This window comes from Jaculus jaculus, chromosome 5 (assembly GCF_020740685.1).
Source record: "Jaculus jaculus isolate mJacJac1 chromosome 5, mJacJac1.mat.Y.cur, whole genome shotgun sequence".
Classification (NCBI taxonomy): Eukaryota; Metazoa; Chordata; class Mammalia; order Rodentia; family Dipodidae; genus Jaculus; species Jaculus jaculus.
Window position 1 is genome coordinate 46,302,403 of NC_059106.1, and position 142,043 is coordinate 46,444,445.

Consider the following 142,043-nt stretch of genomic DNA (forward strand, 5'->3'; position numbering starts at 1 on the left):
GGGGAAGTCCCTGAATTCTCCAGAAGAGCGGTGTGGTGGTTTGACTCAGGTGTCCCCCATCCACTTAGGCGTTCTGGATGCTAGGTTCCCAGCTGATGGAGATTTGGGAATTAATGCCTCCAGGAGTGCATTGTTGGGGGTGGGCTTATGGGTGTTACAGCCAGTGTTTGGCACAGTGTCCTGTTGCTGTTGTCCACCTTATGTTAGCCAGAGGGTGATGTCCACCCTCTGCTCATGCCATCATTTCCCCCTGCTATCGTAGAGCTTCCCCTCAAGCCTGTAAGGCAAAATAAACCTTTTCCCCAGAAGCTGCTCTTGGTTGGGTAATTTCTACCACCAATGCGAACCTGACTGCAACAAGAGGTGAGTGGGTCCCATGCCTGGTGATTTGCATTCCTCTGGGGCGCACTAAGGCTGAGTCCTGTCCTGATAGCCTGGGGTGTGGGATCCCTCTCCAGGGTCCCGGAGGCCTGGGAACAGCCATCAGTCCCAGACCACATCCAGCAAGTGGTACCTCTTGCTACTGTGAGACTCCCCAGCCCCTTGGGAGCAGGGGAGGGGTATGATCCAGGTGTCTATAGAGAGGGAGGTCCAGAAACCCTCCTGTGAGCACCAACCTGGAACTGGCTTGTGGAATTGGGATTTGAGCCCATGGAGGAGGCATGGCTAGACTAACAGCCTTACAGCCCCCACCCTGCCCCAGCTCTTGCATGCTTGCCTGGATCTGGATGGCAGGTGTGAGGGCTTACCAGCAAATGCTCCTGAACTCCTCAGTAACAGCCCTGCTGCAAAGGCACCATGTGGATCTCAACTGGGGAGATATTCATTTTTCTTTAGTTTCTCGAGGTAAGGTCTCACTTTAGCCCAGGCTGACCTGGAATTCACTATGTTGTTTCAGGATGGCCTCGAACTCATGGTGACCCTCCTACCTCTGCCTCCCGAGTGCTGGGATTAAAGGTATGCGCCACCATGCCTGGCGACACTCATTTTTCTTAAAATGTTTTATGTGTGTACTCAGGGCCTTGTGCATACTAAGACAAGCATTTTACCACCGAGCCCCAGCCCTAAACTTCACTGTTATAGTACAATCTAGGATCAAGATAGGTACCTGGGGACATTGTTAATTTTAACATTTTTATTGAAAATAGTGAAGCTCATTACAGAAAATAATTTTTTTTTCCAGAATTTTTCTTTACCTAGAGGTAACCTTCAGTTTCTTTCCAGACCTGAAGCCCTTAGTTCTGACACCATAAAATGGTGATGATAGGCTAATGGTCTAGCAGGAAGAGGTCACCATGAAAACCAGGGGCAAGAAATGGCACACTGCACAGCAGTTTTGGGACATGTCGGGGGACCCAGCCTGAAAACTCAGCAGGCCGAGTGGCTTTCTGAAGACCACATCCCTCACCAAGTAATTTATGAATGCCCAGCACATAATGGGTTATATATAGATCTCAAGGAAAACCTTTTCTTATTTTTATTTTTGTTGGTTTCTCGAGGTAGGGTCTTGCTCTAGCCCAGGCTGACTTGGAATTCACTATGTAGTCTCAGGGTGGCCTTGAACTCATGGCAATCCCCCACCTCTGCCTCCTGAGTGCTGGGATCAAAGTTGTGCACCATACCCAGCTCTCCAAGGAAAACATTCAGTGACTTTTGCTGTTTAAATGGACACAGATCAGCACTGGTGGTTTACGTAACTCGCATGAGCTTTTTTGTGGGTAGTCTCTAGTACACTAGCAGGTGGTATAGTCATCACCTGAGGGACTGGCGCTAGCTAAGTGAGCACCACCGCAGGGCCACTATTATGGCTCACGGCCCAGCTTGGATCTCTGCAGTCAGATGGGAGGGTGGGCACAGGAAGAGGCAGAGGTGTCTCCTACCCACAGTCTCTAGAGGCCTCTGAGCCCATGTGGTAGGGAGAGGCAGGCGAGCACTCATCTGTGCACACAGCTGGGAGCTGTGCTTGGGCAGGGCCAGGGTGGGAATCGCACCTGGCCAGCAGGCCCCCGCCCATTGGATTCAGACAGCTCTGGCTATTCCCTCAGATCCACAGCTGCTGGCTATAGGGCCCATGCAGTGCAAACCAGGACGGTGACACCACAGTAGTGCTCTGAGGACAACGAGGACCCCTTCCCAGGCTGAGTAAGGAGCTGGGGCCAGGCCTTCAGGCTAAGCCCTGTCAGCGTTCACTGTATTCCCACTTCCTCTTCTTGACATTCCTTTCTCTTGCCCCACCTTTTAATTCTCTGGGCTCCAGCCCAGTGCCTGGAGGCTTGGGGAGATGTAGCATGAGGGTGCAGCCCACGCCTAACACCTCTACTCTGTCCTGTTCAGGTTGCAAAGCCTCCAAGTGGCACTGTGGGGCAGCTGCCCTCCTGAACCTGTGACCCAACTCTCTTTTCTAGGCAATGAGGAGTGGTCCTCCTACCCAGCCCTCCAGCTGGGGATGCAGCGGCCCACTTATAGTGGTTGCACAGGAGCAGGAGGCCTGCGCAACTCTGGAACGAGGGCTCTCCAGGGCCAAGGGCAGATCCCTCAAAGCTGCTGTGCATGTGCTTAGGCGTGGCGTGGGGTGGTCCTGGCCCAGGTCTGGGGCTCTGCCCTTCATCTGGACTTGAGGAGGTCCTGATGCTCTTGCCTGGCAGAGCAAGTGCCTACAGCGCTGGCGTGTCCGGGCTTGGCTCCGAAGGCTCCCGGCTTCCCAGAAGGCCAGGAACATGGCAGTGTTGGGTAGACACTCAAAGGGTGGAGTGGCTGCCATGGACCCTGGTGTGTTTGGTCTTCCCCATGCTGCAGAGGCTGGGGAAGCACCCCCCATTCATCTTACTCTGTGACTCACCCTAGAGGCTGCATCTCAAGGTGGTTTTGGACCCGTCTGAAATCTTGGGGGATGGGCCCAGGGACCACCTAACATTCTGCAGATCTGACCCCCCGTCACATCCTTCAACACGGTATGGCAGAAGGGCTGAGGCTGCCAGGAAAGCAGGCAGCCTTCTCTGTCACCTGTCCCCATAGCACGGGCAGTGGCATCTGGAACAGGCCTGCAAGAGAGGGCGCCAGCGAGTCCTGCAGTTGCAGGTGGCTCAGCTAGGTGGCCCCCACCTCTTAGCAGTCAGCCTTCCAAAACCAGTGACACTTTGAGGCTGAGCTTGGGGGATCCCTGCTTACTACCCTAGGGCTCATTTGGTAAGGTCAGGTTGATTACAGATGCACGGCCTGCACAGAGCACCTACTGGCCAGGAGCCCAGTGCCACTGTCAGTCTGAGAACCAGGCTTGCCCTGTGGCAGTGGTGGCCCATGCTGCCTTGTAGGGTCTGGGTCCCTAGTACCTGCTTCTCCTTCACAGCTATCTGGTCATGGCTTCTTAGGTTACAAGTCTGGTCTATTCTGAGCCTGAGACATGAGTGGCGTGGTGTGCTGGCTACCACGGTAGAGGGAGGGGCCTCTGGCCAGGGACGAAAGGAGCAGGTGTCACTCTGGCAAGCAGAGCACAGGCCCTGGAGGAAGCCTGAGATATACAGCCTTTCCCTCCCTCCCTTCCTTCCCTAGTTCCAGGCCTTGGAGAAGTGGCACCATTACCTGGCAACCAGGAACCCACAACAGCACCCCCCACACACACCAGGAGAGTGATGACTGAGGGGACAGCTCATGGAGCTCTAGGGGACAATAAAAGGTCCTTTACAGTCCTAGCTGCTGCTTTGTCTCTCTCAAGGGCCTGCCACAGCAGCCAGAGGGGCCTGGGGTAAAAACCCTCCTCTGTCTTCACTCTCTGGACACCCCCCTACCCCGTGGTCTTGGGTTCCCTTCCTTGAGCCAGCCAGAACTAGCAGGCCAAGAGCCAGGGCAGCCAGCAACCATCTGTACCTGCCAGTCATTGCCTGGGGCTGTGGAGCCTGAGGGCTGGCTCGGGAAGAGTGCCAGGGGACAGCTTCAGGGGTCAGGATGAGCAGAGAAGACAGCAGTTGGCAGGAGCACCTGCCCAGCAATGAGCTAGGGGGAGGACTGCATGTAGTTGTGGGCAGAGCTGTGGGCCCTGCTCAGGTGAACCTTGCCTCTCCTCTTGATGGTAAGTGGGCGGAAAGGAAGATCAAGTGGAGGGCCCCACTGAGGATAAAGGAGGGGGGCATTAACCTTTTATAAGCGCTCTCCTCTTCAGCCATGACACAGAGACCACCCTGTGGAATCACAGCCCTGGAGAAGGGGAGAAACCACTTGAGTTCTCAGGCTGAAGTGGCAAGAAAGGGTTGCGTTGTCAGGTGTTTGCACAGGCCCGTCCTGGGCCCAGGTGTGGCCAGGCTACGAGGAAGGAGGGCAGTGGTGGTCCACCCTTCACTCCGCCACATTGCTCTCTTTCTCCTCAAGACCACAAGGGCCTGTTGTGTTCTCTCTGCCTGTCCTACACTGACCCCAAATGCAAGTTCCCTGGGACCCTGGGCTGCTTCCGGAAGCTGCCCTGCTGCAAGGGCTCAGCTGCCATCATAGCCCTCTATTACACACAGGTGGTGTGCTTGCCACACCAACACAAGGTCTGGGCTTGAGCAGGAAGCCCCACACTCCTGAGTGGGCCAACTCAGGTCCAAGCAGGGCCTGTATTCCTCCCAGTCTAGCAGCCATCATCCCATGGGGAGAGATGAGAGAGGGCTCCAGGAGAGCCAGGACTGGAAGAGGATGAGGACGGTAGGATGAAGGGTCAGAGATCCTCCGTCTCCCTCTTGTTTGAGGTTTGCCGGTTCAGCAGCTCAAATGTGTCTTCCACCACCTGCCACAGGCAGCTGTCCAGCGGGAACTCATTGTCCACCAGGTTGACCAGGAAGTAGTTGTCATGGATATACTGGATGATCATGCGGGATGGGGACTCCTCGTCATACAGCTTGCCCCACTGCTCAATCCACAGGGCAAACGCCTCATCCTGCATGCACACACGCCACACATGTGTGGCACAGACATACACAGCCAGGTAAAGGGACTGCTCCCAGGTGCTAGCTCCTGCTGCTGGCCTCCAGGACATGCACCAGAACAGAGTGAGGTTACTGCCACTCCTGCCCTGCCCAGCCCAGAAATAAGTACCATGTGCTACTGAGTGGCCTGGAAGGCCACGTCTGTGGGGATTGGAGGGTGGCCTTCAGCTGTGTGCTTGGGACTACTATCTGCCCAGGGTTCTCTTGCTACCTTACCTTCCAGAACATGAAGCTGACAGGATCTACCACCGTGGGTTGGACAATCTCTCGTCCAGGGAAGATGCCCCATGTAACGGCATTGGGCTGCAGCTCAGGGGCGTTGGTGATGTTCTCACCCTGTGGGAGAGAGTCAAGGCTGGGCCAGGGCAACAGCTGCAACTATCTCCCACATCAGTTGCCCTCCACTTGAACCCAAGATCTAATAGTCCTGAGCAGCTTTTCCCTCCCTGCTCCACTCAGCCTACATATCCAGCTGATGAATTTTTTTAAATATTTATATTTATTAGAGGCAGGGAGCGGGAGGGAGGGAGAGAGACAGAGAGAATGGGCATGCCAAGACCTCTAGCCACTGCAAATGAACTCCAGACATATGTACCACCATGTGCATCTGTCTTATGTGGGACCTGGAGAATCAAACCTGGGTCCTTAGGCTTCGCCAGCATGTGCCTTAACTGCTAAGCCATCTCTCCAGCCCTGTTTTTTTCCCCCTTCCATTTTGCTTTGCTTTTTTGAGGCAGGTTCTCTAACCTAGGCTGACCTAGAACTCACTCTGAAGCTTCAGGATGACATTGAGCTTACTGCAATCCTACCTCAGCCTCCTGAGTCCTGGTACTAACAGTGTGTGCCACCATGCCCAGCTGACTAGATGTTTTACTCTACCCTACGTACTTATTTGAGAGAGAAAGAATGGGTACACCAGGACCTCCAGCTGTTAAAAATTAACTCCAGATACATGCGCCACCTTATACATCTGATTTATGTGGGTCCTTCAGCTTTGTCGGCAAGCGCCTTAACCACTAAGCCATCTCTCCAATCCTTATTTTATTTTATTTTATTTTATTTGAGAGCAACCGAGAAAGAGAGGGAGAGAATGGGCACACCAGGGCTAATGAACTCCAGATGCGTGCGGCCCCTTGTGCATCTGGCTAACGTGGGTCCTGGGGAATCAAGGCCTCGAACTGGGGTCCGTAGGCTTCACAGACAAGTGCTTAACAGCTAAGCCATCTTTCCAGGCCAACCCTTATTTATTTTTAAAATTTTAAAAAATTCATTTATTTGCAAGGAGACAGAGTGTATGTGGGTGTGTGGATGGGTGTGAATGGGCACTCCAGGGTGCTGCAAACAAACACCAGACACATGTGCCACTTTGTGCACCTAGCTTTACATGGGTACTGATGAACCGAACCCAGGTTGTTGAGCTTTATAGACAAGTACCTTAACTGCTGAGCAATCTCTCCAGCCCCTATTTTCTTTTTTGGTTTTTCGAGGTAGGATCTCACTGTAGCTCAGGCTGACCTGGAATTCACTAGGAAGCCTCAGAGTGGTCTCAAACTCACAATGATCCTTCTACCTCTGCCTCCCGAGTGCTGGAATTAATGGCATATGCCTCCATGCCTGGCTTATTTTCTTGATTAAAAAAATTCTTATTGGGCTGTAGAGATGGCTTAGCAGTTAAGCGCTTGCCTGTGAAGCCTAAGGACCCTGGTTCGAGGCCTGATTCCCCAGGACCCACATTAGCCAGATGCACAAGGGGGCGCACACGTCTGGAGTTCATTTGCAGTGGCTGGAGGCCCTGGCGCACCCATTCTCTCTCTCTCTCTCTCTGTTGCTTTCAAAAATAAAAAATTTTTTTTTAAAATTCTTATTTATCTAAGAGGGGAGGAAGAGGCAGAGATAGATGTTTGATAGATAGGTAGGAAGAAAGAAAGAAGGAAGGAAAGAAGGAAAGAATTGGCATGCTAGGGCCTTCAGCTACCTATTTTACTTTATTTTTTAATTTTTTATTTGAGACAGAAAGATAAAGACAGAGAGAAGCTGGGCATGGTGGCGCACACCTTTAATCCCAGCATTCGGGACGCAGGTAGGAGGATCGCCGTGAGTTTGAGGCTACTCTTTAGGCTACTTAGTGGAAAAAAAAAAAAAAAAAACAAGACAGAGAGAGACAGAATAGGTGCACCAGAGCATCTAGCCATGGCAAATGAGCTCTGGATGCATGCTCTACCTTGTGTACCTGGCTTTGGTGGGACCTGGAGCATCAAACCTGTGTCCTTGGGCTTTGCAGGCAAGCAGCTTAACCCCTAAGCCATCGCTCCAGCCCTATTTTTATCTTTTTTGAGTCAGTGTCTTACTCACAGCCCAGGCTAGCCTTGAACCCACCATCCTCTTGCCTCAGTTTCTTGCTAGGATAATAGGTTGTTATTCATGGCCAGTCCCCCTACGCCCTTTTCACCTAACCCACTGAAAGCCTGCTTTCTAACTGGGCCCTCTACTCGGCTCCTAGAGTCTCCTAGACCTTTGCTGGTCCCTGCCAGCCACACTACTGTCTGCTAAGATCTGTGTCTAATGATGGAGGCAAGCCACTCTCTTGCCTTTTAGGGAGTCCCTAGACCCCAAGTATGATAGCCAGGACTCCAGGCCTTTCTCAACACTCCTGCCTCCTATTTGCAGTTTCCACATAGATGGCATAGTGTCATGTCACTATATGTCCCTTGTTCCTTTCCTAGAATGCCCTTTGCCTGTGACCCAACTTTTCTTTGTCCTCAAAAAACTCAAGCCACACAAGGTCCCTTCCGAACCTTCCTGACATCTGCCGTTTCATGTCCTTCCACTGGCTCCTGCAGCGCCCTACACTGGACCTGACTGTCAGTGTGTGTGTGTTTCTCTCCCTCATTAGGCTGGAGCTGACAGCAGAGCCTGGCTGTCTTTCTGCCTTGCACAATATGCCTGGTCTGGGTGAGGCATTTGGGGACTGTTGAAAGAACAAGCAGGTGTTCTCAGGCTCTGCTAAATGTCACCCTACTCTCAGACTGGGAGCTGGCCTACCTTCACATCCACGATGTGATAGTTGACTCGGAGCTCATACTTCTTTAGTACCTGCAGAAGGGCCTCCACTGTCTCACGGGAAGTAAAGAACTCCAAGTAGGCCTGTAGGAGACAGATGTCCATCAAATAAACCTAGCTCCTTGCCAGATGCTCCTCACCCTGATCCAATCAGCTTCCACATTCAGCTGACTGAACTGCCTTCCCTCTTGGCTGCTCAGGGAGGGAAGACCATTGGTTCACGTGCAGGAAACTGAGGGCATCAGGATTAGACCAGGATGAACCATGGAGTTGGCAAACACAGAAGGGAAGGGTAGGCAGGAGAGGTTTCTCAGTCTGTTCCAGTCTGAGGTATTGGCCACCAGGAAGAGAGGCATGTCAGGAGCTGAACACAGACAGCCAGTCTGACAAAGGACGAGAGAGGGAAAGCTGGGTGTGGTGGTGCACACCTTTAACCCCAACACTCAGAGGCTGAGGTAGAAGGATTGCTATGAGTTTGAAGCCAGCCCTGGACTACAGAATGAGTTCCAGGTCATCTATGGCTACAGTAAGACCCTACCTTTAAAAAAAAGAAAAAGAAAGCTGGGAGTGATGGCACATGCCTTTAATCCCAGCAGAGGTAAGAGGATCACTGTGAGTTCGAGGCCACCCTGAAACTACATAGTGAATTCCAGGTCAGCCTGGACTAGAGTGAGACCCTTCTTGGAGTGGGGGGGGGGGGCGTGAGAAAGAGGGCCTGGCCTCCCCGGTAGCTGAATGGCAATAGCACTGATGGTGCTCAGCAGGGTCCCCATGTCTGTCCGGACAAAGCTGGGCTTCTTTCCCAGAACACTGCAAGGTGGGCATTTTCTACCCACAGGAAACCAAGTCTGTGGAAGAAGTCAGCTGGTTATGCCAAAGGAAACAGTAGAGATGGTACTTAATTAAACCCAGACCTATTCTGAGTCCAGGGCCCAGGGGCTGTGGTTCAGAATGCAGTTTAACTCCAGCAGCCGTGGGAGAAAGCTTTCACGCACTAACTTCTTTGCTCCTCCCACAGGCTGAACACTATACCTGTGCATGCTTTGCTCTCTTTTATCCCTAGACATGAAATGCACCCACTTTAGAGATGACAAAATGAAGGCTCAGAGCGACTACTTCCCAGGTTTGATTTAAAGCTACTGCTTGTTCTGCTGTCACTCAAAATGCAGGACTCAGACACCCAGAACACAAAGGCCAGTGTTCTGTCATGGGCTCTAGGGAAGCTGTGGGTGCAATCAAGATAGGAAGCTCCAAGTATCCCAGCACACCTTCTGGAAGACGTAGCCCCCACTGGGACCCCAGCCCACGACGGGGTCAGAGCTCGGCTTCCCGTTGATGTTGGGCTGGGAGTTGATGGTGAGGATGCCCTGGCGGTTCACTCGCAGCAGCTCCTCCTTCATCAGGCTGGTCTCAGCTGCTAGGGGGTCATCGTTCCAGGGCAGGCAAGTCACCTGCAGGGGAAGGTGAGCTGGGAAGACATGGGTCTGGACCTGGGTCCCTCTTGCATAGTCCCCATCAAAGAGCCAGCCGGTCTCTGCCTCCATTAGCCCCTCCAGAGTAGGACATCTCACCCTTCTCCTTTGGCTGAGATGCTACGTCCACACCAGATAGGAAGTGGCTCAGAGGGTGGCATGTCCAGCCTAAAGCTAGAGACAGGCCAAGCTTCCAGGGATGCCATGTGCACACTCACTTTGTAGCCTTGCTCGTTTGGTTCTCCAGAGAGGTAGTGCTCGAAGACTTGGAAGACACTCTCCTCGCTGGTGAGCTCCTCGCCCCACATCTTTAGCAGCTCCTCCCTGGGGGACTTGCTCTTCAGGTAGAAGAGATAATAGTCCTTCAGCTCCCCGAAGGCTGGTGATGAGGAATTGCCCCTGGAAGGGACAGCCCGAGGTCAAGGCATACTCCTGCCCACGGGCTCCTGGGGGAGGGGCGCAGTGGCCCAACTCCTGCAAGTCCCATTCCCAACTCCTCCCAGACACCTGGAGTTGCCAGCAGGGCATGGTTGCCGCCCTCACCACCCTTACCAGCGGCCATTGGGAAAGTCATCCCAGTCCTGTGTTCGGTAGATGTAGCTCTTGGGTCTGGAGGACCAGAAGATGGGACGCACATCTTCCTCCCGGCGCTTGGGGTGTGCACTGATGGCCCAGGGCAGGGAACGCCTGGTGAGGAAGGAGCCAGAAAGGACAAGAGCTTGACTGTGAGCTAGAGGAAGGGGAGCACCAGCAAGCTTGGTTTGAGGGACTTGACTGAACCTCCATGGTATGCAGAAAGCTGCCTCTGAGGTGGACAGCAGGTCCTCAGTGACCCAGCTAGTCCTCTCTCAGCAGCTAGATATGGCGGCTGCTCTGACTTCCCCTGGACACCCACCCCTGGACCATCCCCCTCACCTGGGGTCCTCAGTCCACATGCCCAGGCACTTGAGCACCTCTGTGGTGGCCACCTCGCGGTTGAGGGTGTAAAAGTGGAGGCCTGGCACTAAGCCACTGTCCAGCAGCTCTCGGCACAGGTTCACAGCCAGCTCGATACCATAGTTGCGGATGGCTGCGTCATTGTCTTTGATGGGTTCAATCACATCCTTGATCTTCTGTGGCACCTCCAGCTTGGACAGCTTCACAAGCTGCCGAAGGGAGGAGTAGCCCTGTCCAAGGCACAAGGGTCATCTTCCACCCTGATCCCACCGGATTTCCTAAGTGAAGTGTCATGCGGAGGGACCCAAGAAAGCCAGATGGTATGCTGTAGGGCCATGCTCAACTTCGTCCTGCTTTTTCCACTGGACCTCAGCGTCTACTAGCTGTATACAGCATTCTGCCCAGCGCAGTGGGCCTCAAATCCAGCCACTCCTAAACCTCACTGGCCACTAAAGTCGCCTGCCAAACAGGATGTAAAATACAGATTCCCAGGATCCAGCTGTGACAGAAGCTTAACAAATGGCTCTGATGATAGCTAAGTCTGGAAAACACTCATTTAACCAACATTTCCTTCTTCCCTCCCTCCCTCGCTTCCTTCCTAGACCTCATGCAGTCAAGGCTGGCCTCAAATTTCCAATCCTCTGCTCTCAATCTCCCAAGTGCTAGGATTACAGGTGTGCACCGTCTTGCAGGCTGAACCAAAACCTTGAATGGCATCTGTCAGCAGGCCCAAGCACGAGGCTCTTACCAGACACTGCTGAGGTTTTAGGGAGGAAGGTAACCAAAGGGGGTACACAACAACGCGGGATGGGAACCTAACAGATGGAGCAAGAACTTCCATGTGACTCGGCACCTCCCCGGAGCCCTAGCCTAGGCCCACACCTGAATTGGAAAGATCCCGGGGAGGATGGGGCAGGTGATGCCTATCTCAGTGCAGGCCTTAACGAAGCTGAAGAAGGTGTCGGCCTCGAAGAAGAGCTGGGTGATGATGAAGTCGGCACCTGCAGATACCTTCGCCTTCAGGTGCTCCAGGTCATCTTCAAAGCTTTCTGCCTCGGGGTGGCCTCTGGGGTAACCTGCCGACACAGACGACAGTAAAGAGAGACCAGCTTCCACCCACCTACTCAAGTAGGGAACACAAGACTGCCTGGGCATAGTCCTCACACCTGGCAACCACAGTGTGGACCAGAGAAGCATGGGTGGCTGGGCTCACGGTGGGCCCTGGCTCTGCAGATGAGCCTCATGGAAGATTGTTTGGAGCTGTGCTCCCAAGAGGGGACTGCGCCAAACGCCGTACAATGCCCCTACTACTTTGCCAGGCAAACTTTGTGGCACTGGAGAAAATGCTCTGTTTGGCATTGGTCAAGCAGCTTCCAGGGAACAATGCTTACTTTGGGTACTGGGGCTAAGGCGTTTTTGTGTGTGCGCTGAGGACTGAACCCAGTGCTTTGTGCATGCCAGGAAAGCAGCCAGCCATCCAACCTCAGGCCCCAATCCCATCTTTAAAAACATTTTTGAGGTAGGATCCCACTTTAGCCTAGGCTGACCTGGGACTCACAGCGATCCTCCTACCACAGACCCTCCTACTTCAGCCTTAGAGTGTGGGGATTAAAGGTATGTACCACCACACCCAGATCAACCCTCCCCTTTGAAAAACTTACTTGGTGTGTGTGTTCCTATGAATGTGGGTGTATGTGAGCCATGGCACACGTGCCAGAGGACAACTTTTGGCTTCGTCTTTGTCTTCACCTTGTTTGAGGTTACATGAGACCTTGGGCTCTGGACTCAGGTTCTCAGAACTGTGTGGCAAAAGCTTTATCTACTGAGCCATCTCCCCAGGCCCCTATTTTTATATTTTAAATTTATTTATTTGCAAGCAGTGAGAGACAGAGAAGAGAGATAGAATAGATGTGTCAGGGCCTCCAGCTACTGCAAACGAACTCTAGATGCAGGTGCCACTTTGTGCATCTGGCTTTATATGGGTATTGGGGAATTGAACCCAGATTGTTAGGCTTTGCAGGCAAGCATCTTAACCTCTGAGCCATCTCTCCAGCCCCTACTTTTTAAAAAATTATTTATTTATTCATTTTTATTTATTTGAGAGTGACAGAGAGAGAGAAAGAGGCAGATAGAGAAAGAGAGAGAGAATGGGCGTACCAGGGCCTCCAGCCACTGCAAACGAACTTCAGACATGTGCGCCCCCTTGTGCATCTGGCTAACATGTGTCCTGGGGAATTGAGCCTCGAACTGGGGTCCTCAGGCTTCACAGGCAAGTGCTTAACTGCTAAGCCATCTGTCCAGCCCCTCTACTTTTTAAAAAATGTAACATTAAAATCCCTCAGGTTCTAAGATAGTGAAAAATTAGGAACATATTACGTGAGGAAGAATCAAAGAAAGCAAAGTTTTGCTTCAAGAAACAGAGTGCTGGCACTTGGGAGGCAGAGGTAGGAGGATCGCTGTGAGTTCAAGGCCACCCTGAGACTACATAGTGAAATCCAGATCAGCCTGGGCTAGAGGGAGACCCTACCTTGAAAAACAAACAACAAAAAGAAACAGTACACATTTTGTGTATGTACATATATATATATGTAGGCATATACCATAGCCCAAGTATGCTCAGAGCACTTTAGGTGTCAGTCCTCATTTTCTACCTTATTTAAAGCAAGTTGTTCTCTGCTTGGTTTGCTAGGGTAGCTGGTCTGCAAGCTTCGGGGGAACTCTGTCTTGCCATAGGTATTCTGGGACTACAGTAGGCAGCCATAGCTTCCAGCTTTTATATAGGGGTCTTGGGATCCGAACTCAGCTACTCATGCTCACACAGCAAGTGAGCCCCAGAATAACTACTTTCAAATGTCCAATGGTCTACCTTGATGACAAAGGATTCACTTGGGACATTCCTTATTTATCATGACCAGTGTTGCTTCTGGGGGCAGAAGTAGCATCAATTTCAACCCCACAGAAGTAGTTCCAGCAGCCTAAACCACGTGCTGGGCATGGAGAAGGCAGGCTGTTCATAGCGCCTGGGAGCTGGGATAGAGGCCCTTTGGTGGCTTTGCAAATACTATGGAGTCCTTCCTCAATGACAGAATTCACTTGCAGCCTTAATGAACCCTCACAGACAGCACCGCCTTCCTCTGCCTGTGCTCCACCAGGACCAGAGCTAGGCAGCAGACCTGAGACGTTGGGAGGCCCACCTGCTCTGCTGTGATAAGGCCATTCAATTCTTTAGCAACCCAGAGTCAAGAATGAATAGAAAAACTATTGTTCTCTGGGCGTGGTGGTGCACACCTTAAATCCCAGCACCCAGGAAGCAAATGTAGGAGGATGACTGAGTTCGAGGCCACCCTGAGACTATATAGTGAATTTCAGGTCAGCCAGGGCTAGAACAAATCCCTACCTTAAAAAAAAAAAAAACAAAAAACAGAAACCCAAACTACTGTTTTAAAGTAGTAGGGATGGAGGGGACTAGGCACCAGAATTTCACACTGTGAATTAATGAAGTTATTTTTCCAGTAGGCAGTCCTGAAATTGCACAGCTATAAAGCATAAGTTGTGCCCAAACAAATCATTGCTGGCTTACATTTGGGTTTTGCTCGATTTACTATATCCCTCCCCCCACCCTCACCCATGACCAGCATGCTGCTTTTATTATTATTATTTTTTTAAACAGGATCTCACTCTAACCCAGGCTGGCCTTGAACTCACAACAATCCTCTGTAACTCTGCCTCTGGGATTAAAGGTATGTGGGCCACCGTGCCTGGCCAGCATGCTGCTTTTTAACCCAATGACTTACTACCCACTTTGCAAGGAGCAAAATATAGAACCACTGGCCAACTGTAAGCTCACAGCTCTGCTAGTTTCTGTTTACCATCATCCAATGATATCCAGATAAAACTGGTGCACATGGGCTGGAGAGACGGCTTTAGTGGTTAAGGCCCTTGCCTGCAAAACCAAAGGACTCTGGTTTGATTCCCCAGTACCCACATAAGCTAAATGCACAAAATGGCACGTGTCTGGAGTTCATTTTCAGTGGTTAGAGGCCCTGGAGCACCTATTCTCCCTCTCTGCCCCTCTCTCATGTAACTAAATAAAAATTAAAAACATATATTAAACAACAACTGGTACATGTGTGCACAGTTCCCAAGTAATTGCATCAGGCCAGTGGGACAGTGACAATGCCTATCCTCTCCCACCTTATCAGTGCTTCCAGTCTCAGCCAGCTACTCAACCCTGTTGAGCGAGGGGCAGACATAGATGTGGGGAGCTGGGGGAAAGCCCAGTTACCATGACAAATGATATTAATTGTAGTTATTATTTGGATTTTTTTGAGGTAGGACATCACTTTAGCTCAGGCTGGCCATGAACTCAGGGTGAGCCTTCTACCTCTGCTGGAATTAAAGGCATGTACCACCATGCCCAGCAACTTTTTAAAATTGAGATTCTTATTTATTTGAGAGAGAATATGAATGTGTGTGCCAAGGCCTCCAGTCACTGCAAACAAACTCCAGATGCATGCGCCTCCTTGTGCATCTGGCTTACGTGGGTCCTAGGGAATCAAGCCTGGGTCATTTGGCTTTGCAGGCAAGCGCCTCAACAGCTAAGCCATCTCTCCAGCCCCAAATTACTCTTTTTTATTTTATGGCTTCAGATATCACACTGCAATGTGACCGTGCCTGTTTATTCATCTAACACTGATGTGCTGGGGATGGACTCCAGGACCTTGCACATGTGAAGCAAGCTCCGTACCAGAGCCAGAGCCTCAGATCTTGAACTGTGCTGCTCCTGCCTGTGACCTCTTCTGCAATACTGAGATTAGAGAGTAACCAGTGTGTCTTCCTCCTGGGAATCTGCTACTGACATTGACCGTGGTCAGTGTGGGCTGCTGGCTGGAACGGACAGCACACGTACTCAGCAACAGACATGAGTACAGGACAGTGTGCCCGTCAGATTCACTGGAGGAAGTGAGAAGCAAATGTGCAGGAGCCACCAAGGTGGTGAGGAAGGGCCTCAGTCCCAAGTCCTCCCAGTGCTTGGTGCAGTATGAAGGCATTTTCTGCCCTGAATCTTGGATTCCTGGTCCCCTGGCGTCCTCTTCATAATTCCCCCTTTTCTTGGTGCAAAGAAGGGGGGGGTGCAAGGCAGAGCAGGGCTTTAGTGAGAGCAGCAAGTGACAAGATGAGCACAAGGACAGAGTCATCGTGACCTCTGCATCACTCTCATCTGCACAGACGCTGGCCCTCGGGTGACTCGGATCACCAAGTTCTGAACCGAACCCCAGCAGACTTCCTGGCCTCTCATCCTTCCCCCGCCACCTGCACTCACCTGCCACGCAGATGTCAAAGTAGTCGCCGAACTCGCTGCGGATGTGCTTCACCAGGTCGACAGCGTAGCTGAAGCCTCCTTCGTCTGCTTCCCACCGGTCACCTATGGGGTCTGCAGAGTTGCTGGAGGTCATGGTCACTGATCTCCCTGGCCTCCAGAGAGCCTTTCTGTTGCTCCCCTTTCACTGCCCCTACGCTTGGGGCTGTGGGCTCCTCAAAGCCATTGTGTCTAGCCTAGCATATGGGAGGGGCAGCGGTCAGTTTTCAATGTGCACTGAGAGCTGACTGCAGACATCCCGCTGCTGTGGTTTTCCACAGAGCCTGGAGAACTAGGGTCTCTGGTCTGGCCCTGCTGCCCTGCGTGTGCCCAGGAGCCCATCCCCGACCTCTCTACCGTGCTCTGGGAGCTTCTGCATCTAGAGAGTGTTTTCTACTCATCTTAGAAGAGAAGTGAGGAGCAGAGGTCACAAGATTCTTCCCAGCCATCAGGCTCCCTCCTCCTACTCTTAGTGGCCTAAGGACAGCGGGCACAGAGGTGCCACTGGATGAATGCCAGAGCTGCATGCCATGACCAGACCTGGCACTGTCAGCAGTCAATGGCATTGTGCAGTTGGGGCAAAGGGTTATCAGGCATCAGCTACATCCCAACCCAATTGCATCCAGGTCAAGAGGTGGAAGAAACATCCCTGCCTGTGCTGTGCCCATGGTGGACTCACTACCCACAATACCCACTGCGCCTCACCCAAGGAGGGGACTCTAAGCATGCTCAGTGTGGGGCCTAGGGAAAGTACAGGACTATTCCAGGGACAGGAAAGGCACTCGGGAAAGCAAGAACCCAGAGAGAGGAGGGGTGCTGACATCACACCTCCCCTCAGCGCCATGATGTTCTTCAGGCCCAGTTGCTTGGCTCTGTGCAGGTGGCCCGTGATCTCCTCCGGCCTCTGCCGGCAACAGGTCATGTGCAGAATGGTTTCCAGGCCACAGTAGTTCAGGGCTGTGCTGGCAATCATCATGGAAGAGGTCTCCTTGTCTGAGCCAGGGTCTCCTGCTGGGTGCCAAGTGACATCTATGAAGAGGGGGCCACCTGCTGCCATCCGGTCAAATCTGTAGGAATATTTCTTCCTGAAAAGGGGCTCCTGGAGTGCCAGCATCCTCCCCACCTTCCTCCAGGGTCTGAGAGGATGAATGGGTTCATCTCCCAGGTGTTGCTACGTATTAGTAATGTGACCTTGAGCACTTAATCTAATCTCTCCAAGCTTCCGTAGCCTCATTTACAAGCTATGACATAACTATCAACTTCAGAACCACAGTGGGAACATTATGTCAGAAAGTGTACAGCGTGAGCTGCTACACTATGATTCCTGGGGATTATAGATCACCACATAACAATGATGCCACCAACTGATGGTAGCCCCACTCCATGCTTCTCAAAGTATCCACATAATGATCTTGGATGAGTTTACATGTCTGGATGGTTGAGAGGGAGAGGACAGTCAGTGACAGGCAGAGCCTCATTCTAAGAATGGCAAAGGACTGACTATATAGCGAATTTCAGGTCAGCCTGGGCTACAGCGAGATCCTACCTTGAAAAATTAAAAAATAATGACAAAGGAGGATCAGCAGACAAAAGTTCCTTTTGTTTTGCCTCCACATCCCCCACACATCAGCCAACAGCCCTATAGAGCAAGGACAGGTTCCTAAATGAGAATCAAAAGCCTGTGTGGGCACAAGCTTTTATTTATTTATTTATTTTTGTTATTGTTGTTTGTTTTTTTGAGGTAGGGTCTCACTGTAGTCCAAGCTGACCTGGAATTCACTATGTAGTCTCAGGGTGGCCTCAAATTCATGGTGATCCTCCTACCTCTGCCTCCCGAGTGTTGGGATTAAAGGCGTGCACCACCACACCTGGCCAAGCTTTTATGTTAAAAGCTGTGATGGTGTATTTATGATCCCTGTACCTTTAAACTACAAGATCTTGGCAGCAACACAGGAGAAGTATAGACAGCTTTAGCTCAGGCTGAACTGGAATTCATTATGTAGTCTCAGGGTGGCCTCAAACTCACAGCAATCCTCCTACCTCTGTTTCCTGAGTGCTGGGATTAGAGGCCCATGCCAACCACCATGCCTGTCTTCAACTTTTTTTTTTGAGAAGCAAGATTTCATGTATCCTAGTCTGGCCTTGAACTCACTATGTAGTCAAGGATGACCTTGAACTTCTGATCCTCCAACCTCCACCTCCCAGGTGTTGGGATTGCATCCCTGATCCTCCACACCTGGTTTATGCAATGCTGGGACCTGGGCTTCCTGCATGCTAGGCAAACACTCTCAATGAACCACATCCCCAGCATGTGTTAGGTGTGGTGTGCTGTGTGTGTGGTGTATGCATATGTATGTGTAAAGGACAGAGACCATCAGGGGCCTTCCTCTATCACATCTGTGCATTTCCTTGAGATGGACTCTCTGAATGTAGAGTCGCAGTTTTCACGAGCCCCAGCAATTCTCTCTCTGCTCCCCACAGGACTTGGATTACAGTGTATGGCCAAGCCCAGCTGTTAATGTGAGTGCTGGGAAATTGACCTTAGCTGACTGCAGGCCCTCGTGCTTGTAGCAAACACTCTTTACTCACTGAGACATCTCCCTCCCCCACCCCTTTTTTTTTTAAAAGATAGGGTCTTGCTACCTGACTGACCTGGAACTCAAAGTAATTTTTCTGCCTCTGCTTCCTGAGTACCGGGATTACAGGCACACATTGCTACACTGCCTTAAAATAGCATATACTTTTAAAGGGAACTGAAAGTGCTAAGATAACATAAATCAGGTGCATTGTGAGATTTGGAAAGGCATAATCTAAATGCCCAAGTTAATATATTCCTGAAATTGTTGTTTCTGATTTTCTAAACTTCTACTGATCCAGTCCCAAGTTCTGGCAAAGAATGAAGTCCGAGAAGCAATGTTTTTTAACCCACTGAAGAGTGAGTTGCCATATCGGACACTACTGTGGAGGACTCACAGATATTTAAGTTAGTTGCAGACAAATGCCGAGTGCCCTTACTTGCTGCTCCTTTCTGCCCACCCCGCCCTCCACTGTGCCTTTTCCTGCCGGGTTAAAGTGCAGCAGTGACCTAGGGCTGATAGCTCATGCCCCCTTCTTCCCAGCCCCCACCCCTTAACCTCGCTGCTCACCTTGAGATGAGGTTGACAGCTCCCTCAGTGGTTCGAGGAGGGAAGAATTCTAGGGAGAACCACTTGTCACCAGATTCCATCCTGCGCCTCATCTTCTCCCGGAGTTTCTCATGCCGCTCTGGGTCCAGGACGGGGGTGGAACATCTAGAACTGTCTTTGGAGCTCTCACTGCCACTGCTGCTGCCACTTCCCCTGGCCTCATTCACCATGGCTGCTGAACCACTGCTGCATGGGTTGGAGGCAGGAGGCATTAGAGGGCTGGTAGCTGAGCCCCAGGCACACCCGACACCTGAGTTGTGGGCCCAAGCTCAAGTAGCAGGACGCTGCAGTTTTACTTGGTGCAGGAAGGCAGCCAGCGAGGCTAAAGCTGACACAGCTCCTGCCCAGAGGCTCCCAGCGACAGATAACCCCGGACTGCCTGCTCCGCTTCGTTGAAAGCTCTGCCCCCTGCTGCTGACTGGCTCCTTGCACAATGGCCCCCACACGCACTGAAACATGCTCCGTCAGCCCACGAGTCCTCAGTGACAGCTACCTGATAGAGGATGGCACAGAGAGCCTCCCAATGCCTGCCTCCGAGGCCCACATTCCCAAAGAGGAGTGAAGGGAGCCAGCTGGGAGAACCTTGGCTTTTCGATGGTCCATCGCTGTTAGCTTAGACCCACAGTGAGTGGGAACAGAGGAACCTTCCCTCAAGGGTGTGCCCAAGTGGGCGGAGCTGTGACAAAGAGCCCTAAGCTAGAGCTGGGGCCATGCAACGGGGCGGGAACAAAGCTTCCCTGCTGGAGGAGGGCTAAGGCGATAGATAGTCTGGGAAGCCGGATGGAGGGAGGGGGGGTGTGGGAGGGGACAAGGCCATCAGTCATTCCGAGTCACTGGATATCCCCACCAAAGAAGGAACAGCTCCCTCTGGCTCACCCGGCCTGGAACATCTGTTACAGGGTGTACATTTGGTGGAAGGGGCCAGGGTTGGATTGGGCCGATTTCCTGAGTTCACACTACCCCCCCTCAAAAAAGATTATTGTTTTTATTAGAACTTGATATAGGTTGGGTTGCAAAAGCAGGCAGACGCAAGTTCACTAAGGGCATGAGTTCTGTCAAACTCAGAACAAAGGCTATCCCATTTGTGCCTGCCCTGCAGCCAGTTCTCCTCACACACACCAATGAAATCCAAGCAGCCACGGCAGAGCCATCACATTAAATCCTGGTAAAGGCAACCACAGGTCAGCCAACAGGCATAGCGCCATTTGGCAGTTTGGTCTGGAAGTAAATATTTTAAAACGAAACAAAACGCAGCTCTTGCACAGCCAGCCCTGAACAAACACACAGTAGTGGAAGTCTGTGTATGGTGACGTGGAGTAACAAAAGGAGTGATCAGGTCAGCTTCATTTCTTCGGGAAAACTTCCACCCTTAAGCCTGTGCGTGGGTCCACCCTTAAGCCTGTGCGTGGAATTCTACGCTTGAGAATCTGATGAAATCCACTGCTGCCCACCCCTAAGACACACACTTAACGGCACTGAATACACCAGGGTGCACCCCAAATCAAGGCGTTGATTCCAGATTAAGAACCATTGCGCCAGCGTCCTCTCTTCCCAGCCATGCTTGTCTTGTTCTGGCCTAAAACTCCAGGTTCTCACGGAGACTGGGAAAGGGGGCTCCATTATTACTAATGAACTGGAACAAAACCTGGAGAAGGCTGAAACCTGTTCCTCCAAGACTTACAGCATTTCTAGTATGTGGCATATGTCAACCAACACTCCCCATTTAACCATTTTAAGCTGGGCTCCCACAACACTCAAAACTGAAATTGAATTAACAGGTTACCTTTTGTTCCATCCAGTTCCCTAAGGCCAAGACCAAGAATCCTGCCCCATGATCCTCAGTGCCTGCAATTGCTCACTGAGCCCTTACGGCCATATGTTGCCACTCCATTCTCAAAATACTCCTTTTCCGGAGCTGCAGAGTTGACTCGGTGGTTCAAGGTGCTTGCTTGCAAAGCCTAATGCTCAGGGTTTAATTCCCCCGTACCCACTTAAAGCTAGATGCACAAGTAGTGGCAGGAGCTCCTGGTGCGCTCTTTCTGCTTACGAATAATAAAACTTGGGAGGGGGATGCCCTTCTCCTAACTACTGTTCACTTACTCGGACCGTGTCAAGCACGAGGACACTTGGGACATCCCACTTCCGGAAGGATGCAGGATGCAGAGAACACCTGGGCGCCAAAGCCCGTGGTCCACGGCTCATTTCCAGGTACTACCGGGGAGTCAGGTTTTTAAGACTAGGGCCGGAAGCTGCCTAGGCGCTGGGTGACCTGAGATGGGAATCGGGTCACCTGGTTACTGGGTCACAGGTCAGGGCGGGGATGCAGGTCCTGGTTGGTTCCGGGGCCAGGATCACTGCCCACAACTCAAGAACCCGTCATGTCCAGGAACCCTCCGCCCAGGGAAGGAGTCAAAATGGGCTCTTCTCTTAGAGGTTGAGGGTAGCAGCCCTTAGGGGTTCCATTAGACTAGCCGTGGGGGAGCGAAAAAGAGGGCTGGCCTCCGGCCTTGCCCGCCCCAGAGGAGGACCCAGCCCCCCCGGTGGGTGTTCCTCCTTCCTCGGCGACCCCAGGCCACGCAGCCACTCACCCTCCTGGTCACAAGGGACACTGAACATTCGCCCGCCCTCCTGCGGCAGCGGCGTGCGCACACAGCGGGCGCGAGCGGAGGAGGCGGGGCGCAGGAGTCGGTTGCCTAGGGAGACCGGGCCGAGGGGCGGAGACCGCCCGCCTCGCGGGCGGCCGGAAGTCCCGCCTCCAAGATGGCGGCGCCCGAAGGCCTCGTTGGAAGCCGTCCCTGTACCGTCATGTGACGCGCGCCCTCGCTCCACCCGTCGGCAGCCACTCCCTGGGTCCGTTCCCCTAGCTCGAGATGGTCACGTGACCCTCCCGGGGCCAGTCACGTGAGGCGCGGCTCCCAGGTGGGAGGGGTGGGGGGAGGCGTTGGCACCGGGGTCCGGAGTGGCAGTAAAAGAGGAAGATGGCGGGGTGCAGGGGCTCCCTGTGCTGCTGTTGCAGGTGGTGCTGCTGCTGCGGGGAGCGTGAGAGCCGCACCCCGGAGGAGCTGGTGAGCTGCGGGCGGAGCGGGCTGGGGAGGGGGCGGTTGCTAAGGGACAGCGAGAGGCGTTGCCGGGGGGTGGGGCCGGGCCGGACCGCGCCGGCAGGTGGCTGCGGGTGGGGCCTGGGGACCGCAGCCTGGGCTCTGCAAGCATCCGCCCTTCTTCGCGTGCCCGACTCTCAGTTCTTTCCTCCTCACCCCTCCCTGCAGTCTCGGGGGGAAATCACAGCCAGCTCGGGTGAATCCCATCTGTATTTTCTTTTATGTCCCTCTGAAAGGACTTTTGAATGAAGCCAGCAGGCGTTTTTCTGAATGAGCCCCTTCGTAGCACTTTGTGCTCATGCCGCTGGTTTAGTTTCTGCAGCCTCGTCTTATTCAATCAATCCCTCACCCTTTCTGGGTCACTGATGTCCACCTTCCCTCTGCAAAGCAACCTGGGAAAACTTGAGCGGTGTCCCCAGAGTTGACAGGTTCTCCCATCAGATTGCATATTTCGGCACATCATTAGTTTATCACGTTATTGCAAATCTTCTGCTCCTTTAGTTGCCATCGCACATCTTTGAGGTGTCTTGACGGCTAAGCCTGATTATATGGAGAATGTACTAATCAATAGAAGTGATGAGTTCAGCTGATGACAAGATCTCATCTTTCTCCCAATTATTTTAAAAATCATTTTCCCCTTGTTGATGAATCCAGCTGATTCAGACACTAACAACGGGTTTTGCTAATACTTCTCTTCCATCTTTTTTTATAAAGTTTTTTTTTCTTTTTTTCTTTTTTGAGGTAGGGTCTCACTCTAGCTCAGGCTGACCTGGAATTCACTATGTAGTCTCAGGGTGTCCTCGAATTTATGGCGATCCTCCTACCTCTGCGGTGCTGGGATTAAAGGCATGCGCCACCACACCCGGCTTTAAAGTGCTTGTTTTTTTTTTTTTTTTGTTTGTTTGTTTGTTTTTGGTTTTTCGAGGTAGGATCTCGCTCTGGCTCAGGCTGACCTGGAATTCACTATGGAGTCTCAGGGTGGCCTCAAACTCATGGCGATCCTCCTACCTCTGCCTCCCAAGTGCTGAGATTAAAGGCGTGCGCCACCACGCCGGGCCTAAAGTGCTTGTTTGTTTTTTAACTTTATTTTATTTATTTGAGCGTGAGAAAGAGGCAGAGAGAGAGAGAATGGGCGTGCCAGGGCCTCCAGCCACTGCAAATGAACTCTGTATGCATGCGCCCCCTTGTGCTTCTGGCTTATATGGGTTTTGGAGAATCCAACCAAGGTTCTTTGGCTTTGCAGGCAAACACGCCTTAGCCACTAAGTCATCTCTCCAGCCCCCTTCCACTCTTTTTTTTTCAAATACTTTTATTTTTACTTATTTATTAGAGAGAGAGAATGGGTGCACCAGGGCCTGTAGTCACAGCAACCAAACAACAGATGCATGCACCACTGTGTGCAGCTGGCTTATATGGTTTCTGGGGAATTGAACCTGGGTCCTTAGCCTTTGCAGGCAAGAGCCTTAACTGCTAAGCCATTTCTCCAGCCTCCTTTCACTGTTAATTAATAAAAAGGCCTCCCTTCTGTGAATCTGTTTTTCTAGACCATCCTTGGGGAGACACAGGAAGAGGAGGATGAGATCCTTCCAAGGAAAGACTATGAGGTGAGGTCGGCAGATGCTGTTTTGGGTAACTAAAGTAGCAAGTGGCTATTAAAATATACATTTTTATTTTATTTTATTTTTTTCAGGAAAGTTATTTTTTAAAATATGTTTTCATTTGTTTTTTTATTTATTTGAAAGCAACAGACAGACAGAGAAAGAGGCAGATAGAGAATGGGCATGCCAGGGCCTCCAACCACTACAAACAAACTCCAGATGCATGCGCCCCCTTGTACATCTGGCTTATGTGGGTCCTGGAGAATCAAGCCTAAAACCAGGGTCCTTAGGCTTCACAGGCAAGCGTTTAACAACTAAGCCATCTCTCCAGCCCAAAATATTATTTTTATACTTAAAAATTTTTTAATACCTTTTTATACTTTTTTACATTTTTAAACTTTATTTATTTATGTGAGAGAGTGAGTGAGAATGAGCATGCTAGGGCCTCCAGCCTCTGTAAATTAACGTCAGATGCATGTGTCACCATGTGAATCTGGCTTATGTGGGTACTGGGGAAGTGAATCTGGGTCCTTAGGCTTTACAGACGAAAGGCCTTTTTTTGTTTTTGTTTTTGAGGTAGGGTCTCACTCTAGCCCAGGCTGACCCGGAACTCACTATGTAGTCTCAGGGTGGCGCTATGCCTCCTGAGTTCTGAGATTAAAGGTGTGTGCCATCATGCCCAGCTTTATTTATGTTTTTTGGTTTTGTCAACATATAATGTCCTGGGCTTATTTTGTGAGAATTCTATCACAATTTCTCCAGGTGGGATAAAAACCTTAAGGATAATGTATGCCACTGGCCCAGACATCCAGACCATGGTACTGACTAAGCACTAGTAGTGGTTCCAGCTCTGCCTTTTAAAATTCATGTGCAAGGAGAGGGAGACAGAGAGACTGGGTGCACCAGGGCATCTTGCTACTGCAGTGGAACTCTAGACATGTGTCACTGCGCATCTGGATTTATGTGGGTACTGGGGAATCAGTCCCCTGAGTGGCTGTTCACATCAGAGTGAAGCAGCTATTCCAGCCAGAGATACTCTTTGACCTTCTGTTCCAGGGAGCAGAGAAGAGATAACTGGGCTCCTGGGAAAGGGGCCAAGCACGTCTTTTTCTTTACCTTAACCCCAAACAAGGTCTGTGTTGATGTTGGTATAGATCTGTGGTATATATTTGCCCTAAACGTTTTTTGTTTTGTTTTGTTTTGAGGTAGGGTTTTGCTCTAGCCCAGAATGACCTGGAATTCACTATGTAGTCTCAGGGTGGCCTTGAACTCACAGCAGTCCTCCTACTTCTACTGAGGTAGGTAGGAGGACCCTTTAAGTTTGAAGCCAGACTGGGGTAACAGAGTATGTTCAAGGTCAGGCTGGGCTAGACCCTACCTTGAAAATTCATTAAAAAAAAAGGGTGTGTGTGGCCAAAATGTTGGTAGTGAGACTGATTATCACTTAATTGGTGCAAGATTTTTTTTTTTTTTTTTTTGGTTTTTCAAGGTAGGATCTCATTCTAGCCCAGGCTGACCTGGAATTCACTATGTCGTCTCAGGGTGGCTTCTAACTCACAGAGATCCTCCTACCTCTCTCTCTCGAGTACTGCAATTAAAGGTGTGTGACACTGCACCCAGCTTTTGATGACCTTTTGTATGGCATTTCAAATAACAAAATTAAGCCAAGATTGTATAATGTTTAAACTATTTAAAAAAAGATAATAGAAGTCTTATTACTCATTCAGTAATTATTCATTACTGAATAACTGTTTTAATCTGTTCTCCCTCCCAACTTGATAACAACTTTTATGTTGCTACTTTTCCACATTTTATTTGCTTATTTATTTTATTGTTTTCAAGACATTCTGGTTAGCTAGCCTCATCTGGCCTGAACTCTTGTAACCTAGGCTGGACTCCAAGTCAAGATCCTCCTGCCTTAGCCTCTTAGTGCTGAAATTACAGGTATGCACCATCACTTCTGACTTAAGGTATTTTTATTTTATTAGTTTCTTTGCATGTTTATTTTGGGAAATAGGGTCTGTGTAGCCCAGGCTGACTTCTTTCGAGAATTTTTCTTGCCACTGTCTCCCCAAGTGCTGGGATTACAGGAGTATATATATCATGCTGTTTCTATCATATAATATTATATAGTTCCCTTCCTTCCTTTTCCTTCCTCTTTCTTTTTTCCTTTTATTCCTCTCTCTTTCTCTTTGCTTTGCACATGTAGCCCTAGCTGATATAAAACCACTATATCTCAGGCTACAGTGTTTTTTTTTGTTTTGTTTTGTTTTGTTTTTTCCTGAGACAGGGTCTCTTGTAGCCCAAACTGGCCTTGAATTTCCTATGCAAGTGAATATGACCTTGAACTTCTTATTTTCCTGCCTCAACTTCCCAAGTGTTCCTTCCCACCCACTTGTTGAAAACATCTTATGTGTTTTTTATTCCTCCTTCAGGAGTTTAGGCCTTGGACTTGACCTTTTCTTTGGTAAACTGGGTTAGAGTAACAGAATGTTAGAATCCCCATTTTGTGTGGCATCGTGTCAGTGTGTGTACAGGGGCAGATCAGAGGCCATCCTCAGATGTCGGCCCTGGCCTTCCACCTTGTTTGAGGTAGCAGGGTTTCTTGTCCTCTGCTGTCTACACCAGGTGAGTTGTCCTGGGATTGTAGGTGCTTGCACTCTTGTGTCTGGCTTTTCATGGATTCTGGAGATCTAAACTCAGCTACTCATGCTTGTGCGGTAGCATTTTATCCACTGAGCCTTCTCCTTAGCCCTAGAGTCCCCATTGTGATAGCCAATTTTTTGGTTTGTTTTTGTGTTTGTTTTATTTTGAGGCTAGGTCTCCGCTTTTACTATAGTCCAAGCTGACCTGGAAATCATTCTGTAGCCTGGGCTGGCCTCAAACTCACAGAAATCCTCTACTTCAGCCTCTTAAGTGTTGTGATTAGGTATGAACCATCACATCCCAGCTTGGCATTTATTTTTACAGACAGTTTGAATTCATAAGACCTGTCAGGTTATTAACAGTGATGCTTTCTTGCAGGTCCCAGAGCCTGTATTGCTCTTTTGAGTTAGGGAAAGGTTCTGCTTAGCAGAAGACTTTAAAGCCTCCCATTCTTGGCTTTTGCCATCCCCTTAGCTCACCTAGGTTCATGGTCTGCTTGAGGGGATCCATTTTATTATTTTGATTTTCTGGGGTAGGGTCTCGCTCTAGCCCAGGCTGACCTAGAGTTCATTATGTAGTCTCATGGTGGCCTCAAACTCATGGCAATCCACCTGCCTCTGCCTCCCAAGTGCTGGGATTAAAGGCGCGTACCACCATGCCCGGCTGAGTTTATTTATTTTATTTTATTGTTTTTTTGAAGTAGGATCTTGCTGTAGCCCAGGCTGACTTGGAGTTCACTATGTAGTCTCAGGGTGGCCTTGAACTCAAGGTGATCCTCCTACCTCTGCCTCCTAAGTGCTGGGATTAAAGGTGTATACCACTGCACCTGGCCCTGAATTTATTTTCTTTCTTTATTTTTTTAAAGATTTTTATTTTATTGTTTGGTTTTTTGAGGTAGGGTCTCACTCTGGCCCAGGCAGTCTCAGGGTGGCCTTGAACTCACAGCAGTTCTCCTACCTGTACCTCCAGAGTGCTGGGATTAAAGGTGTGTACCACCATACCTAGGTAAGATTTTTATTTTTATTCATTAGAGATGGGGGTGGAGGGGTCGTGGGGAGGGAGAATGGGCACTCCAGGGCCTCTAGCCAGTGCAAATAAACTCCAGATGCATGCACCACCATATGCATCTGGTTTACATGGGACCTGGAGAATCGAACCTGTGTCCTTAGGCTTCACAGGCATGCTCCTTAATCACTAAGCCATCTCTCCAGCTCCCTGATTTTATTTTATTCATTTTAAATATTTTATTTTATTTATTTGACAGAGAAAGAGGGAGAGAGAGAATGGGCATGTCTGGGCCTCCAGCCACTGCAAACAAACATCAGATGCATGCACCTCCTTGTGCATCTGGCTAACGTGGGTCCTGGGGAATCGAACCTGGGTCCTTTGGCTTTGCAGGCAAACACCTTAACTGCTAAGCCATCCTTTACTCCTTGATTTTATTTTTATATCATTCATTATTGTGTGTGTGTGTGGGTATGATATGTACCTGTGTAGTATGTGCACATGTATGTGCAAATGTGCACACACTACATATGCAGAGGTTTGTGGTGTATGGACATCTGGTGACTTTCTCTGTATCTTCAATCTTATTTCCTTGAGAGGGAGTCTCACACTGAGCCTAGATCTCACCATGTGTTGTTTAGGCTGGCCATGGCTTTTTACATGGATGCTGGGGTCCAACTTAGGTGCTTGTGCTTTCACAGCAAGTGCTCATCCCCCAAGCCTTCTCCCTAGTCCCTACACATGCCCTTTCCTGCTTGAATGCCAGCCTTCCTCTTTATGCTTCATGCCAGTTACCATTTTGCTCATAACCACAGTAGCAGGGTACCTGTACAAATTACTGAAGAGATAGCGAGACAGCTCAGTGAGTAAAGTGTTTGCCATATAAGCACGAGGACCTGAGTTTGGATCCCTAGCACCCATGTAAAATGTGGGGTGTGGTAGTGCACAGTTGTAAACTCAGTGATGGGTGGATTCCTAAGGCTTGCCAGCTAGCAATTCTAGCCCAGTCAGTTAGCTTTAAGTTCAGCAAAAGACCTTGTGTTAACAAATAATGTGGGGCTGGGCTTGGTGGCACACATCTTTAATCACAGCACTTGGGAAGCAGAGGTAGCAATATCTCCATGAGTTTGAGGCCACCCTGAGACTACATAGTGAATTCCAGGTCAGTCTGGGCTAGAGTAAGACCTTACCTCAAATTACCAAAAAGAAAAAGAAAAAAAAAAGTAGGGCTGGAGAAATGGCTTAGCAGTTAAGGCACTTGCCTGTGAAGCCTCACGTTCAAATCTTTAGGTCCCACATAGCCAGATGCACAGTGATGCAAGCACATGCTGTTGTACATGCGCCACAAGGGGTGCACACGTGTAGTGGTCTTTTGCAGCGGCTAAAGGTCCTGGCATGCCTATTCTCTCTCTGTCAAAATAAAAAGATAATAATGTGGAGAGAGACTGAGGAAGACACTTGACATAGACATCTGGCCTGCAGACATACAAAAATGCATGCACACACGTGAATGGAGGGGAGAAGGGAGGGAAGAAACAGAAAGAGAGATGGGAGAGGAAAGAATGGGGCCAGAGCCCCCAGCCACTGCAGAAGAACTCCAGACCTATGAGTCCCCTTGTGCATCTGGCTAACGTAGTCCTGGTGAATGGAGCCTCGAACCAGGGTCCTTAGGCTTCACAGGCGAGCGTTTAACCACTAAGCCATCTCTACCCCCCCCCAAAAAAATTCAAAAAATGAATAAAAAGGTTTTAAAAAGAAAAAAGAGAAAACAGAACAAGACAAAAAACAAAAAGAAAACGATTTACAGGGCCGGGTATGGTGGCATATGCCTTTAATCCTAGCACTTGGGAGGCACAGGTAGGAGGATCGCTATGAGTTTAATCAAAATGGGATCATGTTATACATTTCAGTTTTGTTTTGTTTTCTGATGTTGGGAATTTAACCCAGGACCTTGTGCATGCTAGGTAACTGTTCTACCACTGAGCTGCATCCCTAAGTCCTTATTATACATTTTACTGTGCATCTTGTTCTTTTTTGGTTTTTTGAGGTAGTGTCTCACTAGCCCAGGCTGACTTGGAATTCACTATATAGTCTCAGTGGCCTCAAATTCATGGTGATCCTCCTATCTCTGTGCTGGGATTAAAAATGTATGCCACCACACATGGCTTTTTTTTTGGAGGTAAGGTATCACTCTAGGTCAAGCAGACCTGGAACTCACTGTAGCCCAGGCTAACCTTGAGGTAATATAATACTACCTCAGTCTCTGAAGTGCTAGGTTTAAAGGTGTGCACTACCACCCCTGGCTTTCTCGTTTCATTTTTAATTTTTTCATTGCATCTTGCCACCCCCCCTTCTTTTTGCTTAGTGTTTGAATATTTTCCGTATCTTCCTGTTATAGACTTGCTGTGATTATTTCGTTGTTTTGTGTAGTCTTTAGATATATGATTACTGATTTATCAGTCTCCTCTCACTATTCCCCAACTCCCACAAAAACGAATTTGGACCTGCTGCTAGTAGTCCTGTAGATGGAATCCGTGTCAGGTATCACACTGATTGTCCAACTTGAAACCTTTTCCTGGGACAGGGGCTGTCAGGCCAGTGTCCAGCACATTCTTCAACTGCTGATGCTGTGGAATGGGTCTGGGGGAAAGGAAGCACAGGGAAGACTATTAGTATAAAACTGAAATGACTAAGACAAATGTAAATTAAAATTTTGACGGATTTAGTGAGTTTTATTATTAAAAAAAATAAAAATAAAACTGAAATGATTTCCTCTGAATTGTTTCATCAAAATGTCCTTGGCACCTCTGCAAATTGTTTGTAGGATATTCTTGTTTTGCAGAGCATGGCTAAAGGAGCATGCACTGCTGTAGAAGCCAGGCTGAACCTGTGCCTCCTCCAAACATAAGCCAGAAGTCAATTTTAAAGTACTCTCCATCTGGGTTTGTATTGTGACCAGCCTTGTTCTCCTAGAAACTGCATATAAAGGTTGTTATAATTAGTTGACCTGAATTAACATGGTTCTGGATAATTGGATGTTTTGTTCACATCTAATGGAGTAATTTGGGCAAGACTGGTGATAACTGAAGGTCTTTAGCTGTTTTGTAGAGACAGGGAAAATCCTTCTTTCTGTGATGCTTGGGATGGGACCCAGGGCCTTGTGCATGCTAGGTAAGCATGCTGCCTCTGACCTTACATCTCCAGCCTTAAAAGTATGCCATTTAAAACTTTCCCTGGGGGCTGGAGGGATGGCTTAGCGGTTAAGACATTTGCCTGCAAAGCCAAAGGACCCAGGTTCAATTCCCCAGGACCCACATGAGCCAGATGCACAAGGGGGCACATGTATCTGGAATTCATTTACAGGGCTGGAGGCCCTGGCATGCCCATTCTCTCTCTCTCTCTCTCAAATAAATAATAAAATATTAAAAAAAAAAAAAAAAAAAACTTTCCCTGGGACTGGGGAAATGGCTTAGTGGCTAAAGGTATTTTCTTGCAAAACCTGCTGGTCCAGGTTTGGTTCCCTAGTACCCACATAAAGCCAGATGTACAAAGTGACGTATGCATCTGGAGTTCATCTGTAGTGGCAAAAGGCCCTGGCATGCCCATATTCTCTTCCTCTCTCTGATCTCAAATAAATGTAAAAAAATTTTTTAAAGACAAATTTTTTTTTGGTTTATCAAGGTAGGGTCTCACTGTATCCCAGGCTGACCTGGAATTCACTATGGAATCTCAGGGTGGCCTCAAACTCATGGCAGTCCTCCTACCTCTGCCTCCCAAGTGCTGGGATTAAAGATGTGTGCCACCACACCTGGCCCTTAAAGACAAGTTTCATATGTATGTATGTATGTATGTGTGTGTGTGTACTTACCTATTAGAGAGAGAATATGTGTGTGTGTGTGTGTGTGTGTGTGTGTGTATACTTATCTATTAGAGAGAGAATGGGTGCTGTAGGGCTAGCCAGTGTAGACGAACTCCAGACACACTCACCACCTTGTGCATATGGCTTATGTGGGTACTGAGGAATTAAACCTGGGTCCTTAGGCTTAGCAGGCAAGTGCTTTAACTTCTAAGCCATTTCTCCAGCAAATTTTAAGCCAGGCATAGTGGCACACACCTTTAATCCCAGTGCTCGAGAGGCAGAGGTAGGAGGGTTCCTGTGAGTTCGAGACCACTATGAGACTACATAGTGAATTCTAGGTCAGCCTGGGCTAGAGTGAGACCTTACCTCAAACATTGCCTCCCCCCCCCCAAAAAAAAGACAATTTTTAGCCAGGCATGGTGGTAGAATTGCTGAGTTTGAAGCCAACCTGGGCTAGGGTTAGACCCTCCTTTAGTTAAAAAAAAAAAAAAGAAGACGACAGTTTTCCTGGGAGCATGAAGTGTTCTTGGGAGTCAGCAGTGCTGGACCTCACTGTGCATGCAGACACTGGAGGGTCTCAGGCAGGATCTGAAGCTGCAGGCTTATGTGGCCCAAGTCTGCATTGTGTCCAGACGAACCCTTCTGGCACTGCAGATGCCTATCCTCCCACCCAAATGCAGGAATTTGGAGCTTTGTCTTGTGTTAGAGTTCCACGTCAGCCTATGCTAGAGTGAGACCCTACCTCAAAAAACCAAAAAAAAAAAAAAAAGTTGTCTTAATTCCTAACTCTCCCTTCATGGATATAACATTTGTTACTCCTGCATCCCCCTTCCAGAGTTTGGACTATGATCGCTGTATCAATGAGCCTTACTTGGAGGTTTTGGAGACCATGGATAACAAGGTGAGTCCCACAGCTCTTGATCTCTCAGGACCAAGTAGGTCTTCAGATGAGATCAGGGTCGTATGTCCCATAGGCCTGAGTAGGTAGGTCTTAGGATAGTTTATCTTTGTTTCAAAATATTGCAGTAAATACCCGTCCCCCTTGGCCTTTAAGCCTTTTCATGAGATAGTGATGTTTAAGTCCCTAGACATTCCTCCTGCCAGTCAGGGTACCCTGAGTTATGGTACCCAGCCCAGCCTGTAGGGTTTGTCATTCTCACATTGTGTGCCTGCTGAGGTCCCAGCTCTCCCCTCACCAGCTTGCTGTCTGTGGCCGTTAGTATAGAGCTGGTTGGACAAGATGCATTCCTTCCCTGTAATAAAAGGAACTGTTCTTTTCCCATGCAAACAGAAAGGTCGACGGTACGAGGCCGTGAAGTGGATGGTGGTGTTTGCCATTGGAGTCTGCACTGGGCTGGTGAGCAGCAGATCATGGGAATCAGAGGGAAAGCCCTGGCCTGATGAATGACTTTGGTCATTTGTCACTCTAACATTGATGGCATTGTCATAGCTAAGACTGCCATTTCTTTTTGGTGTGTTCTTTTAATAATCTTGGCCCAGTTTTTCATGCTTCCTTTACTTCTGCTTTGTGAAGTGAAAGGGAGGCATATAATTCTGGACTCTGTAAGCCCTCAAAAGCTTGGCCAGAACTTATCTCTTAGGATATGACTATAGGTCATAACCCATAATCTACCTGATAAGTGAGATGATACATCTGTCTAGCGGTAGGTAAAGTATCGGATGGAGTGCACTGTGGGTGTTGACGTCACGCCACCCTGGCTGCTCCTTCACGTTGCTTATTTATCTAGAACACAGTGGAGGGTGGAGGCTCCTGGACTCCACAGTCCATAGGTGGCTCACAGACAGGGAAAGCTGAAAGCATCGCCAAGGAATATGAAAGCAAATGTCTGGGTTCATAACTGCAGGCTTCATATTACTAGTCCTGAAGAAGGGAAACTGGAAAAGTCAGCAGCCAGCCACAAGGCACATGCGGGGTCTGGTTTCCACTGATAGTGTTAGGGTAGATGCCTGGCCTAGCAGTGGCTGTGTTATTATCCCTTCTCTAGAACTGGCCACAGGCCTCCTACTTAACTCTCCTCCACATACCTGGGGAGTGTCAGCAAGTGTTTCCTATACACAGCTCCAGCCACAGTCCACGTTTATGGACTTTTTTTTACTATAGTAAATTCACAAGGAATGTTTTCTAGTGGGACTATTAGTGTTCATAAGGCCTGTTTGCTGCCATTCTGGTGAATACCACCGGACAGGAACTTGGGTTGGCTTAGTTGCTTTGTTTTATTAAAACTGGTGTCCCAGTACTTGGGAGGCTGAGGTAGGAAGATCACCATGAGTTTGAGACCACAGAGTGAATTCCAAGTCAACCTGGGCTAGAGGGAGACCCTACCTCAAACAAATAACTCCCCCCCCCAAAAAAAAAAAACCCTGAGCATCTATTTTGTGTATATCCTTGTTGTAGATATCCCTGTCCTGAGTGTGGTCGTTTACATTGTACTTGTAAGTCTGCCTGCTACTATTCTGTCCAGCTCCTTGGAACCACCAGTTACTAACACTGGCCATGTCTCCTCTGGCCTTTAAGATGCTCAGAAGGAAGCCCCCTTTTTAGCATGGGGCAGCCCTCAGCCATAGCCACTTTCCTCGTCCTTTGATGTGCTATGCTCCCTGCTTTGTTGCTAAAAGGCCTCTAGACATTGGCTGGAGGGAAGGCCAGAGTTAAAGTAAGAAGCCTTCGACCCTTACTCTCCTAGATTAGAAGGCTTTCTGGGTGTCCCTTACGTGTTACGTGAGTAGAACAGTGGAGCTATAGCTTCTGTTCCTACTACTCAGGAGCCTGTGGCCGTAGGGTGGTTCTCAGTCAAAATAATGACTTACAAATATAAAACACCTTAACAAACACCCAGAAAACACATACACCTGAGAATAAGTGTTGCCCTTTAAATTAGTGTCTAAGCCAAGTGCTTATTTAGCTAGGCATCACTGAAGACATACCTGGGCTGTTCTTCTGAATCTTTTTTTGGAAACCATGTGGTTCTTCATGCAGCTAGGCCTTACTCCTGTTTAACCACATAAGGGTCATCTTGCTCTCTCATCTTCTCTGCATCTTGTACCCCTTCCTTTCTTCTGTGTAGGGTTAGGAGGTCAGGCTGGGGCAGGATCTCCTCAAAAGCCAAAGTAGACTAATACGCAGTTCACTCCCTCGTTGGTTGGTGACAGTGTCACACGAAGTATGCTCGTACCTCACTTGGGAATGGAGATGTGTTGGTCTCTTGCTCTTTGCAGGTGGGACTCTTTGTGGACTTTTTTGTGCGACTCTTCACGCAACTCAAGTTTGGAGTGGTGCAAACATGTATCCTTTGTGTGGCCTCAGCTCCTTGAGGTTCCTTCTTGTCCAGAAATGAATACACAGAGCCGGGTGTGGTGGTGCTTGTCTTTAATCCCAGCACATGAGTGGCTGAGGTCCTTAGTTCAAGGCCAGCCTTGGGCTACCAAGTGAATTTCAGGTCAACCTGAGTTAGAGTGAGACTCTGCCTCAAAAGAAAAAAAAAAAATAAAGGAAAGTAAAGAAATGAATAAACATGGGATCTGAAAGCTACTTACTATAGGCTTTTATTTATAACTGGAGGACAGAAAAGGAAGTAGTGAGATATTCATATTCATGGTGGGAAAGACTCAGATGTCACAAACCTGGCAGTGTTTACAAGTTCAGTGTTCCAGTTAGCCTTCCAGTAGAATTTATCATGGAAGGCAACAGTGCTCTTTTTACATCAGTCTTGAAAGAATAAAGGACCAAAGGTAGTTTATACAGTTTGAACAACAAGCAGGTAGACTTGCTGTCAAGACTTATAAAACAGGATGTCATTGTTGAAACCATGTCTAGTTAGTGCAGATAATGCCCAGTTAAAACACTAGGAAGATTTGAGAAAAGCAAACCCTTATCTATGCATATCAAAATATGACTGACAGCTAATGTCAGCAATTAGTGGGGAAGGGAGGGATTATTTAATAAAAGACGCTGGGACATCGGCTGCCCATGTGAAGAACTATAAAATTAGATACCTGCTTTTATAAAGCTAGATTATAGATGGATTAAAGGTTTATTTTTATTTTTGAGATGGTCTCGTATAGCCCAGTCTGGACTCAGACTCACTATGTAGCTGAAATTTGCCTGGACTTCATGGCCCTTCTATCTCTGCTTCCTGAGTGTTGGGATTACAGCCTTGCACCACTACGCCAGGCTTGCAAAACAAAGTGCTAAGAGACTAAATAGCATCAAGCATAAGAAATAATTTCTTAAAATTCAAGAAGGCTTATGGGAGCTATCAATGAAAAAGTTAAAAGAAATTCTAGAAAGCTATAAAGGAAAAGACTAACAAATGTGAACACATCAGAGTAAAGATTTATGAGACTGACGCACTACCTACTGCAAAGTAAAGATTTATAAAGACAACCGTCCAACCCACAAATGAAGAAGTACCACAAATACAGTGAAAAACAAATCACAGCCTGGGATAGGGTGTTTTCTATGCATTTAAGAGACAAAGCCAGGCCTGGTGGTACTTGCCTATAATCCCAGCTACTCAGAAGGCTGAGGTGGGAAGATCAAAAGTTCACTGTTAGTCAGGTGTGGTGGCACCCGCCTTTAATCCCAGTACTGGGGAGGCAGAGGTAGGAGGATTGTCATGAGTTCAAGGCCACCCTGAGACTACATAGTGAATTTCAGGTCAACCTGGACTAGAGCGAGACTCTACCTCGAAAAACCAAAAAAAGTTTATTGTCTGTGCAGGATATAAAATGAGTTATAGGCAGGCCTGGGCAACTTAGTGAGATGCTGTCTCAAAGTGACAATAAAAAAGGGCTGGGGATGTCGTTCAGTAGAGCACTTTACTTGTATGAGTATGGCCCTGGGCTTAAGCCACAGTATTGTGCCAAGGCACGGGGAGGGGAATAAAAGACCAAAAGAATGCGTACATCTTAAGAAAAAAAAAAAATAGCGCAGGGAGTTCTCAGAGGAGGACAGCAGAGTGGCCACTAAGTGACAATAAGAAATAGAAGGTGTGTATTCCTTCCAGACTTCTCTTCCAGACATGGATTTCAGATGTGGCTGAGGCAACTTTTGTGGCAGCTTTATGACAACAGAAGGTTGAATTGCCAAATGAGGAAATGGAAAAATTATGGTTTATTTAGGGTATAATTTTACATAGAAGCTAAAATAAATGAGCCACAGCTGTGTGTATCAAAAGGGCTAATTCTCAGCAGTGTGTTGAGAGAGGAAAAAGGATGTAAAATGTACACACAGCACAGAATAGAGTGGTATGCATATATCAGACACATAGGGAAGGCTGAGCAGTAGGTCACTGGTAGTTTCTCCCTGACAGGAGGGAAAAGGGGATGGTTTGTTTAGGTATATCTAATGGCTGTTTAAAATCTGTATCAAGGGGGGGTGTGGTGGCGCATGGCTTTCATCCCAATATCGGGAGGCAGAGGTAGGAGGAGCGCCATGAATTCAAGGCCACCATGAGACTACATAGTGAATTCCAGGTCAGCCTGGGATAGACCCAGCAAGACCTTACTTAAAAAAAAAAAAAAAAAAAAAAATCTGGAGCAAATATGGCATGATGGTAAGGTTTGCTAAATCTAATTGTGAGTGTATGGTGTTTTTTATTTTTATAATGTTTGGGGTATTCCCTATCTTTAAATGGTTCTTAATGTAGACAGCATCCAAGGCGCTTTCAAGAACTGTGGTGTCTCACAGGAAGGTGTGCCCCTGAGCAGTCGACCTGACATAGGGGAGGAAGCACTGTTTCTAGTGAATGGGACGCACATGTCTGGGAGCCATTTTCCTTGACCCAGTTTTGCAGCGGTGGAGGAATGCAGTCAGAAAGGCTGCCTTGCCCTGTCCCTCCTCGAACTCTTGGGCTTTAACCTGACCTTTGTCTTCCTGGCAAGCCTCCTGGTCCTGATTGAGGTGAGGCCGTGTGGAAGTTGCCTGTGCGGTTCTGGAGCCTGCGCTTGTCTTCTCTAGCTCCATTTGGAGAATGTCAGGAAATGCTATATGTAGCATGTGGGTTTCTGCAGAAGTGCCCTCTTCTTCATTTGGACATATTTCTGGAAGCTCTAGTTTCTGGTGAGATGAGAGAGGAACATGCAGCCAGGGAAGGTGGTTCTCAACAGCAGCAGCACATAGAAACCACCTGGAGAATTGTTATAAAATGTTCATGCAGAAGCCGGGCATGGTGGTGCACACCTTTTTTTTTTTTTTTTTTTTTTGCTGTTGAGGTTGGTTGTTTCTTTCTTTCTTTCTTTTTTAATGACTTTTTATTTACTTTGTGTATATATGGGTGTACAAGGGTCTCTTGCCACTGCAAACAAATGTCAAACATTCAGTACTTTGCATCTGGCTTTACATGGGTGCTGGGAAATTGAACCTGGGCCAGCTGACTTTGCAAGCAAGTACCTGTAACCACTAAGCCACTTCCACAGCCGTTTTTTTTTTTTGTTGTTCAATTTTTTTATTAACACCTTCCATGATTATAAAAAATACTCCATGACAATACTCTCCCTTCCCCTAGGTGGCACACACATTTCATCCCAGCACTTGAGAGGCAGAGGTAGGAGAATTGCCATGATTTTGAGACCACCCTGAGACTACATAGTGAATTCCATGTCAGCCTGGGCTAGAGTGAAACCTTACCTCAAAAAAACAAAAAATAAAATAAAATAAATAATAACTATAGTGAACTGGGCATGGTAGCACACACCTTTAATCCCAGCACTTGGGAGGCAAAGGTAGGAGGATCGCAGCGTGTTTGAGGCCACCCTGTGCCTACGTAGTGAATTCGAGGTCAGCCTGGGCTAGAGTGAAACTCTACCTCAAATACACAAAGCAAAACAAAAAAATTTTTCATACAGGGCTGGGAGATGGTTCAGCCAAAAGCACTTGCCACTTAAACATGAGGGCCTGGGAAGACTTGAGATACCTTAAGTTTGATTCCCCAGAATCCACATAAGAAACTCAGCATGGTCATGCACAACTGTAAGCCCAGTCCACAGGCTGTTGGAGACTAGAGACTTCAGTACTTATGAACAAAATGTAGCTCTGGGTTGAGGGAAAGAACCTGTTTCAAGGAAGTGTGAAGGTGAGCAATAGAGAAGGGCACCCAAAAGTTTTCTCTGGACTCCACACCCACACTCATGGTGTGTGAGCGTACACACACACACACACAGATGTGTAGAGGTGGGGTGCTTCAGTGATGACTGAAACATTTCCAGATGATGCAGATGCTCCACACTGATCAAGGAACTTTCTAGAATGTTCATGCTCCTGTTGCCTGTGAAACCTGTTTAGTCAGGAGTTGGGCAGGGTGGGAAAACCTTGGGTCTCTCTGTTGGGCTGTTTACATGTTGAGGGCAGACTAAAGACTGAGTGGGTTTTGAATTTCTGGGTGTGCCTCTTGTTTCTCACCAGCCAGTGGCAGCAGGTTCTGGAATACCTGAGATCAAATGCTATCTGAATGGCGTGAAGGTGCCAGGAATTGTTCGGCTCCGAACCTTGCTCTGCAAAGTCTTCGGGGTACTATTTAGTGTGGCTGGAGGTAAGGAGGGGCTTTCTACTTTTGCTTTCAAATGTTCAGGGGTGAGCCAGGCGTTGTAGCACATGCCTTTAATCCCAGCACTCGGGAGGCAGAGGTAGAAAAGGCTGGCTGTGAGTTTAAGGCCACCCTGAGACTACATAGTGAAATTCAGGTCAGCCTGGGCCAGAGTGAGACCCTACCTTGAAACCCCCCCCCCCAAAAAAAAAAGTTCAGGGGTGAAGATGGCTTTCCTGTGTGCATGGATGAGATTAGGATTGAAGGCCCATCACTTAGCAGATGTCTGCACTTTTTGCCCCTGTTACTTTTCTCAACTGTGACAAATGCCTAACAGAAACACCTTAAGGGAGGAAAGGTTTACGTGGCTGGCTCACAGTTTTAGAGGGATTTCAGCACATCATTGCAGAGAAGGCAGGACAGTTTCCAATGGTGGGAGCAAGTGGTGTAGACTTCCACATTGTGGACCAGGGCTAGGCTATAACTTTTTTTTTTCAAGGTAGGGTATCTCTCTAGCCCAGGCTGACCTGGAATTCACTATATCATCTCCAGGTAGCCTCGAACTCACAGCGATCCTCCTACCTCTGCCTCCCAAGTGCTGGGATTAAAGGCATGTGCCACCACACCTGGCTTAGGCTATAACTTTTAAAGGCCTGCCCTCAAGTGACCCACATCTGATTGGCTGTCTCCCCCTCCTACAGGCTCCATAACCTCAAAGTAGCACCATGTACTAGGGACCCAGGGCTCAAAACTTGAGCCTGTGGGAGACTGTAACGTTGTTCATGACTCTTCATGATGTGTATCCTCTTTCTCTCTCCCTCCCTCCCCTCTTTTCTTACTCTTTCTCCTGGGGCTGGCCTGAACTTTAGATCTTCCTGCCTCAGCCTCCCAAGTATTGGAATTACAGACATATGCCACTGTGCCTGTCTTGTCCACTACTTTAAGATGCAGATGCTAGGGGTTGGAGAGATGGCTCTGCAGTTAAAGGCACTTGTTTGCAATACCTGGTGGCCCAGGTTTGATTCCAAGGAACCCACATAAATCCAGATGCACAAAATGGCACATATATCTAGAGTTTGTCCTGGTGCGGCCATGTTTCTTTGTCTCTCTCCTCACAAATTAATTAATTAAAAATAAATAAAATGCAGACAGTATTAGTATGCTGTCATCAGAGATGTCCAACAAAGGTAGCATTCAGTTTTGAAGTAGAAAGACCATGTTGTTGGTTTGTGGAGTTGACTTGGCCAAAGTCAGCATGCTTTTTGTATAAACAACCAGATGGTAAAATAATTTAGGCTTTGTTTGATTAATTGTTTTTTTCAAGGTAGGGTCTTACAGTAGCCTAGGCTTATCTAGAACTCACTCTGCAGCCCCAGGTTGGCCTCAAACTCATAGTGATCCTCCTACTTCTGCCTCCAGAGTGCTGGGATTAAAGGCGTGCACCACCACACCCACCTCTAATTTAGGTGTTGAAGGCCAACAGATAGAGCAGAGGATATAGTGTAGGTGCTTATGTAAGTAATTGTTTACTCGCACCTGTGATCTCAGTACTTGGGAGGCTGAGGAAGGAGGGTCAAAGCAAATTCAAAGACAGCCAGGGTTACATCATTCCAGGCCAGTTTGTGCTACAGAGTGATACCCTGTCTCAGAAAACAAAACAAAAGATGTAAAAGCTCAGGGCCTGGTGGCACAGGTTGAAATTCAGCTTCTTAAGAGGCAAGTTCTTGATGGCCAATTCAAGGAATAACTAGGGATGTAGAGGGAATTCAGGGCCAACCTGGGAAACTTAGTGAGACCCTGTCTTAAAATATAACAACCAGAAGTTTGGTAGATATCTGTAGTCTCTGCATTTGGAAGACAGAGACAGGAGGATCACTGTGAGTTTGAGGTCAGCAAGTTCCAGGCCAGCCAGGACTACACAGGGAGATCCTGTCTCAAAAAATAAACAAAGTAATAATCAAAAGAGTAAAGTATTAGTAATATACTGATAGCTCAGTGGTAGAGTACTTGCCTGGGATGCACAGGCCTTGGGTTCAATCCGCATTACCAGATGAATAATGGATAGATGCCATTCTTAGCTCTCAGGCTATGTAAAAACAGGAAAGGAAACTGGGTGTAGTGGTGCATGCCTTTAATCCCAGCACTTGGGAGGCAGAGGTAGGACAATCGCTGTGAGTTCAAGGCCACCTTCATAGTGAATTCCAGGTTAGCCTGGGCTAGAGTGAGACCCTACCTTGAAAAACCAAAAATGGAAGAAAAAAAAAGGAAAGGGCTGGAGAGATGATGGGTGAGTGGTTAAAACTGCTTGCTTGCAACACCTAATGGCCTGGGTTTCATTCCTCAGTACCCATGTAAAGCCAGTTGCACAAGGTAGCACTTGCATCTGGAATTGTCCATTCTCTCTCTTTCTCTCTGCGTCTCTCTCTCTCTCTCAAATCAAACAATCAATAAATGAAAATATTTAAAATAAAAAGCAAAAGCATCCATGGGCTGTGGTTTGCTGACCCTGGATATTAAATATAAAGAGTATTAGAGCGAGAGAGAAAGGATTGTGTAGCAAAGGTCTCTGGAGCCAGACGCCCTCTACTGACTATGTTTCCCTTTCTCACCGTTCCCAGGGCTCTTTGTGGGGAAGGAAGGTCCCATGATCCACAGTGGTGCTGTGGTGGGAGCTGGCCTCCCTCAGGTAAGGGTTGGTGGGTCAAATAGTGTATCCCTCAGAGTGGGCCTGGGCCTCCTGCATAGGCCTTGTGGTTGGATTTGGAAAAATTCATTTGATCTCCCTAAGGTGATTTCAGAACCTTACGCCACCTGGGGTTGAGATGAAAGCTGTGCAGCCTGTCTTCTAGCAGAGCACCTAACTTATGGATCCAAGTTTTCATAATGCCCTCTGAGTCTTACGACACGGAAGGAAAAACTATGGCATAGACAAGAAAAGCCACCCAGTATTTTAGCAGCTACTGCTATGAGCCTTCACTCAGTGTGGCTGGGGGCCATTCCATGGTGCCAGCACTGTGGGGCTGGAAGGCGCAGCTGAGGTGGTCTCAGGTCCAGCTTGTACGCAGTCCATGCTGTGAGGCATAGTGATAAGAGTTGGAATTACCATGGGATATATTTTATAATCATGGAAAATGTTAATAAAAATTAAAAAAAAAAAAAAAGAGTTGGTGCCAGGCGGGGTGTTGCCTGCGTAACAGACTACATCCCAGCTCCTTTCCTCTCTCCAGGCACCCTGACTGGTTATTGGTCACTCTCCTTTTCAGGTGAGGCTGCCAACGGACCATTTCAGGGCTCCAGAGCTCCCACTGAACAGTTAAATTCATTTATTATTCATTCCATTATTTACGTATTGACACAGGGTTTCTCTGTGTGTCTCAGGCTGGTTTAGATCTGGCTGTGTAGTCCAGGCTGGACTTGAATTCAAGATCCTCTTACCTCAGGCTTTCCTATATGGGCCAGCTAGCACAGCCAACATTCCCATTCTTTTATTTTTAAATTAATTTTTTCTATTTTCATAATCGATATAATTTCCAGTTAACACCCTTCTTCCCCATTGCCCCATCTTTTTCATGCCTTTTAAAAAACCCATTGAATTAAAGCCGGGCGTGGTGGTGCATGCCTTTAATCCCAGCACTCAGGAGGCAGAGGTAGGCGGATCACCATGAGTTCAAGGCCACATAGTGAATTCCAGGTCAGCCTGGGCTAGAGTGAGACCCTACCTTGAAAAACCAAAAACAAACAACAACAACAACAAAAAACATTGAGTTAAATTAGAGTTGTTTGTATGAAAAGCTCTCATTCTTAAGGGCTTTTCTAGACTTTAGGGTTGTTTGAGACATTTGAGACATCTCAGACCCTGGTGAACCACCATTTGACCTCCTCTGTTCTAAGAAAGAAAAGGACTTGGCATTAATCTGAATTGTTGGGGCGGAGGGTAGAAGGCTTTCTTCCAAGGCCTATCTTCTCATTTTTCTTGCTATCCTGCCTTAAGTACCCAGTGTTCCAGAGGTGGGAAGAGGCCAAGCATAGAGGGGTTATCAGCGGGAGACTCTGGGGGGGTCTACTAGCAGCCCAGAGCGGATGGTAGATGATTCTGTCATACGTAGCAGCCTGCAGTTGATTCCAGACCGCCACTCAGCTTCTTCCCTTCTTTGTGATCGTTCACTTTGCACAGTGTGCAGTTTCTGAAGGGTCTAGATACTGAGGGTCAGGGAAGACAAGCTCCTCCCACAGGAGAAGACTTCCTTTTTCCCAGTTAGCTGTTCTGGATGCTTCCTTATTGTGGCACACATGTGTAGCCATGTTCAAGTAAAGGGGCCCCTGATTCTAGCAGCTTCTGACTGTTTCTTCTGTTTTAGTTTCAGAGCATCTCCTTGCGGAAGATCCAGTTTAACTTCCCCTATTTCCGAAGCGACAGGTATGGAAAATGTCAGGAGTTGCTGTCTATGAGGAAATAAAACATCATGTTGCTGGGCATGGTGGCGCATGCTTTTAATCCCAGCACTTGGGAGGCAGAGGTAGGAGGGTCGCTGTGAGTTCAAGGCCACCCTGAGAATACATAGTGAATTCCAGGTCAGCCTGAGCTAGAGTTGAGACCCTACCTCGAAAAACCAAAAAAATAAAAATTTAAAAAACCTGTGTATTGCCTGTTAGACCTGCTCCTTGCTCTAGCATGACTTATTGTCATCCTTCTGGTCAGGCTGTTGATGAGGAAAGAGAGAGGCCTTTGCATTTTTCTCTTTCAAAAAATGAGAAGCAAGTCAGGCGTGGTGGCGCATGCCTTTAATCCCAGCACTTGGGAGGCAGAGAGGTAGGAGGATCACTGTGAGTTCAAGGCCACCCTGAGACTACAGAGTTAATTCCAGGTCAGCCTGGACCAGAGTGAGATCCTACCTAGAAAAAACAACAACAAAAAAAAAAAAAAAAAAAAAAGAAAAAGAGCAGCAAAAGGTCCAATTATACATCCTGACTTTTATTTCCACTTGCCACAACCCCAGAGCCATTGCAGACAGTGAAGATGGTCCGATATTGAAAGCCCAGCAAGGAGAGGGTGCGGCAGTCATACAATCAAGGTGTTTGTATTCCTGAGCGACAGACTTACTCAGCTTCCTTTCTGGGCTGACAGTGGCCTCCCTGGCTACTTTCTAAGTGTGTAGATGTGTGTGTTACTGCCCTGCACACGTGGAGGGCCCTTGGAGTAGCTGGGCTTTCATAGACTGACGGCCTCTGGTTTTTTGTGTTCCCGCGTCCTTGCTCTCCCACTCTGCCATGCTTGGACATGATCCCACCGATGCTCTGATGGGGTCTGGCTCAGCAGCTGCTACTGGACATCCCTGATCCCCTCACCGTGGGCCTATCAGTCCATGTTCCCAAGTTGTTAGACAGTTGTCGTTACACCTGACACAGTCAGCTGAAGAACGGGAAGGATTTATCTTTGCTCACAGTCTCCTTCCACCTCATGTCCAAGAATACAGAAAGAGAAAGAGGCAAAGGGTCTAAGATCCCAATATCCTTTTTATTTTATTTTATATTTTTTTAGTTTTTTGTTTTCGAGGTAGGGTCTTGCTCTAGCCCAGGCTGACCTGGAATTCACTATGTAGTCTCAGGGTGGTCTCGAACTCATGGCTATCCTCCTACCTCTGCCTCTCCAGTGCTGGGATTAAAGGTGTGTACCACCATGCCCAGCACCAATATCCTTTTGTGTGTGTATTTGGGGGCGGGGGCTGGAGAGATGACTTAGCAGTTAAGGCATTTGCCTGTGAAGCCTAAGGACCCAGGCTCAGTACCCTAGTACCCACATAAGCCAGATGCACAAGGTGGTACATTTGTTTGGAGTTTGTTTGCAGTGTCTGGAGGCCCTGGTGTGCACATACTCTCTCACTCTCTCTGCTTCTTTCTCTCTCTCTCAAATAAATAATAATAAAAACCAAAAACATGTTTTTAAAAACTTTGAAAGAGAATATGGGCATGCCAGTACCTCTTGCCACTGCAGATGAAGTCCAGATGCATGTACCACTTTGAGCACCTGGTATTATGTGAGTACTAGGATATTGAACACACGCATCAGGCTTTGAAAGCAAGTACCTGTAGCCACTGAGCCATCTCTCCAGCCCCCTGTATCCCTTTTATTTTATTTTTTTGTTTGTTTACTTTTATTTATTTATTTGAGAGTGACAGAGAAGGAGGTAGAGAGAGAGAGAGAATGGGCGCGCCAGGGCCTCCAGCCACTGCAAAAGAACTCCAGACGCGTGCGCCCCCTTGTGCATCTGGCTAACGTGGGTCCTGGGGAATCAAGCCTTGAACCAGGGTCCTTAGGCTTCACAGGCAAGCGCTTACCGCTAAGCCATCTCTCCAGCCCCGTATGTCCCTTTTGAGTGCATACCCCAAATGACATAACGTCCTCCTAACAGGCCCACCTCATAGCTTCCACCAGCTTCTAGTAGTGCCTCAGTCTGTGGACTGAGTCTTTTTTATAATAATCATTTTTAAAAATTATTTATTTATTTGAGAAAGAAAGAAGCAGATAGTGAATGGGTGCACCAGGGCCTCTAGCCTACAGCAAATTCATGTGCCACTTTGTGCATTTGGCTAAAGTGGGTCCTGGGGAATCAAACCTGGGTCCTTTGGCTTTGCAGGCAAGTGCCTTAGCTAAACAATCTCTCCAACTCAATAATCTTTAAAATTTTTAAAAATATTTTTAAATTTTTAAAAATTTATTTGACAGAGAAAGAGGGGGAGAGAGAGAGAGAAAGACATAGGGAGAGAGAATGGGTGTGCTAGGGCCTCCAGCCATTGCAAATGAACTCCAAATGTGTGCACCCCCTTGTGCATCTGGCTAATGTGGGTCCTGGGGAATCGAACCTGGGTCCTTTGGCTTTGCAGGCAAGCGCCTTAACCACTAAGTCATCTCTCCAGCCCTCATTTTTTATTTTTATTTATTTATTTGTATGCAGAGAGAAAGAGAATGAAAATGAATGGGCACACCAGGGCCTCTAGCCACTGCAAATGAACTCCAGATGAATGTGCCACTTTGTGCATCTGGCTTTACATGGGTACTGGGGAATTGAACCCAGGTGGTAGGCTCTGCAGGCAAATGCCTTAACCACTGTGCTCTTTCTCCAGCCTGGGACCAAGTCTTGAACACACAGGCCTTGGAAGACATTTCAAAACCAAACTAGAAAATGTGGGGGCATGTGTCCCAGAGGCTGCTGTGGCTTACTCTTCAGGGCCCTGTCCTTTTGTGATCCTGACTGCTCATGGGCTGTGAGGGAGAATATTCAAGGATAAGGAAATGAGAAGCTGTCTTTTTGGTCTGAGCGCTCTTTCTTAGATAAACCATCTGTTTCTCCCCTGCTCTTCTGCTTCTCTTCTGCAGAGACAAGCGAGACTTTGTATCAGCAGGGGCAGCTGCTGGGGTTGCTGCAGCTTTTGGGGCTCCAATCGGGGGTACCTTGTTCAGTCTGGAGGAGGGCTCATCCTTCTGGAACCAAGGGCTCACGTGGAAAGTGGTAAGGAAACTGTCAGTGGAAGTCATCCCCTGAGTACATATCCAGCACTCACCTGGACATCTCTAGACATTTCACTATGTTTTTTGGTGAGACCAGACAGCTGACTGGATTGGAATTTCCTGTGCTATAGAGTTATCACCTCAAACTATGTGTTTGTGCTTTTCATCTTAGCCCTTCCCACCCCCTGACAATCCACCCCATACTAAACTGCTGCTGCCCTCTCTTCATGCACGCTGTGACATAGTGTGAAAGTCACTGTCTCAGAAGGTGGGAATGACAGGGATGGGGCTTGAACCCATCTGTTAGGGTGGTGGTCTCCCTTCCTGTTCCTCTTCCTCTCAGGCTCAGGGCCTGCTCTGTGATGAGTCCCTAAGTGCCAGGAGTGTCCAGTGTGCTGGTGGAGCGAAACAGGCTTAGAGCCTGGGCTTCACGCCCTCCCCTTCTCTGAGGTATGTCCTCTGAGGTAATCATCATGCCCCGACCCCAGTCCAGACTCTGCAGACCTCTAGTGGAACTTTAAGAGGAACTGCTAGGGGGTGAGGATGTGTCACTAGTGTTCTTGTTTTGTCATCTCTCCCCTAGCTTTTTTGTTCCATGTCTGCCACCTTTACCCTCAACTTCTTCCGTTCTGGGATTCAGTTTGGAAGTTGGGGTTCCTTCCAGCTCCCTGGATTGCTGAACTTTGGCGAGTTCAAGGTATGTCTTGTGATTTTCTCTTAAGATTTCTGACTTGGCCTGTAAAACTTGCTCTGAAGTAGGGACCAGAGAGAACTGGTCAGAGGAATAGATAGAGCTTCTAGCATGGCCATCTCTCCCACGCATGCCCACTTGCTGTGAGTGTGAGTAGTGTTTGGCTCTGGCATGAGGGAAGGCAGCCCCTGGTTTCTCTCTTCTCTTCTGTCCTTTCCTGTTCTCATGGCCACTCTGGTTTTTCTCTCTCCTTCCCTTCCCCCTTATCTCAGTGTTCTGACTCTGATAAAAAATGTCATCTCTGGACAGCTATGGATTTGGGTTTCTTCATCGTGATGGGGGTCATTGGGGGCCTACTGGGAGCAACATTCAACTGTCTGAACAAGAGGCTGGCAAAGTACCGTCTGCGAAATGTACACCCCAAGCCTAAGCTCGTCAGGTATGTGCATCCGCCTCTCCCAGCCTGCTGTGTCTCCCTGAGCTTTGGGTGCGGTAAGCAAGCGCTCCTGGGGAAGACGACCCTGTGAACAGACCCAGCTTCCCACACCCTTTGATGTCCAGCCTGAAGCTGAGCATGTAACCAGGGTTGGCAATTTCATCCTGCTCAGTCAACAGATCGAAAAGGCCGAGTTTAGTTCTCAGTGGCTAGTTGGCTCCCATACTCCTTACCTGCCACCAACACATGTGACAAAAGTCAGGAGGGGCCAGCAGGGCCTTGCTGAGAGCTGGCTGTCTGGAGATAGATGCCACTTTGTCCTGGACTTATCATGGAAGGCTATTTAGTTCCTTGAGGGAGCTGGTGTGGCCTCCTTTTACTGAAGATGGTTGGAAACAGGCAAGTCTGGGATGAATTCTGCACATGCATGTGCACTGACCAGGACTGCTGGGTTTGCCCTGTGGGGAGAGGGGTGTTGGGGATAAGCAGGGTGTGCTTTTGGGTTCTCAAGCCTAGGTGTCTTTTTTATTGGATTGTGACAGCTGTGGTCTATTCCCTAGAGTCCTGGAGAGCCTCTTGGTGTCCCTGGTAACCACTGTAGTGGTGTTTGTGGCCTCCATGGTGTTAGGAGAATGCCGACCAATGTCTTCTGCGAGTCAAATTAGTAATGACTCATTCCAGCTCCAGGTAATCCCAGCACACTTGCCACCTTTGTCTTCCAATCCAAAACATGGGGCTGTGTAGAGCCAAACATGTTAGGTTTGCTGTTCCATACCTGTAGTGAGTCACTGAGAGACATGGAATGTGTGGTTGTCATTTGCCTGAGAGGATACATGCAGTTGCCTCTGTCTTTTCCACTTCTGGGAATGACTGGCTCTTCTCTAGTCACCAAAACTCATTGGAAGCAAGCTTGGTAGCTGATTGCTCACTGCCTCAAGCTTCATTACACTTCTACCTCTTCAAGCCTGCAGGGACCTACTGGCCCAGGGCCTCATCACTCACTATCTCACCTTTGTGACTGTGACACTCATTTTTAGAATGGAGACTAAAGGATGCAAAACTAACTGCTCTTCCTGGCATCTGGCTCTTGGTGGGTTGGATTCATTGACTGATGTGTGTCCTTTTTGAATTTCCCCCTTTCCCTTCCTTAGAGACAGTTCCGTTTCCCATAGCCTTTCCCTAGGGAGTTAGGCAAAGGCACTTACTCTACTGAGAGTATGTTGGTCCACTCTGATGGTCTGAAAGGCAGCATGTGCTCTGGGCTTTGGGTGGAAGCTACAGAGCTTTCTCTGCACAGTGTCTTTTTTTAATTTTGTTTTTCAAGGTAGGGTCTCACACTAGTCCAGGCCAACTTGAAATTTACAATGTAGTCTCAGGGTGGCCTCAAACTCATGGTGATCTTCCTACCTCTGCCATCGGGTGCTAGGATTAAAGGCATGCACTACTATGCCTGGCTTTTACAGTGTCTTCCTGTTGCTCCTTAGTAGATACCTGAAATTCTCAGAGGTCGTCGGTATCCCTTGTCTGGGAGGGCAGCCTCTTCAGAGTCTCCAGGAAACAGTCCACTAAGTCCTAGGATGTCTTAGATGAGATGACCAACTGTAGCTCATAGGCCCTGATGGCTCTTGAAACCATCTGTTTGTCTAGCCCTTAGGCTAAGGAACACTTTCAGATGGTTTGGACACAAATACTGTGTGTGGCTGGCAGAGTCTAAGATGATTCCATCTTCTTATGGAAGAACGTCATGTATACTCACTTCTGTTTATTCTCAAGACCACTTCATGCAGGCAACCAAAATTTTCAAAGTGTATTCTGTTATGGGACACAAATCATTCTGTGCTCAAGTGGGCTAAACTGAAAACAAAACAAATTCAAAAAAAATTTTTTTAAGTTGGTAAACCTAAAGTTAAGTAGCTTTCATTAATACAGGGCTTCCTGGGGCTTGTAATATTCTCATAAGTGTTAAGCATGTCTGGCATGTTTACCTTGTGCCAGACTGTTTTCCAGGCCATTCATAGGCCAAATCTCATTTTTTCCTTTTTTGTTTTTTATTAAGTATATTTATTGGGCTGGAGAGATGGCTTATCGGTTAGGCACTTGTCTGGAAAGCCAAAGAACTCACGTTTGATTCCCCAGGACCCATGTCAGCCAGATGCACAAGGTGGTGCATGAGTCTGGAGTTAATTTGCAGCACCTGGAGGCCCTGGCACGTCCATTATCCCCCTTCTCTGTCTCTCTCAAATAAATAAAATCCAAAAATATTTTTTTTTAAATGTGTGTGTGTGTGTGTGTGTGTGTGTGTGTGTATTTTTTTTTTTTTTTTTTTTGCAGAGAATAGAGAGAGAGAGAATGGGTGCACCAAGGCCTCTTGCTGTTGCAAACGAACTCCAGGTGCCTGCACCACTTTGAGCATTTGGCTTGATATGGGTACTGGGGAATCAAATCCAGGCTGTCAGCTGTACAAGGAAGTGCCTAACTGCTAAGCCATCTCTCAGCTCCTATTCCTTTTTTTTTTTTTTTTCTTTTGGTTTTTTGAGGTAGGGTCTTCAGGCTGACCTGGAATTCACTGTGTAGTCTCAGGGTGGCCTCGAACTCACAGTGATCCTCCTACCTCTGCCTCCAAGTGCTGGGATTAAAGGTGTGCACCATGCCTGGCTTCCCTATTCCTTTTGTTTGTTTGTTTTTTCAAGGTAGAGTTTCCCTCTAGATCAGGCTGACCTGGAATTCACTATGTAGTCTCAGGGTGGCCTCAAATTCACAGTGATCCTCCTACCTCTGCCTCCCGAGTGCTGGGATTAAAGGCGACGCCACCACTCCCAGCTCTCTATTCCTTTTTTAAAGATTGCTTTATTCATCTAGTGTGTGTGTGTGTGTGTGTGTGTGTGTGGAGGTGCATGTGTGGAGGTAAGAAGATGTGCTCCATTTTTTTTGAGACAGAGTCTCTTGCCACTGCAGATGAGTCTGGTCACACGGGTCCTATAGTATTGAACCCAGGCTGATAGGCTTTACAAGCAAGCACCTTTAACTGTTGAGCCATCTGCTTAGCCACCTCATTTATTACTTCTGCCATGTTGGCTGGCAATATTATCCCCACTTTACAGATAAGAAAACAGGCAGAGCTGGAGACATGGCTTAGCAGTTAAGGCACTTGCCTTAGAAGCCTATGGATCCAGGTTCGATTCTCCAGGTCCCATGTAAGCCAAATATACAAGTTGGCACATGCATCTGGAGGTCATTTCTAGTGGCTAGGGGCTCTGCCCATTCTTTCTCTTTGTCTCTAATAAATAAATGAATAAATAAGTAAAACAGGCAAAGTCAAGTCTTGACCAAGATCCCTAGACTGGTGACATGTAAATGAGTGAAGATAATGTTCCATTGTGTCAATGAGGAAATGGAAATTTCCAAAATGAAAGATTTCTCTAGATCATCAGGGAGTGGCAGAGTTAAATTCAAAGCCAGATATCTGACCAGGTTTCCAAGAAGTGCTTCTTGATGTAGCGGACCACAGGACTTTTCTCAGACAGCCCTCAAGACTGGTGTTCCTCCTGACATGATCTTAGAAACCCTGCTTGGTGCCTCTCCATGTGCACTGTGCTGCTCCTGTGCTCCGTGCCTGCTGGATTTCTGTGAGGTTCTGCCACCAGGGGCGTTGTTCTGCCTGCTAGGGCGGTATGCATGCCTAGGGCTGTTAGAATGCACACAGCTTTATCTGGAGTCCACTCCAGAACCCATATCCTTCATCTTTCTCACATGGACAGCAATGGTGTGAAGCCTGGCCTCTGAACTTCAGGAGCAAACCACACACCAGTGCCTTGTCCCACAGAGATTCAGGTGGCACAGAATCTCATCTGCTCACACCTGGTGGTAACAATGTGGTAGCACACATGTTTAATCCCAGCACTCAGGAATCTTCTGTAGGAGTTGTGAGTTCAAGGCCAGCCTGGGCTACAAAGTGAGTTTCAGGTCAGCTTGGGCTAGAGTGAGACCCTGCTTAAAAAGAAAAAAGAGGGCTGGAGAGATGGCTTAGCGGTTAAGCGCTTGCCTGTGAAGCCTAAGGACCATGGTTTGAGGCTCGGTTCCCCAGGTCCCACGTTAGCCAGATGCACAAGGGGGCGCACGCATCTGGAGTTCGTTTGCAGAGGCTGGAAGCCCTGGCGCGCCCATTCTCTCTCCCTCTATCTGTCTTTCTCTCTGTGTCTGTTGCTCTCAAATAAATAAATAAATAAAATTTTTAAAAAAAGAAAAAAGAAAAAAAAAAAACCTTTCCACCTGGCTGGAGACAAGCCATTTGAAGAGCATGTACCCCAGTCAGGAGTTCTTCTATCTACTTCCTCATTCCTTTTCTTCCTTTTCTTAGGTCACATCAGAAGATGTGAACTCAAGTATCAAGTTGTTTTTTTGTCCCAATGATACCTACAATGACATGGCCACACTCTTCTTCAATCCTCAGGAGTCTGCCATCCTTCAGCTTTTCCATCAAGATGGTAAGTGTCCATGCCTGTTGCATGCACCCCTGGGGTAGGGGTTGGCTCTCACTCAAACAGGCTTGCCCTTCATTCTGAGCCAGAACCCAACCCAGGCCAAAGAGGCTGGTTTCTGCTTCTGGTGTTCAGTGGTGACTGGGTTGGGGTGTGGGTTCCCCATCAGGCACCTGGTGGAGGGACTCAAGTCTGTTCTTGCTTTGCAGGCACCTTCAGCCCCATCACCTTGGCCTTGTTCTTCATCCTCTATTTCCTGCTTGCGTGTTGGACTTATGGCATTTCTGTTCCCAGTGGCCTTTTTGTGCCTTCTCTGCTGTGTGGGGCTGCTTTTGGACGTTTAGTTGCCAATGTCCTGAAGAGGTACAATGTCATAGTGTTTGAGTGTGTGTGCACACATGTGCATGTGGGTATAAGTGACTGATCTGTAGATCCTCCGTGCATCCCTCCACCCTCATACCAACACTGTGACTCTAAGCCATGTTCTTGGTTTCTTTTCTACCAGCTACATTGGACTGAGCCACATCTATTCGGGGACCTTTGCCCTGATTGGTGCCGCTGCTTTCTTGGGTGGCATTGTGCGGATGACTATCAGTCTCACAGTCATCCTGATAGAGTCTACCAATGAGATCACTTACGGCCTTCCCATCATGATCACTCTGATGGTGAGTACGCCCCTCCCACTTGCTCTAAACTCATCCCCTGCTTCACCCAAAGGGCCTGTTTTCATGTCTCTGCTTTGTGTTTCAGGTGGCCAAGTGGACAGGGGACTTTTTCAATAAGGGCATTTATGATATCCATGTGGGCCTGCGAGGTGTGCCACTTCTGGAGTGGGAGACAGAGGTGGAAATGGACAAGTAAGTCCCTGATTTCTCTTGTGTCCTCATCCCAGAATTCCTAAGCTCCAGGCCCTAGGGAGCATTCACCCTGGGCAAGAAACCATAACTCACATTGCTCAGGCTGGAAGAAGGAAGCACAGGTGACCCAGCATGTTTGGAAATGTTGAGCTTCTTGAGGTGCCTGGGAGCTTTGGTGGCAGGACGGAAACAGCTCATGGCTGAGGAAGGCAGAAGTGCCTCAACGCCATTGACTCCTATAGCATCTGGCTAAGAAAGAAGTGAGGTGCCTGGAACAAGACTGTGACGTGATGGGCTGTTCTCACTGACCCTTGCCAATGACACCAACCCACTATGTACCCAACCAGTGTCACACTGTCAGCAGTGATCATCCTGAGCATAATAGTTTGAGAGTCTCCTGTTGTTCCACAGGTGTTTTGGGCCTCCTGTCTGGATATTAGGCAAGGCTTATGGACTGATACAGGTAGCAGCCCTTTTCTGTAGTGGCCACATAGCAAATACTTTCAGCTTTTTGAGTGTCACAGCCTCTCAGCTCTACTGTTATTACAGAGAAACAGCCATAAGAGGTGTGTAGATGAGGAAGCAGGGCTGGATTGGATCTATGGGCTATGGTTTGCTGTTCTTAGCAGTTTCCTTCTCGCTGCTGGGATAAAACACCTGACCAGAAGCAGCTTATGGAAGGAAAAGGTTTATTTCAGCTACAGTTTTTTTAAAAAACAGGGTTGTTTTTTTTTTCAATATATTACCCAAGTTACACTGTTGATTCTTGAATGTTGTCAGATTTTTAAACATATTTTATTTTTATTTATTTATTTGACAGAAAGAGGGAAAGAGACAGAGTGAGCATGCCAAGGCTTGCAGCCACTGCAAACAAACTCCAGATGCGTGCACCCCCTTTGCATCTAGATAATGTGGGTCCTGGGGAATTGAACCTGGTTCCTTTGGCTTTGCAGGCAAATGCCTTAACCACTAAGCCATCCCTCCTGTCCATTTTTTTAAAATCTGCTTTTATTTATTTATTTGAGAGAGAAAGAGGTAGAGAGTAAGAGAGAGAATGGGCGCACCAGGGCCTACAGCCACTGCAGACAAACTCCAGATGCATGCGCCCCCTTCTACAACTGGCTTACATGGGCCCTGGAGAATGGAACCAGGATCCTTTGGCTTTGCAGGCAAGTGCCTTAACCACTAAGCCATCTCTCCAGCCCTCCCCCCCCCTTTTTTTTGGTTTTTCGAGGTAGGGTTTCACTCTAGCTCAGGCTGACCTGGAATTCACTATATAGTCTTAGTGTGGCCTCAAACTCACAGCCATCCTCCTACCTTTGCCTCCCTAGTGCTGGGATTAAAGTCATGCACCCCCCGCCTGGCCCAGTTTTTGTTCTTTTTAAACTTTTATTTATATGTGTGTGTGTGTGTGTGTGTGTGTGTGTGTGTGTGTGTGCGCGCGCGAGCGCGCGCGCGTGCATGTCAGGGTCGTCTAACTGCTGCAAAAATATGCCATATATATTCACCACTTTTTACATCTGGCTTTACGTAAGTGCTAGGGAATTGAACCTGGTCCAACAAGTGCCTTTAACTGTTAATCCATCTCCCCAGCCCCAATTTATAGTTTGGAGGGGAAGGATTATTTGTTTGTTTGTTTGTTCTTGGTAGGATCTTACTTTAGCCAAGGCTGACCTGGAATTCACTATGTAGTCTCAAGCTGGCCTCAAACTCATAGCAATCCTCCTACCTCTGCCTCTTGAGTTCTGGGATTAAAGGCATGTATCACCAGGCTCAACAACTTTTTAGATTTAGGTTTTTGTTTTCTTATCTGATTTTTTGAGAGAGAAAGAGGAAGAGAGAGACACACAGAGAATAGGTGCACCAAGGCCTGTCTGGCTGCTGCAGACATTTGTATCATCTTGTGTACCTAGCCTTACCTGGGTCCTTAGGCTTTGCAGGCCAGTACCTTAACCACTGGGCCATCTCATATCTCTCAGCTCTGATTCAGGTTTGCTTTTCTCCTTTCTCTTCTCCCTCTCCCTCTCTACTCCCCCTCCTCCCCTCCCCTTCTTTTCTTTTCTTTTTTTCCAGGTAGACTCTCACTCTAGCCCAGGCTGACCTGGAATTCACTATGTAGTCTTGGGGTGGCCTCGAACTCACAGTGATCCTTCTGCCTCTGCCTCCAGATGCTGGGATTAAAGGCGTGCACCACCATGCCTGGCAGAGGGGAAGTTCTGTCATGGCAGGGAAAGCATGCCAGGATCAGTCATCAGGGGTGTCCCGTCTCCATAGCAGCAAAGAGGAAGTAGTCTCAGTCCTGGGCTTTGACTGGGCTATATTGCCTCAAAGCCCACCCCCAGTAATGCTCCTCCTTCAGCAAGGCGTCCCCTCCCAAAGGCCCCAGAACCTTCCCAAATTACTGCCAACTGGGGACCAAGTAGTCAAAACATCATGAGCCTATGGGGGACATTTCATTAGAACTACCACACCATCCCTGTCTAAACAAGGACCCAAAGATTGATTCCAGGATAATTAGCAATTAGTAGTGATGCATAATATGTTTCATGAGATGCCCAGGAGGAGCTGGCTAGCATGAGAAAGCCAGTGGAGAGAGCACAGTGAAAAAAGCAAAGGCTCTCAGCATGATAAGGTGGGGAACAGTGTAGCTGGCCTGGGAACAGTGTGTGAAGGAAGTAGAAACAGAAAATGCACTGGGTTTGAGGGGCTGCTGTGGATAGTTCAGGAGACAGGCCAGGTGGTCATGCAGTAATAGAGAAGCAGCACCCCTGCTCCATCACAGCTTGTCCTCGGGCCAGCGGGCTCTCTCTGACTGGATGGCTTCCCTCTGCAGGCTGAGAGCCAGTGATATCATGGAGCCCAACCTGACCTACGTCTACCCACACACCCGCATTCAGTCTCTGGTCAGCATCCTGCGTACCACTGTCCACCATGCCTTCCCAGTGGTCACAGAAAACCGGGGCAATGAGAAGGAGTTCATGAAGGGCAACCAGCTCATCAGCAACAACATCAAGTTCAAGGTAAAGAAAATGGCTTAGGCTGAGGAGATGGTTCAGCAGTTGTTACAGTCAGGTTCGCATTGGTGGTAGATATCACCCAACCAAGAGCAGCTTGTGGGGAAAAAAGAGGTTTATTTTGGCTTACAGGCTTGAATGGGAAGCTCCATGATGTCAGGGAAAATGATGGCATGATCAGAGGGTGGACATTACCCCCTGGCCAAGATCACATAGACAACAGTGTCAAACACTGGCAAGGGGAAACCAGCTATAAAACCCATAAGCCTGCCCCCAGCAATCCTCTGCCTCTAGGAGGCTTTAATTTCCACTTGCCATCAGCTGGGGAGAATAGCATTCAGAATACCTAAGTTTATGAGGGACACCTGAATCAAATCATCACATTCCACCCCTGTTCCCCATAAACTGACATCTATACATGATATAAAATACAGTGCATTCAGTATGACTTTTGAGTCCCCAGAGTTTTTTTATCACTCCTAATGATATTCAAACATCCCCATAGTCTAAGGTCTTTTATTTATTTATTTGTCTGTTTTTGGTTTTCCAAGGTAGGGTCTCACTCTAGCCCAGGCTGACCTGGAATTCACTATGGAGTCTCAGGGTGGCCTTGAACTCACAGTGATCCTCCTACCGCTGCCTCCCAGGTGCTGGGATTAGAGGTGTGTGCTACCATGCCTGGCTTTTAAGGTCTTTTAATTGAGCCACAGAACAACAAAAAAAAATCCCCCCCAGAAACCCATAATGGCACAGAATAAACACTCAACTGAAAAAGATGGCATTGGGCATAGCAAAGAAATATGCAACCATAATACAAGATTTAACCAGGGCAAACATCAAACTCTGTAGCTTCAAGTCCAACTGTAGCCAATGGCAAGTCTTCAAGTCCGATAATTCTAACCCGCATCAAGTCTCTGGAGTTCCAATTCTGCCCTTACAGCTAGGCTACTCACAGTCCTGGAAAACTTCATCTGGGGTCAGCAGCTCTCCTTGGCAGCTATCTCATGGTCCCTGCATCTCCACTGGGTCTCCACTGCAATCCATGGTTGACCCTCACAGCCCCGTGGGGTCTCCATGCAGGCTTCCAGCAAACCTGCTTTACACTGCCCATGGCCATTTCCAAAACACAAGACCATGTTGCAAACTCAATGACCCTCTCTTTCCTGCATTTCTTATACTCCACAATACCAGGTAGGGTGCCAGTTTGTTAATCCAGGGAGGAATAAAACAGACTTTGAAGAACAGGGCACTCCTTGAGCACTCAGCCCTTTCAAAAGAGTCTACATTCTTCCTGCTGCCCAAGTGCAGGTCAACTGGCCCAATCTCAAAGATTATAAGCTCTCAAGTGCATCTGAACAGGCAGCAGTTCACCCAAAGATTTTCATTCTTTCTGTGCTATATCCCTCTGCTCACACCAGTCCATTTCTACACAAAGCAACCCTGCATAAATTCTCAGGACATGGATATAACAGCAAGCATCTTACACAAACTGCTTCTAGCCTAGTCCAAGCAAAGCTCTTTCTCGCCCTCCTCATAAGCCAAACATCACAGTCCATAGTTCTTACTGCATTTAGGCCTTTCAGCTCTGACTAGAATAGTCCATCAAGCACTGTAAGGCATCTCTTAGGCCAAGGTTTTAAATCCTTCCATATTTCATCTTGAAAATCAGCTCCAAAACGCCAAAGCCACACAGGTGTCAGGCAGCAATGCCACTCTTGGTATCAACATTACTGTTGCAGTCAGGTTTGCATTGCTGATAGAAATCACCCAACCAAGAACAGGTTGGTTGTGGGGGGGAAAAAAGAGGTTTATTTTGGCTCACAGGCTCACGGGGGAAGCTCCATGATAGCAGGGAAAACGGTGGCATGAGCAGAAGGTGAACATCACGCCTGGCCAACATCAGGTGTACAACAGGAACAGGAGAGTGTGCCAAACACTGGCAAGGGGAAACCAGCTATAAAACTCATAAGCCCGCCCCCAACAATACTCTGTCTCCAGGAGGCTTTAATTTCCAATTGCCATCAGCTGGGAAGACTAGCATTCAGAACACCTATGCTTATGGGGGCACCTGAATCAAACCACACAGTGGTTAAAGGCACTTGTTACCAAAGACTGCCATCCAGAGTTTGATTCCCCAATGCCCATGTAAAACCAAATCACAGAATGCCACAAGCATTTGCAGTTTGTTGCCAGTGCAGGAGGCCCTGGCATGCCCATGCTTGTTCTTCCTCCTTCCTTCTCTTCCCAACCCCCTTTGCAAATAAATATATAAAAATGGCTAGAAAGGAGATGCCAATGGGAAAGGCCAGCAGCTCCCAAGACTGCTACTCCTGAGCTGGGGCAGACTCTGTTGGCTCTTGGGAAAACATGCCATGACCTCATTATGTGTGACAGAGTGAATCTTACATCTGGTTGCAGGTCTTTTAAAGTCAGCAGACTTTTTTATTAATCACTTGCTGTGTGCAAGCCATCAGGAAAGGTTCTAGGGCTGTCAACAGAAATGGTCTCTGGCCTGTTAAAAAGCAGTGAAGGCTCAGACAGAAGGATTGCTGTGAGTCTGAGCCAAGCCTGGGCTCCACAGCAAGAGCCTGTCTTAAATTACCTGGGAGACTTAGGAGTGGCAGGACGGCTGCAGAGGTGGGCCTGGAGCTCTGAGCACACAGGTGCTAGGCCTCAAATCCCCTTGGGGTCCCTGGATGAATAGGTTCTGACTACTCTCTGGCTCCCAACTCGCAGTCTGGGAGGTTCAGCCTGTTGTCTTCCCTGAGCTGTGTGCTGATCCCTTGGCTTTGGTATCTTTGGATAGGTCAGACTTTTATAGTCCCACCAAGACAGAACAGGACATGAAAGAAGGATTGTTTCCTCTGGAGAACTGAGGTGCACCTCCAAATGAAAGGAGTAGGGATGCTGGGCCAGCAGGGTGTATTAGACATTTTAGCATCCCTGTGATAAAATGTGTGACATAAAAAGGTGACATAGACAACTTAAAGGAGAAAGGATTTATTTCACTCTGGGTTTCAGACTTGCCTGTCCATCATGGCAGGGAAGGTGTGGTAGGACACAGGTAGAGAGGAAACAGAAAACAATACTGGACGAAGGCACGGCAAGGTACACATCCCCCACCCAAGTAGAAGATCTGTTTCTTCCAGTTAGGCACCACCTCCTACTTTTCACCATCTCTCAATAATCGCCTTCATGTGAATCCATCAAAGAAGTAAGTTCTCAGGATCTAGTCATCTTTGGAAACACCCCCACAGACAGACCCGGAGGTATGCTTCACTCATCCAACCAGATTGACGGCAGGATTAGCCAACCCACAGTGGCTGGGGCGAGCTCGGTGGTAGAGCTCTGACCTAGCATGTGTGAGGCTTTGGGTTCACGTTTAATCACTAACACCACAGAAACACCTTTCATCCCAGTACTGGGGAGGCAGAGGTAGGATTACCATGAATTTAAGACCAGTCTGGGACTACAAAGTCGGTATCAGATGAGACCCTACCTTGAAGAAACAAACAAACAAGAAACAAAGATTTATGAAAAAACCGCAGGGTCCATAACCAAGTCCAAGGATTCTGACTGGCCCCCTGCGAGTGGCTTGCAGTCCTCCAGGGTCATGCCCAGCACAGCCACCTGCAGGCGCCCTGTAGAAGCCTGTCATCATCCTCACTCCCTGTCCCCAGAAATCCAGCATCCTGACCCGGGCTGGAGAGCAGCGCAGACGGAGCCAATCCATGAAGTCCTACCCGTCCAGCGAGCTGCGCAACATGTGTGATGAGCACGTGGCTTCTGAGGAGCCAGCCGAGAAGGAGGACCTGCTGCAGCAGATGCTGGAGAGGAGGTGAGGAGCTAGGCCAGCTGCTGCAGCCTCCACACGGGGCCACCCTGTATGCAGCGGGTGGTAGGTAGTTCCCACACTTGCTGGGAATGGGGAGGGCATCAGAACACAGGCGAAAAAGCCACCTTGCTGAGGGTATACTATGCAGCGTCTGGTTTTTGTGTAACAGATACACTCCCTACCCCAACCTATACCCTGACCAGTCCCCAAGTGAAGATTGGACCATGGAGGAGCGCTTCCGCCCGCTGACCTTCCACGGCCTCATCCTTCGCTCTCAGCTTGTTACCCTGCTTGTCCGAGGAGTTTGTTATTCTGAAAGTCAGTCCGTAAGTCTCCTTGCCTGGGGGTGCTGGAAGGCGGGAGGGTGGTAGGAGAGAGGGGTAGTTCCGATGTTTGTGTGTCCACAGGCTGCTGGCAGTCTTCATGAACAGCCTCTGCTGTGTTGGGGTCTCCCCAGGTGACATGAGGGGTAGAGGACAAGTTCTCTGCAGTCATTCTTTGCTTAGCCTCTGCCTCTCTTGTCTAATATTATGCTGTTGGCCCATGGGCTTTTATTAATACTGTGGATGTTTGTTTATCTGTTTATTTTAAATATTAATTATTTGAGAGAGGGGGGGCTAGGGAGAGGGAGGTAAGGAAGGAGGCAGATAGAGAATGGCACTCCAGGGCCTCTAGCCACTGCAAATGAACTCCACATGTATGTGCCACCTTGTGCGCCTGGCTTATGTGGGTACTGGGGAATTGAACCTGGGTCCTTAGGCTTCGCAGACAAAGGCCTTAGCCACTAAGACATCTCTCCAGACCTGGATGTTTATTTTTTGAGCCCAGGCTGGCCTTGAACTTGCAATGTTTCTAAGGATTGCCTTGAACTCTGATCCTCTGCCTGGGATTATAGGCATGCAACACCACACCTGGCTTTAGTACTGTGTTATTTTAATTTCTGGGATAAGTGGATTTTCTAAGTCTAAGCACCCTTCTTCCTTCCAGGTCCACTGTAGCTCTCTCTTCTCTTGCATATGGTTGTTGTCCCTGTGGTACCCTAGGCCACACCTAAAACTCTATTTTCAGCAGGAACCTGAGCAGATCACCCTAAGACCTGGTTTCCTGGGTGGGTCCTGCTGGGGGAACACTGAGTCCCTCTGGTCTGACAGGCTTGCAGAAAGCAGGGTTAGAAAAGGCTCCAGGTAGAGTATGGGTGAGGACCAGCCTAGCTGGAGGAAGTAAAGGTAGATATGTAGCCCAGGGGCAAGAGTAGGCAGGGTGACATGGGCTGGGTCATGGAGCCCCTGGTCTAGTCCAGCCTGGTAAGTGCAGGGATTCAGGACTGCCCAGTATGTGGCAGACCATTGCAGGGGGTCTAGCTATGAGTCAGGTTGGGGTGCCAGAGTGAATTAGGAGACCAGGATCTCACTTGGGGAGAACTGTGGCCAGTGTATGTGGCTACTGTACCCACCCTGTGAGCCTTTGTACTGGCCCACCTACCTTGTGACAGCAACAGTGAGAACTGGGGGACAGTCCAAGAGCCAGAATATAGGGGTAGCTGCAGAACTCCTGTGATACTGTCCTGTGGCTACAACATCAAAATGCCATCAACCTGGTAACTTGAAACAAGGTCTTTCATACTTCAAGGCCAGAAGTAGAACACAGGGCCAGTGGAGCTGGGCTTTGTAAAGGTGCTCGGAGAGGGTCCTCCAAACCTCTTCCTAGTCATGCATGGCTGAAGCACCTAGAGTCACTTGGTTGCAGTTTTCCCCTGTTGTCACATGGTTCTGTCTGTATAACCACTCCTCGTTTAGTAAGGATGCCTCATGTACCCAGGATGACCTTGTCTTGAGTACTTGTACAGAAACCCTGCTTCCAGTAAGGGCACTTCATGATCTCATTAAGTACTAGGGCTTTCAACTTGGTTATGTCTTTTTTTTTTTTATTTAAATCATAGTGTGTTCATGTATGTTTGATATGCCTAGGTGAGTGTAGGCAGGCACATGCCATGATGTCAGGTCACCTTCCACCTTGTTTGAGGTAGAGTCTCTTGTTCACTACTTGGTATACCAGACTAGCTGGCCTGCGAGCTTCAGGATTGTCCTGTCTCCTCCTCTCTTGTTGTAGGAGTGCTGGCATTGCAGGCATGTGCTACCACAGCCAGCATTTAAATGGACTCTGAACTTGGTTCTCATGCTTGTATGGCAAGCACGCTACTTGACTAGCTGTGTCTTTGGGGGACATAACCCCATGAACAGTTTTCTTAGTTGGAATGACTCACTTTTGGACCAGGTGTCCTCCTTCTGCACCTGCTGCAGGCTCTTCTCTGTCACCTCCTGCTGAGCAGGTGCCTGGCTGATAGATGGACATAAAAGGGTAGGGGCTTGAAGTGTGGCCCTACTGGCTCCTGCTGCTTGTTGCAAGGACACTGTCTTGTTTGTGATTGCAGAGTGCCAGCCAGCCACGCCTTTCCTATGCTGAGATGGCTGAGGACTACCCGCGGTACCCTGACATACATGACCTGGACCTCACCCTGCTCAACCCCCGGATGATCGTGGTAAGGAGTGCTGTGGGGGGGGGGTCGCCACATGTACAGTGCAGCTGCTCCTACCATGTTCCACCCAGGCTGTCAGTGACTCTTGCCATCTCTTCTGTAGGATGTCACCCCATATATGAACCCTTCGCCATTCACCGTCTCCCCTAACACCCATGTCTCCCAAGTTTTCAACCTGTTCAGAACCATGGGCCTGCGCCACTTGCCTGTGGTGAATGCAGTAGGAGAGGTGAGTTGGGGAGTCTGACACATTGGCCAGCAGGTGGCGTTTGCATGCTGTCTCTCAACCCCATGGGGTTTCTCTTCTCTCATCTGTGTATGCCACCATACCATGCCATGAAATCACTGTTTATAGTGGGTTTCAGCTCATTCTATAGGAAATGACTCTCCACAACAGAACGTGCATGTCTGGTGGGTGTTGTCTGTAGGTGTGTTAGGCAGACATTCTGTCATTGAGCTCCAAGCAATGTCCCTGCCTCTGTGGTTTGGTTATCTTGGTGTCCAGTGTCATCCTCTCTCTCTTTTTTTTTTTAATGTTGATTTATTTGAGAGAGAGAGACAGAAAGGGCCACACCAGGGCCTCTGGCCACTGCAGATGAACTCCAGACGCATACACCATCTTGTACAGATGGCTTATGTGGGTATTGGAGAATTAAACCTGAGTCCTCAGGTTTCACAGGCAAGTGCCTTAACCACTAAGCCATCTCTCCAGCTCCTCTGTCCTTTTTGTTGGGCATTTGTTTCACTTCCCTTTTGAAGGCTTTTAGGGTATGTCATAAAAAAACAGCCACCTAGGAAATGGTGCCTCTTTAAAGGCACAGGATCTGTCTTGGCCTGATAACAGCACTACTTTTCTATCTTCCTCTCTTTCCTCGCTCATCCGTGATTCCTGTTTTCTTTCCCTCTGGCATGGTACTCCCTGTGTAGCCCAGGCTGGTCTTTAACTTGAGGCAGCTCTTTTGCCTCAGCCTCCTAAGTTCTGGCATTACAGGTTTGTGTTACTAGGTTTAGCATGTGCCCCATTTAAGACAAGATGTTTGGGGCTGGAGAGATGGCTTAGCGGTTAAGGTGTTTGCCTGCAAAGCCAAAGGACCTCGGTTCAAATCCCTAGGACCCACATAAGCCAGATGCACAAGGTGGCGCATGTATCTGGAGTTCATTTGCAGTAGCTGGAGGCCCTGGTGTACCCATTCACTCCCTCCCACTCTCTGTCTCTCTCTCTCAAATAAATAGATAAATAAAAATTTTTTAAAAAGGATGTTCCAGGTCTGGAGAGATGGCTTAGCAGTTAAGGCGCTTGCCTGTGAAGCGTAAGGACCTATGTTCGACTCTCCAGATCCCACATAAGCCAGATGCACAAAGGTGAGGCAAGCACAAGGTCACACATGCCCACTAGGAGGCACAAACATCTGTAGCCTGATTTTAGTGGCTGAGGCCCTGGCATGAAAATTTTCTCTCTCTCTCTCTCAAAATAAAGTAAAATAAACAGACAGGATGTTCCAGGCCCAAGAGTGCAGCTCAATGATAGAGCATGTACTTAGCATTCATTTACTTACAAACAAATACATGAAATCAGTTCAGTTGGGCATGGTGACTCATACCTGTAATCGTAGCACACAAGAAGCCTGGGCTACATGGTGAGACACTATTCTTCCAAACCAAAACCAGCAAGAAGCATGTTAGGAGAAGGCAGGTGGCTTCTTTGGGGAGGTGTTTCCCCATCTGTCCCCAGCCTCTCCTGTTGCCCTGCTTCACTTGGGTCAATGCTAGCTGGCCCAGCTGAAGTGCTTTTTTTGTTGTTTTGTTGTTTTGTTTTTTGAGGTAGGGTCTTGCTCTAAGGCTGACCTGTAATTCACTTTGTAGTCTCAGGATGGGGTCAAACTCACAGCGATCCTCCTACCTCTGCCTCCCAAGTGCTGGGATTAACGGCTTGTGCCACCATGTCCAGCCAACTTCATGTCCCTGGGTGGGCTCAAACCACCACCAACTTTTTGGTAAACAGCCAAACACACTTAACTGATTGCACCACAGAGACATTGAAACCCTTTTTGTAGGTACATTTGTCTCCTGGCCTCCAGATCATGAATCCTAATTCTTGTCTAGGGTCAGGAAGCCAGTGAAATGAGTGTGCTTGCCTTATCCTGACCCAACTCTGTTTATTTTTGGGCAAGCAGAAAGAATGAGAAAAAGAAAGAGGGGAAATGGGTGGTTAGAGCCTATCACTGCAAATGAACTGCAGATATATACATACATCACTGTGTGTATCTGGTTTTACATGGGTACTGGGGATTTGAACCCAGGTCTTCAGGCTTTGCAAGCAAGTGCCTTTAACAGCTGAGCTATCTGTCCACCCTTTCCCCCCCATAATTCTGTCTCTTTCTACACCCTGTTACACACTCCCAAGGCTTTTCTTATACACGGTCCTTGACTGCGCAGGTGACTTGGGTATTTTCTTCTTGCCTAGATCGTGGGGATCATTACGCGGCACAACCTGACATATGAGTTCCTGCAGGCCCGGCTGAGGCAGCACTACCAGACCCTCTGATGGCCCAGCAGCCTTCTGCCACTGCCAGCCCACTCTCCCGGAGCTGTCCCTGCAAGTGGCTCACTCACTTGCCGGCCCCACAGCTGGCACAAAGGCTCTCAGTCACCCATGCACTCAGAAAGCCTGGAGTCACAGACTGCTTGGCTGACCAGAGGCCCCGGGTGGTGTTGAACTGAAAGTTGGGGCTTTGCTAACTTCCTCAACAAGTATCCTCTGTTTCCTGCTCCCCTGACCCCTGCCATCCATTATTGATTGGCACAGATTCCTGAAAGAGCCAGGGCCAGAGGTAAAGTCAGGCTGGGTACCTGGGGGACACTTGGAGCAGTTTTCTGCCCCCCTGTGGCTTTCCTGGAGAGCCTGATTATTGCCTTAACTGTTCTGGGAGAGACTTGCGCTGAGACAGCACTGGGAATGCCATTTGCAAATCAGATCATTTCTAAGTTTAGGAATTGGGCACTGAAAGGATTACCCAAGTACAGGGAGGCCTTCCTCTAGGGGTCCTGTTCTTTGCAGTGCTGGGGAGTGAAACCATGCAGGCCCTCTCAGCATCTCTGGTCCATCTGCTCAAGGGAGATGTCTGTTTTCCAGGAGCAAATATGTGTTCTGGATCTCTCCCCACACTCAGAGCTCCTTAGAATCACCACTACCCAGGAGCACAAAGTATTGAAATCCCACTAACAGCCTGTGGACCACAGCCTATTGAAAGTCACAGTGACATCTCCCTTCACTTTGAAGTTTTCCGCAATCTTCATGTGTGAACTAAACCTGGTCTCCCAGGAGTGCGTCTTCCCCATTCATTCCTGGTCCTTAACTTCCATAACTTGCTAGACTTTCTAAGGTTTCATTTCTGTCTTCCTGGTGGTCTCATTCCCAAAGTTAACCAAAAGTGGGGAACCTAATCAGAACCACTTCTGTGTGCGCCAGGGACTGGGATGGCTCTGTCATTTGTCAAGGAGCCGTGTGAGCCAGAGCCACTCAGGCACATGTTACGAGAAAGCAGGTAACTCTTTGAAGGAGGCTTTTTCCCTTCACGCTCACCACTCCCTGCTGCCCACTCAAACCCTCCTCCTGAGGGCTCACAGCCTCCACAGAGACTGCCGGGCTGGGATGTAAGGAGATACTCTTGTCTGCATCATGGAAGGAACATGTCTGCACACGTGTACACATGCCTGCCTGATCTTTCATGACTTCGTTCTCTCCTGGCTGCTGGTCCCCTAAGTAGGCGCCACAGTGAACATCCGGGCAGGGGCATTTGCACTTCCTTTCTCCAGCCTAGTGTCCCTATGGCAGCTGTTCTTTGGGACACAAGATGGAGTGAGTTTATTCACATTCAATGTTTTTTAAACCATGGGACTCCATATGGCATGTCTTCCTGGGTGTGGAGTACTCCTGGCTGGGCTGGGCAGGGTCTTGTGTTCAGTACGTTCTAGTGATGGGGGCCGTCTTAGATCTTTTCCAGCAATTGTGGCCCATGGCCCTGTCTATTGTCCCTATTATGTTATCTTTTTGACCAGAACAACCTTGGCTTATACACTTTGTAGCTTTGGGAGATGCACCTGACCTGTGAATGAGGAGTGATAGATAACACCCAATAGTGAGTTTTGAAAATCATAACCCTTCGAAACAGGGTCATTTAATGGCAGTGTTCAGAGCCTGCCATATTGTTTCTTCTTTTTCTCAAGAAGGAAACCAGTTGCTCAGTTCAAGAGAAAGGTGTGTCACTTGCCATAGAAGCTGCGTCCTGCTTCCTGCCCTCACAGGTGGGCAGAGCACCTTGACTTTGAGGGCATGGCTCCGCAGCCACCTTTGTGGTTGGTAGGGATTTGTCCCTCCTGTGCCTGTGTTTAAGTCACCATCAGTTTAAGTTCAGAATAGACATAGAGTGCAGATGCCCCCTCCCCACCCCCACTCCAGGGAAGACCCAAGCCCAGGTGGCTCCTAGGGTACATTTGCTTCTGCCTGTACCTGTCATTTCCAGAAAAGCCCAAAGACAGCTTCTGTAGTCATGACCGGTAACTGTAAACCTCCGCTCTTACCACCAATTGCTGTTGATTGGAAGCTACCAGCCCTGTGGTCCCCAGTGCTGTGGCACCGCAGCAGACAATTCCATGGAGGGCGTCTGGGCTTGGTCAGATGGCTTCTTGTGTTTCTTCTCCAGCTTGGCATTTTATGGCTTACTGGATGAGGTGATCCAGGAGTGGGGGAAACACGCAAGTCCCCAGTGGGAATTGTGTACTTGTACTTAATAGTTCCAGCTGGGATTGACATTGACCCAGAAAGCCATGTCACTGTCCTGATGCAGAAGTGCACACTGACAGCCCTGATGACACCACGACTTCCGGAGAGGCCAGCTTGGCCTGCTGGGCTGGCTGTGTTGACGTGCAGTACTGCCCTTGGCTCCTGTGGACCCTGCCCTTTCCACAGCCGCAGCTCCGTCCTTCCGTTTGCACTGTTTGTTTATACAGTAACATTAGCTAATCCCACTGTGTATATAAATGGTATTTTTTTTAATTTTCAAATTCTATTTTTATTTGAACTTTGGAAGTTGGAAGTTCTCATGGTAACCCTGACATGTGGGAATAAAATGTCTGCGCCTGTCTCCTTTGGCCTCTGTCTCCATGTGCTCGTTTCTCTCTAGGGTGCTTGGCTTTTATTTTGCTCCTTTCAAGCAAGTGCCTTTCACTGCTGAGCCATCTCCTCAGCCCTTTACTCCTTGTGTTTTTTTACCCCCAGAAAATCTGCTGGAGGTAGTCATTTTTTTTAAAGATACTTTATTTTTATTTATTTATTTGACAAAGAAAGAGGAGGAGAGAGAGAGAGAGAATGGGCACACCAGGACCTCCAGCCACTGCAAACAAACTCCAGACGTGTGCATCCTCTTGTGCATCTGGCTAACGTGGGTCCTAGGGAATTGAACTTGGGTCCTTTGGCTTTGTAGGCAAATGCCTGAATTGCTAGGCCATTCCTCCAGCCTCCCCCCCCCCCCTTGTTTTTGAAACAGGATCTCATGTAGCCTAGGCTGGTCTCGAGCTTGCTAAGTAGCTAAAGATGACCTTGAACTCTCCATCCTCCTGTCTCTACCTGCCAAGTGCTAAGATTACAGGCATGCACCACCACACCCAGCTCGGTGTCTTATGGCCGCACAGCCCCGCCGTTTGCCCCGAAGGCCTGTTTGTAGTGACTCTCACCTGCCTGTGTCATCCACTGTCTTTGTGAAACAGAGCCTAGGTCTGCTGCCAGCGTTCTTTCTCTTGTCCAGTGGGCACTGGTCCTTCCGGTTTACTGACCTTTTTCTCCTGCAGAATGTTCCCCTTCCTGCTGACTTCTGATTTCCAGACCAACTTAGGGTTCCTTTCAAGTTCCTCAGTGCTCATTTGTGGACTTTGTCCCCAGCAGCCCCCTGGCATCCAGCCAGGAGAGACGCAGTCCATGCTGCGTCTGCAGACGTGGAGACCTCGTGGCTGGCTCTGTCCATGCCCTCTGCCCTTACTCTTTCTCCATTTCCTTGCTTTCTGTCTTGCAGGAAGTGTGACTTTCTCCTCTCTGCGCAACTGAGCTGCCTTTCCCCGGTAGGAGGAACAGTCAAGCTCCCGCACTATTTTCAATTTCCTCCAGGTCCCAGGGGCACTTCCTACCTTGTGTGCTTATCTCTTTGTGTCACTTGCACTTAGAACACTCATTATGACGACTCTTAGGGAGAGTCCTTGGATTTCCACTTCCCTCTCAACATATGGAACTCTGAGGTGCCAGACTGGTCTGGGATTTTGTTATTGTTGTTTGGTTGGTTGGTTGGTTGGTTGGTTGGTTGGTTGGTTGGTTGGTTGTTTTTCAAGCTAGGGTCTCACTCTAGCCCAGGTTGGCCTAGAATTCACTATGGAGTCTTCTCAGGCTGGCCTCAAACTCAAGTGATCCTCCTACCTCTGCCTCCCCAGTGCTGGGATTAAAGGCGTGCGCCACCACAGCCGGCTTTTCCCTGTGTGTTTTACCTTTGTTCCTTTCTCTCTCTGCCTCTTGGCTTCTTTTTTTATGGTTTGCATTATCGTATGTTAATTAGCAGGGGCTGGGAAGATGACTCACTGGCCAAAGATGCTTGTTGGCAAAGCAGGGTTGACCAGGGTTTGAATCCCCAGTACTCACATAAAGCCAGATGCACAAAATGGCACATGTGTCAAACTCGTTTGCAACAGCCAGAGGCTCTGGCACACTCATTCATTTCCTCTCTCAAATCATATTTTAGTATATACAGGTATATATTATGTGTAATAATAAGTTCCATTATGACGTTTTCGTCCCTGTATACAAGGCACTTCATCCTATTCGGAGCTCCCCATTACCCTCTCATCCCACTCCCTTTCTAGTCCCTGTTCTACTTCCATGGATAATGCTTTTATGAGTCAGAGTCTCACTCTAGCCAGCTGACCTGGAACTCACTCCGTAGCCCAGGCTGGCTTTACACTCATGGTGATCCTCCTACCTCAGCCTTCCCAGTGCTGATATTAAAGGTATTTGCCACCATGCCCGGCTCTCTATTTTTAAAAGTACATTTTTATGGGACTGGAGAGATGGCTTACTAGTTAAGGCACTTTCCTGTGGAACTAAGGATCCAGGTTGGATTTCCCAGTATCCAAATAAGCCAGATGCACATGGTGACACGGGCATCTGGAGTTCATTCACAGTGACTAGAGGCCCTGGCACACCCATTCTCTATCTGCCCCCTCCCTCAAATAAAAGAAAAATATTTTTTATTATTTATTTGCAAGAAGAGATAATGTGTGCACCATGGCCTCTCGCCACTGCAAATTAACTCCAGATGTGTATACCACTTTGTGCATCTGGCTTTACATGGGTACTGGGAAATTGAACCTAAGCTATTAGACTTTGCAAGCAAGTGCTTTTAACCACTGAGTCATCTCCATCCCCACCCCTCTTTTTTTATTTAAAAGATTTTATTTTTATTTATTATTAGAGACAGAGAGAAGGAGAGAGAATGGGCATGCCAGGGCCTCTAGCTACTGCAAATGAACTCCAGACGCATGTGCCCCCACGAGCATCTGTCTTACGTGGGACCTAGAGAGTTGAGCTGGAGTCTTTAGGCTTCACAGGTGTGCTCCTTAACCGCTAAGCCATCTCTCCAGCCCCCACCCCCCTTTTTAATGACCTAGTGAGTTTCATTAAGGTTGCTTACAGGGGTATGGGCATCTTGCCAATGGTAACACCACTGAAGAGAGAGTTTCTTCCTCCCAGTCAACCATTGTGTCTAGATCCTTAGGGAGGGATGGTGCCTTTTGAGTACCCCTGGCCCATGAAAGGAGGTTGATGAGCCCAACATTGTGCAGATCTTACACAGGTAATCACAGCTGCTGTGAGTTCATGAGTCCAACAGCCATGTCATGCTAAGAAGTCAGCGCTTCGTACCACTCCCCGTCTGGCTTTTGCATTCTTTCTGCTCCTGCAGAGTTTCTGTGCCTTGATGGAATGATACAGATGTCCCACTTAGTGCCGAGCACTTAGTCACTTACGCTTAGCACTGTGGCCAATTATGACTCTGACCAAAGCTTTCTGCCCTCCTGCTTTGAAGTCCAAATGAGCATTTTGATTGGATGTGGTTAGTTTTCCACCACCTCAACCCCTTATCTGGTCCTCCTCTGCCCTCCTCAAGGACACCCAGATACTTGGTTTCCTCTTCTCATTTCTGTACAACTTGGCCCACAATTCTGCAGTGCTGACTGAGGGAGTGCTCAAGGGTGTCTCCTTCAGGCGCCTATAGTCTAGGCACACAGGCACGCAGACGCAGCAACTCATGTACTTAACGGAAGGTGCCGTGAGGGGTTGGGGATTTAGTTCAATGGTAGAGCACTTGTCTAGAGTTCAGTCTCGGTACTGCAGGGGTGAGGGGAGAGGTGCCATGAAGAGACTTTTAAAAAATTTACCAGTGGTTATTTTTATTTTATTTATTTATTTGAGAGAGAGAGAGTATGTGTGGCTTCTAGCCACTGCAAACAGAATTCCACATGCATGGGCTACTTTGTGCATCTGGCTTTACACGGGTACTGAGAAATCGAACCTGGGTCCTTCAGCCTTGTCAGCAAGCACCTTAACCACTAAGCCATCCTCCAGCCCAAGAGACTCATTTTTTAAAATTGTTTGGTTTTCTTCAAGATAGGGTTTCAATCTACCCCAGGCTGACCTGGAATTACACTGTGTAGTCTCAGGGTTGCCTCAATCTCATGGTGATCCACCTACCTCTGTTTTCCTAGTGCTGAGATTAAAGGTGTGTGCCACCATGCAGGCTAACGGACTCTTTTTTTTTTTTTTTTTTTTGAAAACGTGTTTTTATTTATTTGCTAGCAAAGAGAGACAGAATGGGTGTGGCAGGGCCTTAGGCCACTGCAAACCAACAAACAAAGCCTGATGGCTTGGGTGCAAGTCACCAGGACCCATGGAAAGCCAGATGCACAAAGGGGCGCCTGCATCTGGAGTTTGTTTACAGTGGCAGGAGGCCCTGGCATGCCCATACATACTCCGTCTCTCTGTCTCTCTCAAATAAATGAATAAATAATTTTTCAAAAAGAAAATGCTGCCTCTTCCCAAGCCCACTCACCTCAGTATAATCTGCAACCCCAGGCACCTTAGTCCTGAGTTAGGGAGGCCACACTATTTTTCAAATGCTCTTGGCTCCATGGGTTAAAAAAAAAAAAAAAAAAAAAACCACACTGCTGACTGACTGAATTAGTGAGACACCGAGAGTGTGTGTGTTGGGGGAGGGGGCTCATTCACAAAGTACTTGAGCCTGTAGCTTGTCTGCATGGAAAACCTTTCTTCATTTTGCCCAACTATGAGGTTCTCCCTTTGCTGACTTGTCCGAAGTAAAGTATAACTCATTTAGCCCCAGCAGGCAGCTTGCAGATGTGACAGGAGATTTACATAGCAACCTCGTTTTCCAAATGTTCCTTCAAACCATGAAGGCTGGAACCAAAACCTGCTGGGGCACAAGACATTGTCTGTTGGGTGCACAGTTCATAAACTGTCAACAGGGAAAAGCCCGGATGTTGGTGAGCTTCCTTTTCATAAACTTGAGCAAATCCTGGATTTAAAAACCAATGCCGTTACAATGATTGTAATGGGGAGGTAATATCATGGAGAATGGAATTTCAAATGGGAAAGTGTGGGGGTGGGGAGGGAGGGAATTACCATGGGATATATTTTATAATCATGGAAAATGTTAATAAAAATTTTAAAAAAAAATCCAAAAAAATAAAAAACAAAAAACCAATGCCGGAGCCAGGTGTGGTGGCACAACGCCTTTTAATCCCTGCACTCAGGAGACAGAGGTAGGATCGCCATGAGTTTGAGGCCACCCGAGACTGCATAGTGAATTCCAGGTCAGCCTGGACTAGAGTGAAACCCAACCTCAAAAAACAAAACAAAACAAACAAACAAAAAAACCCAGTGCCCTTGCGGTCTGTGTGGGCTTTGGCAGGTTCTGTGACTGAGGCCGGAGTCGTTGGCAGAGTAGTTGAGAACTGAGGTTTGAATCTCTGCCCCAAGCAAGAAATAAAGAAGGGAAGAGAGCAGACATGACAGGAAGGGAGGGAGGGCTCTTTCTGACCAAGAGACAAGTGGCAGGGAAGCTGGGCTAGGACGAAAGGACACCAACTCAGACCGTGGTTTCTGTCCGTGGTGCTGAAGTTTATTAATTTGTTGCTTTTTTTTTTTTTCCCCCAACTGCTTTCAGTAAAGGGTGGAGAACTACCATAATGCACGGGGTGAGAGAGGCGGGAAGCCATGCTTAACACTTATCTACACTGCGCATAGACTGTGAGAGAGGAAGGCAGGCAGCGGCAACTCCCGTTCAGCACGGTGTTTCCCCGCACCTGCCCGGCAATGAGATGAGATCAAGCTGCGTGAGACAGGCCTTGAAGATCTCGGGCGATGTGCTCCCTGGGTCTGGCCACCTTTTCCTCCCCAGCTGTTATCTTCGATACTACAGAGAGAAGAACATATTTGTCTTGGTGACGTGGCTATACTGTGCCAAATCTCTCAACTTGACCTCTGACCTGCTACTTCCTGCCAGTCCCCACTCCGGCTTGATAACCCTCTGAGTTTCATAAACCAATAAGCAATTTACTCATAAGAAAGCTAATAAGGACAATTTTGGTCAATGTCATTTAAATCTGTCAGGATCTTATAATGGTGAGAAGGACACAAACTCCCAATCAGCAGAGCAAAGATAACTTTGCCCTGTGAATATTTTAATTTTTCCAGCACTAGTGGTTATTTAGCCATACCTATATATAGAGAGAGATAGAGGTAGTTTTTTTTTTTTTTTTTTTTTTTTTCTGGACAGGCTGTAGCAGATAATGGCATTGTCCTAAGACTTGTAGGACATCCACCAAGGTGAGATAGAACTCTTAGAGGGATAAGTGTCTACACCAGTCTCTCCTGCCAGAGGCATTCCCTGCTACTGTTTTTTGGCAAGGCTAGAACATCCGACAGTGCCACAGTTCTCTTCCTCCCCATCCCATTCCCATCCCTTATTCCTCTTACCCGGAAGCTGTTGCAGCCCAGTCCACTCTGGGCTCCAATCCTGTCAATCCTGCCCCCGAAGCAGCTAGATCTCCGGAGACTTCGAGGGGCAGTGAGCAGTGCCCTTAGTTTGCTTTTTAGGAGGGCAGATCTATCGGCGGGCTCCCAGGGGCCCCGTTCGAGGACACTTGCATCTCTCTGAGGGGCGCTGACCTCCCTGGTCCAGGATGGCAGCTCTGGGAGGGAGCTAAGAGCTGCCCCTGCTTCATCCGTCTGGTCGTTTAGGACCTGAGGAGGCACAACCTCATCTTCTAATGGCATCTTCTCCTCCAGGTGCTCCAGGATGTTCTTTACAAAAGGAAAATAAAGACAAAGGCCATCTTACTGACTTGAAGAAAACGAAGATTGGAATAGGCTTAGTTCCAGCAAGACCCTTGACCTAGGCTGTGCCCTCCCCACCTTCTTGGCCCTACCTTGAAGTCCATCAGGTCTGCGTTGGACATGGTATCGTACAGGGGGTTTGCTCCAGTACGGCCTGGAAGCCAGAAGGTCAGGAAGAGGAGGAGGCTCACAGTGATGGCGGAGAAGGAGCCCATGCTGATGTAGGTCAGGTGCGACCTGGTGTCTGCTGCCTCTTCTAGCTTCTCTGTGATCTCCCTCTCTCAGCCTTTGTCCGTCACTGTCTCCAGCTGCTCAGCGCCTCCCGTTTTTATAGCCCCCCAGCTCTGTGAGAGCACAGGAGGGTTGGAACCCTCCCCATTCTGTCACTTGCGGCGATAAAGCAGAAGAGAGAGGAGCCAGCAGAAGATGCCCTTTTAAAGTTATCAATTCAGCAGAGCTTGTCACAGCCCTTCCGCCTTGAGCAGCCCAGGCCGCCCCCCAGACCCTCAGCTGCAAGAGCCACATTCTTGCTGATCTGCCTCAAGAGGTTCCCACTTCAAAGGTGTGAGAAGAGCAAAAAAGAGTCTTTGGTTATCTTCCCGCCGCCGTGCCTCGGGATTCTTTCTCCTTGGCAACGGACCCACGCCGGGAAGCAGAGGGTGACGGTTGGCCTGTGCCCAGCTTCTCCTGTTTGCAGCTCAGCTGTCATGGGCTCCAAATAAGGGTGGCAGGGGAGGAAGTGACAGGCAGCTGGGAGGCAGGCCAGAGAGGGAGTGCAGATGCTACAGAGCTGGTTTCACACCTGATTCATCAGCCTCGTGGGTGGACCTCTGGCCCCAGAAAGGCTGCCCTCATCTTTGGATGTCCCTGCCAGCAGTCAGGTGAAAGGGAGGCATTTTTTTTTTTTAGAGTATGAAGTCAGCCAGGAAGCCAACATGATGAAGGCCCCCAAGAACTCAACTGCTAAGTATAAACATGAAGGAAAGTTCAGGGAGCATCATCACTTCCTCCAAAGCACCTCCTCCCCACCGCCGTGAGGGGACAGGCTTAGAGGACACAGTCACTTTCATCTCTTGGCCTTGCTGCTTATAGAAGCTCACTTATTTATTTGCAAGGAGAAAAAGAGAGAGAAAAAAAATGGGTGCACCAGGCAGGGTCTTTATCCCCTGCAAATGAACTCCAGATAAAGCTCACTTTTTTTTTGGTTTCTCAAGATAGAGTCTCACTCTAGCCCAGGCTGACCTGGAATACACTCTATAGTCTCAGGTTGGCATCCAACTCACAGTGATCTTCCTACCTCAGGCCCCCAAGTACTGGGACTAAAGGCGTGTACCACCACACCAAGCCTAAGCTCACTCTTGATGTGAGCTTATGAGGGCCCCACCATTCCCAGGGGGGAGTCTGTGGCAAGCTGGCTGATGGAAGGAAAGAGGGAAGGAGCAACAATGGCTCACATAGTTCTCATAGTTCCCTCTGAGTCTCTGGAAGCAAAGCAAGTGATGGAGCCAAGAAGGCCTTGATTACCCTGGCAGCAACAGGAGAGTGAACATGCAGCAGCTGTCGACCTTTAATCAGTGGCCTCCATTTGCTAAGAGCCCACCTCAGTGTTTGCATATTCATATGCTGGGAAAATTGCCATGGTTGATGGAGTGGCCAAGAGATCCGCACTGCAGTCCTAAGCCCAGCTTTAAAGTGAGACTTGGGACTGGAGAGATGGCTTAGTGGTTAAGGCACTTGCCTGCAAAGCCAAAAAGACCCAGGTTTGATTCCCCAGGACCCATGTAAGCCAGATGCACAAGGTGGTACATGGGTCCGGAGTTACCCATTCTCTCTCTCTCTCTCTCTCAAAAAAAGTAAAAATAAAAATATTAAAATGGGCCTTATTTTGCTCATCTATGCACTGAGGAAAGTATGAAAATCTGTCTTGACCTCTGCTCAGGGCAGGTGTGGGCTCATGTATTCCAGTGGGCCATGTCATGTAACTGCAAAGTGGTGACAATGATTGCCTGGACTAATCACTCAAAAGTGCCCAACATGCGGCTGAGAGCTGTGTGTGGATGACCTCATTTTTACACACACACACACACACACACACACACACACACACACACACTAGCAGGTGGGCACTATTGTTCCCAGGTACAGAGGGACAGAACAGAAAGTCCCTTAGCTCATGAGTGGGAGAACCAGGGCCGCACCACAGGCCTAACCCATCTCATGTCCTGTGCTCTGTAGATGTCCCCCAGCTACACATCCCATGCTGCAGCTCTCAAACGCCCTGAGCGGCTCCCTACCTTCCCCATCCTGCGGCTCTCAGCTCATCAGCTGTGTGCGTGATGAGTCTGTTTGGTTTCTGATGCTTTTTTTGTGTATGTGTGTAAAGTATGTGTGGTGTATTATATGTAGTGTGTACACGTATGTGTGTGCAGAGGCACATGTATGTGTCTGCCGAGGCCAGAGGAGAACTTTGGGTGTCCTCCTCTATGGTTTTGTGCAATTCCTTGAGACGGGGTCTCTCCCTCAACCTGGATCTTTCATTTTTTAAATTGTATTTCTTTTATTTTATTTGAGAGACAGAGAAGAAGCAGAGAGAGATGGGAGAGAGAGAGAGAGAGAGAGAGAATGGGTGTGCCTGGGCCTTCAGCCACTGCAAATGAACTCCAGACACATGTGCCATCTGTGCTTCTGGCTTATGTGGGTCCTTTGACTTTGCAGACAAGCACTTTAACTACTAAGCCTTCTCTCTAGCCCTACTTATTTATTTTTGAGGTAAGATCTCACTCCCTCCTCTCAGGCTGTCTTCCAATTCACAGTGATTGTCCTCTTTCTGCCTCCTCAGTGCTGGGAATAAAGGCATGCACCACCACCACACACACACACACACACACACACACACACACACACACACACACACATATATATATATTTATATTTATATTTAATTTCTGAGAGAGACAGAAAGAAATAAGAAGACAGAAAGTGAGTGAGGATGTGTGCCAGGGCCTTCTACCACTGCACACAAACTCCAGGCATATACATCACTTTGTGCATCTGCCTTTATGTGAGCACAGGAGAATTGAACCCAGATTGTCAGGCTTTGAAGGCAAGTGTTGTCTTTAACCACTGAGCCATCTTTCCAGCCCAGGATCTTCCATTTTTGGTCAGTAAGCCCAAGTGATTCTCTAGTCTCTGCATCCTCACAGACTGGAGTTATAGCATGAATAGCCACACTCAGATTTATTTATTTATTTATTTTTGCTTGCTTGTGTTTTTTTTTTTTTTTAATTTTTTTTTGTTTTGATTTATTTATTTGAGAGAGACAAGCAGAGAGAGAGAGACAGAGAGAGAGAGAATGGGCATGCCAGGGCCTCCAGCCACTGCAAATGAACTCCAGATGCGTGCTCCCCCTTGTGCATCTGGCTAACGTGGGACCTGGGGAACCGAGCCTCGAACCGGGGTCCCTAGGCTTCACAGGCAAGCGCTTAACCGCTAAGCCATCTCTCCAGCCCGTGTTTTTTGTTTTTTGAGGTAGGGTCTCACTCTAGTTCAGGCTGACCTGGAATTCACTATGTAATCTCAAGGTGGCCTTGAACTCACAGCCATCCTCCTACCTCTGCCTCCCAAGGGCTGGGATTAAAGGCATGTGCCACCACACCCGGCTGATTTTTAACATTAAAAAAATATATATTTTATTTATTTGTTAGAGAGAGAAGAAGAAGAAGGAGAAGAAGTAAATGGGTACACCAGGACCTACTGCTGCCTCAAGCAAACTCCAAATGCATGAACCACTTTGTGCATCTGGTTTTAAGTGTTTACTAGGTGGGGAACTCAAACCCAGGCCAGCAGGCTTTGCAAGCAAGCTCCTGTAACCACTGCACAATCTCCCCAGCCCCTGACACTCAGCTTGTTATGTAGGTACTAGAGAGTCAAAGTTGGGCCGTCTCAGGCCTGTCCAGGCCCTCGTGTTTGAGTGGCAAGCGCTCTTAACCGCTGAGCCTTCTCCCCAGCCTTGCTCTCTCCTTTCTGACTGTAGCAAGGAAAGGGTTCCACCAGATCTCTGGGACCTTCTACCATGCCAGCGTGCTTCAGTTCACTCCTGGGAAGCCCTGTATACAGGTGTTGGCTGTCTAATTTCATCCTGATCAGATATATGCCCAGCTGTTCTGACATTGTAGTTGATCCCACGTAGAAGCCATCACGGGCAAGAAAGCTGCCAGGGGCCACGAGACATTATCTGTTGTGATAGAAATCTAAGACAGAAGGAAAATGGGGTGCTCTTGAGACAGCTTGGGGGTGTGGAAAACTGATAGGTGTTGGTGGGATTCTAGGAGCTCTAGAAATCCCGTCCCAGTAGCCTAATGGATAAGGCGCTGGCCTCCTAAGTGGGAGCTCTGGACCAACAGTCTGTCAGCTCCTGACAAGCCCCTGGAACATGCTCACAGCTTCGCTGCCCAGCTGCAGGGTATTATTAGCAGAGAGGCTTCAGCGCAGCCCAGCTGGGGGACTCGGGCTCCTTGCTGTGTGCATCACAAGGCCCATCTCCTGGCGATGGCCTTTGAGACAGGTGAAGACTTCCGGAAGGGCCATGGCAGGTGGCCGGAGCTGATGCTGCCACTCTCTGTCCTGAAGCTTGTCTGAAGTCGGTAGGTGGACCTAGAAGAGCAAAGTCCCAGAGGTCCAGACAGGGAATTGCAGGATTTGCCCACCTCCTCTTGATAAAATCAATTTTCCAGGCTGGAGACATGGCTCAGCTGTTAAGGTGTTTACCTGCAAAGCCAAAGGATCCAGATTCAATTCCCCAGGACCCACATAAAGCCAGATACACAAGGTGGTGCGTATGTCTGGAGTTCGTTTGTATTGGCTAGAAGCCCTGACGTGCCCATTCTCACTCTTTCTCTGCCTCTCTCTCAAATAAATTAAAATATTTTTAAAAAGTCAACTTTCCATTTGGGGGATAAGTATGTAGTATGTGTGGTGTATGTACATGTATGTGCAGATGCACGTACCCCATGCACATGTGCAGATGCCAGAGGAGAACATCAGATGTTCCCTGCTCCCCCCACCACACCCCTCACTCATCTGCTTGTTTGCTGATTCCAGAATTTACTATTTTCACAAGGCCAAGCAATTCTATGGTCTCTGTTCCCCACAGGGCTGAGGTTCTTTATGTGCATAAACAAGCCTAGTTATTTACATGGATGGTGGGGAGTCGAACTCAGGCAGTCTCAGGCCCTCCTACTTGTGAAGCAAGCACTTGCTGAGCCAACTCCGCAGCTTCTCAATTTTCCTTTTCCAGGCTGGACATAAGTGTCATTTGCTAAGTATTTTCAGTGAGTGAGGCATTTTACTGGGACAGGGATTAAAAATGAAAAAAAGATGCAGGCAGGGTGGTACACGCCTTTAATCCCAGCACCTGGGAGGCTGAGGTCAGAGGATTGTGCTGCCTGGAGGGTTATGTATGAAATTTTACCAGCCAGGCATGGTGGTGCATGCCTTTAATCCCAGCATTTGAGAGGCAGAAGTAGGAGGATCGCCATGAGTTTGAGGCTACCCAGAGGCAAAAGTTCACTTTCCAGGGAAGCAAGAGTGTGGGGGAGGGAGGGATTAGTTCACCATTGTTGCTTAACAAGTTACCCTTTACCCCAAATTTGGTAATTTAAGGCAACGCATTGTGCTCTCTGACAGTCAATGTATAAAGCAGTAATCTGACGTGTGGCTGGGTGTTCCCGACTTAGGGTCCTATACACTACAATCAAAGGGGCTGCTGACTTGAGCTGCTGTCATCAGAAGCCCACCCCGGGGAGCTTCTCTTCTCAAGCTCATGTCCATGGTTGGCAGAAGCCTCAGATCCTTGATGACTGCTGATGGAGGCTGGAGATGTCAACTTGTTACTTGAGCCTCTCCAGAGAGAAGCAATGGGCTTCCTTTAGGTCAAGCAAGAGAAATAAAAAAAGAAAAAAAAAAGGTGGGGGCTGAGGAGATGACTTAGTGGGTAAAGTACTTGCCACCCAAGACTGAGGACCTAAATTTGATCCTTTCTGGCCACTGTGAAAACTTGATTCAGCTGGGTGTGCCCGTAAGCCCAGTGCTTGAGAGGCAGAAGAAAGAAGCTTCCTCTAGGGATTGACTTGCTGGCTAGCTTGTCTAACTGAATCAGTGAGACCTCTCTCAAAAAATAAGGTGGGCTGGAGAGATGTCTTAGCAGTCAAGGAGCTTGCCTGCAAAGCCTAAGGACCCATGTTTGACTCTCCAGATCCCACATAAGCCAGAAGCACAAGGTAACATAAGCACACAAGGTCACACATGCTCACAAGGTGGCACACCTGTATGGAGTTCAATTACAGCAGCTGGATCCCCTAGCGTGCCAATTCTCAATCTCTCTCTCTCTCTCTCAATCTCTCTCACACACATTAAGAGAAAGAAAGAAAGAGAGAGAAAGAAGGAAGAGAAAGGTGCCGGGTGTGGTGGCGCTTGCTTTTAATCCCAGCACTTGGGAGGCAGAAATAGAAATAGAAATAGTTCAAGGCCAGCCTGAAACTACATAAGTGAATTCCAGGTCAGCCTGGGCTAGAGAGAAACCCTACCTCAAAAAAAAAAAAAAAAAAAAAAAAAAAAAAGAAAGACCAGTCTGTTGAACTTGTCTCAAAAAATAAAGTGAGATTAAGGAAGATACCTGACATTAGCCTCTGGCCTCTACATGTACATGTACATGCATGGACATGTACACACAAGCCCAAAAGACACATAATAGACACACATACAAAATTGGGGAAAGAATGGAGGAGGGAGAAGTTATGGAAGCCACAGTTTGTCTTTCCTTCTCTTATGACAATATGACACTAGTCATATTGTGTCAGAAACCTACCCTATGAGTATGACCTCATTTTTACCCACAGTGACTGTCTCTGAATGAGGTTGTATCCTGAGGCTCTGGATGTTAGACCATCCATATGTACTGGGGGAACGTAATTCAACCTCCAACCAGTACTTGATCCCCAGGATCCTTTCCTGAAATTCACTGTGTTGTCTCAGGATGGCCTCAAACTCACGGCGATCCTCCTACCTCTGTCTCTGAGTACTTGGATTAAAGGCGTGCGGCACCATGCCCAGCAGGGTCATCAGGGTCCTATCTATCTTCAGTCTCATACTGGTCAGAACCCCATCCCAAATCACAGCCGCCGATCACCCCAGACCCCGAACTGTGTCCTCCTGTTTCTTCAGGTGGTGGAGGGAAAAACCAAGTCTCCTGGGTCTGCTCCTCCCATGAACTGCCTTATAACCCCTCTTTTCCAGGTGCTGCTGGCTGTGTGGCCATTTTAATCTGGGTGGGGGCATCAGCAGCCCTGGGTACCAAGCCAGCCATTGCGTTTTCTGGGAAGCCAGAGGTGTGGGCATGTGGAGCAGGTGAGTAGGTGTGAGGCAGCTTAAGGATACCACCGCCTTGTATTCCCGCATCTAGTACCCAGTAGGCCCACATCAGTTCTTTAGAAAATACCTTTTGGGGCTGGAAAGATGGCTCAGTAGTTAAGGCACTTGCCTGCAAAACCTAACAACTGGGGTTCAGTTCCCTATTATCCACGTAAAGCCAGATGCACAAAGTGGCACATACATCTGAAGTGGGTTTGCAGGGACTCTAAGAGGCCCTGACATGTGCGTTCTCTCTGTCTCTCTACTTGCAAATAAATAAATAAAATATAATACATTTAAAAAAAAATTTTCAGGGTAGGGTCTCACTCCAGCCCAGGTTGACCTGGAATTCACTATGAAGTCTCAGGGTGGCCTTGAACTCATGGCAGTCCTCCTACCTCTGCCTTCTGAGTGCTGGGATTAAAGGTGTGCGCCACTATGGCGGCTATAATTTTTTTTTTTTTTTTTTGAGACAAGGTCTTATGTAGTCCAGACTGGCCTCACACTTGCTGTGTAGCCAGGAATAACCTTGAACTTCTGATCTGCCTGGCTGAGTCCTCTGGATGCTGAGGTTCCAGGCATGTGCTACCACATTTATGATTTATGAAGTGCTAGGGATCTAATTCAGGGCTTTGTGTATGCTAAGCAAGCTCTGCCAACCGGGCTACAGTCCCAGTCCCAGCTTTCTGAGTGGCTGAATGAATGTGCTGCCTCCTCTGTTCAGCGCCCATCCCATAAACACCTGAATGCCCACCCCTGCACTCTAGCTCCCCGGGGACCTCACGAGAGCGTGGAGTCACCCTATGGCTGATGTACAAAAGTCCTGCTCTCTTCCCTGATATAGAAAGAACCAGATGGGGGAATGTGAAGTGGGCAGGACTGGTAGGAAGCTGGTGTCGCAACATGGGCAGGAGTGGCTGGCGAGGGTAGAAACCAGGAATGGAAATGAAGGGTCAAGTTCAGGAGGAGGGAAGGAGCCAGTGTGCATGGTGCCTGCTTGGGTGGTCCAGCCAGGGAAGATTCCATGCACTCGCCTCATCAAGGGTGTGGTCCTAGGAGGAGACCCGATCCCATGGGAGTGTTTTAGTTTAGGTTTCCCTAAACCCAGGATGGATTGAAGCACAGGTGGTTTATTTTAGAGACTATCACAGGAAATGACAGCAGGTGGGGGGGCTCTGACACAAGAAAGTGGGGGACCACCATGGACAGCAGCAGCTCCAGCTCCCTTTCCACAGAGAATTGCAAAGATGAATAAAACCTGTGCTACCTGTGAACAGAGGCAGCAGGATGTTTAAACGCAGACTCGGGCTGCAGAGATTGTTCAGTGGTTAAAAGCACTTGCTTGCAAAACCTGACAGCCCTGGTTCAATTCCCCAGTACCCACAAGAGGCCAAATGCACAAAGTGAAGTTTGTTTGCAAGCAGTCCCCTGGCACACCCATTTTCTCTCTCTCTCTCTAGTTCACTCTCTGCTTACAAATAAATGAATGAGTGAAATATTTAAATACAGATTCTTGCAAGATATCTGCGTGCAGCTTCTGACTGATGTCAGTTCCTCACATGTCCTGCTACATCAGGTGTGTTCTGGACGCTGGAGGAAGTCTTCAGGCCCCAGGGCTTCAGGGCAAGGCACAGCCAGGACTCACTGAAACAGACAGCTCAGGGCCTTGGCCCGGAAGTGCCAGGAACAGGAGTGCATGGATCAGTGTCCAAGAGTTGATAAATGTTCCAGGGCGCAGCTCTATGGGGCTGCAAGTCACTTAGCAGAGCAGGGTTGATGGCTTAAGATAAGACAGTAAGGGCTGGAGAGATGGCTTCGTGGTTAAGGCTCATGCCTGCGAAGACAAAGGACCCAGGTTCGATTCCCCAGGACCCATATAAGCCAGTTGCACAAGGTGGTGCATGTGTCTGGAGTCTGTTTGCAGTGACTGAAGGCTCTGACATGTCCATTCTCTCTCTCTCTCTCTCAAATAAATCAAATCAAATAAAAAAGTTTTAAAAGTCAGGCGTGAGCCTGGTGTGGTGGCGCATGCCTTTAATCCCAGCACTTGGGAGGCAGAGGTAGGAGGATCACTGTGAGTTCGAGGCCACCCTGAGACTACATAGTGAACTCCAGGTCAGCCTGGGCCAGAGTGAGGCCCTCCCCCATAAAACGAAACATAAGCATAATAATAAGACAGTAGGTGAACATTCTTCAGAGAAGGAGAGGTGAGGTCTCCATCATGAACCCAGACAAACAGCCAACCCCATTTAGTTTAGACTCAGCAGGAGTCTTTCCTTTCCTTGTCAACGTTCTTAGAAGCTGCCATAAGGGACATTAAGAAGGAACCCTGGGCAGAGTGTCAGAGTAGGATGGCTAGTATGACCTGGGGGATCATGCCAATGCTGTCCCGGCAACTGACACAAACACTCCAGGTCTGGCACTGCGGCCTGCACTCCCCGAAGCCGCCTTCCAGCTCCACAGCCGTGGAGACGTGGGTGTCTCTGGTTCGTCCCATCGACACCTCTTCCTGGAGAGATTCTGGTGATAAGTGTCTCTGGAGATAGCTGATTGGCAACTTCTTTAGGGGACAAGGTTGATGACAGGCAAATCGCGGAGGCTAAGGTGTGGTGCGGCTCCAAGGGCAAGCAGCAGGGAGGCTGGAAGGGTGTGTGTGCATGTGTGTGTGTGCGCGTGCGTGCATATGAAATTGTAAATGTGTCACTAACTAGGAATCTTAAAAGAGTATTTATTTATTTATTTATTTTGCAAGGAGAGATTGAGAAGAGAGACTGACAGAGAGAATGGGTGCCCCAGGGCCTCCAGCCACCGCAACCCAACTCCAGACACATGCTCCACTTTGTGCATCTGGCTTCATGTAGGTACTGGGGAATTAAACCCGGGTCATTAGGCTTTGCAGGCAAGCACATAAATAGGTAAACTACTTCTCCAGCCCTAGGAAACTGTTTTATATTATGAGTGTTCTTACATGTCTCTGTGGGTGTGCATGCATGTGTGTGGAGGCCAGCAGATAATGTTGAATGTCTTCTTCCGTCATGCTCCATCTTTTTCTCATTGTTTTGTTTCGTTTTTTTTGAGGTAGGGTCTCGCTCTAGCTCAAGCTGACCTGGAATTACTATGTTGTCTCAGGCTGGCCTTCTGAGTATTGGGATCAAAGGCATATGCCACCAAGCCCAGCTTCATCTTATTATTATTTTTAACAATGTAGCAAGCAATTAAAAAAATATTTCATTTTTATTTATTTACTTGAAAGAGAGAGAGGCAGACAGAGAAAGGGTGAGAGAGAATGGGTGTGCCAGGGCCTCCAGCCACTGCAAATGAACTCCAGATGCATGCGCCACCTTGTGCATCTGGCTTTCATGGGTCCTGGGGAATTGAACTGTGGTCCTTCGGCAAGTGCCTTAATGGCTGAGCCATCTCTCTAGCCCTTCATCTTATTTTTTTTTTCTGGCTACCACTTTATTTTATTATTTTATTTTAAAAAATATTTTATTTTTATTTATTTATATGACATAGAGAAAGATGGGGAGAGAGAGAGAATGGGCACAACAGAGCCTCCAGTCACTGCAAACAAACTCCAGATACATGCGCCACCTTGTGCATCTGGCTGGTCCTGGGGAATTGAACCTGTGTCCTTTGGTTTTACAGGCAAATGCCTTAACCACTAAGCCACTAGGCCTTTATTTTTGACAACATGAGTTTATTGGCTGTGTCATCACTAGCTTCATCTTATTTTTTGAGACAGGTTCACTCAATGACCTGATACTCACCAGTCAGGTTAGTTAGCCAGCAAACCCTAAGGATCCGCCTGTCTCCATCTCCCCGGAGCTGGGATTGCCATTGCCCAACCTGCACTTCCGTATGGGAATTTGGGATTAAAGCGTAGATCATCATGCTTGTGCAGAAAGCACTTTACCCACTGAGCCATCTCCCCAACCAGGAAGGGTTTTTTCTGTTTGTTTGTTTGTTTTTGTTTTTCAAGGTAGGGTCTCACTCTGGTCCAGGCTGACCTGGAATTAACTATGTAGTCTCAGGGTGGCCTCAAACTCTCAGCGATCCTTCTACCTCTGCCTCCTGAGTGCTGGGATTAAAGGTGTGCACCACCATGCCTGGCTTTTTTCTTGTTTGTTTTATTGACCCTGATTTTAAAAAATAAATTCTTTTCATTTCGGGAGAAGTGTTAGAGATCAAATGAATAAGAGGCAAACTCTCTACCACCGAGCTGCATCCTGAGCTCAGGAGGAGTTGAAAGGAAAACCATGGACAGTGTTGGTCTGCACGGCTGTCTGTCCTCATGGGGGCAAAGTGCAACACCCCATCCAGCCCGAGGGGTCACATTTGGCTCCTGCACAAGGGCTCTGGGGTCCTCTTTCTTGGACTTTTGCTTGGGAAAAAAAAAATCCAAGTACCCAGAACAATGCAGCACTAGTTGACCCCTGTTTAGGAATGTGCCAGACTCGACTGGGAGAATTCTGAAGTTCTGGCTGTGTCTGTGGAGTGAGTGTGTGTGTATATATACACACACACACATATATATATAATTTGTCAGACATGGTGGTACATGCCTGTAGTCCCAGAACTCAGGAAGCAGAGGTAAGAGGATTGCCATGAGTTTAAAGCTAGTCTGGGCTGCAGAGTGAGTTCTAGATCAGCCTGGGCTAGAGTGAGACCCTACCTTGAAAAAAAAATTTTTAATTATTTATTTGCATGTGTGTGTGTGTATGCTAAGGTCTCTTGCCATTGCAAATGAATGCCAGATACATGTCCCACTTTTTGCATCTGGCTTTACCTGTGTGCTGGGGAATCAACTTTGGACTTGGGTTGGCAAGCTTTGGTAGCAAGTGCCTTTAACTAATAAGCAATCTTCCCAAGTCCTACTACTTTCACTGTTTTGTTTTTTTTTTCAGATTTTATGTTCACTTTTAATTTTATTTGCAAGTAGAGAACAACAGAGAGAAGAGAGAGAGAGAGACAGAATGGGAGTGCCAGGGTCTCTAGCCACTGCAAATGAGCTCCAGATGCACATGCCACTTTGTTCATCTGGTTTTACGTGGGTACTGGGGAATCAACCTCAGGTCAAGCAAGTGCCTTAACCACTGAGCTATCTCTTCAGCCCTCCTGTTGCTGGTTGCTGTTGTTTGGTTGGTTAGTTTGTTCAGGTAGGGTCTCACTCTAGCTCAGACTGACTTAGAACTCTGTGTAGTCCAAGCTAGTGGATTCACAGTGGTCCTCCTACATTAGCCTCCTGAGTGTTGGGATTTAAGACATGTGCCACCATCCTGACTCCTACCCTCATTTCTAAAACAAAATTTGTTTATTTGCAAGGAGAGAGAGAATGAATGAGAATGGGAATACCAGAGCCTCCGGCCACTGCAGATGAACTCCAGAAACATGTGCCACTTTTTGTGTCTAGCTTTACGTGAGTACCGGGGAATCGAACACCAGGCCATCAGGCTTTGTAAGCAAATACCTTTAACCGCTCAGCCATCTCTCCAGCTCGCCTACTCTCATTTTTTTTTCCACTCTAGTCCAGGCTGACCTGGAATTCACTATGTAGTCCCAGAGTGGCCTCGAACTCATGGCGATCCACCTGCCTTTGCCTTCTGAGTGCTGGGATTAAAGGTGTGCGCCATCATACCCGGCTCTACTCTCACTTTAATAAACTTAGACTTTCCCTACTTAAAAAAAATTATAGGTGTGTGCGATGAGGAGGAGCGTGGCCGTCCCACCATCTAGCTTTGGTCCTTGACTTGGGAGAGGCTAGGTGAGGCTGTGGTTAGGGCCCAGGCTGGATCCTGACTCTGTCACTTACTAACTGCATGACCCTGACCTGTCTGTGCCTGAGTTTTCCCATCTGCAAAACCAGGGGTAGCCTGCTTCTTCTCCTAAAGGTTGTGAAGACTGACTGAGCCATGGAACTGTGCTTGCTGCACTGGTGAGATCTTTTTTTTTTTTTTTTTAATTTTATTTATTTATTTGAGAGCGACAGACACAGAGAGAAAGACAGATAGAGGGAGAGAGAGAGAATGGGCGCGCCAGGGCTTCCAGCCTCTGCAAACGAACTCCAGACACGTGCGCCCCCTTGTGCATCTGGCTAACGTGGGACCTGGGGAACCGAGCCTCGAACCGGGGTCCTTAGGCTTCACAGGCAAGCGCTTAACCGCTACGCCATCTCTCCAGCCCACTGGTGAGATCTTTATCCACACCAGCTGTTCTAACTGCTTGATGTTCTCCCTGGGCCAGAAACATTAGATAAAGATGACTCATGGGTTCTTGGAAAAAGAAAACAACTGCTACTAAAACTGCATTTTATTTTATTTTTTTGGTTTTTCTTTTAAATATTTTTATTTATTTATTTGACAGAGAAAGAGGGAGGGGGAGAGAGAGAGAATGGGCACTCCAGGGCCTCCAGCCACTGCAGACGAACTCCAGACGTATGTGTCCCCTTGTGCATCTGGCTTATGTGAGTCTTGGGAAATTGGACCTGGGTCCTTTGGCTTTGCAGGCAAACACCTTAACCACTAAGCCATCACTCTAGCCCTAAAACTTCATTTAAAAAAAATATTTTTAGTTGGGCATGGTTGCTCACAGAGGTAGGATTGCTGTGAGTTTGAGGCCAGCCTGGGACTACAGAGTGACTTTCAGGTCATCCTGAGCTACAGAGACCCTACCCTGCCTTTAATCCCACACTTGGGAGGCAGAGGTAGGAGGATTGCTGTGAGTTTGAGGCCACCCTGAGACTCCATAGTGAATTCCAGGTCAGCCTGGGCTAGAGTGAGACTCTAGCTCAAAAAGCCAAAAAGAAAAAAACAAAAACAAAAACTAAACAATAGGTTAAAAAAAAAAGCGGGGGTTGGATGTGACAGTGCACCCCTTTAATCCCAGCACTCAGGAGGCAGAGGTAGGAGGATAGATGTGAGTTTGAGGCCACCCTGAGACTATAGTGAATTCCAGGTCAGATTGTGTTAGAGCAAGACTTTACCTTGAAAAAAAATAAATAAATAAAATAAAGGTACCCCAGCTAAAATATAAGACCAAGAGGAGGAGCCACAAAGTGGAACAGGACCCTGGATTGGCCACCACTGGTGAGCAGCCCTCCTCGGAAGGGCAGACGGGGTACTACAGTGGCACATGCGTGTACCCACACCACGTTACACACACACTAGCAAAATTATTTATTTTATATTTATTTACTTGAGAGAGAATAAGAAACAGGTAGCGAGAGAGAGAAAGAGAGTGCTCGGGCTTCTACCGTTGTAAATGCACTCCACGTGCATGGGCCACCTAGTGAATCTGGCTTTACATGGGTACTGGTGAATTGAACCTGGGTCCTTTGGCTTTGCAGGCCAAGAACTTTAACTGCTAAGCCATCTCTCCAGCCCTATATATATTTTTTCTTTGTTTGTTTTTTCGAGGTAGGGTCTTGTTCTAGCCCAAGCTGACCTGGAATTCACTATGGAGCCTCAAGGTGGCCTCAAACTCATGGCAATCCTCCTACTTCTGCCACCGAGTGCTGGGATTAAAGGCATGAGCCACCACGCCTGGCTTCATATTTTTATTTTTACTTTTTTTAGAGGTAGGGTCTCACTCTAACCTATGCTAACATGCCACTCACTCTGTAGTCCCAGGCTGGTTTCAAACTCTTGGTGATGATCCTCCTACCTCTTCCTCCCAAATGCTGGGATTAAGGAATGGTGGAATAAAGAAAAAGTATGTATTTATGTGTGTATATATATATATGAATATATATATCTGTGTGTGTGTGTGTATTGTCTATATATATGTATATATTTGGCTTTTCGAGGTAGAGTCTCATTCTAGTCCAAGCTGACCTGGAATTCACTATGCAGTCTCACTCGAGCTCACAATGATCCTCCCACCTCTGCCTCCCAAGTGCTGGGATTAAAGGTGTGCACCACAACCACACCTAGCTACCCCCTGCCACTTTTTTTTTTTTTTTTTGAGGTAAGGTATCACTGTAGCCCTGGGTGACCTGGAACTTATTCCTAGGATGGTCTCGAACTCACTGCAATCCTCCTACCTCTGCCTCCCAAGTACTGGAATTAAAGGTGTGCATCACCACACCCAGTTTATTGTCTAATTTTTATTTGTGTGTATATTGGGGATACACTAAGCTCTCTTCCATTGCAAATGAACTCTGGGCTTTACATGGGCATGGGCACTAGTAAACTGAACCCAGGCCAGCAGGCTTTGCAAGCAAATGCCTTTAACCACTGGGCCATCTTCCCAACCTCCCCAAAACCATAACTGATCTAATTAGATATCACAACCTCTGGTACACAATGGGTTAAAACAAGAAATCACATAAGACTCGCCCTTACCCACAGCTCAGTTCAAAGCCAGGAATGTGGGCCTGTGGAGTAACGAAGCCCCTGGACTCTCTGCTCATGTTGCTGGAAAGCCTGGCTTTGCTGGGTCTCAGGTTTTTCCATCCTCAGAATGACGTGGCGGTAGTCGGGACAGAACTGGCTGTATGCAGCTTCGCCCTCATTGAGCTCATACAAGGCATTCACTGGTCAGGGCTCAGCCGCATGGCTTTGGACTTTAGAACACAATACGTGAGGGGTCCAGGACACACAGAAGAGATCACAGCATGCCGATTAAGGCCACACAAGATCATCCTGAGTTGTCTTCTCCTCCCTTCTCTCTGGAGCGTAGAGGAAGTGACTTTGTGGCCCCAAGAGAGGAGCTGCTGCCAGCCTCCTGAAACCTCCAGAGGCTTGAAGCTCAGAGTTGGGATAGGAGGGAAGGCTCGCTCCCATGAGGAAGGCAGCAGACTAGCTCCCCATCTCTCTCTCTCTCTCTCTCTCTCACACACACACACCATCTCCAACAGCTTTGTCAGATCGTCTGGAAAGCAAAGGTCCCCAGGAGGAGTGCATAATGGCAGAGCTTCAGGTGAGGGAGGACTAGTGGGGCAAATGCCATAACACCCGCTTTCGGCTCCCAGAAGAGAGAGCGCCTTGGAAAAGCAGGTTTGCAAAGTGACTCCAGTGTTAAAAGTGTGGCCTGACATCCCAAAATGGTGAAAACCCAGGAAGGAAACCCTACCACCACGCAGGCCAGCCCTCGAGCTGCATCCCCACCCCGGCCCACCCCACCATTACTACACCTTGGAACCTTCTGGAAAGCCAGGTTTTATGGGTTTTGTTTCTCTTCTTTTCTTTCTTTTCATTTCAGAAATAAGAGAACGTTTTAAACACACAGAGACAAACCAGTTTCAAAAGAAAGCAATGTACTTATGATTTTATTTCACTGTAGAAAGTTTGTACTCAAAGGTAAGAAACCATGTTGTAGAAAATAACGAAATAAATAAGCAAGTAAAAACAAATAAATAGAAGTTGCATGAAAGGAAGTCACAGAGCTGGGGAAAGAGCCCCTTGTAGAGTCAGAAGCAGGTGTCTGCAGCCAGGATGTCCTACTGAGGCCTCAGTACCACGGAGGAGAAGAGACAGGGTGATGATGGCCTTGGGAGGGCAACTGAGGCAGGAGCTGCGCTTCCCTCACTCCATGCTGCCTCTCCCCCAGCCCTCAGACGATCTTCATGCTTGAGGTTCTGGAAATATCCATCTCACTGCGCCTCAGTTTTCCCTGTAACGTGGGGTTACTCTATCGGTTTTGTCTTCTTCTTAGATCCTAAATGGGGGAAAAAAAAAACCCAAAAATCAGAGAGGCAAAATGCTTAGGACTCTTTCTGCTTCAAGAAGGGGTTGTCAAAGGGTAGTCAGACTCTACCCTGAGTAGAATCTTCCCCCTCTGATAAGAGTCGAGTGAGTGCTGAAAGGTAGGTGGGGACTTGTGGCCATGTAGCGAATATTCTTTTCTGGTGCTTCCTATTGGTCCTGAAGACTTTCGGTCAGAGAGAGAAATACAGGTGTCCTAGAAGGCAAGCCTAGAGGCGGGGTGCATAGGCCTGGGTAGATGGGTGTGCAGTTTGCAGGAGGGTGACAAGGTGGGGCTCACCCTTGCATCCCAGGCTTCTGGATATGCCGATTGGGTCCAGCCTCTCTTTAAAGCAGGGCTTCTGCTGTCCAAAGGTTCTGCCTGGGAGCTTAAGGGGGTCCTCCGGGGCTGCCTTCCCAGCTTGCAGCTGCTCCTGGGCCATCTGGACGTGACCCTGGACCTTAGCCTGTAGATGACAGAGTAACCCCTGCGGTGGGTGGGGCAGCCCAGGCCTCAGGAACACCCCCCCGAATTCCCCCACCCTCCACAGCACCCAGTGATGAAGAAGCCCTGGCACCCAATCTTGTCACCTGCTGACTCTCTTATCACTAATTTTCAAGGGAAGAAGGGCCTATTTAAATTTCCCTTCAGGAAGACCTCATCTGTGTAGTCCCTCCACACTCACCTGTATTCCAGACTGTTCCGAAGCCTGGCTAGGGCTGACTGCTGGGTGGGAATGACCTCTCAGAGGCAACAGGTACAAGCAGAGAAGGAGCAGGATGACCCGGCACAACACCGTCCTGGAGACCATGTTGCTGGAGGCCAGGATGCTGCTGCTGGGCTGGGCTTCCAAGTTCTCCGTCACCTCCTCAGGGCGCCCGGCGTTCTGGCTTCTCAGGCAACTTGCTGCCTTTTATCCTGGGCCCGGTGTCCGGCAAGCCCTTCCCCTCGTGGGTGGGAGGCCGTTATCTCTGATTTATCAGCCACATTCCGTCCAGCTGAGCTCAGGGCCTGAGAATTCACCCCTTCCTGCCTAGGAGGAATATTCACGGAGGTGGGGTGGCCTTAAGAGGAGCAGGCCTTGTATAGAAATGGGATGGCCCAGGAAGGGAGTGGATGGGGGTGGGGTGGGCAGCCACACATCTTTGTCTCCCGCACTTTCCTTTTGTGCAAAAAACCCAAGTGGGGCCCTGAATGTGGCGTTTTCCCTTTCCTGCCCCAGGCCTACTGAAAATGGCAGGGAGAACCCCAGTATTTCTGGGACCTACACAGGCGTGGGGTATTCATCGCGATTCATAAAGAGCAGCCCAGCCAACACCCACCACCACCAGCAGCTGTCTTTCCTTCCACGAGAGAGAGTTTCTTCGGAACCTGTAACCCAGCCCACGCCTGCTTTCCCAGCTAGCTAGCGGCCTGCAGGACTGCGGGTTCCGGGTGGGTGGTTGCTGTCCATGGTGCTGATTTCCCAAAGTGAATTTTGTGTAATCTCCCCCCTCCCCCCCCCTCGCCTTCTCTCTCTCTCTCTTTTGTTTTGTTTTCTAAGGTAGGGTCTCACTCTAGCTCAGGCTGACCTGGAATTCACTATGTATTCTCAGGCTGGCCTCGAACTCTCAGCTATCCTCCTACCTCTGCCTCCCGAGTGCTGGGATTAAAGGCGTGCGCCACCACGACCGGCTAAATTTTGTGTAAACTCTCAAGATCTCTCTCCAACCTATTTCCAGGCCAGAAAGATCTACATGAGGCAGACCAGACACCACTCTGATACCCCTACCCACTCCCTCACAACCCACCCTCAACCTTTCAGCATAAGGGTGTTAACACTCCAAAGCCAGCTGATTAAGCGCCTGGGTATGACAAGGAACTTCTGGAATGCTGACCCTTCGTCTACCCCTTAAAGGGTACAGCTGATTTGTCTGGAATTTTGAGAGCCTGGTCCAGAGATGAGGTCATGCAAGAATGCCTTCTGGAGCATCTCAGGTGCCAATGTCACCCCCACCCCATCCAACCAACTCATGACGGAACAAGAAAGGGTGATTGGAAAGATGGTTATCCATGTGTGGGACATCAGAAGTATGAGAAGGGCCTCCCCCAGTGCCTCCCTATTTGATCACTCGTGAACTATTTTCCCATTTGCAGATAATCTGAGCCTCCCATCTGTGGTTAGAAATTATAAGGAACAGATGCTTCAGTTACTGGACACTGAGAAATCAAGCTGGAGCTGAGCTGGAAGTCTTCTTCCCACTGACTACCTGTCAGAGTGCTGGAAAGTGCTATGCAGCCTGTTGGGAGAGAAAAGTCGTCAGTCACCTTCACCAGCAGTGGACCCTGCAAGCTATTTGACTGGCCAGCTAGGCAAGATGCACCAACTGGTATAATGGTAGAATGTCTGTTATGGGGAAAACCAACTGCTCTATGATTGGATTTGAGGCCTGCCCCACAGGAAGGAATTCATTCTTGGTACTTAAAACCTAATCAAAAGCCTCTGGATGTGCTGGAGAGATTGCTTAGTGGTTAAGGCACTGCTAGCAAAGCCCAAGGACCCAGGTTCAATCCCCCAGTACCCACGTAAAGCCAGATACACAAGGTGGTTCACACATCTGGAGTTCATTTGCAGTGGCTAGTGGCTCTGGTGTGTCTATTCTCCCTCTCTCTCTCTCTCTCTCTCTCTCTCTCTCTCTCTCTCTCTGCCTATTTTTCTCTCTCTGAAATAAATAAATAAATAAAAATAAATAAAACATTTTAAGTTTGTGGCTTAGATGCACAAACTGGTGTGTTTATCTAGGGTCCATTTTCAGTGGCAAGAGGCCCTCGTGCACCCATTCTACCCCTCCTTCTCCCTCTCTCTCTCTTTGCAAATAAATAAATAATTTAAAAGCCTATGGCTGGGAAAGTACAAGCCCTAGGGGAGAAACTACTACTAGTGTCTAGCTAAATGGATATATTATATCCCCCAAACCACCCTCCAGGAATATACTTAAGTGCCTTCCCATATATTAACACTACTCTCACTTTTGGTTAGAGAAGCTTCTCTTTACAGATGGCACTGACCACTGAGATGACCCAAAGTTCATCAACGTGTTGAGAAGAAATAAAAATGGAGTACCCAGGACTAAGTGAAGCATCTCTACCACACCTTTCAAAGCTCAGGTACCATTTTAGAAGACATGGTGGAAAGAATGTAAGACCCAGAGGAAGGGGGGGAGTGCTTTGGAATGCTGTGTTCCGGACATTAAGTGGTCATTACATTCATGACTTCACAGTGGCTGTCACCACTCACACAAGACATGTATACCTGAGGGTAAAAAAAAATATGATGACATAAAAATATAAGAGGGACTAGTTGGAAAGGAGAAAGGGTTTGGTGGAGGAAGGATTGTACAAGAGGGACAAAAGTGAGTGGTGAGCCAGGTGTGGTGGTGCACACCGTTAATCCCAGCACTCAGGAGGCAGAAGTGGGAAGATCACTGCGAGTTTGAGGCCAGCCTGAGATTGAGATTGCATAGTGAATCCCATATCAGCCTCGGCTAGAGGGAAACCCTACCTGGGAGAAAAAGAGGGTGAGTGGTGTAACGTTTGCTGCTGTCTGGCTAAACGTATATACTGTGCTCACCAAACTGCCCAGTAAGCACTTCTCTCAATGTTCATACCCATATATTAATGCAACTCTCACTTTTGGTTAGAGAACCTTCTTTTCAGATGGCAGGGACCACTGAGACCCCAAAGGCATCATAGTGCTGAGAAGAAGTGACAGAGGAGGGTTCAACACTGAAACATCTCTATCACACCTTCCAAGGCTCAGGGTCCATTGCGGAAGAGGTGGCAGAAAGAATGTAAGAGCCAAAGGAAGGGTAGGACTCCTTATAACGTGCTCCTCCAGACACAAAATGGCCTGGATATGCATGACCTCATAGTGCCTGACACTACCTACATAAGACCATCATAATAGGAGGATGATGACATCAAAATAAAAGAGAGACTAATTGAGAGGTGGTAGGGATATGATGGAGAGTGGAGTTTTGAAGGGGAAAGTGGGGGGGGGAGGATTACCATGGGATATTGTTTGTAATCATAGAAGTTGCCAATAAAAAAATAACAGAAGAGGGTAGTGTGAGGGAATTATGATCAGGGTACATACTGTTTGTGTGTGTGTATATTGTCAGTTGAAGATTAATAAAGAAGAGATTGCTCAGCAGTTAAAGGTACTTGCTTGTACAGCCTACCAGCCCACCAGATACACCAAGTTCAATTCCCCAGCATCCATGTACAACTGCTTTTGAGCCAGACTCATTTGTAGTGGCAAGAGTGCCTTTCTCAAAAGAAGGTGTACAGACAACTCACTCTGACCCTGTGTCCTACACACATGGACACACACAGCTAAGTAAATAAAAATTTAAAAATGAAGGGTGGGCATGGTGGCGCATGCCTTTAATCTCAGCACTTGGGAGGCAGAGGTAGGGGGATCGCAGAGAGCTCAAGGCCATCCTGAGACTCCATAGTGAATTCCAGGTCAGTCTGAGCTAGAGTGAAACCCTGCCTTGAAAAACAAAACAAAGAAAAGAAAAGAAAACAGAAGACATGATGAGGAGAAGTGGCCCTGGGAAGAGATGCTTCCTAAAATGTGTATGATCGATGTCACTGTCACTACCCTTCCAGAGAATTAGTGTGAACAAGCAGCAAGGTGGTGAAGAGGGACGACTAGGGAGGATGATGGGTCATAACAAGATGAGAGATGCAGAAATGGCTTAGCAGCTAAGGTGTTTGCCTACAAAGCCAAAGGACCCAGGACCCACACAAGCCAGATACACAAGATGAGATAGAGGACAGCATGAGGCCAGGACCCCTAAGAAAATCTCTTGTAAGAATAGCATCACACCGCTGTGGAGTGTGAAGAGGATCATGGATCCTCATTTTTTTCAAACAAGAAAACTGGGCTCAGCTGAATTCATCTGCTCTCTAAAAGTCACAGTGTTGCCAAAGTGATCCAACTGGACTCCAGATCTGAGGCTCTTGATCCCTTCCAGGGTGATTGCAGGGAGCTCCCACCCTTTTCATCTCTCTAACTCATTTCCACCCTTACACTTTCTTCCCTGGCCTTAATCCCAGCGCCTCTTCTGCAAAGAACCTTCACCACTAAGCCATCTCTCCAGCCCAGACATTCCTTGTTTTCCCAAGGTAGAGTCTCACTCTAGCCCAGGCTGGGCTGGAACTTGCTCTCTCTTTCCAGGTTGGTCTCAAACTCACCGCAATCCTCCTACCTTTGCCTCCCAGTGCTGGGATTAAAGGCGCGCAGCACCACGCTGAGCCTAGGGCATTCCTTTCAAATTAGGTTCTATGTATAAGTTCCAGGGCTCAGGACATGAATATAACCTTTTTTGTTTATTTGGTTTTTGTTTTGTTTTGTTTTTTAAAATATTTTATGTTTATTTATTTATTTATTTGACAGAGAAAGAGAGAGACAGAATGTGCACACAGGGCCTCCAGCCACTGCAAACGGACTCCAGATGCGTGAGCCTCCTTGTGCATCTGGCTAACATGGGCCCTAGGGAATCAAACCTGGGTCCTTTGGCTTTGCAGACAAACACCTTAACTGCTAAGCCATCCCTCCAGCCTGAATATAACCTTTTTGGCCACCACCATTGATCACAGTGAGGGCCTCCTCAAAGTCTGATGATTAAGTCATACTGCTCCAAATTCTCTTTACCCAAACTTCTAAGCCAGACAGAGAGAGAGAAAGAGAGAGGTGCACCAGAGCCTCTAGCCACTGCAAACAAACGCTAGATGCATGTGCCTCCATGTGCATCTGGCTTTCATGAGTATTGGGGAGTCAAACCTGAGTCCTTAGGCTTCACAGACAAGTGCCTTAACTGCTAAACCATCTTTCCAGCCCCTGAAGTTACATACACACACACACACACACACACACACACACACACACACACACACACACACATACACACATTTTAGACAGGGTTCCATGTAGTCCAGACTGGTCTCAAACTTGATATGTAGCCAAGGATGACCTTGAACTTGCAACCCTCCTACCTCCTCTTCCTGAGTACTGGGATTATGGGTGAATAACACTCCATTTAGGTAGTCTCAATACTAACACACAGCTACCCAGCAGAATGGCAGCAGTCACACTTTTGTCACGTTGCTCAGTTAGACTATGATGTGAATGCCACCTCTCTCTCATGGGGGTCACCTTTAACATGACATGCATGTGCTTCAGGTCCTCCAGATGCTGTGGAAATAGAGAGATGGAGGGAGAGAAGGAGGCAAAAACACAGAGAGGGAGGAAGCCAGATATGCCTGGAGAGTCACTCATGAATGGCCTGGCGTGGGAGGTACACACAGGAGGACAGAGGTCATGAATGGCTGTCCCAGAACACCCATGAGGGATATTAATAGAGTTGTCTAAAGGACACACTGTGCTCGGGAGGATAACATAGTGTCAGGGCCTGTGTACCAGAAGAAACCGTATGACAGCCACACCCTGGAGAGGGTGGCGCTGGCCCTCTGGCTGACTCTTTTTTCCTGTTCATATTCCCCAGTGAAGGTGGCACACACCACTCGCATTCAGAGCTCGGATCCCTCTGAAGCTGGGCACAGCCTCTTGGACATGGTTGGATGTGTAGCTGCCCCACTGAAGGGTTGTGTGGTGCAACATGAAGGTCTGAGAAGCAGACAGAGCATGACAGAAAATCCGAAAGGGATGTTACACGAGTGGGGCAGTATCCTCCAAACGTCATGTCCCCCCAGAACCTCAGCATGTGGCCTTACTTGGAAAGTAAGCTGCAGCTGTTGGGAGTTAAGATGAGGTCCGCTGGGTCCAGTGGCTCTTCAGACCACCATGACTGGCATCCTTATAAGAAGAGAGACAGAAAAGAGACACAGAAAGACATTGGGAGAAAAAGGGCTATGTGAAAAATGAAGGCAGAGAGGAGGCAATGCATTTGCAAGATAGAGAATGCCAGGTTGCTCGGGAAATGGCTTAGCGGTTAAGGCGTTTGCCCGTGAAGCCTAAGGACCCCAGTTTGATTACCCAGGACCCACGTAAGCCTGATGCACAAGGGGGCGCATGCATCTGGAGTTTGTTTGCAGTGGCTGGAGGCCCTGGCACATACATTCTGTCTTTCTCTCTGCCTCTTCCTCTCTCTCTCTTTCTCTTTCAAATAAATAAATGAATAAAATATTAAAAAATAAAGCTGAGTGTGGTGGTGCATGCCTTTAATCCCAGCATTTGGGAGGCAGAGGTAGGAGGATTGCCCTGAGTTCGAGGCCACCCTGAGACTCCATAGTGAATTCCAGGTCAGCATGGGCTAGAGTGAGACCCTACCCTGAAAAACAAACAAACAAACAAAAAAAAACCGCCAGGTTGCCAGGTGTGGTGGTATATGCCTTTAATCTAAGTACTCAGGAGGCTGAGATAGGAGGATTGCTGTGAGTTTGAGGCTAATTTGGGGCTACAGAGTGAGTTTCAGGTCATGCTTGGCTAGACTAAGACCCAATCACAAAAAGGGGAGGCTCAGTGGTTAAGGCACTTGCCTGCAAAGCCTAATGACCCAGGTTCAATTCTCCAGGACCCATGTAAAGCCAGATGCACAAAGTGGCTCTTGCATCTGGAATTCATTTGAAGAGGTTAGAGGTCCTGGTGTGCCCATTCTCTGTGTCTCTCTTCTGTCTACCACTCTCTGCTTGCAAATAAATAAAAAGCAGCCAGGTGTGGTGGCACAGACCTTTAATTCCAGCACTTGAGAGGCCAAGGTAGGAGGATTGTTGTGAGTTCAAGGCCACCCTGAGACTACATAGTGAATTCCAGCTCAGCCAGGGCTAAAGTGAGACCCTACCTTGAAAAAAAGATAAATAATAAAAGGGGGGGCTGGCATAATTGCTTAGTGGTTAAGGCATTTGCCTATGAAGCCTAAGGACACTGGTTCAATTCCCCAGGACCCAGGTAAGCCAGATGTGCAAGAGGAGAGAAAGAACAAAAGTGAGAGGCAGAGAGAAGTGGGCACTCAGTAAACTGGGGTATCAAGAGGTCCTCAGGATATTCTTGTAGACTCTCAGGCCTTGGGGGGTGATCGAGGGGACCCCAGTAAACGGAGTTAGATTGTCGCAGGACCATCTGAGTGTGGACTGACTAAATGAGAGGAGATGAAGTTAAATAGTGGCTGAGTACACAAAGTCCAAAAATTAATAGAACTACTGTTAGGGTTATAGTGGGTATCACCCTCTCCCACCATGAAGACCAAGGGATCCATCTCCAAAGCTTCTCAGGAAATTGCACTATAGTGTCTGATGTGGCCTGAATCTGTTCTTGTAGATCTTGTAGGGCAGATGTGACATTAGCAGAATTACCATGAATACGTACACAGCATTCAGTGTTGGTAATGGCATGTGGTGCCCTGAGCTGCTCTGAGGATATCTAAAACCATATGGTTTTGTATAATTGCCTTTCTCATCATTTGAACTTTAGAATTAAGATGTGAAATTAGGGCTGGAGGGATGACTTAGAGGTTAAGATATTTGCCCGTGAAGTCTAAGGACCCAGGTTCAATTCCCCAGTACCCACGTAAGCCAGATGCGCAAGGGGGCTCATGTGTCTGGAATTCGTTTGCAGTGGCTGGATGCCCTGGTGTGCCCATTCTATCTATATATCTGCCATTCTCTCTCCCTCAAAATGGATAAATAAATAAAAAACATTTGAAGATGGGAAATTATCTGGGATCTGTCATTTTAAGTTGTTTGAATTTAGTGCAGGGTCTCACTCTAGCCCAAGCTGACCTGGAATTCACTATGTAGTCTGAGGGTGGCCTCGAACTTGCGGCAATCTTCCTACCTCTGCCTCCCGAGTGCTGGGATTAAAGGCGCGCGCCACCACATGCAGCTCTAACTCTTTTACATCATGTTGCAGTTACTTTCTCATTGCCGTGACAACACCCAACCAGAAGCAGCTTATGGGAGGAAAGGGTGTATTTCAGGCTTATAGAATCTAGAGGAAACACCATTAATGGTAGAAGCAGCTGGCTCATTTCTAGAGATCCATAGCAGAGAGACACCACCAAACAACTAGCAAGCATGGACAGCCAGTGCTCAAAACTGCTTTCTGGGGCCGAGGAGATGGCTCAGTGGTTAAGGTGCTTGCTTGCAATGTCTGACAGCCCAGGTCAGATTCCCTAGTAACCGTGCAAAGCCAGATACACAAAGCAGCACATGCATTTGGAGTTTGTATGCAGTGGCTAGAGGCCCTGGTGCACCCATTCTCTCGCTGTCTCTCTCTCTCTCTCTCTCTTTCTCTCTGTTTGCAAATAAATAAATAAAAGATTAAAAATAATAATAGGCCCGCCCGGCCGCCGCCGCGGAATGCGGGCCTTGGGAGCGAGCGGGGTGGAGGGGCCGCGGCGGCGGGGAGGCGTGCTGGGCCCGGGCTAGTGGGAGGGGCGGCGCGGTTCCGGCTGTTCCCGCTGTCCCGGTGGTCCCGGCGAGGCGACCCTCAGGTGGCCGCCGCGGGCGGGGGAGTGAGGGAGCTCGGAGATGCCGACCCCGAGGGACAGCAGCACCACGTCCCACACGGCCGCGGGCGGCGGCAGCGGGGACCATTCCCACCAGGTCCGAGTGAAAGCCTACTACGGGGGGGGATATATTATGATAACACATTGTGAGCCTTCCATACCCTTTGAGGGTCTTTGCAATGAGGTTCGCGACATGTGTTCTTTTGACAACGAACAGCTTTTCACCATGAAATGGATAGACGAGGAAGGAGACCCGTGTACAGTATCATCTCAGTTGGAGTTGGAGGAAGCCTTCCGCCTTTATGAGCTAAATAAGGATTCTGAACTCCTGATTCATGTATTTCCTTGTGTACCAGAACGTCCTGGAATGCCTTGCCCAGGAGAAGATAAATCCATCCACCGCAGAGGGGCACGTCGTTGGAGAAAGCTTTATTGTGCAAATGGACACACTTTTCAAGCCAGACGTTTTAACCGGCGTGCTCGCTGTGCCTCTGCACAGACAGAATATGGGGACTTGGGCGCCAGGGACATAAGTGCATCAACTGCAAACTCTTGGTTCACAAGAAGTGCCACAAACTTGTCACAATTGAGTGTGGGAGACATTCTTTGCCAGCGGAACCAATGATGTCAATGGATCAGTCATCCATGCACACAGACCGTTCACAAACAGTGATTCCATATAATCCTTCAAGTCATGAGAGTTTGGACCAAGTTGGTGAAGAAAAGGAGGCCATGAACACCAGAGAAAGTGGCAAGGCTTCATCCAGCTTAGGTCTTCAGGATTTTGATTTGCTCTGGGTCATAGGGAGAGGAAGTTATGCCAAAGTACTGTTGGTTCGATTAAAAAAGACAGATCGCATCTATGCAATGAAAGTTGTGAAGAAAGAGCTTGTCAATGATGATGAGGATATTGACTGGGTGCAGACAGAGAAGCATGTTTTTGAGCAGGCTTCCAATCATCCTTTCCTTGTTGGGCTGCATTCTTGCTTTCAGACGGAAAGCAGGTTGTTCTTTGTTATAGAATATGTAAATGGTGGAGATCTAATGTTTCATATGCAGCGACAAAGAAAGCTTCCTGAGGAACATGCCAGGTTTTACTCTGCAGAAATCAGTCTAGCTTTAAATTACCTTCACGAAAGAGGGATAATTTATAGAGATTTGAAACTGGACAATGTGCTACTGGACTCTGAAGGACACATTAAGCTCACTGACTATGGCATGTGTAAGGAAGGATTGCGGCCTGGAGATACAACCAGCACTTTCTGTGGTACTCCTAATTACATTGCTCCTGAAATTTTAAGAGGAGAAGATTATGGCTTCAGTGTTGACTGGTGGGCTCTCGGTGTGCTGATGTTTGAGATGATGGCAGGAAGATCTCCATTTGATATTGTTGGGAGCTCTGATAACCCTGATCAAAATACAGAGGATTATCTCTTCCAAGTTATTTTGGAAAAGCAAATTCGCATACCACGTACTCTATCTGTAAAAGCAGCAAGTGTCCTGAAGAGTTTTCTCAACAAGGACCCAAAGGAACGATTGGGTTGTCATCCACAAACTGGATTTGCTAACATTCAAGGGCACCCATTCTTTCGAAACGTTGACTGGGATATGATGGAGCAAAAGCAGGTGGTGCCTCCCTTTAAGCCAAATATTTCTGGAGAATTTGGTTTGGATAACTTTGACTCTCAGTTTACTAATGAACCAGTCCAGCTCACTCCAGATGATGATGACATTGTGAGGAAGATTGATCAGTCTGAATTTGAAGGTTTTGAGTATATCAATCCTCTCTTGATGTCTGCGGAAGAATGTGTCTGATCCTCGTTTTCAACGATGGGTTCTGCTTACTGCCATTTAATGCATGGATAACCCTGTTAGCCTGGATTTAGTGTACCATTTTATATTTGTCACCTACAAAATCCCTTTCCGTATCCTCTGTCATACTCTGTAGAAGTCAATTATTATAGTTAGGTATGACTATGAAAAAGAAAATAAGACCAGCTTCCAGATAATCATGTCAGAATTCAGTTATACTGGTTCTTCAGATGCCTTCTAATGCCTGATGAAGTTGTATTCTGTTCAAAGGAAATGCCACTGCTTTTAAAAGAAATTCAGGCCAGGCATGGTGGCACTTGGTAGGCAGAGGTAGGAGGATCACCGTGAGTTGAAAGCCATCCTGAGACTACATCTTGAATTTCAGGTCAGCCTGAGCTAGAGTGAGACCCTACCTCGGAAAAACAAAACAAACAACTAAAAGAAAGTCATTTGCGTTAATACTCACAGCAGGATTATAGCATAGGCCTCCCATAGTATTTGTCATTATGTTCTAAGTCTTTGAAGGTTTAATTGTGTAATAAAAGGTTAATTCAGAATACAGCTTCTTATATTACTAGTTCAGAGTTCCCTGTTGAAAAACCCTCCTATAAATTTTCTCATTGGTTTGGATAATTAAATTATTGTTTTTTATTAAACTGCTAATAAAATAGACTTGTTTTATTAAGAAAAAATTCCAAATTATTGGCTATTTTTTAAAGCCTGGCACAAATGATTTTTCTTCTTTAGAATAGAGGGTTAGCTTCTGAGCCTTTCTTTTAGTGAAACTCTAACTGGAACGTTAGTATATATATAGTTCAAAAGATCCAAGATGCAGTTGAGTGGAAAATTGTTCAGTATATACAAAGGAAAAGCTATATAAATTTAAAATAGATACAGAAAGTGCAATGGTAATTATTTATTTCTTACTGGAGAGTGAATCCTACAGTTACTTTTTGTTATTGACTTAAAGAATGAGGAGGCACTCTATTTCTTACCAAACCTGTAAATGTATTCCATTTATTCAGTGGAGGCAGAATGTATATTTTTCTTTATTATTTAGCATACAAAAAAATAATTTATCTAAGTAGAGTTCTTAACTATTCTTATTTCCTCCCCCAAAGTGCATTCTCTGTACTTTGGAGCTGTTTATGAAGTCTACAGTGAAATCCAAGAAAAATAATGACCATGACCAAATATATAGAGCCCATGCAAACACACGTGCTTCACAGCGCCAGCTCCTTCACTAGGTTGTATTTCATAGGGAATGTAGTAGAACACATTTCAGGATTTCAGGGGCGGAGTTCTAAAGGTTATTTTTTATTAATACTAGTATTTAGCAAGAGATAAGAAGTTCAGATCATTCTTTGATCTCTAGCAAGGGAGGACTTTCCTGCCTTTTTACTTCCAAGGGCCACCCTAGCTGCCTAACAAAGCTACCCATCTCTGCCTAAGATTGCTGTGAGTTCAAGGTCAGTCTGGGACGGCAGAGTGAGTTTCAAGTCAACCTAGAGTGAGATCCTACATCAAAGAAAAAAAAAAAAAAAACAGGGCTGGAAAGGTGGCTTAACAGTTAAGGTGCTTGCTTGCAAAGCCAAAGGATCCAGGTTCAATTCCCCAGGACCCACATAAGCCGGTTGCATTACACAAGGGGGCGCAGGCATCTGGAGTTCGTCTGCAGTAGCTGGAGGCCCTGGGGCACCCATCCTCTCTCTCTCTGTTGGTCTCTCTCTCTCTCTGCTTGCAAATAAATAAATAAATTTAATTTAATTTAAAAAAACAGAACAAATAAAAAAATTACTTGTTCTCCTGGCAATATTTAATAGATTTGAAGACTGTCAGATAGCATCTCTCTTTCCAAGTAGTGGCATGACCATGGAGACCAGGAAGGCATATTTAGAATAAGTATAAACATTGGCCTTCTGATTTTTGCTTAGTGCCAGTGCCCAGGTAAGAGCCATCAGTTCTGCTAGCTGGGCGCTACTGCCCGAGGGAAGGGGGTACACTGTTCTATAAAGAAGCTTCCATCTGTAAAAGAGTCCAGTCTGGTTAAGGGTATCTGTTTAAGATCTTAAGTTATGTTCTGAGCTTTCCCCTTCTTCTGCCAGGAAGGTAGCTGGAGCTACTGAGGGAAATTTTTTTTTTGTTTTTTAATTTAATTTAATTTTTTCTCAATTTTTAAAAACATTTTTCATGATTATAAAACATATCCCATGGTAATACTCTGTCCCCCCGTTTTCCCCTTTGAAATTCCATTCTCCGTCATATACCCTCCCCATCTCAATAAGTCTCTCTTTTATTTTGAGGTCATGATCTTTTCCTCCTCTTGTGATGGTCTTGTGTACGTAGTGTCAGGCACTGTGAGGTCATGGATATCGAGGCCATTTTTTGTCTGGAGGGAGCATGTTGTAAGGAATCCTACCCTTCCTTTGGCTCTTACATTCTTTCCGCCACCTCTTCCGCATTAGACCCTGAGCCTTGGAAGGTGTGATCAAGATGTTGTTACTCGGTACTCTAGTCACTTCTTTCCAGCACCATGATTCGTTTTGAGCTGTCCCAAAGTCACTGCCATCTGAAAAGAGAAGATTCTCTACCCAAAGTGAGAGTAGCATTAATATAAGGGTATGAATATTAAGAGAAGTGCTTACTGGGCAGTTTGATAAGCATAGTATATACACTTATCCAGATATCAGCAGATGTTACACCCCTAGGGCTCATGACTACCCCTGTTTTAAGTTTTCAGTATCAGGGATGTATTCCCTCCCTTGGAGTGGGCCTCCAGTCCAATTGGAGGGCAGTTGGTTTCCACCATGACAGATGTGCCACTATTGCACCCGTTGGACCATTTGGCCTGGCTGGCCAATTATAAGGCTTGCAGTGTCCACTGTTGAATATCTTCACTGGTGGTGTGTCTTTCTCCCATTGAAGCACATGTAGAATGACTTCTTCCAGTTTTCTGTCAGCTGGTCTACATGGAGGAGGTTATCAGCTCAGTTCCAGCAGGATTTCTCAGTGGCCTTGCAGCCCAAGTATGTGGAGTCTTCAGCAATAGGGTCTTACCATCGATTCCTGGTGGGAAACCAAGGGCCTCGGCAATGGCCTATAATGTTTTGGGGGCATCAGGGACCTCCCTGGCCAACAACTCACTGGAGGTATCCCATCCCTGGCACTGAAAATTTTCTAGCAACGATCTACAGCTCCTGAGGGTTCCATTGTCCAAAACCAAAGGATTCCATTTGATTTATTTACATCCTCTTAGATTTTGATTAGCCCTCCCTCCACCTTTCCTTTACTCAATCTCCTCCCCTGACCTCACTTTGGGCCTTTTCACCCCCATTAATCTATTCTTATACTTACATTTATATAATACCAACCTATTAAGTACCTGAGGGAAAATTTCTTATTTGAATCAGGTCCTCCCAGGAGGTGATTATCAGTTAGCCAGACAGTTCTCTTAGAGGATAACAAGCCTGATACCTCATGAGGAGTGAACACAGTCAGTTCCTTCCCCAAAGGAGCCTAATGTGACAGCATAGGGAATTCAGAGAATTACTGCCACCACTGCCTGGAAGCAGGATGGCCATCCCTTAACCACAAGATCTAATTCTTTACTTAAGTGTCCAGTGGGCTGCTGGTCAGGTCTGTAGACCTGGGTCAGAACTCCCAAGACCATCTTTCTTTCTGATGCATAAAGATTAAATACTTTTTTTTATTAGAAGGCCCAAGGCTGGGGCCTCTAACAGAGACTGTTTTAACTGGCATGTTGAGCCTCTGGTTCCCAGGCCAGGAGGTGTATTCCTAATGCCTGTGTATCTTTTATTAACTAATATAGAGAACGAGCTATCTCCCCATGTTCAGAGATCTCTAACAGGCAGAATTCGGTGACCTCTAAGAATCCCCTAAGGTGCTCGAGGGTCTTAGGGAGTGATTAGGAGACAATGGGCTTCATCTGCTCTTCACTTAATGTCCTAGTTCTCTGTGACAACATCCCCCAAATATTTTGCAGGGTCCTGGCACAGTTGGGCCTTAGACTTTTGTGAAGCTTTCTCTTTGTGGGCACAGAGAAGGCTATTATCTACACGCTGGAAGACCCGAACTTGAGTATGAAAGAATTTGGATGAGTCCTTTGCTTAATGTCTGCCCAAATAGATGGGGGCTACCTCTAAACTCCTATGGAAACCCTGCCCAAGTTAACTTAGTAATCATGTCTGAAGGGTCCTCAAAGGCAAAAAGATACTAGGGCCAGGGTGCAAAAGAACATAAAATAAATCATCTTTTTCCTTTTATTTCTTTCTTTATCTGCTTTTTGTATGTTGCTGTTGTTGTTCGTTTGTTTGTTTGTTTTTCAAGATAGGGTCTTACTCTAGGCTAGGCTCACCTGCACACTCTATGTAGTCTTAAACTGGCCCTGAACAGCAGTCCTTCAACCTCTGCCTCCCAAGTGCTGGGATCAAAGGCGTGTGCCACCACGCGTAGCCATCATTTTTTTTTTTTTAATAATACTTTTTTTTTTTCTTTTTTGAGAGACAGAAAGAGGCAAAGAGAGAGAGAATGCTCACACCAGGGCCTTTCAGCTGTTGTGAATGAATTCCAGATGTATGCGCCCCCTTGTGTGCACGTGCAACATTGCATACTTGTGTCACTGCGTCTGGCTATGTGGGACCTGGAGATTCAAACATGTATTCTTGGGCCTTGCAGGCAAATGCCTTAACTGATAAGCTACCTCTCTTCCCCTTTTTATTAATACTTTTAAAAAGTTTTTATTTATTTATTCATTTAAGAGAGTGAGAGAGAGAATGGGCACATCAGGACCTCTAGCCACTGCAAACAAACTCCAGATATATGTGCAACCTTGTGTATCTGGCTTGTATGGGTCCTGGAGAGTAGAAACTGGGCCCTTTGGCTTTGCTGGCACATGCCTTAACTGCTAAGTCATCTCTCCACCCTCTGGCCAACATCAAGTGGACAATAGCAACAGGAGAGTGTGCCAAACACCGGCATGGGGAAACTGGCTATAACACCCATAAGCCTGCTCCCAAAAATACACTCCCTCCAGGAGGCTTTACCATCAGCTGGGAACCTAGAATTCAGAACACCTAAGTTTATGGGGGACACCTGAATCAAACCACCACAGTGTATAAAAAGTTATCAAGGACAGCAGAGAAGTAGGAAAGAGTCATTTAAGAACCACACCTCAGCCCAGCATGGTGGCACATGCCTTTATTCCCTGCACTTGAGAGGTGGAGGTAGGAGGATTGTTGTGAGTTCGAGGCCAGCCTGAGACTACATAGTGAATTCCGGGTCAGCCTAGGCTAGAGCGAGACCCTACCTGGAAAAAACAACAACAACAACAAAGAACCACACCTGAAGCTGGACATAGTGGCGCACACCTTTAATCCCAGCATTTGGGAGGCAGAGGTAGGAGGCTTGCCATGAGTTCAAAGCCACCCTGAGACTACATAGTGAATTCTAGGTCAGCCTGAGCTAGAATGAGACCTTACCTTGAAAAATGAAAGAAAGAAAAAAAACCTTGCACCTTAAACTCCTACCCTGAAGATAAATAACATCAGATTTACACATCTAAGAATTCTGCACATAATTAGAAAACCCAAGCTTCAAATTAACCCAAAATGCAAAAAAATCTCTACATTTTACTACAGGAAACACAAAAATCAAGAAAATATAATTCCACCAAAAATTATAAATCCATCAGAAATGACTTCCAGTAAGACTGGTTTAGATGAAATGCCTGAGAAAGGTTTCAAAAGGTTGATTATAACTATGTTCAAAGAAATCAAAGAAGACACAGGAAATGGATTTAATAAAATGAGGAAGTCAATACAAGACATAAGTAAGGAAATAGAAATACTGAAGAAAACCAATCAGAAATACTAGAAATGAAAAACAGTAAGTCAAATAAAAAACTGTACAAAGACTTTCTGACAGAATGGATGAAGGAAAGAAAAGAATAAACTAAAAGACCAGGTGGCATACATAATACAGTCCAACAAAGAGAAAGAAAAGCTATGAGAACGTATGAATGGGAATTTCAAGATATTTGGGACACTATGAAAAAATCAAACATAATAATCCAGGGTATAGTAGAAGAAGAATTTCACACCAAGGCATAGTAGGTATTTTCAATAAAATCATGGAAGAAATTTCCCCCCAATTGCGGAAAAGATGCCAATGCAGATACAGAAAGCTTTTAGGATACCAAACAGACAAAATTAGGAAGGAACCTTTCCTCGCCATATTATAATTAAACTACCAAATATGCAAACCAAAGAAAAGATAGTGAAAGCAGTTAGAGAAAGAAATTAAGTTACATACAAAGGCAAGCCCATCAGGATCACAGCAGATTACTCAACACAAACTTTACAAGCCAGAAGGGCTTGGAATGATGTATTCCAAGTTCCGAAAGATAACTGTCAACCAAGATTACTTCATCCAGTGAAGCTTTCCATGCAAATAGATGGAGAAATAAGAACATTCCACAACAAAAGCAGGCTAAAGGAATATATGGCCACTAAGCCAGCTCTACAGAAAATACTTGAAGGGATCCTTCATGCTAAAGAGAAAGTAAGACTTCCGGTTAAGATGGCGGCGTAGGTACCACGCCAAAGCAGCCTAGGGGGGAAAAGACCAAAAAAACTCAGCAAAATACACACTTTTACTAAAAAGTGAGGTGTACAGGAAATTGAAGCGGCAGCGGAGAAGTAGGAGAGATCCAGAGCATCCAGAGCCTGCACAGGTAGCAAAAGCAGCCCCGCCAACCGCGGCGGCGGCGGTGACAGTGGCGGTGGCAGCAGCGGCGGCAGGGCGCACCAGAAAGCCGCCTGGCTCCGCTCCAGCCGCAGGACAAGCCAGGTGCGGGATTTTCCCCTCACACTGCGCTCTCCGCAACTCGGGACACGTGCGGGGAGAGCGGCAGCGAGCAATGAAGGAGCAGACCATGAGGTAGAAGAACACTTGGAGCAGCGAGACAACCAGAGCAGCCGCGGCTCCCTCCCCTCCCCCACCGCCTGAGCCCAGCTCTGGCAAACAGAGCAGCGGCCCGGGACCAGCCACGCCAACTTGGGCTGACAACGGGACCCAAGCAGGAGCAGAGTTCAGCAGCAACATCAGCTGCTCCAGAACCGGTACCAGCAGCCCCAGCAGTAGCAGACCCAGGAGCAGCATCAGCGGCAGACCCAGTAGCAGCAGCTTCAGCAGCAGCAGCAGAGGCAGCAACAGCGGTGGGCCCAGCAACAGCAGCTTGAGCTGCTAACAGACCCAGCAGAGGCAGCTTTCGCAGCAGCAGTTCCAGCAGCGGGGGTGCTGATCTGCAGGGCCACAGTTGCCAGGCTTGGTTTGCCCCGCAGGAAAAGCCAGTGCCCAGCTCCAGAAATCAGAACAGCAGCCCGACGACCAGGCAGCAACTTGACTGAGACCAATCTCATCCAAGGTAACTGGGTTTGCACCAGGGAAGGGTCTCACTTGGTCACAAGCTGACTGGGATCCCTCAACAGACCAGAAATCTTAACCTCTATGTTGATAGAGGATCTGGTTGTTATAATAACTACTTTGGCATACATACTTGGGGCTGTTTTTGACTGAATGGGTACAGTGTTTAGTTAACTTTTAGAATCTACCTGTATTTTATTCCACTCAGCCTACTTGAATACTCCCATAGCAGGGAAACTCAACCCCTAGGAGCACCTTTGTAGATACTCTCAGAGTCTTAAGAGCCACATCTAACACCTTAAGCTCCTACCCTGAAAATATATAACATCAAATCAATTGATACAGCTAAGAATACCCAGCTAGCTAGAAAATCCAAGCATTAACTTAAGCCAAGATGCAAAAATATATACATTATCACACGAGAAAGTAAAGCAACAGGAAAAAATAAACCACACTCAAATAACACTTAATACAAGAGAGTAAAGAGAAAACAGGAAGCACTACAAAACAGGCAGAATGGTGAGAATAAATACACACCTTTCAATAATAACTCTTATATCGATGGCCTCAATGTCCCAACCAGAAGACACAGACTTTCAGATTGGATTAAAAGTCAGGATCCTTCTGTTTGTTGCATCCAAGAAACTCACCTTTCCATAAAAGAAAAACACTATCTTAAGATAAAAAGCAGGAAAATGGTACTTCAAGCAAATGGACTAGGAACCAAGCAGGTGTTACTATCCTAGTATCTGACAGAATAGATTTCAAACCAACCTTAGTAAGGAAAGATAAAGAAGGTCACTTCATATTGATTAAAGGACAAATTCCATTATGCTCACCAAACTGCCCTGTAAACACTTCACTTAACATTCATACCCATATATTAACACTACTCTCACTTTGGGGTTAGAGAAGTTTCTCTTTTCAGATGGTGGTGACCGTTGGGATGACCCAAAAGGCACCCTAGTGCTGAGAAGAAATGATGGAGGAGTACTCAGCACTGAAACATCTCTATTACACTCTCTAAGGCTCAGGGTCCACTGTGGAAGAGGTAGAAGAAAGAATGTAAAATTTAAAAAAAAAATTTTTAAGAATGTAAGAGCCAAAGAAAGGGTAGGACTTCTTACAATGCTATCCTCCAGACATAAATTGATATCCATGACCTCGCAGGGCTTAGCACTAGCTTCACAAGACCCTCATAATAGGGGAAAAAGATGATGATATCAAAATACAAGAGAGACTACTGGAGAAAGGGAGGGGATATAATGGAGAGTGGAGTTGTGAAGGGGAAAATTGGGGAGGGGAAGAAATTATCATGGTTTATTTTCTGTAAGTATAAAAGTTCTCAATTTAAAAAGTGAACAACTTCTGGGCGTGGTGGTGCACGCATTTAATCCCAGCACTCGGGAGGCAGAGGTAGGAGGATCACTGTGAGTACGAGGCCACCCTGAAACTACATAGTGAATTTCAGGTCAGCCTGGACTACAGTGAGACCCTACCTCAAAAAACCAAAAAACAAAACAAAACCCAAAATAAAGAACAAACAAAGAACAACAACCAAAGGAAACAGGAAAAATTTAACAGAAAGACATTATAATTCTAAACATATATGCACCTAGCATGGGACTCCCAATTTCATCATACAAACACTATTAGACTTAAGGTCACTATTGCAGTCCGGTTCGCATTGCTGGTAGAAATCACCCAACCAAGAGCAGCTTCTGGGAAAAAGAGATTTATTTTGGCTTACAGGCTTGAGGGGAAGCTCCACGATGGCAGGGGAAAACGATGGCATGAGCAGAGGGTGGACATCACACCCTGGCCAACAGAAGGTAGACCACAGCAACAGGAGGGTGTGCCAAACACTGGCATGGGGAAACTGGCTATAAAGCCCATAAGCCCGCCCCCAACAAAACACTCCCTCCAGGAGGTATTAATTCCCAAATATCCATCAGCTGGGAACCTATCATTCAGAACACCTAAGTTTATGGGGGACACCTGAATCAAACCACCACACTCATAAATAACACCAATCATAATAGGGAATGACTTCAATACCCCACTCTCATCAATTGACAGGTCATCCCAGCAAAAAAAAAAAAAAAAAAGAACAGAGAAGCATCTGGATTAAACAATATCATAGAACAAATGGACCTAACAGAAATCTGCAGAATGTTCCATCCTAACACTACAGACTACACTTTTTCTTAGCAGCACATGGAACACTCTCTAAAATAGACCATATATTAAGACACAAAGCAAATCTTAACAAATGTAGAAAAATTGAAATAGTTCCTTGTACTCTATCTGATCACAATGTGATTAAACTACAAATCAGCAGCAACAACAACAAAAAAAACACAAACTACAGAGCATACACAAAATCATAGAGACTAACAGTACACTACTGAATGATGAATGGGTCATTGGAGAAAACAAAAAGGAAATCAAAAAATTCATAGAATCAAAGCCGGGCGTGGTGGCGCACGCCTTTAATCCCAGCACTTGGGAGGCAGAGGTAGGAGGATTGCCGTGAGTTCGAGCCTACCCTGAGACTCCATAGTGAATTCCAGGTCAGCCTATCCAAGGCTAGAGTGAGACCTTACCTCGAAAAACCAATAATAATAATAATAATAATAATAATAATAATAATTCATAGAATCAAATGATAATGAGAACACAACATACCAAAACTTTGGGACACAATAAAGGCAGTCCTAAGAGGGAAATTTATAGTTTTAAGTGCCTTTATTAAGAAATCAGAAATGTTGCAAGTAAACAGCTTAATGCTTCACCCTAAGGCCTTGGAAAAAGAACAAGACAAACCAAAAATTAGTAGGAGGGAAGAAATAATAAAGATTAGGGCAGAAATTAATGAAATTGAAACAAAAATATTTTAAAAAGCAATGAAACAAAGAGTTGCTTTTTTAAAAGTATAAGTAAGATTGATAAACCCTTAACAACTCTGACCAGAAGAAAGAGAGAAGAGATACAAATTAATGAAATTAGAGATGAGAAAGGCACCATTACAACAGATTCCAAAGAAATTCAGAAAATCATAAGGTCATACTTTAAGAACATACATTCCTCTAAGTTTGAAAATCTTAAATGGATGATTTCCTTATTTTATATAACATACCAAAATTAAATCAAGATGAAATAAACCCTTCAAATAGACCTATAGCAAGTATAGAGATCCAAGCAGTTATTTAAAAAAAATCTCCCAACTAAAAAAGTGCAGGCCCAGATTCAGTGGTGAATTTTACCAGACCTTCATGGAAAAACTAATGCAACTGTTTCTCAAAATTTTTCATAAAATAGAAAAGGAAGGAATACTACCAAACTCCTATGAAGCTAACATCACCCTGATACCAAAAACCAGACAAAGACAGAGCAGCAGCAGCAAAAGAAAATTACAAACCAATCTCCCTCATGAACATAGATGCAAAAATTCTCAACTAAACATTGACAAACAATACAAGAATATATCAGAAAGATCATTCACCCTGACCAAGTAGACTTTATCCCAAAGATGTAGGGATGGTTCAGCATACACAAATCAATAAGTATAATACACTATATAAATGGACTGAAGGACAAAAATCACACGATCATCTCAATAGGTGCAGAAAAGACATTCAATAAAATCCGAAATCCCTTCATGGTAAAAGTCCTAAAGAAACTGGGACTTAAAAAAACAAAGAGGCAACCTACAGAATGGGAAAAAATCTTCGCCAGCTATATATCTGATAGAGGATTAATATCTAGGATATACAAAGAACTCAAAAAGTTAAATAAGAAGGAATCAAACAAGCCAATCAAAAAATGGGCTATGGAGCTAAATAGAGCATTCTCAAAGGAAGAAATATGAAGGGCATATAAGCATCTAAAAAAATGTTCTACGTCACTAGTCATCAGGGAAATGCAGATTAAAACTACATTGAGATTCCATCTCACTCCTGTCAGATTGGCCACCATCATGAAAACAAATGATCATAAATGTTGGTGGGGATGTGGAAAAAGAGGAACCCTTCTACACTGCTGGTGGGAATGCAATCTGGTCCAGCCATTGTGGAAATCAGTGTGGAGGTTCCTAAAACAGCTAAAGATTGATCTACCATATGACCCAGCTATAGCACTCCTAGGCATATATCCAAAGGACTTATCTCATTTCCTTAGAAGTATGTACTCAACCATGTTTATTGCTGCTCAATTTATAATAGCTGGGAAATGGAACCAGCCTAGATGTCCCTCAACTGATGAGTGGATAATGAAGATGTGGCACATTTATACAATGGAGTTCTACTCAGCGGTAAAGAAAAATGAAGTTATGAAATTTGCAGAAAAATGGATGGACCTGGAAAGGATTATACTAAGTGAGGTAACCCAGGCCCAGAAAGCCAAATGCCACATGTTCTCTCTCATATGTGGATCCTAGCTACAGAAGATTGGGCTTCTGCGTGAGAAGGAAAATACTTAGTAGCAGAGGCCAGTAAGTTAAAAAGGAGACATAAAGGGAAGAGAAAGGAAGGGATGAGGGTACTTAATAGGTTGGTATCGTATATATGTAAGTAGAATGATTGAGATGGGGAGGGGTTATGATGGAGAATGGAATTTCAATGGGGAAAGTGGGAGGGGATATTACCATGGGATATTTTTTATAATCATGGAAAATGTTAATAAAAATTGAGAAAAAATAGGCTATGGAACTAAATAGAGTTCTCAAAAGAAGAAATACAGATGGCATATAAACATCTAAAAAAAAGTTTTACATCCTTAGCGAAAAGGGAAATACAAATTAAAACTATATTGAGATTCTATCTCATTCTTATCAGAATGGCTATCACCAAGAAAACAAATGACAAATGTTGGTGAGGATGCAGAAAAAGAGGAACCCTTCTACACTGTTGGTAGGAATGCAATCTGGTACAGCCACTGTGAAAATCAGTGTAGAGGTTCCTGAGACAGGTAAAAATAGATCTACCATATGACCCAGCTATAGCCCTTCTAGGCATATATTCTAAGGACCCTTCTTAGTACCTTAGAGATACTTGCCCAACCATGTTTATTGCCACTGTATTCATAGTAGCTAGGTAAAGGAACCATCCTAGATGCCCCTCAACAGGTGAATGGATAATGAAGATGTGGCAAATTTATACAATGGCGTTCTATTGAGCAGTAAAGAAAAATGAAATTTACAGGGAAATGAATGGATCTGGAAAGGATTATACTAAGTGAGGTAACCCAGGCCCAGAAAGCCAAACACCACATGTTCTTTCTCATATGTGGATCCTAGCTACAAATGTTTAGACTGGTGTGTGATAGAGTAAAAAATAAGTAACAGAGGCCAGTAAGCTAGAAAAGGGCTGTAAGGGAAGGAGAAGAGGGGAGGGACTTAAGGGAATGGTATATATGTATATATGTAGGTAGATGAATAGATTACTAGCAGTTAAATGGCCTAAGCGAGGTCAGGAGAAGAGCTTAAGAGAAAGGTGGGAAGAGAGTTAATCAAAATTCAAGATATTATGAATAAGCCATATGAAAACCTACTTTTTTGGATAATGGCATGCACAATAGCCATAGACTGATACCAGAAAAATTTCAGTGCCAGGGATGTGATACCTTCCAGTGAGTTGTTAGCCAGGGAGGTCCTTGATGCCCCCAAAACATTACAGGATGTTGCCAAGGCTCTTGGTTTCCCCATAAGAAATAGATGGTAAACTGGGCATGGTGGCACACACTTTTAATCCCAGCACTCAGGAGACAGAGGTAGGAGGATCACCCTGAGTTCAAGGCCACCCTGAGACGATATAGTGAATTCCAGGTCAGCTTGGGCTAGAGTGAGACCCTACCTATAAAAAAAAAAGAAAGAAAGAAAAAATAGGGGGCTGGAGGGTTGGCTTAGCAGTTAAGGGGTCTTGCCTGCAAAGCCAAAAGGCCCATGTTCAATTCCCAGGACCCATGTAAGCCAGATGCACAAGTGGGCACATGCACCTGGAGTTCATCTGCAGTGGCTGGAGGCCCTGGTGCGCCCATTCTCTCACATTCTCTCTCTGTCAAATAAATACATAAACATATTTAAAAAAAAAAAAACAGAAATAGATAGTAAGACCCTATTGCTGAAGACTACCAATGGCTGGTCTGCAAGATCACTGAGAAATGAACCTGGGGTTGAGCTGGAAACCTCCTCCCTGTAAAGCAGCTGACAGAAAGCTGGAAAAAGCCATGCTGCATGCAGCCCTATGGGAAACAGAAGTCATCAGTGGTGAAAACAGTGGACACTGCAAGTCTCAAGTTTGGCCAGCCGGGCCAAATGACCGAACAGGTGCAATAGCGGTATGTCTGTTATGGCGGAAACCGACTGCTCTCTAATTGGACTGAGACTTGCCCTATGGGAGGGAATATATGCCTGGTACTGAAAACCTAATCAAAAGCCTGTGGTGGAGGAGGTCATGCACCTTAGGATTGTAATACCTGTTCTTGTCTGGCAAATGCATATATTATGCTCACTAAACTGCCCAGTAAGCACTTCTCTTAATGTTCAGACCCATATATTAATGCTACTCTCACTTTTGGTTGAGAAGCTTCTCTTTTCAGATGGCAGGGAGCACTGAGATGACCCAAAAAGCACCATAGTGCTGAGAAGTGACAGAGGAATGTTCAGCACTGAAACATCTCTATTACACCTTCCAAGGCTCAGGGTCTATTGCAGAAGAGGAGGCCAAAAGAATGTAAGAGCCAAAGGAAGGATAGAATTGCTTAAATGCAATCATCCAGACAGAAATTGGTCTAAATATCCATAACCTCATAGTGCCTAGCACTACCTTCACAATACCTTCATAAAAGGAGGAAACGATAGTGATATCAAAATAAAAGAGAGAATTATGGAGAGAGGGAGGGGATATGATAAAGTGGGGATTTGTGAAAGGGAAAGTGGGAAAGGGGAAGAGAATTATCATGGTTGCTTGTAAGTATGGAAGTTGTCAATTTAAAAAAGTTTAAAAGCTGGGTGTGGTGGCTCACGCCTTTAATCCCAGCACTGGGGAGGCAGAGGTAGTAGGATTGCCGTGAGTTCAAGGCCACCCTGAGAATACAGAGTGAATTCCAGGTCAGCCTGGGCTAGAGTGAGACCCTACCTTGTAAAACCAAAAAAAAAAAAAAAAAAAAAAAAAAAGTTTAAAAACTATTCATTTGAAGGAGACAGAGAAGAGAATGAATGGGTGTGCCAGGCCCACTTGCCACTACAAACAAACTTCAGATTCATGCTCCACTTTGTGCATCCGGTTTTATGTGGATACTGGGAAATTAATCCTGGGCCATCAGGCTTGGCAAGCAAGTACCTTTAACCATGGAGCCATTTTTCCAGCCTAGGTATTTCATTTTTTTTTTTTTTTCCTGAGGTAGGGTTTCACACTAGCTTAGGCTGACCTGGAATTCACTATGTAGCCTCAGGGTGGCTTCAAACTTATGGTGATCCTCCTACCTGTTTCCTGAGTGCTGGGATTAAAGGAATAGCTGGGCATGGTGGCACATGTCTTTAATCCCAGCACTAAGGAGACAGAGGTAGATGGATCACCATGAATTTGAGGTCACCCTGAGACTATATAGTGAATTCCAGGTCATCCTGGGCTAGGGAGCAAGACCCTATCTCAAAAAAACAAATAAATTAAAAAAAATAAAGGTGTGTACCACCACAACTGGCTCAGTATTTCAGTTTTAAAATCTTTGAATTGAAGAGATCCCAGTGGGTGAGGATACTGCCTAGGGGAGCCTTGGCTCAAGAAACATGACTATCCATCTGCAAGACAAAAGAAGTTCTATTGGCTGGAGAGATGGCTTAGTGGTTAAAGTGCTTGCCTGTAAAACCAAAGGACCCAGGTTCAACTCCCCAGGACCCACATAAGCCAGATGCATAAGGTGGCACTTGCATCTGGAGTTCATTTGCAGTAGCTAGAGGCCCTGGTGTAACCATTTCTCTCTCTCTCTCTGCCTCTTTCTCTCTGGAATAAATAAGTAAAAATAAAATATTTTTTAAAAGTTGAAAAGGAAGTTATATTGAAACGTCTTCCTTATCTATTTTGTTTTCATGTCCAGAACATCCTCTGAAGAACCTTTTTCTTCCTCTCTGTATGTGCGGCTACAAAGCAAGACCAAGACCTAACTGGACTAGTCACTCTCTCTAATGTGCTCTGGGTTTCCTGTACCCTATCTCTCCTCGTTAGGGATGACAAGAAGGGCAGAGTCTACACACTAGTTGCTCTCACCAGTGTGATCCCATATACCTGTACTAACCCTGTGGGCTCTTTCTGCATTTTTCCTGGTTGACCTTAGCTTACCTGTACAGGACCAATCATCAAAAACAACAACAAAAATGTGGTGGTACACACCTTTAATCTCAGCATTTGGGAGTCTGAGGCTGAGGTAGGTGGATTTCCATGAATTCTAGACCAGTCTGGGGCTACAGAATGAGTTCTAGGCAGCCTGGGCTAGAGTGAGACCCTGCCTGGGGAAAAAAAAAAAACACTCTGAAATTAAATATTGAGCTGTACAGGTCAAGGAAGTCAAACAATCTCTAATAACTACATGAGGCAGGGGAGAAAATATACATATATAATACTTGTGAGGAGAGAGAGAATAAAAATGAGCATGCCAGGGTCTCCTGCCACTGCAAACAAACTCCAGACAACATTAGGGTGACAGATGGTGACAGTGACACGAAACTTCCACTGAGTCCCATGGTCTCCAGGTTCTTTTTTTTTTAAATTATTTATTTATTTATTTGAGAGCGACAGACACAGAGAGAAAGACAGATAGAGGGAGAGAGAGAGAATGGGCGTGCCAGGGCTTCCAGCCTCTGCAAACGAACTCCAGACGCGTGCGCCCCCTTGTGCATCTGGCTGACGTGGGTCTTGGGGAACCGAGCCTTGAACCGGGGTCCTTAGGCTTCACAGACAAGCGCTTAACCGCTAAGCCATCTCTCCAGCCCCATCTCCAGGTTCTTGTCTTGTAAATTTGAAGCATGACATCCACAGACTATAGAGGGTGAAGTTTAGATTTTAGAATAGAGCTTTAAAGAAGAAAAGAAGGCAGAGCTCTTGTATAGCTGGAGGGGTTCACAGCAGCGGGATACCGTTGGAGGTTACTGCCTTGGAGTTAATAAGATTTACTGGATATGGGGATGAGCTGGTCAGTCCAGTCCCTATGCCAGGTTTTCAGATGTTTTGTGATCTTAATCACCTCTTCCGTTAGGTTTCTAGGGAAGCTTAGGAACTGTTTTAGGGAAGAAGAGATAAGAAAGAAGCAGATCTCATGTCATATGTTGTAATCTTTTTTTATTTATTGATTTATTTGTTTTTTATCAATGATAATTTCCACAATTATAGACAATAAACCATGATAATTCTCTCCCTCTTCACTTTCCCCTTTGCAACTCCACTCTCTATCATATCTCCTTCCCTTCTAAATCAGTCTCTCTTTTATTTTGATGTCATCATCTTTTCCTTCTATTATGGTGGTCTTGTGTAGGTAGTGTCAGGCACTGCAAGTTCATGGATATCCAGGCCATTTTGTGTCTGGAGGAGCATGTTGTAAAGAGTCCTACCTTTCCTTTGGCTCTTACATTCTTTCTTCTACCTCTTCCACAATGGACCCTGAGCCTTGGAAGGTGTGATAGAGATGTTTCAGTGCTGAGCACTCCTCTGTCACTTCTTCTCAGCACCATGGTTCCTTCTGAGTCATTCCAAGGTCACTGCCATCTGAAAAGAGAAGCTTCTCTAACCAAAAGTGAGAGTAGCATTAATATATGGGTATGAATGGTAAGAAAAGTGCTTACTGGGCAGTTTGTTGAGCATAATATGTGCATTTAGCCAGACACCAGCAGGTGTTACACCCCTAGGGCTCATGACTTCCCCTGTTATAGGTTTTTAATAACAGGCATGTATTCCTTCCCATGGAGAAGGCCTCTAGTCCAATTAGATAGTGGTTGGTTTTCCCTATAACAGACATGCCACTATTCCACCTATTGGCTCATTTGGCCTGGTTGGCCCATCTTAAGGCTTGCAGTGCATCTGGTAATCTTATTCACATCTTCATGTCAGGTTTCTAGGAAAAGAGAACTTCTTTAGGGGAAAAAAAAAAGAGATAAGGAAAAAACAGATTCCAGGCCAGGAGTGGTGGTGCACACCTTTAATCCCAGCACTTAGAGGTAGAAGTAGGAGGATTGCATGAGTTCAAGGCCAGCCTTGGACTACAGAGTAAATTCCAGGTCAGCCTGGGCTAGAGTGATACCCTACCTCAAAAAAAAAAACCAAACAAAACAAAAAAACAGATTCCTTCTTACAGGCTCAAAGACATGTCCTGCTTTTAGCTAGGAGAGGAAAAAAAACTAGGACTGGAGAGATGGTTTAATGGTTAAGTGCTTGCCTGTGAAACCTAAGGACCCCAGTTCAAGGCTCAATTTCCCAGGACCCATGTAAGCCAGATGCACAAGGTGGCTCATGCATCCAGAGTTCGTTTGTAGTGGCTGGAGGCCCTGGTGTGCCTACTCTCCCTCTCTCTCTGTTGCTGTCAAATAAATAATTAATTAATTAATTTTAAAAGAATCATTCACAATGGGCATGGTGGCAAACACCTTTAATCTCAGCACTCAGGAGAAAGAGATAGGAGGATCACTGTGAGTTTGAGGTCAGCCTGAGACTACATAGTACATAGTGAATTCTAGGTCAGCCTGAATTAGGATGAGACACTATGTTGAAAAACCAAAAAAAAAAGAATAACAATAACAACAAAAAATCAAAACTGTTCACTTTGTGTTGGTAGGCCCTGGGCAACTGCCTAGCCAGCTTCCTTCCTTCTTTCTTTCTACCTTCCTTCCTTCCTTCCTTCCTTCCTTCCTTCCTTCCTCCCTCCCTCCCTCCCTCCCTCCCTCCCTCCCTCCCTCCCTCCCTCCCTCTTTCTTTCTTTCTTTCTTTCTTTCTTTCTTTCTTTCTTTCTTTCTTTCTTTCTTTCTTTCTTCCTTTGTTTAATAAGAGAGAGAGACAGCTGGTGTGCCAGGGCCTCTAACCACTGCAATTGAATTCCAGATGCATACGCCGCCTTGTGCACATGTGTGACCTTGCGTGCTTGCTTAACCTTGTGCATCTGGCTTACGACCTAGAGAGCTGAACATGGGTCCTTGGGCTTCTCAGGCTTAACTTCTAAGCCATCTCTCTATCCTCAGTTTCTTTCCTCCTTCCTTCCTTCCTTCCTTTCTTTCTTTCTTTCCTTCCTTCCTTCCTTCCTTCTTTCCTTTCCTTTCCTCTTTCTTTCTTTCTTTCTTTCTTTCTTTCTTTCTTTCTTTCTTTCTTTCTTTCTTTCTTTCTTCCTAGGTATGGTCTCGCTGTAGCCTAAGCTGACCTGATATTCACTATGTAGTCCCAGGCTGGCCATCAACTCACGGCTATTCTCCTACTTCTGCCTTCCGAGTGCTGGGATTAAAGGGGTGTGCCATAATGCCTGACTATAGCCAGTTTCTATCTTTTATTCTTCAGCATTGGGACCCTCAGATCCTCTAGGCTCCATTTCGAATTATTGGGGTGCATTGGGCTTTGCATAGGTGCTAGGGAATTACATTTGAGCAAACAGGTTTTGCAAGCAAGTGCCTTTAGGCACTGAACCATCTCCTTGATCCCTATTTATGATTTTTTTTTAAAATATAGTCTCCTGTAGTCACTGGCCATAAACTCACTATGTAGGTGAGGATGACCTTGAACTTCTGACCCTCGTGCCTCCCCCTTCCACATGCTGGGATTGCAGGCGTGCGCCACCAGGCCTTGGTTATGTGGCTCTGGGGGTGGAGGGCAGGGCTTCCTGCCTGCTAGGCAAATGCTGTCATTGAGCCAGCCCCCCACTGGCGCTCTTGCACCCGGATGCCCGCTCCTCCTTTCTGGCTGCTGTGCCTACTCTTTAACAATGTTCCTGCTGTGTCTAGGACAAAGTGACCAAGCTGGGCCCTCTGTGTGGGGAAGATGGAAATACTTCAGGGCCTGAAAATGGGGCATGAAGAAGCCAGGGCGGTCACATGGTCTCACTAGGAACTTATTTTAAGGCAGCCCTTTGGCTTGTCACACATTCTCATGCACTATCTCCTCCGTGGTCCCAGGACGTGCTGGCCAGGAGGGGAAGGGGTGACTCACACATGACTGCCTCCCAGCTCTTACTCCTGGCCTGGTGCCTCTGGCACACTGGGTTGAGCTATGAGTAGTTCACAACCCCATCTCTCTAGACATTTTTCAGGGGGGTTGGATGTTCTGGATGGTCCTGGATCAGGGAGTGATTGGCTAGCTTCCAGGTCTCTCCAGGACAAAACAACTCCAGCCTGACACCTGACAGGGACAGGGAAGACAGGCAGGGCCATTCAGAAGTGACTGCACTTAAACTGAAAGACTAATTTTCTCATTTATTAAACAAATAGGTATCCAATGCCTGATTTATTCTCTGGGCAGAGGCAACAGCAGTAAAGAGAAAGAAGTGAAATTCCCATCTGTGGGGTGCCTTATGGTACCGTGAAGGGGAGATAGACATAGACAAATGCCTAACTGATTTCACGTATTAGAAGTGATGCTGCTAAGGAGAAGAAGCAAGCAGAGCAGAGGACATTGCTAGAAGACCACTGAGCTGGGAGCAGGAAGGTCAGTGAAGAGCAGACTAGGGAAGAGCCATTGGAGCCAGGCTTGAAGTTGACCAGGAGGGGAGAGGGAATGGCCAGTGCAAAGGCCCTCGCATACCGGAAGTCCAAAGTTAAGGTCCAGGCGCCTGGACACATGTGGCTCTGTTCTCTGACCACTCACTTTTAGGGCTTCAGTGAGGGAAATGCCAGGGCCTGTCTCTGAGTTAGAGGCTAGTGCAGGTGGTGGCCTTGGGCTCTGCTCACATAGGTGATGCCTCATGGAGGCCAGTTTTGTTTGTTTAGGTTTTTAAAAAAAAATTTTATTGTGTGTGTGAGAGAGAGAGAAAGAGGAAGGCAAGAGAGAGAGAAGCTGGGCGTGGTGACACACACCTTTAATCCCAGCTCTTGGGAGGCAGAGGTAGGAGGATCGCCATGAGTTCAAGGCCACCCTGAGACTCCATAGTGAATCCCAGGTCAGCCTGGGCTAGAGTGAGACCCTACCTCAAAAAAACAAAAGAGAGAGAGAGAAAGAGAGAGAATGGGCATGCCGGGACTTTCAGTTTGCTGCAAATGAACTCCAGACAGTGCGCCCCCTGTGTGTGTGCAGCATTGTGTGCTCGCGTCACTGTGTGTGGCTACGTGGGGCCGGGAGATGTGAACATGGTCTTAGGCTTCACAGGCAAGCTCCTTAGCCACTGAGCCATCTCCTCAGCCCTAGGGGTTTTTTTGTTGTTTTGTTTTGTTTCTCTTTGCTTTGTTTTTTTGGGTTTTTCGAGGTAGGAGGATTACTGTGAGTCCAAGGCACCCTGAGACTACACAGTGAATTCCAGGTGAGCCTGGGCTCCAGCAAGAGCTTACCTTGAAAAATAAATAAATAAATAAATATTTTCTTTATTTGTGAGGAGAAAGAAAGAGAAAACACAGGCATACCAGGGCCTCCAGCCACTATAAATGAACTCCAGATGCATATGCCACTTTGTGTATCTGGCTTTACATGGGTACTGGGTAATTGAACTCAGGATGACAGGCTTTGCAAGCAAGTGCCTTTACTTGTAGAGCCATTTCACTAGCCCATTAATTACACCTTTTTAAATTGAGAACTTTAATATATGAACATAGAGTAATTTGATCATGTTCCCATCTTTTTATCCTTTTTTTTGTCCCCTCTCCTGCCCATTAATCCCCTGAGGACCCTCAAGGGATTCATTCTTCTGTTGTCTTGTTTCTTTCATCTTCCTTCATCTTCCATGTCAACATGATGATGAGCTCAGAGCTGAGCTGGCCTTGTGGGGGTGTCAGTAATAACTTCAGGGTCATTAATGCACCAGTTGGTTCATGTCCAGAGGACAATGCCTCCAAGTATGCCTGTGCACCCTGTGGCTCTTACATTCTTACAGTCCTTCTGCCCCTCTTCAGCAATGTTCCCTGAGCCTTGGAGGACATGGTAGAAATCTCCAGGTTAGATGTAGTGAGCACACCTTTAATGCCAGCACTCCAGAGGCTGAGGTAGGAGGACTGCCATGAGTTGGAGACCAGCCTGGGCTGCAATATGAGTTCCAAGTCAGCTTGGATTACAGTGAGACCCTGCCTCAAAAAAAAAAAAAAAAGAGAGAGAGAGAGAGAGAGAGAGAGAGAAAGAAAGAAGGCTGGAAGGATGACTTAGCAGTTAAGGCACTAGCCTGAAAAACCAAAGAACCCAGGTTTGATTCCCCAGGACCCACATAAACCAGATGCACAAGGTGGCACACGCTTCTGGAGTTCATTTGCAGTGGCTGAAGACCCTGGTGCTCCCTTTTTCTCTATCAACCTCTCTCTCTTTATCCCTCTCTCTCTAACAAATAAAATAAAGTAAATAAAAATTTTAAAAGTCTTTATAAAGGGGCTGGAGAAATGGCTTAGTGGTTAAGGCATTTACCTGCAAAGCCAAAGGACCCTGGTTTGATTCCCCAGGACCCCACATAAGCCAGCTGCTCAAGGTCTACATGTGTCTACAGTTCGTTTGCAGTGGCTGAAGGCCCTGGTGTGCCCATTCTCTCTTTCACTCACTGTGTCTTTCTCTCTCAAATAAATAAATAATAAAATATTTTTTAAAAAAGTCTTTATAAAAAAGAAAGACATCTCCTTTAGTGTTGAGCTCTCAGCAGTCTCTTGTTTTTGACTGATGAGCTCTGAGTCTCCTACCATCTCCATAGAGGTGGTTGTCTGACCAGCAGCAAGAGCAGCACTGTGAAGGCCATTTCTAAATATTTTTTTATGTATTTATTTATTTATTTATTTGACATAGAAAGAGGGAGGGAGAGAGAGAATGGGCACTCCAGGGCTTCCAGCCACTGCAAACGAACTCCAGACACATGCACCCCTTTGTGAATCTGGCTAATGTGGGTCCTGGGGAATCGAACCTGGGTCTTGTGGCCTTGCAGGCAAACGCCTTAAATACTAAGCCATCCCTCCAGCCCTATGTGTTTTTTTTTTGTTGTTGTTGTTGTTGTTTTGTTTTTTTGAGGTAGGGTCTCACTCTGGCCCAGACTGATCTGGAATTCACTCTGTATTCTCAGGGTGGACTCGAACTCACGGTGATACTTCTACCTCTGCCTTCCGAGTGCTGGGATTAAAGGCATGTGCCACCATGCCCGGCTTTGAAGGCCATTTCTATTCAGATGTAGAAGGTCCCAGGCAGAGAAGGACCTGGATGCTCCAGGGGTGGGGAAAGCCCAGCGTCCCTGTGGGCGTGGCAGGCTCTCAAGGCTTCTCTCCCTCTTTCATCATCCCAGCCGTGTGAATCAGCACTGTTGAGGCAGGATAGGTGGACAAGAGAAGGTTAAGGTGACGTGGGAAGGAAAAGAAGCGCCTGCTCTGGAATCTTGCTGGGAGTGAAAAACTTTAGTGTAGGTGATAAAATCAAAATTGCCTATTGTGGTGCTTTGAATTAGTGTCCCCCAGAAACTCATGTGTTCTGAATGCTAGGTCCCCAGCTGGTGGCCACTGGGAAGCAGAGCCTTGCTGGAGGAGGTGTGTTGTTGGGGGTGGGCTGATGGGTGCTACAGCCAGCTCAGTTGCCCTTGCCAGTGTTTGGCTCATTCTCATGCTTTGGTGTTTCACCAGCTGTGGCAGAGGTGATGGCCGCCCTTCTGCTCACGCCGCTGGTTCCCTGCCATCATAGAGCTTCCCCTCCAGACTGTAAAGCAAAAACAACTTTCCTCCTGTCAGCTGCTTTTGGTAGAGTGCTTTGTCTTGGGAACTTGACACCCGTAGAAACAGTGCTTATCTTCGTAAAGACCTCTCCAACAAGGTTGGTGAAAACAACTGAACAACAACAACAAAAAAATCCAAGTATGGCTGGACATGGTGATGCACACCTTTATTAATCCTCGCACACACCTTTAATTCTAGCACTGGGGAGGCAGAGATAGGAGGATTGCCATTAGTTGGAGGCTAGTCTGGAACTGCAGAGTGTGTTCCACGTCAGCCTAGACTACAGAGAGACCCTATCTTGAAAAAACAAAACAAAATCACACAGAATAATGCAACAATGTTTGTTTAGGGTTGGAATGTTTGTATCCTTGGCATTAACACCCCTCTCATCCTTAAATCTCAGCAAACCACCTCATAAAACTACGGTACAATTTAATTTATCAGAGGAAATTGTTGTTATCATTGTGATTTTGTATGTGTGTGTGTGTCTAGGCACGTGCCCGGCACTGTGTGCGCGGAGGTCTAAGGATGACCTTGGGAAGTTTATCCTTTTCCCACCTTGCTGGAGCAGGGTCCCCTTTGTTATTTCTGCTGCTGCCCATGCCTGAGTTTAGCTGGCCTGAAAGCTTCTAGATTCTCCTGGCTCCACCTCCCTTTGCTGTGGGATCACAGATACACGAACCACTTTGTATCCAGCTTTACACGGGTGCTGGGGAATCAAACTCAGACTAGCAAGCGCAAGCAACCACCTTTACTGTTGAGCTATCCTCCTAGCCCTTTTTCTTTTAAAGCAATTAAAAATATTTTATTTATTTATTTTATTTTTGTTGTTGTTGTTGTTTTGAGGTAGGGTTTTGGTCTAGTTCAGGCTGACCTGAAATGCACTATGTAGTCTCAGGCTGGCCTTGAACTCACAGCAATCCTCTTACATCTGCCTCCTGAGAGCTGGGATTAAAGGCCTATGCCACCATGCCTGGCTTATTTACTTATTTGAGAGAGAATGGCACACCAGGGCCTCCAGCCACTGCAAACAAACTCCAGACACATGTGCCACCTTGTGCATCTGGCTTACGTGGGTACTGGAAAACCAAACCTGGGTCCTTAGGCTCTCCAGGCAAATGCCTTTTTTTTTTTTTTTTTTTTTTTTGAGGCAAGGTCTCATATTACACCAGGCTGCTCTGGAACTTACTTTGTAGCCCAGGCTGACCTCAAACTCATGGTGATACTCCTAACTCAATATGAGCCACCATGACTTTTCTTTCCTTTTTTCTTTCTTTCTTTTTGGTGTCCGTGTGTGAGGTAGGGTCTCACTTTAGCCCAAGATGACCTGGATGGAATTCTCTATGTAGTCTCAGGCTGGCCTGGAACTCATGGTGATCCTATCTCTACTCTGCCCCCTGAGTACCTGGATTAAAGGTATGAGTGAGTCATCAGACCTGGCCCTGCATATATATTCTTTAAACTTATTTTTATTTATTTTATTTGGTGCATGTATATTTATGTATAAATATCATGCCACAGCATGGGTATATAGGTCAGAGGACAACTTTCTGGTTAGTTCTGGCCTTTCCCCTCTTATGGTTGTTCACTTCTCTGTGAATGTCTGGGGAACTCCGTCTCTGCTTTAATATATACATACATACATACACATATGTATTATGTATTTATTTATTTGTGAGAGACAAAGAAAAAGAAGCAGACAGAGTGAGTGAGTATGGGGGAGAGAAGCCCTTCTACCACTACAGACAAACTTCAGTGCATGTGCCACTCTGCATCTGGCTTTAGGTGGGTACCAGGGGGATTGAACTCAAGCTGCCAGGCTTTGCAAGTAAGTGACTTTAAGTGCTAAGCCTTGTTTTGTTTTGTTTTGTTTTTGAGGCAGGGTCTCACTCTAGACCAGCCTGACCTGGAACTCACTGTTACCCAAGCTGGCCTCAAACTTTCAACGATACTCCTACCTCAACCTCCCCAGTGCCATGATTAAAGGCACGGACCACCATGCCCAGTGCCTACCTTCCTTCTTGCTATAGACACAGTGAGGTTTTTCTTCCTTCCTTCCTTCCTTCCTTCCTTCCTTCCTTCCTTCCTTCCTTCCTTCCTATCTTTCTTTCTTTATTTTTGGTTTTATTGAGGTAGGGTCTTACTGTAGCCCAGGCTGACCTAGAATTCACTCTGTAGTCTCATGGTGGCCTCAAATTCTTGGCGATCCTCTTACCTCTGCCTCCTGAGTGCTGAGATTAAAGACGTGTGCAACCGTGCCTGGCTCACACTGAGATTATAGACGCTCACCACAGCTTCTAGCCTTTTACATTGACCCTGGGGATCTGAACCCAGGTGCATAGAGTTTGACAGCAAGGGCTTTACCCAATGAGCCATCTCCCCAGACCCAACCCTCATTTTGAGCCACAAGAAGAGAGACCACAGACAGCTGCCAAGACCAGCGTGAAGGTGGCAGTGGAGAGAGTTTGAGCTTAATTCCTGGTAAATCTCCCTCTCCCCTGACCCTGTCTCCTTTCTCCAGCTCTGCTCCCCAGCTGCTCACCAACATTCCTCACCCCTTTGCAGATTTTAGGAAACTAAAAACACATGATCGAATCCTTGAAGGGAAGAAAAAAGAAGAGCCAGCTCTTACAGCTCAGAACTCAAGTCTCTGCCCACCATGACCACGGGCCCCTCTCCTTAGCCAGCCCTGTGGTGTGTACTTCCTGCCTCGCTGGCCTCCCTGGTGGCTGGAAGGGGCTGTGAGGAGAAACTGCCCCCCCACCCCGGGCTCCTGGCTGTCAGCACCTGCATTAGCAGAGGCGCTGCTGCTGCAAACTCTGTCACTCTAACAGCTGATAAAGCCTCGTAGCCTGTAGGCTAGAGCCCAGGCCCTGATAAATTGGAGTTGTCAGCGCCATGTTCCTGCTACTGTACCCATGGGGCTCAACAAACCTCCCCCATCACCCGCTCTGGGCTCACAGCTGCCTGTTTACGGCTACTCCTGGCCACCTTGAAGTGACCCCAGGAAGCCAGGAGCAGGAAGGAGGTTTATTCAGCACACGCAGAAGGGGCCCAGTGGGAGAGCTTCCAGTCCTAAACTGTCTAGGATCTCTTGTTTCCAGACTCATTTCCTCAGTTCTCTGCACATCTGTAGCGGCTGGAGAGAGGTGATGCCCAATTTAGTGGTTACCGTTTTGTGTTTGAAGAATGTTGTGCACATGTGCAGTCTGAAGGAAGATGTCAGGTTTCATTCCTTCTTCTTCTTCTTCTTCTTATTATTTTCTGAGGTAATGTCTCACTCTACTCCAGGCTGACCTGGAATTCACTATGTAGTCTCAGGGTGACCTTGAACTCACAGCAATCCTCCTACCTCTGCCTCCCGAGGGCTGGGATTAAAGGTGTGTGCCAGGCAGGTTTCATTCTTGATTGCCCTTCCGTCTTGTTTCTCTGAGAGGGACTCTCTCATTGAACCTGGAGCTTGTGCTGTTTTGTTTTTGGGTTATCCTAGCTGACTCACTGAGCCCCAGTGAAGCTGTCTCTGCCTCCCTCACCACTGAGCTTAAAGGTGTGTGCAGCCATATGCATCTTGCATCTTGCATTTTTATGTGGGTGCTGGGGATCCAAGCTCACGTCCTCATGTTTGCATGAGTACTCTTATCTACTGAGCCACCTTTTCAATTCTCCCAAGGCATTATTACTATTACTATTATTTATCTTATTTTATTTTGGTTTTCTGAGGTAGGGTCTCGCTCTAGCTCAGGCTGACCTGGAATTCACTATGTAGTCTCAGGGTGGCCTCGAACTCATGGCGATCCTCCTACCTCTGCCACCTGAGTGCTGGGATTAAAGGCGTGCGCCACCACGCCCAGCCCAAGACATGATTTCTGTTACCATCTGGGAGAAGGTATACAGGATAACCCCACTATAAAAAAATTATTCACATCGGGCATGGTGGCACACGCCTTTAATCCCAGCACTTGGGAGGCAGAGGGAGGAACAACACTGTGAATTCGAGGCCAGCCTGGGACTGCAGAGGGAATTCCAGGACAGCCTGGGTTAGAATGAGACCCTACCTCCACAAAAAGATTACCCAGCTCCCAGTGGTCAGCTAGTCTGACAGAAACAATAGCTCTGGGTCCAGTAAGACCCTCTGTCCCAAGGAAATAGTGGGAAGAGCGACTGAGGAAGAGAGCTGATGTGGCCCGTTGTCTATACGCATGTGCAGACGGCTCCCACATCTCATACCATACCACGCACACTGTATGAACACATGACCAAAAAATAAAGGTAGCCGGGCTTTAATCCCAGCACTCAGGAGGCAGAGGTAGGAGGATCGCCATGAGTTCGAGGCCACCCTGAGGCTACATAGTGAATTCCAGGTCAGCCTGGGCTACAGTGAGACCCTACCTCAAAAAACCAAAAAATAAAAATAATTAAAATTTTAAAAATTATCTGATCCCACCGGTAATGCTACTCAGGTGGAGAAATTCTTTTATTATTTATTTATTTATTTGCAAGGAGAGAGAGAGAGAAAGAATGGACATGCCAGGACATCTTGCGACTGAAAACTAACTCCACATGCATGTCACTTTGTGCATCTGGCTTCATGTGGGTACTAGGGAATCAAACTGGACAGCTAGGCTTTGCAAGCAAGTGCCTTCAACCACAAAGACATCTCTCTAGCCCTTAGATGGAGAATTTCTTAGCTGGACCAGACAGGGCTCAGCGTGGAAGTGAAGTCTTCAGATACTTGGTCCAGAGATGTGGGGGCTAACTCAAGCACTATGGGAATCTGGCAAGAACCAAAGCCAGCCCTTCCCCAGCCTCCCATAACAAGTGCAGGAACTTCATGAACATGGCCTCTAGGACATGATTATTCTAGGAAGGACACAGAAATCACATTGCCACTTCTTTTTAAAAAATATCTTATTATTTATTTACTTGAGAGAGAGAGAGAGGAATAGGAACATCAAGAAAGTGTGAGAGAGAGAGAGCGAGAGAGAGAGAATGGACACACCAGGACCTCTAGCCACTGCAAATGATCTCCCAAAACATGCACCACCTTGTGCATCTGGCTTACATGGGTCCTGGGGAATCGAACCTGGGTCCTTGGACTTCACAGGCAAGGGCCTCAACCACTGAGCCATCCCTCCAGCCCATACTGTCACTTGTTCAGTGCTAACTTGGAACTGGACACCATGCTTCTTCTTCATGGCACTCCAGGGGCAACTGCATCTTACAAATGAAGAAAGTGAGTCCCGGGGGTGTAGCCTGAGTCACCCAAGATCCCTGTTATAGGTCGAATCATGTCCCCAAAAGAGCTACAGAAAAGTTGTGAATGGGACCCTATTTGGAGACAAGATCTCGCGGCGGTGAGACTTAATCGGGCATCCCACAAAGACATTTGGGGCAAGGTATGGTGGCTCATGCCTGTGATCCTGGCATTTGAAGGAGTTCAGGGTCCTTCTCAGCTATACAGTGAGCTCAAGACCAGCCGGGGTTATAGGAGGCCCTGTCTCAAAACAATTTTTGTCAGCGACGTGAACATGGAGATCTGCCCTGCGAGGCTGTAAGATTCCGTTGCTCTCTTCAGCCCCTCCCAGCCTTCAAGTCTAATAAAATGGTCCAAGCACACACACACACACACACACACACACACACACACACACATAAAGCAAACAACAACAAACAGGCTGGGAAGGTGGCTGAATGAGTACTTGTTACACAAGCCTGAGGACTGGAACTTGGGTCGGCACCCACGTAAAAGCTGGGTGTGGCAGAGACGGAAGGATCCCCAGGGGCTGCTAGCTAGCCAGTCGAACTGAATCCATGAGCTCTAGGTTTAGTGCAAGACACTGGCTCAAAAAAATAAGTGGCTAAGAGCCCAGCACTCGAGAGGCAGAGGCAGGAGGCTTGCAGTCAGTCCTAGGCCACCCTGAGAATACACAGTGAATTGCAGGTCAGCCTGGACCAAAGCGAGACCCTACCTCGAAAAACAAAAACAAACAAACAAACAAAAAAGCGACTAAGGAAGATACCCAACATCACTCTCTGGGCCTCCACACATACCCACTCACATATGCACATACACTCCCCCCCAACACGTGCACCCTCATATATGAACACATACAGATATATGAAAATACACGCATACACGTATGTACATACCACACCCACACAAATATAAAAATAAACAAAAAAGGGACCTTTGAACACTGAGAAATGCAAGCGCACAGGGAGATAGCCTGTGGTGGAGAAGGCAGAGGTCTGGGTAATATGTGGTCACAGCCAAGCCAGCAAACTTCAGGAAGAGAGGTACCAGTGAAATACACTGCCACCTTGACCTTAGACAGACTTCAGTCTCCTGACGGTTAAGCTACCCACACCGTGTTAAGTCTCTCAATAGCTCCACCAGCAGCAATGCTGTCTAGTTACCAGAGGTGCCCCAGGGCCCAGCTCAACTCTGAAGCCCAGAGCCCCAGCATTTGGCAGATCCCTTCAGGGAAGAAGGTTGCTGTGCAGTTGGGGGGAGCCTCCCTTTGAAAGCTACACAAATGCTGCTGACCAGCAGGTGGAGCCCGGGTTAGCAAGCGCCTGCCCAGGCTGTAGGGGAAGATGCTTTAAAAAAATTTTTTTAATTAAATTTTTATTTATTTGAAACACAGAAAAAGAGGCAAATGAGAGAGAAAATGGGTGCACCAGAGTCTCCAAACACTGCAAGTGAACTCCAGATGTGTGTGCCACCTTGTGCATCTGGCTTACGTGGGTACTGGGAAATCGAACCTGGGTCCTTTGGCTTTGTAGGCAAGAGCCTTAACCATTAAGCCATCTCTCCAGCCTGGAAGATGCTTTATGAGCAGCTTGTGAGGGCCACACAGCCAGAGAGGTTGGTGGGAGAGTGATTAGGAACCAAGTTCAGGCTTTGGAGCCCTAAGGAAGCCTGGATTCTATCTACTCTTGCCTCTACTACCCACTAACTGTGTGATGGGAAAATCACTAAGGCTTCCAGCTTCACACTTCCCAATCTGCAAAATAGGAATAAAAGCTATAGGTTTTCTTATCTTTCTCGTCTCATCTCTCTATTTCTTTCCCTTCTCCCTCCACTCGTTTTTTTTTGAGACAGGGTTTCCTGTAGCCCACGTTGGCTTTGAACTCACCGTGTAGTCAGAGATAACCTTGAACTTCTTTCTTCGTTTTATCTTTGGGTTTTTTGAGGTAGGGTCTTGCTCTAGCCCATGCTGACCTGGAACTCACTAGTCTCTGGCTGGCATCAAACTCCTTTCTCCTCCTACCTCTGCCACCCAATTAAAGGCATGAGCCACCATACCTGCCTTTTTCCTCCCCTGTTCTCACCTCCCCGTCCCCTGAGGACCCTCCTCCTTAAAGTCACCTACCCTCTGTTTTGTTGTCTCCTTCCCTTCGTCCTCCTCAGTCCTCCACGTCTAAATGTTGATTGGTTTAGAAATGGGCAATCGCTTCTTGGCCTTTTGGCTAAGATCATGCGTAGAACTGGGCAGATCTTGTTGGGGTATTGGGAACTACTGTAGGGCCATGAATGTACCCGTCAGTTTGTGTTAGGGAGACTTTTGTTTTATTTGTTTTATTGAAGCAGAGTCTCACTTTAACCCTGGCTGGCCTCAAATGTATGGCATTCTTCCTACCTTAGCCTCCTCAGCCCTGGGATTAAAGGTGTGCACCACCACACCTAGCTTTGGTTTTTTGTTTGTTTTTTTGAGGTAGCGTCTCACTCTGGCCCAGGCTGACCTGGAATTCACTATGCACTCTCAGGGTGGCCTTGAACTCATGGCGATCCTCCTACCACTGCCTCCCGAGTGTTGGGATTAAAGGCCTGCACCACCACACTCAGCTGTTTTGTTTTTTTTTTAATTTATTTGTTTAATTTTTGGTTTTTTGAGGTAAGGTCTCACTCTGTCCCAGGCTGACCTGGAATTAACTATGTAGTCTCAGGGTGGCCTTAAACTCATGGCGATCCTCCTACCTCTGCCTTCTGAGTGAATGCTGGGATTAAAGGCGTGCACCACCATGCCCAACTCTGTTTAATTTTTTAAAAGTATTTATTTATTTACTTACTTATTTACTTATTTGCAAGCAGAGAGAGATAGAGAGAAGAGATGGAAAGAAAGAATGAGCGTGCCAGGGCCTCCAGCTGCTGCAAACAAATTGTAGGTACATGTGCCACTTTGTGCATTTAGCTTTCCGTGGGTACTAGGAAATCAAACCTGGGTTGCTAGGCTTTTCAGGCAAGCACCTGAACCACTGAACCATCTCTCTAGCCCTTGGTTTTACGTGTGTGTGTGTGCGTATATATATATATATATATATATATATATATATATATATATATATATGATTTTTTTTTTTTGAGGCAAGGTCTCCCTCTATCCCAGGCTGACCTGGAATTCACTGTGTAGTTTCACGGTGGCCTCAAAGTCACGGCGATCCTCCTACCTTTGCCTCTTGAGTGCTGGGATTAAAGGTGTGCACCACCACGCCCAGTTTTTGTTTTTTGTTTTTTTTTAATGAAGGCCAAATAAGATAAGACCTGCAAACTGCTCAACACGGTTCTTGGTGCATAGAAGTCCCTCAGTGCCTAGTGGTTATCATCAGAGTCCTGTGACTTATGCTCTCCCGGGGCCTGGCTAAAGGTGGCTATTTGTGGTCAGCTGTGACCACAGCTTCGTCTTTGGGTCCCTCTGTGCTGTTTCTGAGGACCAGAGCTGGAACTATAAGGACCTAGAGGTCAGGACAGGGTGGGTGCCACCCAGCTTCTCCCCACAGCTCCAGAGGAAGTCACGGTACAGGCCACAGGCAGAGCTGGAAGAGCTGTCAGCAGCTGTGACACGTTCCTGGGATTCTCCAGCCCCCCGCCCCACCCCCATGGGACCCAGACGAGGCTATGAGTGGTGAAAGCTGGGCAGGGGTCACTGTCAGGCAAGAAGGGAACTGCAGCAGACACCGCCCAGCACAGGTGCCCACACACATGCACCATCACTTCCCCAATGCCTTGCCCAGACCGGCATCACTCATCCTGCCTGGAACATTCCTCCATTCATACAGCTGCTCAGTGGTTGTGTTTCCAGGCCCTAGTAGGAAATCTAGATAAGCTGTAAGAAAAGGATGGCCAGGGACAAGAGTCCCTAGGAGATGCTGTGAGATTTCCTGCTTCTAAGCGACAGGCCAGTCCTTCCTCCTCACTCCAGGGCCAAGCTCAGCAAACACCTACTGACACCCACATGAGTTCTGTGCTCTGCTAGAAAAAGTGAGCCAAAGACTGCCTGACAGGGGACTCCGGCCTGTAATCCCACTACTTAGGGGGGGGTGAAGCAGAAGAATTACAGCAAATTTGAGATAAGTCTAGGCTACAGAGTGCAAAAAGTGAAAAACAAATCTAGCCAGGCCCGGTGCCTCACAACTGTACTCTTGCACTTGGCCCCTGTTTTCCAAAAGTATCCAGGGCATTACCCTCCCAGATCCCATCTCAACCTAACTTGTTTTCCAGCTACCAGTCACCAAACCTTGGAAGGACAACCTGTTTCCATGGAGCTGATGTCCTCGTGGTGACCAAGCACATGGGTATTAGCACTGGGTCAAGAGGCACTATGGACGCAGAGGGGTTCTGCGAAGCTGGTTTAGGAGCCCAGGCAGGCCTTTCTCTTTGATGTACTGAAGACTGAATTCAGGGCCTTCGGTGTGCTGCCCAAACACACTCCCAGGCCTGGCAGGCCATTCTGAAGAGGTGATTTTTTTTTTTTAATATTTGAGAGAAAGCCAGGCATGGTGGCACATGCCTTTAATCCCAGCACTCAGGAGGCAGAGGTAGGAGGATTGCCATGAGTTCAAGGCCACCCTGAGAATACAGAGTGAATTCCAGGTCAGCCTGAGCTAGAGTGAAACCCTACCTGGAAAAAAAAAAAAAAAATATATATATATATATATATATAAATTTGAGAGAGAGAAAGCAGCAGATATATAGAGAGAACAGGCACACCAGGACCTCTAGCCACTGCACACAAACTCTAGACGCATGTATCACCTTGTACATATGGCTACTAGGTAATTGAACCTGAGTCCTTTGGCTTTGCAGGCAAGCACTTTAACCACTGAGCCATCTATCTCTCCTGCCCATGAAGAGGTGACTTAAATATATATACATTTATTTATTTATTTATTTGAGAGAGAGAGAAAGGCAGATAGAAAGAGAGAATGGGTACTCCAGGGCCTCTAGCCACTGTAAATGAACACCAGATGCACACGCCCCCTTGTGCCTCTGGCTTACGTGGGTCCTGGGGAATCGAAACAGGGTCCTTAGGCTTCTCAGGCAAACGCCTTAACTGCTAAACCATTTCCCAGCCCGATGAAGAAGTGCTTTTTTTTTTTTTTTTTTTTTTGGTTTTTTGAGGTAGGGTCTCACTCTAGCCCAGGCTGACCTGGAATTCACTATGGTATTATGGTGTCTCAGGGTGGCCTCGAACTCACGGTGATCCTCCTACCTCTGCCTCCCAAGTGCTGGGATTAAAGGCATGTTCCACCACGCCCGGCTTTAAGAAGTGCTTTTTAAATTTAGTAAGTAGAGTTCAAATGGGGGAGGAGAGGAAGAGCTGTGGTCAGGCAGAGGAGATGCCCGTAGATCGGAGCACAGTGAGATGAGGAAGGCTGGCCTGGGGGGCTTTCTAGCCTGGGGTAGGGTAAATTCCAGCCTCACCCTGAGGTCCATGAGCAGCCACGGAAGCCACTTAAACCTGGAAGCAGTGACCTCCCTCCCCTGAAACTCACCTCGGGGTAAGACTTTGAAAAGCCAGCCACCTAGTCATGGGCCCTAGGCCAGGTCCTGGAGAGCCCAAGCCGGGTCACTGTCAGGCAGTGGGGCTGCGAGGTTTTTGCATCTCACCCTGGAGGAGATGAACAAAGGAAGTTTTGGGGACCCTGGGGGGTCAGAGGTGGAGGCCCAGACTCAGCCAGGTTTCATTCTCCCAGCCAGGCCCAGAGTACCAGGCTCCAAGATGGCCGCCTCTTCTGTTCCCATACCCAGAATGGAACTGAAAACACCAAGGTCAGTCAAAAAAGGAGAAGCGCAGTGCAGAAGGTCAGCCACGCCAGTGCCGGGCAGCTCCAAGCCCCTGGCCTTGGCGGGCTTGGTGCAGTCGGGAGGCGGTTGGTTGGAAGCAGCCCAGAGTCCTACAGGCGGGCCCGGCCAGGGGAGAGGCGCCTATGGCCACCAGCCATGGGGCGGTCCCCTTGGCCCTGCACACTGACCTCATAGCCCAGGATCGTCGGAGGCTTCCTGGGGTCACATTCCACGCTGAAGAGCCCCTCTCCCAGGCCTTGGTTGGCGCCAAAGTCTTTTTAGGATACAAGGCTCTAATTTTAGTGTTCCGGCCTTCGACACCTTCTTGAAATAGCTCCCTGTTTTCTCTCTTGTCCCGGCCCCTTCCTTGGAGAAGGTGAACCCCCTGCATCCCCGTGATACGAGTGGGTGCGCGCAGTCCCCAGACCTTGTATGGGTTTCAGTGGAAGGGCCATGTCCCTGCTGTTTGTATAACTGGACCCAGAGGATCCACCTCTGGCAAGGGCAGTGCCTAGCACCCGCCATGACAGGGACTCGCTATAGTCACCTCAGCCACAGTTGGGGAGGACTCCCTCCTCTCTTCTCCCACGGCCATGCTTGAGCATGGCACCAACCCCTTGAGCCAAATCCAGGTCCCTAGTCCCCTGGACATTAGGGCTGCTTAACCAACACCTGCCTCTGCCTGTAGGAACCAGGGGTGAACTGATAGCTTGAGCTAGGGGAAGAAGAGCCTACCTTTTCATATATATGTGTACATATATATTGTATATAAATATATATATTGTATATATATGTGTAAATATATCTATATATGATTAAAAAAACAGGCAGAGAGAGAGAGAATGGGCACACCAGAGCCTCTAGCCATTACAAATGAACTCCAGACAGATGCATGTTTCATGCTGTACATCTGGTTTTACATGGGTACTGGGGAATTGAACCTGGCTCCTTTGGCTTTGCAGGCAAGTGCCTTGACCACTAAGCCATGTCTCTAGCCCAAGGAGCCTACCTTTTCTTATGTCCTCTTCTGTCTCCAATGACAGTGTCTCACCTAGCTTGGGTCTTTGCTGGGGTGCCAAATGCTTCCTGTACACAATTTCATTCTCAATCTTCATTTTTATTTATTGGAAAGCAGAGAGACAGAGAGAGAGGGAGAGAGAGGATGGGTGCACCAGGGCCTCTAACTACTGCAAACAAACTCCAGATGCATGTGCCACATTGTGCATCTGGCTTATATGTGGGTCCTGGGGAATAAAACCTTGGTCGTCAGGCTTTGCAGGCAAGTGCCTTAACTGCTGAGCCATCTCTCCACCCCCCTCAGTCTTCTTAACCATTTTAATGGTCCCCAGAGTCACATAGCAGCCACGGGCTGGAGCAGGAATCTGAGCCTGGGAAATCTGGCTCCCAAAACCTCTTGCCTTGTGAATCACGCTTTTCCGTCTTTGATCGGCCTTCTCCCCACTGTCTCTGTCTCAGTCCCTCCACAAGGCACCTGTATTAGTCAGGGTTCTCTAGAGGAACAGAACCACTAGAATGAATTATATTAAAAAGGGGGATTTATTGGATTAGTTTACGGTAGTCCAATAGCAGTTGCAGGCCCGAGAACCATGGAACCTGGTAGCTGCTCAGTCCACGTGGCCAGATGCCTCAGCTGTCCCGACCTGGCACTGCAGATGGTGCCGGAAAGCCTGGAGGCTCCCTGAGGAACCACTGGGTTTTGATCCACGTGGGTCTGCAGTTGATGCTGGTCTTCAGCCCGCACTGGTCTTCAATCCACGCTGGAAGGCAACGAGCAGCTCCGGCAGCCAAGAGGAAGGGAGGAGGAGGAAGGGAGGAAGGGAGGAGGAAGGGATGAAGAAGGAAGGAAGGGAGGAAGGGGCTCCTTTTACCCAGAGTTTCCTTATATCAAGTCCCCCTCTGAGCGGGGCTGCCCAGTCTGGGGAAAGGGCTCACGCTGGGGGAAGGACTCCCTCCTTCAGTTGATCCTTCCTGGAAGCAACCTCCGAGACCCAGCCGAAAGAGATTTCTGAGGATTACTAAACAGATCAAGTTGACAACACCTTAACTATCACAAGTCCACCCCTTGTCAACTTGGCACCAAATCATATCTCCTTACATCATACTTAATTTCCAAATGAAAGAAGTAACAAGCTCATAATTCCGCGTAACATGCTATAACAATCCCACGCACAACCGAAACTGCAAAATCTTCCCCCCAGTACCAAGTTTAGTCTCTAATATAATAGGTCTGATATAAGAACTGAGGTCCTTTGGCTTTGTAGACAAATGCCTTAACCGCTAAGCCATCTCTCTAGCCCTTTTTATTATTTTTTATTTATTTATTTGGGAGAGACAGAGAATGAGCATGCCAAGGCCTCCAGCTGCTGTAAATGTACTCCAGATACACCACCTTGTACATCTGGCTTACATCAGTCCTGGGGAATTGTGGTGGTTTGATTCAGGTATCCCCCATAAACTTAGGTGTTCTGAATGCTAAGTTCCCAGCTGATGGATATTTAGCAATTAATGTCTCCTCAGGGGAGTGTATTGTTGGGGGTGGGCTTATGGATGTTATAGCTAGTTTCCCTATGCCAGTGTTTGGTACACTTTCCTGTTGCTATGGTCCACCTTATGTTGGCCAGGGGGTGATGTCCACTCTGCTCATGCCATCATATTCCCCTGCCATTGTGGAGCTTCCCCTTGAGCCTGTAAGCCAAAATAAACCTTTTTGTTCCCAGAAGCTGCTCTTGGTTGGGTGATTTCTACCAGCAATGTGAACCAGACTGCAACAGTAAAGTGGTACCAGGAGTGGGGTTGCTGCTAGACACCTGACTGTGTAGCTTTGGCCTTTTGGAGCTGATTTTCAAGAGGAATGTGGGATGACTTGAAACCTTGGCCTAAGAGATGCCTTGCAGTGCTGTAAGTACAGCTTGATGGACTATTCTGGTCAGAGTTGAAAGACCTGAATGCAGTAAGAACTATGGACTGTGAGGTTTGGCTTATGAGGGTAAGAAAGAGCTTTGCCTAGGCTGGTCTAACAGTTTATGTAGGAAGCTTGCTGTTATGCCGAGGTCCCAAGAATTTGTGCAGGGTTGCTTTGTGTAACTGGTGTCAGCAGAGGGATATGGCACAGGAAAAAAAAAAAATCTTTGGGCCTAAACTGATGCCCACTCACCTGCAAATTGTTTGAGAGATAAAAACTATTGAGATTGGGCCAGGTGACCTGCACTGGGGCAACAGGAAAAATGCAGACTCTTTTGAAGGGGCCTGGATGCTCAAGAAGTGTCCTGCTCTTCAAAGTCTGCTTTATTCCACCCTGGATTAACAAATTGGCATCCTACCTGGTATTGCAGAGCATAAGAAATGTAGGAAAGAGAGGGTCGTTGAGTTTGCAACATGGTCTTGTGTTTTGGAAATGGCCATGGGCAGTGTAAAGCAGGTTTGCTGGTTGCCTGCATGGGGACCCCATGGGGTCATGAGGATGAACCATGGGTTGCAGTGGAGACCCAGTGGAGATGCCGGGACCACGAGATGACTGCTAAGGAGCTGCAATGAAGTTTCCCAGGACTGTGAGTAGCCTAACTGGAGGGGCTGAACTGGAACTCCAGAGACTTGTTGCTGGTTAGAATTATCAGACTTGGAGATTTGTCACTGGCTAGAGTTTTTGGACTTGGAGCTACAGAGTTTGATGTTTGCCCTGTTTAAATCATGTATTGCTTGAATATTTCTTTGCTATGCCCAATGCCATCTTTTGCAGTGTGAATGTTTATTCTGTGCCATTATTTTTTTGAGGTTGTTTTTTGGTATTATGGCTCAGTTAAAAGATCTTGGACTATGGGGAAGTATGAACATCATTGGGATTGATAAAAACTATGGGGACTTTTAAAGTTGGACTGGATGCATGGCATTTAAAACTATGTATGTTTATCAGTTTATGGGGGCTGTGGTGGAATGTGGTGGTTTGATTCAGGTATCCCCCATAAACCTAGGTGTTCTGAATGCTAGGTTCCCAGCTGATGGAGATTTGGGAATTAACATCTCCTGGAGGGAGTGTATTGTTGTGGGCAGGCTTACAGGTGTTATAGCCAGTTTCCCCATGCCAGTGTTTGGCACACTCTCCTGTTGCTATTGTCCACCTTATGTTGACCAGGGGGTGATCTCCACCCTCTACTCATGCCATCATTTTCCCCTGCCATTATGGAGCTTCCCCTCAAGCCTGTAAGCCATATAAACCTCTTTTTCGCACAAGCTGCACTTGGTTGGGTGATTTCTACCACCAATGTGAACCGGACTGCAACAGGAATCAAACCTGAGTCCTTTGGCTTTGCAGGCAAGCACCTTAACTGCTAAGTTATCCCTCTAGCCCAGTAATTCTATTTTTATTTGCCAGACATGGTGGTTCATGTCTTTAATCCCAGCACTCCTGAGATAGAGGTAGGAAAAACACTATGAGTTCAAGCTTAGCCTGGGATTACAGAGTGAGTCCCAGGTCAGCCTGGGCTAGAGGGAAATCCACTTTGAAAAAAAAATTATTTATCTGTGAGAAGAGAGAGGGAAAGAGCATATAGGTATGCCAAAGTCTCTTGCCACTGCAAATGAACTCCAGACATGTGCCACTTTCTGCATCTGACTTTTTGTGGGTACTACAGAATCTAACCCAATCTGGTAGGCTTTGCAAGTAAGTACCTTTAACTACTAAGAAATCTCCCCAACCCAAGCTAAAAAAAAATTGTGAGAAAGAATTAGCATGTCATGCCAGGGCCTCTAGACACTGCAATCAAACTCCAGATGTGTGTGCCACCTTGTGCACGTGTGACCTTGCATGCTTGCATCACCTTGTGCATCTGGCTTATATGGGACATGGAGAGTTGAACATGGGCCCTTAGGCTTTGCAGGCAAGTGCCTTAACTGCTAAGCCATCTCTCCAGCATCCCCCCCCCTTTTATTTTAGTTTTTCAAGGTAGGGTCTCACTCTAGCCCAGGCTGACCTGGAATTCACAATGTAGTCTCAGGCTGGCCTTGAATTCAGAGATCCTCCTACCTCAGCCTCCCAAGTGCTGGGATTAAGGTATGTGCCACCACACCTGGCTACCAAAAATATTTTTTTAATTAATTAATTAATTTATTTATTTGAGAGCGACAGACACAGAGAGAAAGACAGATAGAGGGAGATAGAGAGAATGGGCACGCCAGGGCTTCCAGCCTCTGCAAACGAACTCCAGATGCGTGCGCCCCCTTGTGCATCTGGCTAACGTGGGACCTGGGGAACCGAGCCTCGAACCGGGGTCCTTAGGCTTCACAGGCAAGCGCTTAACCGCTAAGCCATCTCTTCAGCCCCCCAAAATATTTTTTTAAAAAGAGTTTGTTACTCTTGAATACATATCAACTTGAATGCCAGCCACCACTACAAGACACCCTATCTCAAAAACAAAAAATAAGCCAGATGTAGTGGCTCATGCCTTTGATCTCAGCACTCTAGTGGCAGAGTTAGGGGACTGCCATGAGTTCGAGGCCACCCTGACACCACATAGTGAATTCCAGGTCAGCCTGGGCTAGAGAAAGACCCTACCCCAAAAAATCAAAACATAAATAAATAAATAAAGAGGTGGGCTGGGGAAATGGCTCAGAGGTTAAAGGTGCTTGCTTGCAAAGCCTAATGGCCCATATGCAATTCCCCAGTATTCATGTAAAGCCAGATGTAGTTTTTTTCGGTGGCAAGAGGGCTTGGTGTACCCATATACTCTCTCTCAAAT

General features: G+C 47.3%; 4 protein-coding genes across 7 annotated transcripts; 2 read left to right on the plus strand and 2 right to left on the minus strand.

Annotated features, from left to right (window-relative positions):
- Window positions 1-1,120: 1,120 nt before the first annotated feature.
- Mthfr (methylenetetrahydrofolate reductase) lies at window positions 1,121-21,674 on the minus strand. 4 transcript variants are annotated; one of them, XM_045150771.1, is made up of 12 exons: window positions 21,559-21,674; window positions 18,932-19,156; window positions 16,614-16,852; window positions 15,750-15,860; window positions 11,309-11,502; window positions 10,406-10,656; window positions 10,043-10,177; window positions 9,709-9,889; window positions 9,287-9,469; window positions 8,001-8,102; window positions 5,175-5,294; window positions 1,121-4,909 (listed from the first exon to the last, which is right to left on the minus strand). In XM_045150771.1, the coding sequence occupies exons 2-12, from the start codon at window positions 19,138-19,140 to the stop codon at window positions 4,691-4,693; spliced, it is 1,944 nt and encodes a 647-aa protein (XP_045006706.1). In that variant the 5' UTR covers window positions 19,141-19,156; window positions 21,559-21,674; the 3' UTR covers window positions 1,121-4,690. The 4 variants fall into 4 exon arrangements, with proteins under 4 accessions (XP_045006706.1, XP_045006705.1, XP_045006708.1 ...); XM_045150770.1 differs by lacking the exon at window positions 21,559-21,674 and adding an exon at window positions 21,071-21,473; XM_045150773.1 differs by lacking the exon at window positions 21,559-21,674 and adding an exon at window positions 20,754-20,775.
- Window positions 21,675-21,880: 206 nt separating this feature from the next.
- Clcn6 (chloride voltage-gated channel 6) lies at window positions 21,881-67,218 on the plus strand. The gene is made up of 23 exons (XM_045150768.1): window positions 21,881-22,035; window positions 23,613-23,672; window positions 32,012-32,077; window positions 32,468-32,533; window positions 34,414-34,480; window positions 36,993-37,099; window positions 38,600-38,726; window positions 41,339-41,406; window positions 43,079-43,137; window positions 46,096-46,228; window positions 46,811-46,924; window positions 47,191-47,357; window positions 47,915-48,041; window positions 51,712-51,838; window positions 52,042-52,195; window positions 52,338-52,497; window positions 52,583-52,689; window positions 55,523-55,709; window positions 59,384-59,541; window positions 59,708-59,864; window positions 61,970-62,077; window positions 62,178-62,303; window positions 64,539-67,218. The coding sequence occupies exons 1-23, from the start codon at window positions 21,949-21,951 to the stop codon at window positions 64,617-64,619; spliced, it is 2,613 nt and encodes an 870-aa protein (XP_045006703.1). The 5' UTR covers window positions 21,881-21,948; the 3' UTR covers window positions 64,620-67,218.
- Window positions 67,219-72,386: 5,168 nt separating this feature from the next.
- Nppa (natriuretic peptide A) lies at window positions 72,387-74,010 on the minus strand. Its single transcript, XM_045150613.1, has 3 exons — window positions 73,619-74,010; window positions 73,167-73,493; window positions 72,387-72,603 (listed from the first exon to the last, which is right to left on the minus strand). The coding sequence occupies exons 1-3, from the start codon at window positions 73,739-73,741 to the stop codon at window positions 72,592-72,594; spliced, it is 462 nt and encodes a 153-aa protein (XP_045006548.1). The 5' UTR covers window positions 73,742-74,010; the 3' UTR covers window positions 72,387-72,591.
- Window positions 74,011-100,151: 26,141 nt separating this feature from the next.
- On the plus strand, window positions 100,152-102,248 carry LOC123460776 (protein kinase C iota type-like). Its single transcript, XM_045150004.1, is given in 2 exon segments — window positions 100,152-100,617; window positions 100,620-102,248. Coding segments are annotated over 2 exon segments (1,791 nt in total). The 3' UTR covers window positions 101,945-102,248.
- Window positions 102,249-142,043: the final 39,795 nt, after the last annotated feature.

What these genes read in the sequence shown, in the direction of transcription:
- Nppa (XM_045150613.1), bottom strand. Translation starts at nt 73,741, where the DNA reads ATGGGCTCCTTCTCCGCCATCACTGTGAGCCTCCTCCTCTTCCTGACC. An exon ending in CAGACCTGATGGACTTCAAG is followed by an intron (nt 73,494 to 73,618) that starts GTAGGGCCAAGA and finishes CCTTTTGTAAAG; the next exon opens with AACATCCTGGAGCACCTGGA.
- Mthfr (XM_045150769.1), bottom strand. Translation starts at nt 19,573, where the DNA reads ATGGACCATCGAAAAGCCAAGGTTCTCCCAGCTGGCTCCCTTCACTCC. An exon ending in TCTGTGCCATCCTCTATCAG is followed by an intron (nt 19,157 to 19,463) that starts GTAGCTGTCACT and finishes CAACCCATGCAG; the next exon opens with CAGTGGTTCAGCAGCCATGG. An exon ending in GACTTTCCCAATGGCCGCTG is followed by an intron (nt 9,890 to 10,042) that starts GTAAGGGTGGTG and finishes TGTCCCTTCCAG; the next exon opens with GGGCAATTCCTCATCACCAG.
- Clcn6 (XM_045150768.1), top strand. Translation starts at nt 21,949, where the DNA reads ATGGCGGGGTGCAGGGGCTCCCTGTGCTGCTGTTGCAGGTGGTGCTGC. An exon ending in GCCGCACCCCGGAGGAGCTG is followed by an intron (nt 22,036 to 23,612) that starts GTGAGCTGCGGG and finishes CTGTTTTTCTAG; the next exon opens with ACCATCCTTGGGGAGACACA. An exon ending in CCATCATGATCACTCTGATG is followed by an intron (nt 52,498 to 52,582) that starts GTGAGTACGCCC and finishes TTTGTGTTTCAG; the next exon opens with GTGGCCAAGTGGACAGGGGA.